The following is a 144179-nucleotide window of genomic DNA, read 5'->3' as shown; positions in this document are numbered from 1 at the left end:
ACAAATATTGCAAAATAGTCTTTCAGTAAATTTTGCTTTCAGTTTGAAACACTGTTCTTGAATTTGAGTGGCACGAACCCAAAACAATAAATGTCTTTCTAGTTTTCCTGGTTCTAGCTATAGTGGATGTCAATGTAGGAACCTAGCACTTCAATGTTTCTCGGAATTTTGAGGGAGCGGTCTTTCCACCCCTCGCAGTCGCAGGTCAACAAGAGGCGTTGGGTGTTGCCGTTGCGTCCAAACAATGTTTCGAGCTTGAGTAGTTTGTGACCAAGAACGACCGCTTGTAGAGCGGTAAACCACGTATTTGCAAACAGTTACAAGTGGTCCCGAATCAGAGCGCAATACACGCTAAAATAAGTATAATGGTGGCACGATGCCTATGTAGATTATCATATCTCCGGGCAAGTAGTATTATTCGCACCAAATAACTATTCTACTATTGACACAGTCTAAATCACGCAACGTGTTAAAAGTAGTTATCTTCACAAACTGTGTGACTCGGGCATGTGCCATAGAATAGTGGTTAACGGTGTCGCCTCGCACTAAAGGGCGCGGGATTCGGTTCTGGTATAAACAATATACATGGGATGCCTATCTTGAACTCATTACACAAACATTTCATTTTCGCACCGTTGTCATACTTGTACACCTGATTCCAGCACCCTTTTATAACTAAACCGACAGAAGAGGGTTTTCTCTACTTTTAAATTTTGTTCAAGCAAATTTACAAATCTAAGGAGTAAGCACTAATGACATTGTTCTTGGTGTCTCGAATCTGACATATGAGAAAATACATGGATTTTTAAAGACTGTCTAGATGCCAGTAAGTTAATGAGTTCATTCTGCATTTAGATTCCCGAATAATGGCCGTAGATTTCAAGAGTGTATATACGTATTATACACTTTATATATATATATAAAGCACACACACATACTGTACATATATGTAGTCCTATATGGTATATTAATAGTTTGTTAGTTTTAATGGTTTGATAGATAAAAAACATAAGTTTTGAGCCCCCAAATTGATCAACCTAGACGTCCTGACAGTCACAGTCCTCTCATTATATTTATTTGTTGTGTTGGAGTGCCTAACCTCAATTGAGAACTTGTCTGTGTTCTTTGCAATGGTTAATTACCCATGCTGGCGTAAGTAAAGAGTATAGTAAATTAATGTATCTTCAACAATAGAGACCATGAAATTATTTGTAAAGCTCTATGATCTTGCCTAGAACAGTGCGGGCCGTCAGTCAGTTACAGAATGTGAACCGCTACAGGAAAAACGTTGAAGACCACTGCATTAAGGAAAGCTTGGACGTGTTTTCTTTTAAAAAGAAACTCTAGTTTTGGGGTACTACCAAAACAAAATCTGAAAAAAGTACCCTTACACGACTGTCGTGTGTCGTCCGTCAGTGGCAACTATTGCTATCTCGGAAACTACCAGACTCATAGAGGCACGATTTTGGGACGGATGTAGCTCAACGTAATATAAACTGAATCGACGAGCCAGTGTGTGGGTGTTTCTGAGAGACAACCGGTCACTAACTAACACGTTTAAAGATCAAAAATTCTCTACATTTGAAAATTTAGCATATGGTAGTTTAAAACGCGACGTAAATTATCTCGATTGGCCTGTCTGTCTGTCTACGGTAGCCGAGCGATCTATATGTATCCAGTGGCATAAGAACGGAAATATAAGGACACACTGTACGCCCTCCAAATTTTTGGATGGAGCCACAGCACCGCCCCCGCCCCCCTCAATTCTTCGATCTGAATTGTGTCCCTTGTATATATCTCTCAAATAAAATTTGACAGATACAAAGTAGTTCAATTCAAAGAATGTAGTTGTTGGAAGTTGACTATGTTCTCTAGACCACACCGAGACAGGTGTCTGTTAACTCGAGATCAGACCGAGACTGGCTCTGTTACCTCCAGATCAGACAGAGGCAGGGTCTGTTGACTCGAAATCAGACCGAGACAGGGTCTGTTAACTCGAGACCAGACCGAGACTGGCTCTGTTACCTCCAGATCAGACAGAGGCAGGGTCTGTTGACTCGAAATCAGACCGAGGCAGGGTCAGTTAACTCGAGACCAGACCGAGACAGGGTCTGTTAACTCGAGATCAGACACAGGCAGACTCAGTTAACTCGAGATCAGACAGAGGCAGGCTCAGTTAAATTGAAATCAGATTGCGAAAGGTATTTGTTAACTCGAGAACAGACCGAGACAGGTGTATGTCAACTCGAGACCAGACCGAGACAGGTGTATGTTAACTCGAGACCAGACCGAGACAGGGTCTGTTAACTCGATATCAATCCGAGGCAGGATCTGTTAACTTGAGACCAGACCGAGACAGATGTCTGTTAACTCGAGACCAGACCGAGACAGGTGTTTGTTAAATCGAGATCAATCCGAGGCAGGATCTGTTAACTTGAGACCAGACCGAGACAGATGTCTGTTAACTCGAGACCAGACCGAGACAGGGACTGTTAACTCGATATCAATCCGAGGCAGGATCTGTTCACTTGAGACCAGACCGAGACAGATGTCTGTTAACTCGAGACCAGACCGAGACAGGGTCTGTTAACTCGAGATCAATCCGAGGCAGGATCTGTTAACTTGAGACCAGACCGAGACAGATGTCTGTTAACTCGAGACCAGACCGAGACAGGTGTCTGTTAAATCGAGACCAAGCTGAAACATGTGTCTGCAACTCCACACCAGACCGAGAAAGTTGTCTGCAAACTCCAGACCAGGCCGAGACAGGTGTCTGTTAACTCGAGACCAGATCGAGACTAGTGTCTGTTAACTCGAGACCACACCGACGCAGGTGTCTGCAACTCAAGAGCATACCAAGGCAGGTGTCTGCAACTCCCTACTAGACCGAGGCACGTGTCTGCAACCCCAGACCAGACCGAGCCAAGTGTCTGCAACTCCATACCAGACCGAGGCAGATGTCTGTTAACTCGATATCAGACAGAGATAGGGTATGTTAACTCGACATCAGACTGAGACAGATCCTGTTAACTCGAGATCAGACCGAGACAGGGTCTGTTAACTCGAGATCAGACCGAGGCAGGGTCTGTTAACTCGAGATCAATCCGAGGCAGGGTTTGTTAACTCGAGACCAGATCGAAATGAGACAGGTTCTTGCAATGTTACGATAACGGGACTGGATTTCTCATTGAGGAAACTCGTCGGTAGCAACCTCAACGTACCAGCCGAAGATGATCTCAAACTTTACGTCGAGAGGATTTATTCAGCCCAAGCACTGGCAAGCCCCTTTAATCATCGAAGAATTATTCTCCGATAAGGCAGAAAAAAGTTGGTTACCCACCACCGTAGAGACTGAGTTACCAAACTTCCCAATTTTCCTCCTGCACACAGGAGACCGAAAACGGGAAACAAATGACAGCAGCGCCTCGATGGCGGTGTCTCTAACTACAAGCATCCAAGGTGGGAAGTTTTAGTTTTGGAGTAATGATCACTTTGGCGGGAAGAAAGGGGATCAGACTTTTTGTTTTACACGGCTAATTAATTGAAGAGGCCTAGCGGTAGCGTTTCCTTTCTAGTTTGTTATCTGACAGGCCGACCGAGACGCTTTGAAAAGCAACGCGCGAGTATAATCAAAAGGAATTTCCCAAATATCTCCCCCTTTCCTCCCTCTCTCCCTTTACAGTTCTCATCAAGGTAATTCACTCGATTCCCCTATGCTATTCAGATCTCTGTAGTCACCTACAGCCCTTGCCACGCTTTAAACACGGCTCTTCGGGTATTTTCGGTAATTTTCGCGGTTGATCGGGCAGTTGTCGATCAACCCTCGAACTCACTCAGATTCTTAACCAATACCCCTTTTTTATATAAAATTATTCTGAATTTGCACTTTATGCTCAGATAGGTTAATAGGGACTGGGCGCAGTTTAAAGAGGGATCTGAACTTCTGTGTACAGCCCCATAGCTAGATATTTTGGCGTCCTAGGCAGGATTGTGGTTTCGTGTTCTCTCCCCCGCCCCTCCCCCGCACTACCAAGTATCGACATTTTATGTACGTCCTTCGATATCTCCTCTTGTGCATGGTTTGTGATATTTGCATCCTACAAATTTTGAAATGAGAAAACGAAGAAAAATTCATTAAAAATAGTAGGTACAGGTTATATTTAAAGATTTGTAGTTTGCATTTCTAATATTAAAAAAAAAGTTTAGCATACCTAAGAATATTTCAGTTATGTTTTTACGCGTTAGACCAAAAGAAATTCAATATTTGTACATCTCCCTTTACGTTCATTGTTGAGCAACAATCTCGTGGCAGAATTCGACGAATGGCAAGACTTTCATAAAATTAACAATAACGACTCGGTGTAGCCAGGATTTAATTTTCGGAAAGGGGTCACAGAGAAAACGTTTCAGCGTGAGGTGAGCATGTCAGTAAGTAAACATATTGTAATTCTGTTTATTAATTTCCTTAGAAACATAAAAATTAGCCTCGTCACTGTGAAGGACTTTTCATTCCAGTGGAAGTATCACTTTGTAATTGTTGGAAAAAAACAGGCACAAATTCAACACTTCGGGAATATCCGTGATCAAAATCATATGTAATGGCATGTGAACTTCTCTCCATAGACGTCAGTATGATTTCGATGCATCACTGACGCGTTAGAGCCATTTTAAAGCTTCTTTCGGACACCTCGAAAAACAGCAGATTGGTACAATAATTCATTCATATATTTTTACTGGTTAAAGATACGTCGAAATAACCTTCACCAATGCATTTCTCGTGAAATTCTAGCCTGATTTGATAAATCATATCACCCATTCCCATTTAAAATGTTGAAGTGAAATCAAGATGATTCAAGATTGCGGCCGTCATCGTCATATTTCCTATAACATTTTTCCCCACCCCTATTACAAACCTGCAGTGTTAGTTTTTGCGGAACAGTATACCATTCAACTTTTACTCGGGTGTCTCCATACTTTTGGACCTCCCTGTATATATATATATATATATATATATATATATATATATATATATATATATATATATATATATATATACACACACACACACACACAGACACAGAATATGTCTGTAAATTCGTATCAACCTCATAAATCAAAAAGGATTTATCTTTTATAGAAATATTTCATGACGTGCCCGAACAGGGAACGTTATGTACCGAATTGAATGGTGACATCTATTTTCGCGTGGTGACCCCCCAAAGGAAGAATCTAGAGGTTACTTCATCGCTTTGTTACGACATTGCTTACTTTGTAACTTTGCAATTCCGTGTTAAAAGAAAAATTGATATAGTGTTACCTCAAGTCCTTGTTAATGTCCGTGATACTACATGTTGTGACGCAAATATGAACGCGCCAATCAAGGAGTTGTTGAACTAATGTATTCACCTTTCTGTATATTCTGTAATGAAGTCAGCTCGCTTAAGACAACGGGCATTTATTATGATCTAAATATAGATTTGCCAATCAGAGATTATCCATGTTTGATGAACTAACCTAATTGTAATTAAATAATGGCGGAACATTTAAACTTGTATATTTCCAAAATGTAAGTTTTTATCAACGTTAAAGAAATAATTGTTAACTCAAATGAATATGTAAACTTTCTTTGTAAATTATTAATTGCCAAACTATGTATTTTTCAAATATCCTTCTGTTGTAACTTGGAATATTGTAATAAGAAATTACCTAAAGACAGGTGTTCGAGGCTGGAACTTCGGGTATAAATACGAAGCAGTTTGGTCCGTAGGGAGGTCTGTTCGGGTGTCAGTCTAGGAAGAAGTGAATAGGTGCAAGCCACTCTTCTGTAAAACCTAGACTGGGCAAATAGGAACGGTCTAATCTAGGAAGAAGTGAATAGGTGTATGCCGCTCTTCTGTAAAACCTAGGTTTGGGCCACCCTAGTTTGACCTTTCTAGTAAGTTTGAAATTATCTATTAACAATTGATCTCCAAGTTCCAGTTATGAATTACCTAACCACTGGCTGTAAGTACTCAAGCATTAAATAAACATTTCATTAAAACTTCACGACGTTGGTTGGATTTGTTCTGCACCTACCCTGAAGATAGGTTTCAGTGTAGACCCTTAGAGCCTCAATGCTCCCGGCTATAGGAGTAAAGGGTGAGGAAAGTTACTAGGAACGTAAGAACTTGCAAACCTTCAATGGGAACAAAGATCGAGTAACACCTTGTATGTTTTCCTTCCCCCTTACCTCTGGCAAGTGTAAATTTCTCCGTTGCGTATTCTGACATCATTGAATTGATAGCACCTTAGGCTTCAGCCCCCTAGCCTAACCCTCGTTACAGGCCTGATTGTGTAATGGGCCTTCACACAGGACCTCTCCATTACAAGAAACACTGTTACCCCTACGGAGCGGCCCAAGTTCTGTACATGTGTAATGGAGTGTTCACTTCGCTCTTTCAATTTTATAAAAAATATTGAGTACCACTCCCAAGAACACATTTATTTTTAAATAGAAAAAAATATTCAAGCATTAGAGCTGCAAGGCTCTCACAAGCCACTATCCTCTACATGGTACAGCCTGGGTTGCGTTTTTGCAGACTAACGAGCCTCTGGCGCCTTAACCAACATCCAGGATAATTATCTATGGGTCTTGTGTAATGTCATCCATGTGTTTTTGACTGTCCATTCATCCTCATCGTCGCAATTAGCAGAAAAAAGTGGCAGAAAAACTACGTAAAATAAACTAAAACACAAATTTTCAAGCAAGAAAACAATTTATTCAAATTTGCATAAATAAGGCTTACGTGTTTCATTTTATTTTCTGGCTGATTGGTTGTTTACTTTACGTCGCTTTTCTTCCTGTTTAAGCTAATCGCTACGTTGAGGATCAAACTGATGAAGGGACACTCACAAAAGAACACCCCAAAGCCAGGCCAGGATTCGAACCTGGACCCGTCGGTGATGAGATCAAAAAGTCCAAGTCCACTTTTATCTCAGATGGGCTTATCAGCAGTGGACCTACACAGTTTAAAGTGGGATCGAAGCCTGAACCCCTGGATAACAAGGCGACAACTTTGGAAACAAGACTATCGCAGAGGCCCAGTCGGTGGGTGGTGCAATCGTGCATTAACCGCTCAGCGCGCTCGAACACCGCGACAGCATTTCATTCTGTTTCAACGAAATTTATCTAACTGGTATATGCAATTTTTTATTTCTGAATTATGGCGACTCGCGAATAATCCTGATACACTAAGCTTTGGAAACTACTGGTTTGTGTGATACACTAAGCTTTGGATTGTATACTTCACCAATTTCTAGTAGGTCACTTGAACAAGGAGTAGCTATAACCATGGGGGGTCGGCAGAAATTTATACAGGGGGAGTCAGGCAATTGATGAAAGTTGAATAGTAGAAACATAACAGTAATAACTTTTATTACCACGGTTATAAATGTTATTATACAATAATAAATGTTATATGTAAAAATAATAATAAGCACAATTTATTCGAAATTTAATAATATTATTATTATTGTTATTTAATGGGGAGATTTTGCTCCTCGATCCACCAGACGAGTGCACAACTGTTACAGTTCACACAGTTAGTCTACTAAATTCACATTTATTGTACCGCATTCTGATATTAACTTTTGCGCGTCTTGTTCAGGAAAAGTTGAAGGAAATTTTATTTAAAGTTTCTGCTGTATGACCTCTCACCTACAGTGTCGGCGATTAGGGGGGGCAGTTGACCCCCACTTATTGCCCCTGCACTATGGTCTCTTAATAATAAGCCTTGTCTACCAAGAGAAAGTAAACTGTGCTTGCACCCCCACCCCCCGCCCCTGTTTTGGCACCCAGTGCGCTACTTCTCACCTAGCACTATAATATTTGGAATTTTGAAACCTGTGGAACTATCTGTTCCGTGGATTAAATGGTAGAATATGAAAATATAACCTGGTTCGCATATTATTCACTCAATATTTTCGATCAAATGCATTTCTTACTTTGGTTATACTAACTACAGTAACTTTATTTCTGTTATTTACAATAAAAATAACAAATGTTCTGCTTTTTTGTAACTTGAAATGAACGATGTAAATTTTCAGAAGAGATCGACGGACCCACTCGGTCCCCTCTTCCGATACCCATGGCTATAACCTACACACCATCATCTACTACTAACACACAAAGAACTTATTAACGCAATTTACTGTCCGTCCACGGAAGACGAGACTGGCTCGAGAAACAAAACCACACACGATAGAGGATGTCAACTAATGTGCTGTGATTAATATATCGCATTACGGTAATTTGTAGGCTTTTCTTCAGGTTTGTTCTATTTCACCAGCACATCAAACCTAGCACTCCTAACCCAGCAAAAAGTAAAATACTGTCACTTCTAACCTAACAAAAGTAAAATTATTAACAGATTTCGTTTATTTTACTTCGCTTTTCTGCCACATATGGCTAATCTCGAAGATAAGGATGAGTGATAATATGATGAAAATGATGAAGGCGCACTGACAAAAAATACCATGCCCAGACCGGGATTCGAACCCCGGACCCCTGGCGTCCTAGTGCGCTGGGATAATTACTCCGCCACGGTTGAAGGGTGGAATGTGTCAAGTGGCACACGATTGACGTACTACTTTCACAGCTTTCAATTCGTAAAAAAACGGTTATATGCACACTCAAAAATCAAAAAGCACGCTCAATTATTTTAAATTGATGACGTTTTATGTAACATAAAATTAGTTTCAGGATGCAATAACTACAAATAACAGAGATATTTGATCCCAAATTATGACCTGATTAAGTAAATAAATCTGTGAGTACTTTCGCCCTTGTTATTCGTACAATTCTGTTGTACACACACTCAAATAGCAAAAGAAACACGTGCAAATGATAACGTCACCAAAATTAGCATTCCAACCTAACAACGTAAAATTATAAACACCAATGAATCTAACACTCCTAACGATTTTGGAGTTTGGTTTCGTAAGTTTTCGATCCTTCGTGTTTGATTTACTTCATTTTGTAATACCTTTTAAGGTAAATAAATAATATTTATTGTCAATTTATTGACTTTTGCTGCTAACTCCGATTTTGTGTTTATGAGGCGGTACGCAACGTCCCGTTTGGTGTTATTTTGGGTGCTACATGCACTGGCGGCAAGTACGAGCTATGCTGCTTCAGGTACTTTACAGGGCCGTTGAATTATGTTGAATATTTTAATCGACAGATTTTTATGATTTACTTAATATGACACTAGTTCCAGCGCGCTGAAAACACAAATGACGGAGATATTTAATACCAAAGTATGGACCACGTAAGTAAAAATATGCCATTTTGGAGTGAACGTTCATAAACAACATAATCTTCACCAAAAACCATGCAAAATATTTCACTTTCAAAAGGGGGTACAGAGGGTTGAAGGTTACCGTACTTTACTCCACAATAACACATCTCCGCGAGTTAAATATTAACAGAAAACGCGTTATTTACAGTAGAACCAGTATTGCCCCCCTCTCCACTGTAAATCGAACAAAGTTTCTTTTAACTCTTTGGTCAAATATGCTAATCTCGAATTCAACTACAGTGTAAAGTGGGACTTGAACCACTGTGCATGTGCTTCCACCGGGAATGCAACCTAGGATCCCTTAAGCGCAAGGTGACAGGAGGAGTGGGGCGGAAATCGAAAACAGGATCCATTGATTATATGGTGACAATGTTTATCACTCTATCAGGATGATCATAGACTATTCACTACGCACTATGAATCGAATACTGAACGTCTGAACCTGTTGATACCTAGCGACAACGTTAACCACGACACTATCAGGAAGGATCGAGACTAATCGGGATTGGATTTAATTAAAATACTATATTTTGAATGAGCACCCGAAAATAATCGAACTCAGGGCATAGCAAATGCTAGCTATCGATTACGCTATACGGGCAACATTTGTGTGCAAGTAACGGTAATGGTAACGACCAGTTGTTGCAAAATCAGTAAAACTTACCAGACTCTGGTCAACTGTCTGGTCCTTGCATGTTTCATTGTAGAACGAAGTGGTTGTTCAGGGTTCTGTGCCAGCTAGAACTCCGTACATACTGTCTACCGACGAATAGCGAGAAACACAGACAAAACTAGAACTACCATCTAACAAAGCAATTAACTTGAAATAAATTACTGCCGATTAACAACTTGAAAGCAAATTCTAACAGACTTCTAACCCACGCGTACACACCAATGTCCGAACTGCCTTATCAGTTACGTGAGAAGGTATTCGGGTGACCTCTAGCGGAAAACCTTGCACTGCCATTCAAAGCCGGATGGGGAGAACGTTCTACGAGGAAAAATTGCTCCAAGTTGGATTAAAATGTACTCGTTCTTGTAGAGACGAGTATAAATGCTGCTTCTTGTTGACTTTTAAATCATGGTAACATCAGCACATACGCTATTTGCGTCCGTCACACAAAACGGGTATAAATAAGATCCTTAACCAGAACAAAATTAAGGACAGGGCCAGAACAGGAAAATAAATGCATGTTTAAAATTTCCACAATCAACTTAACGAAACTATATTGCCTCAAGAGGAAAAATCTCCATGTCTTAGTTAAAAGCTGAGGCTGTAAAGGTACACTCAGAAAAGAAAGGACAAAAACAGGCCAGGCGCCAGAGTATCTTTGGTCTGCAAGGCTTCAGTTACCGGGTATACTATGTGGAAGCAAGGGCGCCTGCCGGGAGGGGGCAGGGGGAACAAGTCCCCATTAGATTTCTGGAAAGAGTAATTGTAATTCGAATGGTTAAATTGTAGCGATATTTTATAACAAAAATATTTTTTCTGTAACTTACAGGCCGTAAGTTACAGCAACTATTATTATTATTATCATTATTATTATTATCGTTATTATTATTATTATTTTACAGTATCCTTCGGCATGTAAAAACATGGATTAGAGTGAAGGACAGTAGATTTAACTAATAATAATAATAATAATAATAATAATAATAATAATAGCATTAATAATAATAAACGTTTCTATGACACTCCTCACTGAGAAAAAATCCTGCGGGCGCTCTTGTGTGGAAGTGAAGTTGACTTTTGGGCGTCATCTCAGGTCACCCCTTACACGCCGCATCTTATTGTTAATTCGATATTGGTGGCCAAGAACGATCTCGACATCGATGGTCCAAGGTTCAGGTACTAGTCCTGTCGTAGGGATGACTGTTCCTTTGTAAGTGCTGCCCCTTTTTAATTTAATCGAATCATCATTCATCCTGAAGAAAAAGGCTGCTGGCTATTTATGGCTAGGCTTCCCAAACCTCCCGGAATGGCAGGGTGTCTCCCAGAATCGAACTCACTCTCCAGGTCCCCCGGACAAAACTTTGTTATCTCCTGGAATTACGATATTTAGTATTATTATATTTCTTATCATTATCTTTTTGTAGAATTTCATTTTGAAGAATTTTGTTGTGGTGTGACGGCTTCAGAAGGGAGTCTGTGTATCTATAAAATGATTTTGTTTTGTATAATTAAACTTAGTCCCTTACATTGAAAGAGGGACATAAATTGAGAGTATTTGAAAATAAGATCCTTAGGAAAATATTTGAACCTAAAAGGGATGAGGAGACAGGTGAGTGGAGAAGGTAACATAATTTAGAACTACACAATGTGACTGAAATAAAATTATGTGTATGAAATATATACTTTCAGCTTGACATTCATTTTCACCTTCCGAACGTCCATGATAATAGTTGATATTCAGAACATTTTAATCTGAAGGGTTTAAAGGCTGTGAGGAAATATCCAGGGATTTTATTCTTTAAAGTTGGTAAGCCTATTTATGGCCTGTGTATCTATAAATTCAAATACCATCAAGGCGTGGCGGAGCAGTTACCATAACGCAGTACTAGGTGAAAAGTCCTAGTTGGTATCCCGTTAAGGTCACGAACATGTCTTCCAATCAATGCTCAAAATCACGAGGTAGGAAAGTGACATAAAATAACTGAAATAAAATGCGATGAGTTAAACTCTGTCGACTTCTAATCAAGTAGAGGCCTCCCCGATGGCGCAGTGGTAGCGTCGTTGCCTTGTAATCAAGGGGTCCCGGGTTCGATTCCCGGTATTTGAACCCACTTTAAACTGTAGGTCCAGTCCCGATTAGCCTTACTGTGCATAAAGCGGACTTAAAACACCAAATCAATCAATAATCAAGTAGTGTCTACCTCGATTGTAAGGTGCACGTACATACATTTCAGTAGTAAATCTCACTTTCAAGGTATTTTCCAGCCCTTATTATCCACTCCGTGCATAAGGCTGACTTGCACATAACTTGCAACACTTTACTTCTTTAGGTAAATCGCGACAATGGGATCTTGATAAAATTCATGAAAATAAACCAAAAGTACATGCCTTGCCTACTATTCGAGCCAAAGACTGCTGCTTTTAAACCACCCTGTGCTTTCCGCAATAGCATCAAGTAGAGTCGAATTACTTTCGGAACATCTCCAGCGAACTACGCGAGTCTGTCTAGCGAGCCTAGTGGGCGTGTAGATCCTGAGTAGGAGGCTTAGCGATAGGTTCTGTGTTGAGATGACGTCAGCGGCTCGCTTCGTCGATTGGCTGCTTCGAGAGTTGTGACTCGTTCCGAAGCTTCAAATGCATAACAGTGAAAGATGTTACGGAAATAATCTCCCTTCTACGTGGCAGTGAGATCAGATGCCCTACCAAGTACCGACTCTCTATTTTATGTAAATACGTAATGAAAATTGCCTCCTTGGTGACCGCACAAGTTCAGTGGCCGACTCTCCATCGTGTGTTTCAAGTTCTGCCTTGAGCATGCGTGTTCCTTGGCGAAATGGTAAGCGTAAAGTGCTACGGAGCCACAGGTCACACGTTCGAGCGTTTATCCCAATCATCCACTACATCAGTTCATCACTTATCCTCATCCTCGTGATTAACCCAGTTGCTACAAAATGGACGTGAAGCCTGTACTGGAAAAAACGCACACAGTGTAACCAGCGACCTCCCCCTGGACCTGGCACAGGATCGAACCCGTTTCGAGGTCTGTCGTGAGACAAACATGCTAGAATAAGGCCAAAAACTCCAAATATTTTGCAGTGTATTAACACTTGAACCATTTCGATACACGTAAGAGTTTTCCGAGTAATATGGCATATTTTCGGCCACCCTGGATTGTGAGAAGCTTTATCAAGGCTTGAAAAACGTAAACAAAGCGAGAGAAAGTAGCTTTCACAATTTTCCATCACATTTTTTTTAAAAATCTTGCTCTTGGAAACGATAATCACTGCTATCAGGAGTCGAACCCCGCGCGTCGTTAAATCAGAACCTTAAAACCGCCGACGCAGCCAACAACAAAAAAAAAAAAAATCGACAGGGCTCTCCCCAAAAAAAAAACTTGCAGTGGGGGAGGGAGAATGAATCGGCACGTTGCAAAGGGGGAGATGAGCGGGGGAATAATCCAGAATAATATAACAGGTAACGCCTCGATCTTCGGTCCGTCTCATTACCATGGGAATTTAAGAGGGTCGTTCTCATGAGAACTGAGGCACTCCATCAAGAAGCAATGAAATTAGTAATGTCCCTGTACTCGCGGTTGATTAATTACATTCAAAACTTCTTTGGTTCTTTTTTTTTTCTCCCCGAGCTGCAACGCCAGAAACCATCAAACTCAATTCGCTCTTCCTTCATTAAAATTAAGCTCTAAAAGGAAACAAACGATCCTCGCCCGTTGAGTGGATAGCAACCACACAAAACTGAAAAGCCAAGGAGGGAGATGGGGAGGGGGAGAGTGGTGGAAGAGGAAGAAGAAATGCTGATGGTAAAATGTGGCCGCGCTCTCTTCCGTCCTCAAACAGCTTGAGACAGTTCTACGTTCTGCATGTTTAACCATGGCGCCCAATATGATGCTCCGAACCGCCGTGTGGAACATTCAGTGCGGCTTTCGGAGAAGCCCTAACCGCCGTGTGCTGGGAAATTGTAGCATTTGTTTACATCTACAATAAGGTGACCAGAGAGGGGACAGTCCCTTCTTAGATCTTTGTCCCGATTTTCTACAACGAAAAACGGGACGCTAAAATGTCCCTTTCTTTTGTGGCAATGACTTATCAGCGTAGAATTGCTGCAAGAATACACCTCATACAACTACACGAACACAACCGGAATTACACGATACCGTATTGGGAAGCGCAGCGAACAGAGAAAAAAATCTCCTCGCATGGAAATTCCACACGCCGCTTCGCCGCGTTTCTGTAGTGGGCGTTGCACCATTTGCTTTCATAAGAAGCAGACAGTGGAAATTTTCTTCCCAGTGAGAAGGCAAAGTTCGGAGTGCCTCAGTAGACGATAAGCTTTAGGGTGAAAAAATGAGTGTGAAACGTTTGCGAAATGGAATTTGTTCTCTTAGATCTACAAATAGATTCTAGTTAATTTACAGTATTTTATGACAATCACTGTACGGAATAAATTATATACTAGGGGAATAGTCTTACATAGAAATATTGTTAATAACGAAAGTCAATATTCAGACCATTATCTGTAAAAAATATGTATCGAATGGTTACTGTATTTGTAATAAAATTTGAATCAGTATCTCCATTCGTAAAAACCAGTCTGGAATTATCTTCTACAGAATATATACGAGTCTGAGTGATTTAATCACACACCCCTAAAATTTCCTCAACACCCCCAAAAAAAATTTAACAAAGGCTCAATTTATGGTCATCTTGGCTCTAAATATACCCTTACACCCTAAACATAAACTAACCCCCCCCCCAAATGAACAAACCTGGATAACACCCTGACGAGTCTCTAACCGAACCATTAGTTTATGGATTCTCTATGACAACCACAGGTTTCTATTGAGACTATTTTTTTTGGATCTATAAAATGAATGCGTACGCTGGAAGTAACTTGATTTTGAAGTTGTAATTAACTGTACGGTAATTATCACTGACTGTGCCAAGTTCTTCTACGTTCTTACTGTAGTTTGAAGCTCTACAGGAAGAATTTGCCTATGTAAATGGCGGGACATTGTAAGAAATGTCCGAAACGTATCGTCTAGACAGGTCTATGATTTTCCTTGGCGAAAACAAGCTTCTATTGAACACAAATAGGATCGTTTGGGATCTTTGTGTATAAAATCATGAAACTATTGTCGAAAATGTGTTTACTGCATTATTACTTCCTTAGCTCGACAATTCTCACTCCCAAGAGATGATTGATTCCCTTTGTTGAAGAGCAGCACGTTGAATGATATTGACAAGCGTGTGAATGACGTATAAATTGAATTATCGTCTCGTTTTAATAAGAGTTGAGGTACGGTCAAATGAAGGCAGAAGAGATTAAATACAATCTGCTGGGGAAGAATCCAATGGAGATAATTGCAGGAAACCAGAAATAAGAGCTAATTTGCTAAAGATCAACCGGATGAAAGAAGATATGTTGAAGAGAGATAGGCAAGTATCAAAGGGAAATGTTTGAAGAGAACAGATGAACCTTATTAAGCTGCCTAGTGGACCCTCGGCTCATTATGCAAGGAAGGGGGAAGGTAAAGAAAAGAGAAAAAAAAGAACTAGAACCAGGAACGAGTCAACTCATTCTAAACCTTAAGTAGCCTCGTTTTCAATTTCCATTTCAATCGAATAATCATCTATTTAAATTAATTGCAGGAGAAGATGGGGGAGGAGAGTAAGAGAAGTTACCATGGTTAGAATCCAACTTATCCAATCTTCCTCCGCCCATGCAGTCAGCTTACCTCCAGCGAATCAACAACAAACATTTCTTTCCTCCACTTTCCACCCCCACCAAGAGTTCATCTTTCGGATGCCACGTTCCTATGTCATCATCTTGCCAGATCGAACTTTTTCTCCCTATACAATGAGCTTCATTACGAGTTACGGACTTCTAGGTCTCGATTTTTTTTTCCTCCTTCACTTTTTTTTTTCTTCTCCCGAACCCTTGTTAGTGAATTTTATTTCTCGAATCGAAAGAGAATTAAAGAAGTTTGCTCTCTGGAATTTTATTATATTTTTTTTCTATGAAAAAAGGGACCACCTCGATCGTAGGCCAGTGTAGAAGATAGGAAAAAGATCTGACAAAAATGGAAGTTTCTCTATTTTGGAAAGTTCTCTTTCACTATTCGCAAGGCGAACAATACAAAGAGGTTCTATCAATAACGAAACTTGTCCTGCAAATTAGATTTTGGAGACACCCTGGAAATGATAGTACAGTCACGGACATTTCTGGGTTGTATTGATCCTATTGAAAGTTAAATGCGTTGTTACATACATTTATTTTAGTTGTTTATACGATTTCTTCATTGCATTTTCAGTTGTATAGATAAGAAAATTTTCATTACTGACAGCAATATACTGAACACAACAAAAGATGTTAGTTGTACAATTATATTACTGAAAACATTAAGAGTACAGTTTAACTACTTAAGATAGGAGAACAGTTGGGCTACTAAAAACAGCAGAAGACAGTAGCATTACAGTTCATCTACTGAAAAAAGTAGAAACAGTTGGGCAACTAAAAACCGTAGAAAACATTAGCAGTACAGTTCAGCTACTGAAAACAGTAGACTCAGTTGGACTACTAAAAACAGTAGAAGACAGTAAGTAGCATTACAGTTCATCTACTGAAAACAGTAGATGTTTCAAAACACCCATTGATCTACTGAAAGCAGTTTACAGAATTTTCAGTAGGGGTGGAACAGGATTTAAGAAAAACTTTCCAAATTCATTAAAAGAAATCAGTATCCTTTGAAACTTCGTCATAGAACTTGAGGTTTACTCCCTACTTCTATCACCCAAACCAAAGTGACTGTATTAACCTATTCCAATAAACAGTTAAACTATTCATCAGTGTTCGTGATTCCATGATCCTGAGATGGCTTCAGTGTAGGTCTCAAGCAGAGATGTTCACCCTCCGGAGGGCGACCCTCGTGAGGGCAGACCTCACCCTCACCCTCCGGAAGACTTGTGAGGGTGAGGGCGGTGGAGGGTGAGGGCAACTGCGATCTCGGAGGGTGAGGGCGGTGGAGGGTGAGGGCGAAAGCGATGTTGGAGGGTGAGGGCGGTGAAGGGCGAGGGCGATGTGCGATCTCGGAGGGTGAGGGCGATGGAGGACGAGGGCAATTGTGATCTCGGAGGGTGAGGGCGGTGGAGGGCGAGGACGACTGCGATCTCGGAGGGTGAGGGCGAGGGCGACTGCGATCTCGGAGGGTGAGGGTGAGGGCGGTGGAGGGCGAGGGCGATGTGCGATCTCGGAGGGTGAGGGCGGTGGAGGGCGAGGGCGAAAGCGATCACGGAGGGTGAGGGCGACTGCACTCTCAGAGGATGAGGGCGTGCGGAGTGAGGGTAAGTGGAGGGTGAGGGCAAGTGGAGGGTGGTGGAGGGCGATGGAGGGTGAGGCTTATGGCGGGGCCAGATCGAGACACGAGGAGATAGGATTAAATTAAATTTACTTTTGTTTTATAAATTTCCTTCGCCCAATAAGCCGCGGCGGCTCAGTCGGTAACGCGTCTGACTACCATGCTAAAGGTCCCGGGTTCGATCCCCGGCCGGTTCAAATCATGGAACTTTTCTAACGTAAGCGGCCCCGGCGCCCACCCAGCGTCGAATAACATGGGTACCTGGGGGGAAACCCTGGGGGGTAAAGGCGGTCAGGGGCGTGATGCTGATCACATCCCACTCACGACCGGATCATGGCGTGGTGCTAAGCACAGGGGAACAGTTTACTTTTTTTTGTTTTTACTTTACTTCACCCAATATAATATATCAATTTTTCGATCATATTTCTTTCCCGTTGTAACTTACATCGAATACTATTTGACCTGGCATCGAATGGAATTGAAGCTCAAAAAGAGATATTACGATTTATTCGTGATGATCTCGTACAAATTTCTATGAGCGTCAAATGTCTATTTCTGAGGCATTAATGAAATTGAAGCCTAATTCTAAGAATTACCTGCACCTGCACATTCCACCCTGCTGGTAGACAGTGTGCGTGCCTATGGTACCATGAAGAATGTGCTGGATGATTCATAGAAAGCGTCCGCGGGAAGGGAAGACTGCTGGCACTTTATTTAACGGCAGATATTTTCACTTGACTAGAAGAGCTTTACTTAGACACAGAAAAACAATCCAATACGTTTAAAGCCCTTAATGGATAAAGACCTTATAAGGGTAGTAATATTCGAAAATATTTGAATCCATATGTAAAGTAAAACCACACACAGGTACCAACTAACTTCTAGCCATGATTTTTGAAACAAAAATAATCAATGTTGAAAAAACACATGCCTTCGTTTTATTTTTATTTTTTTCAAATTTGTGTCATCTTTTAAAATCCGTGTTTTAAATGTGCTTTAGTGCTTAGAAATCTGTGTCCCTTCTGAGTATATTTGAAAGGTTTATGGGTCATTCCAAGTCAATTCAACCAGACCATGCTACCCATGATCTCAAAGTTTGATGCAATTTGACAAATTAGTCCTTTCATGGTGGTGAGAAACGACCTTTTCTTTTGTGTCTTACTTGCCTGGTTTCATATTTATAGCCCGTCTAACTTCCAGTGATTCATCCTTTCTTCCGTTCACATAGCCTCCAAGTATGAACTGCGCTGCCTTGGAGAAATAATCCTATCCCTCTTAAAAATTATTCAATCTTTTGTAAACTTTACGACAATGTTAACCAAACAATAAGAATTCCAGAAAAATATATTTTAACAGTTCACATTTATATTTTAGTACACTAATGAATTAATAAAATAGTATTTTCTATTTTTCTTTGGACCGAAAACATGATTTACTAAAATTTCAATTATCGTTTAGAGGGAAAGGTGCAACATCAACACAAGTATTTTTATAATGAACTTATATGATCTAACTTGTCCTCCTCCGTAGCCGAGCGGGTCGTCGACCTCCGTGGCGAAGTGGTTAGCAGAGCGCGCTGCAACGCCAGGGGTTCTGGGTTCGAGTCCCGGGCAAGGCATGGGTATTTGTGTTCGTTCAGTTGATAAGAAACAAAGGAAAAATGTAAGAATTGAAAAGCGTAAAACTAAGAAAAAGAGTGAATGGTGGGGGATACCTCCGTGTAGGAGGTATTTCCTTTAAAAAAAAAAAGCGTGTTAAGGCGTTCACTCGTCTTGAGATCGTTCGCTGCGGGACGGCTCTGGTCGGAATTTATTCGGCCTACGTATAGGGCCGGTGGCAATCCACCATCGTGAGGAAATTTGGGAGCTCCGAGTGAGTGAGCGTAATCCGGTCGCGAAGTCCTACAACGGCTGGGGGTCGGTCGGGCTGACCACCCGTCCTCCTAGTCTGGCTGCAGATCTCCACGCCCCCTGGATGGCTCGCGTGGGAGGGAGGCCAGCAGTCGGTAGGTAAGCCTTGGCCCGATATTGGACTGTTGCGCTATAGGATTATTATTATTATATGATCTAACTTACCCAGAAATAAAATTGATAACTTTTTCATTCCTTCTGAAAATTTGACAACTTATTTCTGATTTTTTAAAAAAAAATGGCTACCGGAGTATATATTATTCAAATTAACTTAAAATCTAAGATTTTAGCTTCAAAATATCATTGAAGCAATTTTTTAGAGTATAAAATTGTAAATAATTCCCAGAAGGCGGGGCACAGGAAGGAGTGCCCCTTCCTTGGAAAATGAAGGTCAACCTAAAAATATATATTTCACATATATAATTTTATTTGACACAGTCATTTGCGTTTATTATTAAATGGATATCGCAGGGACATATGCAGGGTTCGAAAAGTGACTTTTTTAAAACAGTTACAGTTAAAAAGTAACTGAGTTACTTGTTTTAAAAATCATTAATTGGAATAAACTAATATGTGAAGACTTACATGCATTTTATTTATGCTTCTGGCTGGTTCGAAAGTTTTAATAAGTCTTAATTGTATAAGTCTTCATATATTTATATTATTCATTAGAGGCGGAAAGTATTCCTGTAGGGAGGGGACAAATTATCAATTATTTCTAGTGGGGAGGGGGGATTGAAATTCAAATAAGAAAACCTCTTTTCGAATTCCACATAACAACAATAAATAACATGTCATAATAATTTTCTTCAATATACTACAAACTCATTGTAATTTTTTTATTGGAATTATGAATCTTACAAGCTGGTATCGAGATGAGACAAGACTTAGCATAATCTCGGCTCTAGTTGTAAGCACCAATCTCGATCTCGAGGGGAAAAATTTCGGTCTCGTCTCAAGTCTGTAGCATAAGAAACATACACAGCATGTCGATGCACAAACTTTCACAGCGTATAGAGGACGAGACAAACAAATTTTCTTAACAACATTTTTATACATTTCGACACAACTAATCCTCGGAAAAGGATAATTTTATTCTGAATTTATAAAACTGAGCTGCACAAGGCCATGGCTGCCACTGACGGATTTACTTTGCAATTGATTAAAATAAATAAAATATATACATGATCTATAGTGTTGCTCACGAAATGATACACGATACGGGACAAGCTTTTTGAAATTCGAAATGAAACTGAATGCCTGTCACGTCTCACTGTTGCGCTGAGACACGAGACAATACAAGACGGCTCGTGAAAAGTCTCGTCCCGTCTAGAAACTCTAGAAGAATTACAAACAAAAAACATTAAACATTTGCAAACATTTATTTACTTGGAAAAACGTAGTTTCCTTGGAAACCCAGGCCAGCGTTCATTACGTCTAAAAAAGGATAAGGTACAAAGAGTAATGAACGAATATCTAAACTTTTTTAAATACTTTTAAATAATTGGAAGTAACCCATCGTTATTTCCCATTTTTCAATTTATTCAAGGTTATTAATTGTATGTTGTGTTAAAACTCCAAATACAAATGCAATTCATACAATACAGATTCAGTTTTTATGAAAATTATTGTGCTAGGGAATGGGTACTTCAAGAAAATATTGTAAACTGTATAAAGAAAATTGAGGGCTTTGCTTCTTTAAAAAATATATATTATTTGCTTATTCTTTTAAAAGTTCCCGTTTCTAATGCACGAGAAACATTTTATGAAGCTTTTAGGAAATCCTTTATTTTGTGTATTGTACTAAATATTGCAGTTCTGGATAGGTTTTGTGTTCGCACTACACACATTAAAAAATATATTTTTTGTTTCTTCACAGCGGCAAGATTAGAATTTAAAGAAAATAATCCATTTCCACAGTGCATAGAAGTTCTTATAAGAATTCAATAGCAGTAATGAAAAAAAGAAACACTCATTTATTGAACTTTCAGACCGAAGCGACATGTAACATGTATCTTTTGGAAAGCAATCTTCAAAAATAAACACAGTCTTTCGAACTGAGGCGACACGAGAAGCTACAGGTGTCGCTTATCGCTTACGTGTCGCTCGGTCTATTGGAATAGGCGATGAATTATTTCTTATCGTTTGTCCCTTCACAGACGACAAGCAATGCGTGTCGCTGGAAACGAACCCTTAATAATACATGAAACCTTTCGAACTGACGTTTGATGCTCGGACTGAATACCGTCTTATGCCCCAGTTTGTCTCGTGGCGAGTGCATGCAGATTGACTGAAGTGTCGCTTGTCGTTTCGGCTTGAAACTTCCGTGTCGCTTGTTGCCTGTCTCTTCGCTATCGAAGCGACAAGCGACACAGGTCCCTTCAGTCTATAAGCAAGCATACACTGCGTGTAGACGAACAATATAACTTCAAAAAGGAAATCGAAATAATAAAGAACTATTTAACATCCATGTTCACAACATGCCTGTAGATGTTGCTATGTTCATTCGCGGATTTTGGTTTGCGAGCAGTAGCCATTTACCACTGCAGAAAATCAGCAACAAAGTATTTGCATTCTCTATCACTATCACAGATCAAATAAAGGGACTCGTTGTTCTGCAGCTATGAACCGAGTGGACCTGTTTGTTACCCCTTAGGCGACTTTCTGAAGCAGATTCAATTCTCAGTATGAGGAACGTTTATATCTGGAAATCTTTGTCAAGACAAGAGAGCTGGCCACAGATTCTGGTCCTGGGAATGATTAAATGCGCTCTACCCCTCCCCTGCTCTTTTAACAAGGAAACGAGGAGATAGTTGGCGTCTGTGCTTTCAGTCAGCCTTGAAAATTTGGCTTAGGTGATTCCACGAAAATCTTTAAAAGTTGCCAAATGTAGCTCTTGTCCCACGCCACAAATATTCAAGTTTGCAATTTAAGTGTCGTAAAGTAACTGTTACTTGTAACTAGTTGCTTCCAATCAATGCTTCATATCGACGGAGTGTTTCTTTCAGGGTGCGGCACTATTATGGGGGAATATTCCTCGATTACAATCCTTCCACGAAAAAATAAAATCTGCGTATGACCATGATTATTGGTTATTTGACTGAAAGCATACCCTTAGAATTACTTATATTAGAGTGGGTGGTTTAGGAGTGGTTATGTCCAGGACCCTTGACCGACAATACCCCTCGAGAATGATTTATGCCAAAATGTTAATCAATAGATTTAGATTCATTGATTTGATTGATTTATTTGGTGTTTTAAGTCCACTTTATGCACAGTAGCTAATCGGAACTGGACGTAGAGTTTAAAGTGGGATCCGAACCACTATATGTGCCTCCACCGGGTTTAGAGCTTGAGACCCCTTGATTACAAGGCGATGACACTACCACTGCGCCATCGGGAAAGCACTCAATAGATTCATACCATGATGTAATACGTATAAAATGTGTTTCCGAGTGCAGAAATCACAAATAACAGGAGATATTGGATCCCAAAGTATGGACCGTGTAAGTTAAAATAAATTATAAAACCTACCTCATAGTACTTTCACTGCACAGAACCAGACAGTGTCGGCGATTAGGGGGCAAGGGGATCAGTTAACTCCCCCCCATTTTTGACACTTTTGCCCCGCACTATGCTAAACGTTCTCTACCAAGAGATAGTAAACTGTCCTTGCCCCCTCAGTATTGGCACCTTCCCATCCCCAGTTTTGGAACCCAATCGCCGCCACTGGAACCAGCAAAGCCATTCAATAGAGGAGAAATTGGGTTGAAGAATGCCACAAAATGAAAATATTTGTAATGTGCTCGAAACATATTGACTATCCGAAACATCATTTTTAAAATGCTTCTACTGAAATTGTATATAGTATATAGTTTAGTTCCTCGTCTGAGGAAGACCCTGATACAGGGTCGAAACGTTACGTGTTAAGTGTTTTTATCTTAATAAACTGCCTTGGTCAGCAACTTATTGGTTTTAATATGGAAACAAGGCTTAATTATATTGAAATTGTATGTAAGGGTGCCCTTACAATGTTGTTAACCCCCTCTCTATATCTCCGTGTGTATGAGGGTGGGGGTTGTGGGTGGGGAGCTAGTTCTTCCCCCTCATCTATCAACTAGCATGGGTTAAAAATCGGTGCAAATGAACGAATTACATTAACAATATGCATAAATCACGTAATAAGCAACATTAAAATATGCTGCAATTTAACCAAATATATGACTACAAACATAAGAGAATAAAAAGCATCACACGAGCCTCCCCAATGTCGTAGTAGTATCATTATTCCTATTATCACATCTGAGCATACAGCAACAAACAATATTTATCCCATAATATTCGCAAACTGTCATGGAATAGATTTTTGGAATATTCGTATGCAAAGAAATTAATGTGGATGGCCAAGGGAACTAAGCATTTTTGTCATCAAAGTCACCAAAGCTATTTAATCTACAACTTATAATGCAAAGTATATTTCTCATTAATTTCATTCCGTGTATTAAAAGTTAGAATATCAACTACTTTTTAAAATGTGTCTTTTTACTAATAAATGTAAAAAAACAATATAAGATATTATAAGGGCATGCTTTCAATCTAATAATTAATAAGAACAATTCATGGACATCAGCAGGACTTTTATTTTGGTGGGGAAGAGGGGTGTAAATGAGGAATATTCCTACACAACAGTGTCGCCCCCTGAAAGAAACACTCTGTAGATATGAAGTTATCATGTCCCTGCAATACCCTTTTAATAATATACACAAACTACTGTGACTGAAAGAAAAGGATGCGTGTGAAGTGATTTAATTGATTTGGTGTCTCAAGTCCACTTTATTCACAGTAAGGCTAATCGGGACTGGACCTACAGTTTAAAGTGAGATCCGAACCAGTATATGTACCTCCACCGGGTATCGAACCAGGGACCCCTTGATTAGAAGGCAACGACGCTACCACTGCGCCATCGGAGAGGTCTGAATGTGTGTAAAATACGTACTTTTTGGTTGACTTTCATTTTCCAGGGATGGTGGCACGGCCGCCCCTCCCCCATGCCCAGCCCTCTGTGCATCCAGGAAAACATTATTTAAAATTGTATGCTCTAAACATTTACTTCAATGATATTTTGAATTACAATCTTAGATTTTAAATTAATTTGAAAAATATAAAATCCGGTAGCCGTTTTTAAAAATTTTCAGAAATAAGTTGTCATATGTTCAGAAGGAAAGAAAAAGCTATCAATTTTGTCTCTGGGTAAGTTAGATCTTATAAGTTCATTACAAAAATACTTGTGTTGGTGTTGCACCTTTCCCTCTCGATGATAATTGAAATTTTAGTAAACCAAGTTTTCGGTCCCAAAAAATTAGATAATAATACTATTTTATTAATTTAATTGTCTACTAAAATATAAGTGTGATATGTTGAAATATTTTTTTCTGGAATTCTTATTACTTGGTTATCATTGTTGTGAAATTTCAAAAAGATTGAATATTTGTAAGGGAGATAGAATTATTTTTCGAAGACAGTGCAGCTCACTTGGAGGCTTTGGGAATAGAGGAAAGGATGAATCACTGAAAGTTTGAGAAACTGTAGAAATGAAACCAGACAAGTTAGAGAAAAAAAATGTAGTTTCTCACCAGCATGAAAGGATTAAATGTGCCAAGTTTCATCAAAATCTGAGAGCATAGGTTCCAAAACCTCTTTTTTTACTTGGTTGAACTGACATGGAATGACATGACTTATATACACTATGTGGAAGAAAGTCATTGGACACCCCGGTTTCTACTCTAAAACGAACTCCTCATGGAAAAGATACTACAGATGGGTATATGTATGGCAGCAGGAGGCTTCTCAGATCATTCGCTGATAAAATGACGGACAGGAAAGAGCTCAGCATGTTTGAAAGAGGGATCATAGTAGGCTGCTCCATAGGAGGCATGAGTATACGTAGCATAGCTGATGCCCGACAGGTCCCTAAATCAACTGTAGCCTTTGTCATCAAGAAGTGGAAGGAAAAGGGACACTGCAGCAATGCACCACGAAGTGGTAAACCCACGAAATTGGACGACCGGGACAGGAGAGTGCTGAAGAGGGAGATTTGGAAAAACAGGACCTGTCCGATTCATTCGATTGCAGAAGAGTTTCAAAGTGCGGCCAATTTGACTGTTTCGACCAAGACACTTCGCAAGGAGGCCCATGCACTCGGTTATCATGGGCGAACCGCTGCCCACAAACCCCTGATAACAAAAAACAATAAACGGCGGAGACTACCCTGGTGTAAAGAGCGGAGAAACTGGACTGTGGAGCAATGGCGGAAGGTCCTATGGAGCGATGAATCACGCTTCACACTGTTTCGATCAGATGGGAGAGTGTGGGTATGGCGATTACCCAGAGAACGTATATTACCCGAGTGTGTAGTGCCCACAGTGAAATATGGTGGTGCCGGCATCATGTTCTGGTGTTGTTTCAGCTGGCATGGTGTGGGTCGACTGGTACCGGTGTATGGCCACATGACGTCTGCATCCTACCGAGATATTCTCGACAACTCCACACTCCCCACGTTGTGGCGTTTCTATGGAAACGAAGAATGTGTGTTCCAGGATGATAATGCGATTTGTCATGTTTCCAGGGCTACCATGGAGTGGTATGCAGAAAATAATGTCACCCGACTGGATTGGCCTGCTCAGAACCCTGACCTCAACCCTATCAAACATCTATGGGATGAACTGGAGTGCCAATTGAGGTCGAGATCGCCTCGCCCTTCTACACTTTCAGGGGTTGGTGACTGTACTGCAGGAGGAATGGCGGAATATCCCACTCGGTGTACTACACGACCTTGTGGCCAGTTTACCATGATAAGTGGCTGTTGTTATCGCTGCCAAAGGCGGACCGACCTCCTATTGATTGCAAAAAAACTGCTGGTATCCGCTGACATGTGGTGTCCAATGACTTTCTTCCACATAGTGTATATTATCATAGGGCAAATATGTTAACTTTTAGTGCCTCGTTCTACTCAATGAGTACAGGGAAAGGATTGTAACTTTCTTTCATCTCCAATAAGCTCATGTTTATATCCGTATAGGAACTGTAAATCTGGAGAGATGTATAATTAAAGGAAGGAACTAAATACCAAAACTTCCAAGTGTCTACATAAAGAATGTATTTTCTTGGTCAATGGGGGTAAAACCTACCACTAGAGCATGGTTTATCAAAATATGGTATGCAGTACTGGTACACGTGCTATGTGTTCAGAAAGTAAATACTCGGTCGATGATGGCGTTGAGAGCGAAAATTAAAATATGAAATCAATTAAGACCAAATCGTATAATTTCAGATGCCATTGCCACTTGAAGTTCTTGGAGAGACATATATTTCCTTTCCTGGAGTGTCTACATGTGTGCTAGAAAGATTTCCGTAGGTAACAGAAAATAAAAGCAATAACAGTCTTAAAATACGCACATCTGAAAGACAAAGAACGAGAATAAAAGTATTTGAGTGATAAGACATTCAAGTAATTTATATGAATTGTTACCGCTGCCGCATAAAGTAGGAGCTGTATGTGAGTGATTAATGTTATCTATTGGATGCGTGTTTGAGCTCCCATCCCCAACGTAATGGAGTTTTTATTTAACTGCCATTTATAAAATGATGCCGGTACGATTTCATTTTAATCTTAAATCGAATTTATTTTTCCTAAATTTCCGGGGACAAATTTAGTACAAGAACTTTCACTTTTCCTCTTCATCTATTGTTTATAAGAATTAATGTGACAAAGGATGGACTTTTGTATGGCGTATTATGTACATAAAATCTTTGTCCAGTGTCACAGCACATGGCCGTATTTAGAGAGGGACTTTGGATGTTCAAATGTTCAACCCCCCCCCTCCCCCCGAAACATCTGACATGTTGTATTAATGGACGTCCAGGAACCAAAATCAGTATCTCATTTTCAAAAATTTATTCGAAGCTTTTCAAAATACAAGGGGAGACAATGCTGAGACGATCGATGTACCTTTATCAATTTCATCATATCATCTTTCATCCTCATATTTGCAATCAGCTAAAAGTAACAGAAAGCGAAGTAAAGAAGGCCAAACAAATCAAACGATCGAGCTAGAATTTTCAAACATTTGCAATTCCCGAAACTTGTGCAAAACAGTTTTTTCTCGGAATCACAGCCCACCACCGTTGCTCCATTTTCACTTCTGCTGTTGTCTTTCCAGTGGATTTTTTTTTTGGTTCTGACTGAAAAATGGGTTTGGGATGTCCCAAAATTGCCTTTCCGACCTTTAAGTTGCCCCATTTGATAAGGTTTTAATCCTCCTTGACAGGAGTTCAAACCTAGGACCTCCAGCTTCGTAGCGCGTTACGTTCACCACCCTCCACCCAGCGGCCTATGTAGTGTATACATGCAGTCCTATAAAACACGTACTTAGTGCATAGCGACTGTCGTCTGTCTGGTAAGTACAAGAACAATTGTGAGGATCGGGAGGAGAGGATCGAACCGAACCGATCCATGGACCCCCTGGAATTTGCATAGTTTATTTCAAGATACAAAACATTTTTACTATTAATAAGAGAAATAAGAAAACAGTTTTATTATTAATAAGAGAAATAAATTTCAGTTAGTATTCGAACAGAATAACAAAAATAAAAATTTCATTAGATCGAAAAATATAGTGTACATTAAAGAAACCATTTTGTATATATATCATAATCTACCATTTAATCGAAATAATAAATGGTTCCACAGTTTTGAAAATTCCATTTTTTTTAAAATAAAATGTTCAGCTGTCTCACTTTGAAAGCTTTTATTGAACAACGAATATAAAAGATATTAACAATAAAGAATAACTACACATGTCGTGTACTCTAACTGCATTAAATGTAAAATATACAATGTAAAACAGCTATGCTGTTCATCTGGTGGATCGAGAACGAAAGTCTCCTCACGGATATAATAACAGCAATAATAATAATAATAATAATAATAATAATAATATTAATAATAATGAAAATTATGATAATAATAATAATGGAATTAAATTATATAAGTTTTATGGTATTTTGATTAACATTGTATAATAATATTTATTATTATTGTTATTATTTATATTATTGAAATTTGATCAATGGTCTGATCCCTCCCAAATTTTTTTTGTTGAATCCAACCCATGTCTACGGCCATACCATAGAAGGAATTAAATTCCGCCACCAAACTGATTTGCCGGAACAGAGTTCCGTTGTATTCCGGGTCTGCTGCATATCTATCTACTTATTTAATGAACTATTCACATTTCCATAAAATGTAAATATTTATTCAATTTGTTCAGGTTTTCAAACGGATGGCGACAGCCCCCACCTTGGCATGTATATTTATTTATGTATGTGTGTGTGGGGGGAAGGGGTCATCCCCCAAAGAATGAACATTTGCAAGCTGAAAGAGAAATTCCCCTTTTAACCTTACCCCCAAACAGGTATCACTCAGGCACGGACAGACGCACAGATTTACAAAGATAATCAACAAATAATGAACAAATAATGCATCCCTGCTACTGTTTCTGGCACCTAGAAATGTGACTCATTCTTCTAGATGTCCCTGGTTGATGTGATGTGGGAGGAGTTTTTTTTTATCTTAGCATAAACAGTAGTTTCCAATAACTGGATGTTCTTGACCCATCCAACTAGAGCCCACATGCCATATAGCACAGATTAGACACACACACACACACACACACACACACACACACACACACACACACACACACACACACACGCACACACAAAAAGAGGCAAAGTTGAAATGAACGATTGCATGGAAATTACTGCCAATACGTACATGCAATAATAAGCACATTAAGCTCAAATATACACTAACACCTGTGATAGAACTCTAAAAGGTTGCCAGAGTATCCCAAATCAAGATATATATATATATATATGAATGAAACCGTTGAAAGCATATGAATTTTCCTCAAGATAAAAATGCAAAAAAAGCAAAAATCAAACCACTAGTAATGACGTGAGGGTTGGTGGAGGGTGGTGGAGGGTGAGGGCGGATGGAGGGTCGTGGAGAGCGAGGGCGATTGCGATCTCGGAGGGCGAGCGCGGTGGAGGGCGAGAGCGATCTCGGAGGGTGAGGGTGGTGGAGGGCGAGGGCGATGTGATCTCGGAGGGTGATGGCGGTGGAGGGCGAGGGCGATTGCGATCTCGGAGGGCGAGGGCGGTGGAGAGCGAGGGCGAGAGCGATCTCGGAGGGCGAGGGCGGTGGAGGGCGAGGGCGATTACGATCTCGGAGGGTGAGGGCGGTGGAGGGCGAGGGCGAGAGCGATCTCGGAGGGTGAGGGCGATGTGCGATCTCGGAGGGCGAGAGCGATCTCGGAGGGTGAGGGCGGTGGAGGGCGAGGGCGAGAGCGATCTCGGAGGGTGAGGGCGATGGAGGGCGAGGGCGATGTGCGATCTCGGAGGGCGAGGGCGGTGGAGGGTGAGGGTGAGGGGAGGTTGACTCAAAATGAACACCTCTGGTCTCAAGAGTCTTTGCTCCAGACAGATAGAGCAAAGGGTAACAACTGTGAAAAGGAACGTAACATAGTCACTGACTATGTCGCACATTTTTTTGCTTTCAGTGTCCGTTGTGGTCATATTTAAAGATTTTTTATTATTTTTTAGTGTTTACCCCCTCCCCTCCTCACGAAACTTGTGGCGTGTTGAAACCCTTGCTTGAGACAATAGAGCCAGAATTTTCAAACTTTTGGATTTCATGAAGCAAATCATCCATTTTCACCATTTAGACGTATTCTTTCTAGGTGTTGTTTTTCCAAAGAACTTCTAAATTGCAGGAAATGTGGTGTCAAGAATTAAACTACCTATGCTTTGAGTCAATAAATGATTTTATAACATATTGATTCTACAATATATACAAACTTACAATTGGATACAATTCACCAATTGGAAATTGTCTTGATTTTCCAATTGGTTTCAGTTGAGATTCCGATTGAAACCAATACATTCTGATAACTGTATTAGCCATCCTATAGAATCAGATTCATTCCAATTGAAACCAAATCATTCCAATTGAAATTTCAATTGGATCCAATAGAAAATTCCAGCTGGGTGTTGTTCCTGGTTCAAACTGAAAATTTCTTTTTGACTGACCCAAAATTCCCTGTCTGACCTTTAAATTCTTTGTGTTGTTGGATAGTGTTTTCATCTCCTTTCGACAAGAGTTAGATCCTGGGACCTCTGACTTCATAGCACATTATACTCACTCCCTCACAGCAGTAGGTGTAGTACATAAATTTGCCTTACATTCGGTCCCATGAACACATGTGTGTTCAGTGCATACTGACTGTATATAATTACTGTAAATTAAAGGATCAATTATGAGTGACCCCCCCCCCAAAAAAAAAACAACTACTGTACAACTGTTGATGTCGCCAACATTCCACAGGCAACATACAGGAAGGCATTTCTTGTGTAAGCAAAATGCTACACATTTCACTGCAACAATAGCAGTATCTACAATCCTCTGCATTAGTAAAAGTCAATAATGTTAAATGACTAGTACATGTTACAAGACAAATAAAAGAGTGGCATATTACAGAGGCAAGATGTTCTCGTTGGTTTGGAACACAGACCTTAGGAATTCCATTATTTGCCTCAACCCATGGAAAAGTTCCAGCCTGGACAGCTGAATCAGAATTGACAGGAACTGAAATTTGTGTAAGCAGCTGATGCAATCTGAGATGGGAAGGTATATTGCGATCAGTTCTTGTTTGAGTGCTGGATAAAACACATAAGTCTCTACCGTGAGAAGCGGATGTGTACCTAAATGATAGTACCTTGTCTGCTGAGCTGATCCAAGAATGAGATTCCACTAGCACAAATTATATTTAAAGGGTAGAAAGAAATATAACTAAAGAGTGATATACTTGTAAGCGATGAGATGCATCTCATAACAACTACCCACCCCTTCTCCCACTCCTGTGCCTGCAAGCATGAAAGTTGATTCCCAGCTATGCTGCAGTTAACCAATTAGGCTTGCCTGGCATACTCAAATATGTTTCGAGTTCTCAAACAACAGTTTCACATAATAAAACAGTGCTTTTGCATTGTAGACAAACATCTTGATACATTTTTTATGGGAAAAATGTGTATGCTGGAGTAAATGCAAGGACATAAATACCACACAACTACACTGCATGCAAGATTTACATACAGATAAATATTACAAATAGAAATGAGACAAATACTTACCTGTACAATGATATTTCTTCTTACTTCTTGCTACAGCTTTCCATTTATTTATCCATTTATGTTTGTAGTATTTAAGTAAGACAATATCCAGAAAGCATTACTCAAACGATAATACAACCTCTATATGTTTCAGAGGTACTTCAATTCTTGATAAATATCCAAGGAAGGATAGGAAAGGAACTCTTGGGAGAGGTCAGTGTAATGCATCATTTCAGTTACCTACAAAGACAACAAACAGCATATGTGATATACCGATACACACAGAAAAATCATGGTTAAGTCAAATATGGCTGCTTTGTATTTGCAAAATTGAAGTGTTGGTTGCTTGATTGACATCACTTATTTGTATCATTTCGTGCAATGCATGAACTTCAATCTCTCATGAAACATCAAACTGGGAAGCTGGTTTATACCATAAAAATCGCCTACTACTTGCAAACAATGAGCATGCTGCATCAAACTTCAAAATTCTAAAAAATACACACAGATCGATATCAAGCAACATACACAATATAAGTGTGCCTTGGCTGTTTTTAAAATTTGATTAAAATGAACAAAAACACCTACAATGGAGTTTGTTTCTGGGAGGACTGATCTCCTGCTGGACAGCATGTGGAAACTTTACATAAAGAAAAAACAGCAACTGAAGCTCTTTCCTAGTGCATTCCTAAAGTCAGTAGAATAACTTGTTTCACCACTAATTCTCTGAATATTAGTGACTATGCTTCTACATTAGCATGCATGTTAATTGGACATTATTCATTGTCGAGTGCTTCAAACTATACTTATTCTGATACTACGTTTTGAGGGAGCACCTCTTCTCTCGTTTTCAGGTGAACAAATATCTTTTGGTCAGTGGTGGGGATCAAACCTAAGACAGACTTGTGATTTTACTACAAATCCAGTGTTCTAACCAACTACTCCACAGAGACCCTCCAAATTCTGTACTAATTCTTGCTCCATTTACGCTACATTTTTTTTTTCTTGAATTCTGCACTGGGGTGACTTATAGGTAGAGGCATGCATATTTCGTTTTTGACGAAAACATTAAATGTGAAACAAAATGCTGTAGTGTTCATTTTTCATTTTTGAAAGGTGTGAGGTACATTTTCCTACCATGTTTTGGCACGAAATAATGCAAAATGGACTGTAAAATGCAAAATAAGCTCTAAACCACGAAAGTTAGACTGTATTTATACACACATCATTTTCTGAAATCTGAATTATACTGCAAGTTATGCAAAATTCTCGAGAAAATTGATTAATTCTACTGTAAATATTTGAGAACTGAAAATGGGCACTCTTTCACAGGAATAAAATTAATAGTGTGATAAGTACTGCTGTTAGAAAGAAAGTATTTATTTTGTGTAATAAGTAGAGTTATAAAATCAAATTTAGGATGGTATCCACCATTTTAACACCTAAATGTCATTTTATACACCAATCTTTATTCTGAAATGTGCCCAGTTCTTGTACACTCCTGTGTAGATAAAGTGGCACATTCTTAAACTGTTCAATCCTATAGCCAGCCACCATGGCAGAGTGGTTAGCACATCATGCTACGACGCCAGGGGTCTAGGGTTCGAACCCCGGCCTGGGCATGGATGTTTGTGATTGTCCATTCATCATATCATCACTCATCCCAATCTTCGCAAATTAGCCAAAAGTGGCACAAAAAGCAAAGTAAAAAAGCCAATCAATCAATGAAAAATGTTCAAACCTATAAAGTGTGCCACATCATGTGAGCAGAAGTATCTAAATCTTAATCTTCTATTCACCAGAATTATGGTGTTATACTTATACTTATAGGGTATTGGACAATTGCTTTAAAGGTTGCTTCTTCGACTATCCTTGGTTTCAGATTTGGTTCTTCGTGCAGTACTGATATGTTGCTTCACTGAATTCTATGTGATTCACTCCATGCATGTTTCGCTATTTTTGACCTATCTGTTTCCCTTTTGTGTGTGTGTGTACACTTCTGTAGAGAGTATCCTGATTCTCCTATGTAAGCTTGACCACATCCACATGGTGCGATGCATATGCAGTTTTTGCTAACTTGTATGAGGTTCTCCTGTTTGGTGTTCGACAGTATGCTTCTTTGTGTCTTCTTATTGATGAATGATGTCCTAAGTTGGAATTTTGAACCAATTCTCCTAATCTTTTCTGATAACCAAAGGGATGCACGTATGCATATTGTGACTTTCGAGTCCGTCTTTTTATCTCGCCGTTTGTCTGTGGCTCTCATACTTATGGTTGGTGGATACTCACCTCGTTTTATTGTATTTATGATATGTTCTGTACTTGTCTGAGTGTTAACAGCAGATTCTTGTGGTCCTTGAGCTTAAGCAGTGGTCTATCGCATGCTTTGTATTCTTGGGGTGGTTTGATTTGTTGTGCAAGTTTCTCACACTATGTGGTGGCTTTTGATACGCAGCTGTTGATATCTTTAACTAAAATAGAAATGGTCCTGCCCACCAGACTGAGCGAGCTCAACGTAGGGTGATTGCCTATGTTATGTTGTGTTGAACAAAGCTTACAGGATCTTAATCATCCTTGCTGTTTACCTGATATTTTACCAACTTTTCACATAATGTTGAGGTTATGCACATGTTTTCATTTTCTGTACCAAAGATGAAAAAGGGAAAAAGATTGGCAAAAGGCAAAAAGATCGCTGCATCCTGTGAAAGTATCGACACCCTATTAAATTAATATTCTAATAGTTTCATAAGATCTAAAAAAAAATTCTTGGCTTCCTTGCTTGCAAAACTGAGTTAAACAATAGGTGTGTGACATTTTTATGAGGTGATTGCAAAGGATTACACAATTAATAGTCTTGGTATACTTGTTTTGTTTGTTTGTTGTTTTAAGTCCACTTTATGCACAGTAAGGCTAATTGGGACTGGGCCTACAGTATAAAGTGGGATTCAAACCACTATGAGTCGTCACCAGGTATCGAACCCAGAACCCCTTGATTACAAGGTGACGATGCTAGCACTGCGCCATCAGGGAGGCCTCTATCAGAAATAGTTGTATTATTGATTCCCTGTATGCTGTAATAATTGTACTACTTGTACTATCTGTCCAGAAAGTAATTGCTTGGTGGATGTGGCCAAATCTGGAACTAACGTCTGTATGAGAAATTATTTGCAATATGTAACAATGCCACTTTGCATTTACAATACATGAGATTTGTCACATTAGATCAGACTGGAGAGAATAAGTTACCACAGAAGTCTAGTTCTGAGTTGCAGACCTCAAGTCTATTCCAGGTTGTAAAAATAAACTAGTGAGAAACAGCAGGTATGTTAATGAAGTTTGCAAGATTGCTGACAACTCTTAATACAAAATTTCAATTTGGTTTGATCGAGTGAGGAAGTGGTAAAGAGCTGGCCCAGTTGTCTGAAGGTCGCAGGTTGAAATCTCTTGTAGAATCGACTTTTCTTTATTTAGTAAAATCGTTGCTTTTGGGCATTTATAAGAGGGAGAATGTGGAAACTCTTCTTCTAATAAATCTAATTACTTGTCGATATCACTTCTCTAACTAACTAACTAACTAACTAACTAACTCTCTAGCCTTCTTAAACCCGAAGGTTCATGGCTGCAGCAATACAGGCCTTCCATCTTTCCCTATCTTGAGCAAGATCTATATACTCTTTTCCATCCCTACCAATTTCCTTTAGGTCCATCTCAACGTTGTCCCTCCATCTTCGTCTTGGCCTTCCTACAGGTCTCTTACCATCAGGTTTCCCAACAAGAATCCTGTAAACTCCTCTTTCCTCTCCCATTCGTGCCACATGGCCTGCCCACCTAAGTCTTCTTGATTTAATTATTCTAATAATATCTGGACATGAATACAAATTATGTAGTTCTACATTATGTAACCTTCTCCACTCACCTGTCTCCTCATCCCTTTTAGGTCCAAAGATTTTCCTAACGATCTTATTTTCAAATACTCTCAATTTATGTTCCTCTTTCAATGTAACGGACCAAGTTTCACATCCATATAATACTACAGGCAAAATTACTGTTTTGTATATTTTAACTTTTAGTTTCTTAGATATTAAACGAGAAGACAAAAGTTTATGAAGAGAGAAGTAACATGCATTTCCTGAATTAAGCCTACTTTTTATTTCCTCTTTAATATAATTTTCATTTGTTAATATTACTCCTAAGTATTTGAATTTGGAAACTGGTTCAAACGAGTTGTTATCAATAACACAGGCCTGCGAAATTGAAGTTGTTGAAAAATACAAGAGACGTGTTCGCTGAGTTTTACGTTCTTGGGTGTGCTGATTTCGAAAATGACCTCCATTTGTTTCCATCACGTCAGGATTTTTTGTAAAATCGATATCAATATTTTTGCTAAAATCCTATGTGAAAAGGAATTTTCGCGAACAATTTTGCATGCACTATCTGGCAACAGTGGTTTTGATCCATTTAAATCTATGTAAAATTGATGCTTGGTGATGCAAATTGATTTACTGGCAATTGATTTTATTTTTTATAGGTTTAAATGGAAGAAAACCACTGTTGCCAGATCGCACGAGCCGCCTCTGGTCGAAAGAAAAACACAAACTTCCCTTGCGTTTACACTTTTTACATCCCATTATGGTGAAGTTTCTAGAAAAAAAGCACCAACGTATTATGTTCATTTGTGTTTATTAAGGTAACGTACATAAAATACACGATTGACCACGAGGAGCAATGTATGTGTACATGAACGTTTGACACAAATTGTAAACTGAACAAACAACAAAACCAAACACAAACAAAGTTTATATTTACGTACGTACCCTTTTGCCTTTGAAACTTCTTTTTGACGTTCTTCTTTTATATGCAATCTCAGGCCTCTCTCGTGTTAACATCCAACAGTAGTCGGCGAGCATGTTCTTGTCCCATCGTCCTTGATATTTGCGCTCCATATCTTTAATATCTTGGTGGAACCTTTCACCCTGTTCTTCGCTGACTGCTCCTAAATTTTCGGGAAAATAGTCCACATGTGAGTGAAGGAAATGTAGTTTGACACTCATGGAGCAACCCAACGCTTGAAATTTGTCCAGCATATTCATAACAATTGCTTTATAGTCAGGATCCTTGTAATTCCCCAGATATTTACTGACCACATCTTTGAAGGCAACCCAAGCTTCTCTCTCCTTTGTTGTCATGCTAGTCTCAAAGTCTTTATCCTTCATGAGCTTGCGGATATCTGGACCAACAAAGATTCCCTCTGTCAACTTGGCTGCGGATAAACCTGGAAACTTTTTGCACAGGTATTTGAAACAATCGCCATCTTTTGGATTAGCCTTGACAAATTGCTTCATTAGACCTAATTTGATATGCAACGGGGGTAACAATACTTTTTTTGGTTCAACTAAGCTGTTCCGAATCACATTCTTGGTGCCTGGTTCAAGATTTTGTCTTTTAGCCCATTCTTTCTTGACCCAATGTTGAGTCTTTGCACGGATGTCCCACTCACAAATGAAGCATGGGAACTTTGTATATCCACCTTGTTGACCAAGAAGCATGGAGATAACTTTCAAATGGTCCAACTGTGGTCGGCATATTTTATTTTGTTGAGGACAAGAGCCAGGTTTTCATAGCGTTCTTGTAAATGTACCGAGTGTGCAACTGGTACAGATGCATACTGGCTTCCGTGATGAAGAAGGACAGCTTTCAGGCTCCTTGTCGATGAATCTATAAACAGCCTTCATTGATCTTTATCGTAGGTGATATTAAATTTGCTCATCAATCCGGGAACATCAGAACAATAGACCAGGTTCTCCGCTTCCTCAAAGTACTGAACAAAGTCCTTTTCTCGATTCTTGTACCAATAAAACGTGGTTCCTTTGGCCAATAAATGTTTTTCTTTCAATCTGGAGCCCAACAATTCAGCTGCCTCTTTCGAAAGGACCAGATCTCTAGTCAGATCATTAAGTTCAACTTGAGAGAAGGGCTGAGGTGAATCGCCTCCAGAGGGCTTATATTCGGTATCGGAGCCTTGGCCGTCTGGATGTTCCGAGTCTGAAGACTCTGAAGAGATGACTGGTAATTCAGTTGGAGGCAAAGGAACTGGCACATCAGGTACATGAGGAACGGGGCGTATGGCCGATATAATGTTCTCAGGATAAGAGATTAGCTTGTGATTTTTTCGGTTATACCCACGGGCATGGCAGGCATAAAAGTAACAGTCATCACAGTGGTTCCTCGGCTCCCTCCATGTCATAGGAATTCCAAAGCGTAAAGCAGTCTTCTTTCTGTTGAGCCATAAGCGTAGATCATTGAGACACTGCACACACACTTTATGAGGAGCCCACGATTTGTCCTGGTCTCCGAGTTTCATGCCAAAATACGAAAGATAAAGTTTTCTTACATAGTTTGTAACGCTCCTCATGCGATGTTTAAGAGCACTATCTTCGCCGCATATGTAACAAAAGTCATCTGGCACATTTTCACAACATCTCGAACTCAAAGCCATGGTTCATGAAACGCACAGAGGAAAACACCAGTTACAATTGTTTTTGTGATGCAGTTTCCACTTGTCACTGTATCAGCGCACGCACGACACTACACATGAAAGACAAATTGAGACGAACTTACAAATTTCCACGTCTTTTATCTTACTATGAACATGGTAAGTACATGATCTGCTGGGTTAAAGAGCGATAAACTGAGTCCCTCATGAGGACATCTATTTTATATCGTTTCTGCTGCCTCCAGACAAGTCGCGAGAATTCAGTCTTACGAATAACACGTTCAGGATCAATCCAGATAAAGCTCGACACAACTGGAAGGTGACTGCCAATTACGCTGGCTTAGCGAGCGTTCCTGCACAGTCGGCGAACCAAGATAAGGATTTGCACGATGCTATTGGTCGAGATCGATTGCGACGGGGAGGGAGGGACGTCAATGGGGGTGAGTCACTGAGGGGTATCGTTTCACCACGGTAGAATGATGGTCAGGCAGGGAGGAAAGATATTTCATGCCTAAACAACATATTAATGGTAAATGTTCATACAAATCCAAGTACAATTAAATTTTTCAAGAAAACGTGACATGATAGACATTTTTCTTTATTTTTTTTGAGCTCAGCACCACAAAATACATGAAGTTCACCTATCACTTCCCTTGTATTTTTTTCATCGCAGGCCTGTGTAATTAGATTTCGATTATTACCTAACACTTGGTTTCGGCCTGTAAGCATATATTTAGTTTTCTCTTTGTTAACTTCCAAACCTATCTCTTTAGCAGTTTTGAAAAATATTTTAGCATTATTCTTAATTGTATTCACATCATCCCCCAGTAAGTCTACATCATCTGCATATGCTAACAACTGAGTCACACCATTTAATTTTAGTCCTTCTTTAGTTTCTTTTACCTTCCTAACAGCATATTCTAAGGCAAAATTAAAGAGCAATGGAGATAATGCATCTCCTTGTTTTAACCCATCATGAATTGTAAATTTGTCAGACATATTATTACCCACACGAATTTTACTTTCTGTTTCACTGGTGCATATTTTTATCATATTAACAAGCTTCTTAGGTATTGCAAACTCGACTAATATATTATATAATTTATCTCTTTTGACCGAATCATATGCTTTTTTTAAATCAATGAATAGCTGATGGACATTTTGATTATATTCCAACTTTTTTTCAAGTGTCTGTCTGATGTGAAAAATTTGATCTGTAGTTGATCCGTTACATTTAAATCCACATTGATAATCACCTATAATTTCATTAGCATATGGGGTTAGTCTTGTTAAAAGAATGTTAGACAATATTTTATATGTTGTTGAGAGTAGAGAAATTCCACGGTAATTATTGCAGTTCATTTTATCACCTTTTTTAAACACAGGAACAATTATGGATTCTTTCCACTGTTGAGGGATTTCTTCTTTATTCCATATTAAACAAATTAATTTATGAATTTCACATATTAATGAATTTCCACCATATTTAATTAACTCAGCTGGTATTAAATCAATGCCAGGTGCTTTGTTATTCTTTAGCCTTTTAATAGCATCTTTAACGTCAGTCAAGTTAGGTTCTGGAACTAAAGGTTCTGCTGTGTGGACTTCATTTACTTCTGATTTATCTCCTACATGGACATTTAAAAGGTCATTAAAGTAGTTCTTCCATCTATTTAGAATATCGCTTGGGTCAGATAGAAAATCACCGTCTTTATCTTTTATCAAGTTTACTTTAGGTTGCCACCCCTTTCTAAACTCATTTACACCTTTATATAAATCTCTGATATTTTTATTTTTGCTGTTTGTTTCAATTTCGTTAATTTTGCTTTTCAAGTAATCTCTTTTTTTTACTTCTAAACGTGTAGTTAACTTCTCACTTTATTCTATTATAATTGTTTAGCTTTGTATCATCAGAGTTATTTAACCACCTACGTCTAGCCTGATTTCTTATTTCTATTAGATTATGACATTCATTATCAAACCATGGCTTACTTTTTCTCGGTTTATGGTATCCTATACTTTCTTTAGCTGCTGATTCTATTGCATTACGTATGTGCTCCCAATTCTTATTTACGTCTGTTTCATTTATATTTTCATCATCATTTAAATCCTGCAAAACATCAAATCTATTTGACAATTTAATTTGGTAATCTTTCTTAATTCTTTCATCAGTAAACTTTCCTGTATCAAATTTTAGAACTTTTAGATTTTGTTGCTTATGATTTATCACTGAGAGTCTTTCTCTTAATTTAGCAATTACTAAATAATGGTCACTGGCACAGTCAGCACCTCTATGTGTACGAACGTCAATTATACTAGTATGCCTTCTCTTATCAATGAGAATATGATATATCTGATTATGAGTTTTACCATCTGGAGAAGACCAGGTATATTTATGGATATCTTTATGTTTAAAAGTGGTACTTTTCACAATTAAATTCTTTGAGGTTGCAAAAGTAATCAATCTTATACCATTATCATTACTTAATTCATGAAGACTTTCTTTACCAATCATGGGTTTAAATGTCTCTTCTTTGCCAATCTGTGCATTACAGTCACCTAACAGAATTTTCATATCATACTGAGAAAATTTATCAAAGACCTGTTCTAATTCTGTATAAAAATCATCTTTAGTATTATCATCTTTACCTTCCGTTGGTGCATGTATGTTTATTAAAATAATTTTACACCACCTACCCTGTAAAACTGCATATGATATCCTATCATTAATAAATTCTACTGTTTTAAGAGCAGAGATAATTCTATTATTCATGAAAAAGCCTGTTCCAAAATTATGAATTTCAGTACCACCATAGAAAAAAGTATAATTTTTAGTTTTACAATTCCCTTCTACTGGCGACCTGACTTCACTTGGAATGTGTTTTTCCACATAACTTCTCCAATACTCAATTACTTCCTACATGAGACAATAAGGTGAACAGAGATATTTGTGGCCCAACTGTGAGGTAAAATAGAGGTTTATTATTTTTAAAAAAACAAAAAAAAGTCATGAAACATCTCGTTTACAAATTCCTGGGCACTCCACTGCAAATCAACCAAGGATGACGTCATACTGCTGAGATAACATTCGCGTTGACTGTGTGAATTGTGGTTTCAGGCAGAGAGTGCGATGCTTGCCAATCGTTGAACTGCGCATGCTCAGCTCGCAGGCTTCTGTATGTAAGACTGTTGAATCATACACGACATGGGCTATCCTGTCTGTCACCGAATTCTCAATTCCCTCCTATTCAATATTTAGAGTTAACAAGAAAACATAATGTTTCGTAATTTTGAAAAACACCAGTTTCATTGTAATATTCCATTTGAAATATTTTCTATGAATATCAGATAAAATAGTGCAATATGGTTTGAAGACATGAGTACGAGCATATAAGCAATAAATCAAGGAGGACGATGTGGTCCAGTCATTACGATACCTGCCCACCACAGTTCACAACTTTTTTTACACGATAGAATGCAAATTAATGTAAGTCTGTGAAATATTTATTGCGTATTTGATGACAAAAGTTTGTAATTTTTAATACAAATTGCAAATTGTGTTGAAACTGATCAATACAAGACTACTTTAATAAATATGAAACCATAAAATGAGACAAATAAAATAAATGTAATATCAAAAACAATAAACAGTGTATAATTTAAAACTAGTGTTTGCATGGAATTGATGGAACTATATTTTATGCTTAGTACATCATTGGTTTACTGTGCTTTTAAATCTTGCCTCTAAATCCAAACACAGACGCGAGTGTTAATGCTAGATTTGTTAGTAACCCAGTGTCAAGCTGTCACTTCAAAAAGTGATGATTCTTTCAGTTTGCCATTTATATTCCTTCAGTTTCTATTAAAATAATAAATGATTTATATTGATTCATACTTTGAAAGATTAAGTAGTTTCAGGCATTGTATGCATGCACTGAGCGAAGAAGATATCGACTTTGTATCACTGCACTCATCATTCCCTATCCACATACGAACGTTTCTTAAAAATTGAAAGACTATCATCACTTCCCCCCTCCCCCCCTCGCCCGGCCCGACAACCACATCCCTTGCTTACAAAATTACTCGTCCATTGCAAGGAGGTTTCGATTGTGGATCCACGTGATTGAACCAATGTGTGATGTCATATAGTCGTGGATGCTACACGTTGAAGCAGAGATCACACTTCCACGACCCTTTTGGTAATGTCCTATTTCAGAGCGATCAAGGAACTAACTTCCTGAGTGTGAATTGTATCCCAGGCAAAACAGGCTTTTCTGTGCATGATCCCTACTGCCCTACACTTCCCTTAAATACCTAAACTTGCATTTATTGTCGAATAACATATAAAGTCGTATAATAGTTTTTTTTACAGAAAAATGGGCAAATGAAATGCTTTGTGAACGTAAAGTTGTGGTCAAGTTGGTATGATAACTTCCCAACATGCCAATGGTCCTGGGTTCGCCTCTCGTCAAAAACACTTTTTTTTTTTTTTTTTTTACAGTGCAGTTCCAACTAGTATACACTTAGGATGGAATTAATTACACATATCAGCACGACTGTTCTTCTTTAATAAAAATGTAATGGGTTTGAGAGTAATTACTCGATATTAAACTTATTACAAAATGTGGAAATACATGTGAACGATACATACAGTTCTTGCTTTGCAAATCACGAAAGATCAAGAAGCAGTGGAACGTTAATGTGGAAATTATTAGCAGCCACGTCAAAAATTCCAGCTTTTTTATATGAGTCAACAGAATTAGTCCAGATTTTAACATTATAATTGTGTTGTAAAATCTGTAGCTGTATATAAGAATCCAACTGAGGGACGGCATGGCATGGGTTCGAGTCCACCTAGGTTCAATAGCTGGGTTCTCAGCCTGTGTATACTGCCGGTGGCAACCCACCATCGTGAGGAAATTGGGGAGCTACGAGTGAGTAGCATAACCTGGTCTCGGAAATCTTCTACAACGGCTGGGGGTTCGACGTGCTGACCCCATGTCACCCAATAGCAGTTGAAGTTCTCCACAGCTCTATGTAGGATTGTGGGAGGGAGACAGGCAGCCGGGAGATAGGCCAAGGTCCTTCGAGGTCTGTCGCATCATGGGTTATTTATTATTTATTTAAGAAGGAAAAATCTAAGGTGCTTTTTGAAATTAAAAGGTGAAATCATGGATTAAAAATGCATGTGGTATGAATGTCGCACATCCCATTATCCCATGTATTTGAGATTCTGTGGACACAGATCTTTAAAAAATCACTGTATAAATGTGGATTCGAACACACACATGTTGGTGCCTCATTGGCAACTAAAAAAAAAACAATTCTGTACCATGCTCGAACATGCATCCTTCAGATCGTGAAGCCGTAACACTAACCACTCACCTACACCTTCCATTGGCAAGTATTTATTTACTTATCATGTAAGTTTTCGAATTGTTTCCCTACTGGCGACGCAAATTACTTCTCGCTTATTTTCTTTCAGATCTAGTTGTTTTTCCAGACCGATACATTTTTTTTTTACCTTTTGCCACCCACGGAGATCCTTATGGAATACATTATTGAAATGTAACTCCCAGAAAAGAGAATATGTTACTTTCAAGAAACTTGACGTGGGAATGGTGTGTTCAGTCACACATTTGACCTTAATATTTTTCATATTTGAAGTTTTGCTTTCAACGCCACCATCAACCGAGCATTTTCTTTCTGGACAGATAGTACTGCACAGCAACACCTTGAGCATTACCCGATAAACAGAAAAATATTTAATGTCAAAGCCACAATTCAAACTTCTTCTCAAAGGACAATTCTACTTTAGCAAGTGAAATTTGCACTTAAGATAAATTCCATGTAATTACACTGCTCTCCATAAATTAAGCAACAAATGGTGATCATCCAATAGAATCAAACACAAGGCCGGAGGGTGTACATATTTTATTTGTAACGAAATTGACCGTTGTCTGACACTAATAAGGGATATGATCCCTAACGCATTCGTTGCTTTCTTTCAGCGTGCCCACCACTCTTCTTCTCTTTTCTACAACTGTTTTCTCTTGTACCTCACATTTTCTTGTTGTTGCTTAATTTCTGGAGGGCAGTGTATTACAATGGATTGCTAAAATAATAATATTGACTCCAAGTAGAAGGTGTGAGTTGTTTGAAGGAGGCACCTTATAGTAATCTCACTACTGTTCTGTATATACCTTATGGAATAACAAAATTAATTGGTCAAATGAACAAACTAATTACTGTGCATAAACAGACAACTGCAGCACAAATATTTGGTGTGCCGTTTGAATTTTCTAGCTTTAATTTGAGTTAAACAGTCAAATTGTGTTGTTTTTTTTAAAAAAATCTTCTTCTCCAACCATGAACACTGTTTAAACGTGCATATATAATTTACTTTCTGACAAGTCAGATTAACTTAATTATTTAACCAATGTGCTAGCTTTCTGTATTTTGAAAAATTGTTTGTTTTTTTAAATTAAAAAATCAACAGTTTAACAGGTCATTGCATTCAAATACAAATAAATTATTGCGTATTTGTCCAAACTATCTTGGGGGGTTCATGGGCACCCTTGTCTATAGGAAACCTAACTGATAGATGTGTGTTTGCTATTCAGATGTTGGGAGGAAATATGGTAGAGTGTAGTCTTCACGTGATCATATTACAAATGAATCATCTATATACCTAACCATGTCATAGGCTTTCTGGTGCTTTTGGAGGGCTATATGTTCGAAATGTTCCATGTACAGGGAGGTCATAAAGTGAGTGCCCTCCCCTTGTTTCTGATACTACAGTGGTTGTTGATGTTATAGCGATGTGATCACACACCTGATAGTTCACTTGTCCAGGACATCGATATGTAGACCATCATGATCCTAGCACAGCTGAATTCTGTGCCATGTCCTGGCACATGTTTTGCGGAGATATTCCGGTGTCATGTCCTATCAGCATCAGAGAGTTCATTAACGTGACAAGGACGGTATGGCTTGCACTTTGAATCAAGTTTCATGTATTTCAACATGGTCGAACAATTGCAAATCAACAACAATTAAACATACTTTCCGACGAAAACCCAGGGGTATGCCCACTTTGTGGCCACCCTGTATATGTTGCTAAGTATTGGTGATAGTGATGAACCCAATTCCATACCCTCTTGTTGTTGGTAGAAGTCAGTGTCTATTTGGAAGTATGTCGTCTTCATACATTGGGACATTAACTCTATCATGGCTTCAGCTATGAATATTGTTCGGTTCTGTAGTGCATTATCTTTCTGAAGTCTGTTTTTGACCTATATTAGTGGATTCACCAATGTTCCATTATCGCTAAACTAGTGTGTAAAAGGCCAACCAGTGCCATCTCTTGGCGTTGAGTCTTACTCAAAACAATAGCACAACGTCGAGTGTACAGCAGAGACAGACACCTGCACACAAAAGGATCACTGTTCGCAGCGCTATGATTTTTATGTATAGTTTATAGTTCACTTATGTTTTATATACTAAATCCACGTGTAATCATTACGCGAGTGTTTTTCTTTTTTTTAATGATAATCTCAGTGGTACAGGTGCACAACAGTCCAGAGCTGCAACATTTTGGTCCTCCGAAATGCAGATGCAACGAGTTCGAGCCTGCCATGGATATCAACCATCGCAACAACGAGGTAAGTAGTAAGTGCATGCAAGTTTCGTCACTTTCCTATTCAATTACATCCTCACAATCTTTGTGTCACCTTGTGTTAGTGTTCAGTGAAGTGTAAGTGAACTTCCAATACTACAACGAACAGTTCCAGTGCATCAGTGTCGTGACAAAACAGTTCGAATTAACATCAGCAGCAATGAATGCAGCGAGACTAAAAGAGCTTATCGTTAAGTGGGAACAAGTAAAGGCTAGAGTTACACGTTTCAGAGCATACATTGATAGCCTTACAGAAGAGCATGGAATAACACAATTAACATTACGTCACGAGAAATTTGTTGAATCGTGGAAAGACTTTGAAAACATTCAGTCGGAAATCGAACTTTTGCAAGATGAGTCATCACAGGAACAGGAAGATCAAGAAAGGGAACACTTCGAAAATGTATATTTTGAATTAGTGGTGCATGCACAAACTATACTCCAGTTGCACGCAACATCTAAAATTCACAATGAAGTGCCAAAAGATACACAGGACAATATTCCAGTGAAATCGCCAGTGATAAATCTACCATAACTTCATGGACATTATGATGAATGGTTGTCTTTTTTTTTTGACACGTTTCAAGCACTAATTCATAACAATTTGTCATTGCAAGCTATTCAGAAATTTCACTATTTGCTTTTTTCGCTGCAAGGGGAAGCACTTGAATTATTGAAGGGCTCGAGATCTCTGCACAGAATTACGAAACGGCGTGGTCACTTCTAAAGGAGCAGTTTGAAAACCAAAACAAAAACGTAAAGGCATGGTTTGACTTACCGCCTGTAGAAAGGGAATTGGCTGTCGGTTTGAAGCAACTTCTAGACAGCATAGTGAAACATTTACGTGCTTTAAAATCGCTTGGTCCACCGACAGACAATTGGGACGCTCTTCTTTTGCATTTAGTGACAAATAAATTAGATAGTGTTACTCATAAAGAATGGGAAGAAACAATTCCAGGTACTGAACTTCAGTCGATGTCAGTGTCAAGTTTTAGATGCCGTAGATAAGAATCGGCCCACACAAAATAAACCTCAGTTTCGCAACAAAGGCTCTTATTCTTAGATCGGAAAATAAGAATATGTTCATACAACGAACTAAAGTGTAGGTTTTGTAATCAATCACACTTCGTTCAAAGCAAAATCAGTACCAGAGAGAATAAAGGAAGTAAAACGTCTTTCACTTTGCCTCAATTGTTTGAAAGCTGGACACAGATCTGAGAAATGCCCTTCAGGTAATTGTAAGATTTGCAATTCAAGGCACAATTCCTTACTGCATATTTCTCAGCAGTCATGATCACGCAGCGCTTCATCATCATTGTCATCGTTGTCTTCTCAATCAGAAAACTATGTCAATCTGAATGCAGGAAGGAGAGATGCAGAATCTGTTACATGTGTAACACAGAATACTCAGAAACAAACAAATGTAATGTTGTGTACAGCAGTTGTTTACATTAGTAATGCACAAGGATCATATCACAGTTGTCGAGCGCTTCTCAATTCAGCATCACAATCGAACTTTATCAGTTCGAGAATGGCGCAAATGTTCAAATTAAAAAAGACCAACAGGGTGTCTCACATAAAAGGAATAGGTGCATCAGAATCAAAGGTGTGTCACAGCATTCAAGGCACTGTCAAATCAAGATTCAATGTTTATTCTGTGTCATTAGAATTTGTCATTCTGCCTGAAATCATACAAGAATTGCCAGCACTTCCGATTAATATCAACAATTGGAATATTCCCCAAAATATTCATTGAGCAGATCCACAATTCAATACACCTCAAAGGGTAGATTTATTGATCCGAGCAGGAATATTCTTTGATCTGCTTTGCATAGGTAAAATATGTCTTGCACCAGGGTTGCCAACTCTACAAAAAACCACTTTTTGATGGATCGTGGGAGGCAAATATGATATTACATCAGATCATGCTTCACCAAACGTATGTTGTCTTAGCATAGAAGAATGAATTGAGGATCAACTGCAAAGATTCTGGTAACTTGAAGAATGCAACACAAGGTCTAGCTTTCTGCAGAACTTGCTTGCTTGTGAAGAACATTTTAAGGCTAATTTCAAGAGAGATGAAACTGGAAGATTTATTGCTAGATTGCCAGCAAAGGACAGCATAAGCAAATTAGGTGATTCGAAGGAAATAGCAACCAGAAGATTTAATTTAATGGAGAAGAGGCTCGTCAAGAATCCAGAATTGAAGGATGCTTATGTCAATTTCATGAACAAATATGAAAGTTTGAAACACATGCAACGTATTGAGGAAGATGAATGTCACATGCCAGAATGTTTCTTGCCTCATCAATGTGTTACCAAGGAAACAAGCTCCACATCGAAGCACCGTGTTGTTTTGATGGCTCATGCAAAACGTCCAGTGGATTATCACTCAACGATATTCTAATGGTATGACCCACAATACATCACAACATATTCGCTATTGTAGGCAACACAAATACGCCATTACTTGTGACATTCAGAAAATGTATAGTCAAATTAGGATTCATTCAAAAGATACTTGTCTGCAGAAGATCATTTGTGAAGATGACCTACACAAACATCTGAAAACATTTCTGCTCTCAACAGACATATGGGACAGCTTCAGCACCATTTCTTGCTACGAGATGCCTTCAACAACTTGCATTAGATGAAAAACGTAACTTTCCAAAGGCTACAGAAGTCATACTCAAAGATGATCTTTTTACAGGTTTCAATACAAAGGAAGAAATATTAGAATTGCAGAACAGCCTCATCGCATTATTACAATGTGGAGGATTTCAATTGAGAAAATGAATCAAGGGGTCCCGGGTTCGATACCCGGTGGAGGCACAAGTGGTTCGGATCCCACTTTAAACTGTAGGTCCAGTCCCGATTAGCCTTACTGTGCATAAAGTGGACTTAAAACAACAAATCAATCCAATCCCATCCAATTGAGAAAATGGTGTGCTAATGACCCAACGTTATTATCTCACATTAAAGTAGAACATCAAGAAACAAAACAATATCACATTGATGAAGCACAACAAACTATAAGGAGTTTAGGATTATTATGGAATCTTACCACAGATGAATTTTACTTCACAATAAAAAATACAAATCGAAGTGAAAGAATTTCCAAACGATCTGTTTTATCCACCATTGCTGGTATCTTCGATCCATTAGGAATAATAGGACCAGTCATCCTCAAAGCAAAGGTATTTCTTCAGCATCTGTGGAGACTGAAACTAGATTGGGATGAAACATTACCATCATCAATGCATTCAGAATGGGATCACTTTCGCAAGGAACTATACCACAGCTAGAGAAACTTCATGTTCCCAGATGGACAATGACCGAATCAATTTCAGAAGTAGAGATACACGGGTTCAACGATGCATCTGAGCTTGGTTATGGAGCTTTTGTTTACATTAAATGCAAAGATTCAAATGGACACATCACATCTACTTTACTTTGCTCGAAATCTCTCATTACCCCTCTGAAGAAGGTAACTTTACCACGTTTGGAACACTGCGGAGCATTATTTCTTGCCAGACTCACACACAAGGTCACAGAAGCTCTAAAATGGACAGGAATCTTAGATTATTTTATGGTCAAACTCGACTATTGTACTAGCTTGGCTGAAAGTGCCATCACAATGGAAAACATTCGTAGCCAATAGAGTGGCTGAAATACAGAAACTGACCAGCAGCTATGAATAGAGACATGTACGAACTGAAGACAATCCAGCAGATCATATTTCAGGAGGCTTGTTACCATTACAAATGTCAAATGCTAAATCTTGGTAGTGTGGACCATCATGGCTAACAAAGTAACTTATTGAACACAGTGAGATTGCAGTTGGACCTCAGGAAGTGCCTGAACAAAGGAAAAGTACAGTCGCCTTAACAACTACAAATTCATTTGAGTTACTTGAACAATACTCAACATTAGAAAGATTACAGAGAGTAACAGCATACTGCACGAGATTCACACACAACTCAAGAAAGTTACATCTGACAACATCTGAACTGCAATCAGCTATTACATGCTTAATAAAACTTACTCTACAACAATTTCAGCAAGAGTTGCAAGCTCTCAGAAGAAAAGCAGAACTAGCCAAGTCAAGCAGACTACTTAACTCAAATCCATTTCTCGACAAGAATCAAGTTATTAGGGTGGGCGGATACATATGACAAGAAATATCCAATTGTTCTACCTGCAAACTCCACATTGACTACTTTGATAGCTGAAAATGAGCACAGAAGACTACTCCATGCTGGACCTCAACTTCTGCTAATGTCACTAAGACAATCGTATTGGCCCCTCAGTGGACGAAACTTAACAAAAAAAATCGGACATCAGTGCATTGTTTGCTTCAAAAACAAACCTAAGACAGTTAAACAGCTGATGGGAGACCTTCCAAGAGAAAGAGTAACACAAAGTTACAGGTGTAGATTATTGCGGTCCAATGTGTCGAGACCCAAACCCTGTGGATATGCAACCTCCCAGGCCACCTCTGCACAGTTTCACCCCAGGAGTGGCCATGTTAGTGTTTCCCTTCTTGGAATGGCTGAGGCATCGCAACCTCTGGACACCTTGCATACCGAATGCAACGGCAACGTACAGTTCCGTTCTCGTATGCAACCAGCAACATTTTTCTCTCTCTCCGGTGTCGGCAAAAGATGTGTGCTGGAAATATGGAATGGCGTGTGCTTTGAACTCTTTCGGGGGCCCACACCCCAGTGATCGCCATTGGACAACACATATTTTGGGGCTTGCAAACGCTCCTTGGAGTGATTCTTCATGGATTGCCCTGTGTTCGCCCGCCCCACTGCCAATGAGCTTTACATCTACTGAACTGTATTCCTGAACTTTCCACACCGGGATTCAAACCCGGTCCCCCAGTGTAATTGTGTTCGGTCAAGGACCATGCCTCTCCCGGAACAGCGCATCATACCCCAGGACTCCAGGATTCACGCGTGTCTGGATTGACCTGCCTTCGGACTTCGCATGTTGTGCAATGAGGAATCTTATGTTTCCCGATATCCTAAACATAGTGTGCTACGAACGTCAATTACAAGTGAAAATATAATCTTCAACTATCTTATTATCTTCATGTGGTTGTGGGTAGCTAATACCGAGTGTTTTGTTTATTTTATTGGCTTCAGTGCATCCGATTTAATGCCGAGCAATCCAAGCGGAGATTGGTGTTTACCATGGTCATTTTCTCTCTCCTCTTGAACTGTCATCCTGATGAGGGGGAAGACCGCGAACATAACGCCTCAAGGTTTCTCACGTCTTACGTTTGGCACTTAGTTCGCACTTGTTAAGATGCCATTATTTATCTCTCCGTGATGTTATGTGAAACGCAGGAACCAATAGAATGTCTCAAGTTCCAATATAATGTGTTGAACTTTCCGCCGACTCCGGGGGCCTGCGAACAACACTTGCTATCGCATCTTGATCAAACGTCAGCATTTTGATTATGAAAGACTCTTCCAGTGTGTGGCTAATGAAAACAAAACACTTTCCTTCTGCAGTCAAGCTCTGAGTTTCAATTTTGTTCAACCAATTTTATTTTTAGGTGAAGGGTTTCCGACATTATTCTTTCATTTTATGTAACCTTTTTTTTCATGTAATAAAATACCTTTTAAATTTTGGTGAATGGCAGAAGGTTCAATTTAAATTTTTAAATGATAACAATTTCAATTTGCAAAATTGTTTTGCAAGGGGGGGGGGGATCGAAGCGTATCCTTTCGGTTTAAGAAATATTGACCCTGGCAGACCTTGCTTAGAAATGTGTAGCATAAAACTTTTACAGGAAATGGTAAGAACACTGGCCTCTGGCTACAGGTGACGGGAGGCCAAGCGGGGGATTAAAAAGGTGCGCATGAGAGCAACACAGGATCTATTTGCCTGGAATCGTCTGAGAAGCAGGAGCTATTGGTCTATTTTCTAAACCGATCATGGTACGCTATCCTTCTCCCTTATCTGCCATTCGCATTGCTCAGTTCAGTATAAAACCTAATCATGAGTTTATATTAATGTTAATTTAGATATGTGTACCTGCCTTTTCAGGGTTGTCTCTACCATAAATAGTATTAATCGGGAGGGGCAGGTTACATCCCTATTTAAGATCCCCGCGTTCACGTTGGAACGCTACGAATCTACATCAAGACCAACAATCATCGTGGCAGCAGACTAGAAAAAGCTTGCATCGCAATTTTTGTCTGCCTGTCTGCAAAGGCTGTGCATATCGAACCAGTCAGCAATTTAACTACAGACGAATTTATTGGAGCATTGAAACAATTCATCTCCCGACGAGGAAGATGTGCTAAAATTTTCTCTGATAATGCAACAAACTTTGCAGGTGCACAATGTGAATTATGGGAGTTACAAGCATTGTTCATGTCACAAGTTCATCAAGAAAAGGTTCAGAATTTCCTAGTTTCTGACAACATTGAATGGCATTTCATACCCCCAAGTTCGGCAAGTATGGGAGGCCACTGGGAAGCTGCAGTGAAGTCGCTGAAGTGTCATTTGAAAGGGATAATAGGAAACGCTTCATTCACTTATGAAGACTTACACATATCCAACACTCATCGAAGCTTGCTTGAATTCTAGACCCTTGACTCCTTTATCTAATGACCAAAACAACCTAAACCCTTTAACCCCTGGTCATTTTCTAGTTGGTGAGAACCTGATCCGATCTGAACTTAATTCCAGTGAATAGACTATCCAGGTGGCAGCATATGCAACAGTTGTATCAACATTTTGATAACCGGTGGTCACGTGAATATCTTACAAATCTTCAACAACGATCCAAATGGAAACGGAAGAACACAAATCTACGAGTTGGAGACCTTGTCTTACTCAAAGAAGACAACCTTCCCCCCTTGAGCTGGAAGTTAGGAAGAATCACTGAGCTACATCCTGGAGGTGATAGACAAGTTCAGGTGGTGTCTATAAAAACAATCCATGGAAAGACGAAGAGAGCAGTCGGAAGGCTATGCCCCCATCCCGTGTAGTGTAACTTAATTAAGTTGAAGGCAGTGCCTTCAAGATGGGCGGCATGTTCCATCATCGCTAAACTAGTGTGTTAAATGCCAACCAGTGCCATCTCTTGGCCTTGAGTCTTACTCAAAACAGCAGAACATCGAGTGTACAGCAGAGACAGACACCTGCACACAAAAGGATCACTGTTCACAGCGCTATGTATTTTTATGTATAGTTTAGAGTTCACTTATGTTTTTATATAATAAATCCACATGTAATCATTACACGGGTGTTTCTATTTTTATCATAATCTCAGCGGTACAGATGCACAACAATCCGCAGCCTCAACATGGTAAGCTTAGCAACATATACATGGGGTATTGTATAAAGACAATGTAAAAAATTCAATTAACCTTGTATGCTAATGGTTTCACCATGTTTATGAGAAGTTATTTTCAATTCATGTATTTTGAGAATTAAAGAATGCACCATAGGTTAACTGTGACAATGAAAAAAAAAAAAGTAAAAGTAAAGTGCTCCCCTGTGCTTTTCACGATGTCACTAAGGCATATAGGGGGTGTAGTGTTAGGGCCCCCACACTTTCTTGATCACAGCCAAAGGTGGGAGCGATGTGATCAGCACCACACCCCTGGCTGCCTTTACCCCCCAGAGTTTCTTCCAGGTACCCACTTCATACATTGCAGGGTGCCGGAGCTGCTTGAACAGGTGGAAAAAATCCCGGTTCTCCCCCACCAGGGATCAAACCTGGGTATTTCCTATGGTAGTCAGATGTCCTAACGACTGAGCTACTGCGGCTACTACTGTGACAATGAAGAGAGAATGATGGAAGCAAAGAGACAAGGAAGTGAGGGGAAGCCTCCATTAAAGCTAAAAAAAAAATTATTATCCACCATCCAACATAACCAATCGTGACACATCTTTTCATTGAACACAGAACTAATATTTTTATAAAGATGTAACAAGGTTTTATATCACTGTATCATGTTTCATCTTGTAAAGCTAAAAAAAATCCATCCATATTAATGCACTAAACAGATAATGTAGTACATGATGAGTAGGAAGAAGAAATGAAAACATGGCCCTCAATCTGCAATATTTAATTTCTTGAACATTTATTAAAAAAGCTCAAGAAGTGTTTTCAATTGAGCTACTTTATCAGTACGGTAATAATTACTACGAAGTTAGTAAAAGCAACAAAAGGAAAAGCTGATCTTAATTGTACTGAAAAAAAAAACTGTCATGTAAAGTAATACTCTTCCATACCACCAAAAAGCAACAAGAAAACAAGAAAAATCACAAATTACAGATAGGGTAACAGAAAAATACTGACTTTACTGATATATTTTTAAAACTGAAAAATTAGAGACTACAAGTAAGATGAAAAACTGACTGTTACTGTCATTACCGACTATTTTCCACCTCTGTATTGCCAACTAGTAGTACGTAAATGGAAACAAAAACCAATGTAAATTTAAAATCTTTATTACAGTCTTCTTCAAAGCAATTTTACAAATTCACAAAATATGCTATTACACACACTTAGAACTTTATAGACCTCAATCTATGAGACAACAAATTATAATTATTGTAAATATCATCAACTTTCAATATTTCATGAATGGAATGATTTTTAACAATTTCTATAGCTGTAAAAATACTCTTAATTCTCTATTAAACTAACATAATTTTCATTAGGAACCATCAGAGGAATTCATAATGTTAATGACAATATTTGTTCTGTACAGAAAGAAAAAGCACCTGGCAAATAAACTAAAAAAAAAAAAGAAATACAAGAGACATCCTTCAAAATTAGCCACACTTTACTTATATAAGGCATTTTCCATCACAGATTTGTACATGAAAATATGTGTTTTATCACAGACATATTATTACCACAAAATTTATAAAATAATTTTGTAAAAGAGATAAGAGTAGTATATGACATAATGAGCTGAAAAATTGTATCAGCTGTGAGCTTGGAATTTGGCACTATGTAAATGCAATAGATAAGAAATACAGTGCAATGCTATGAAAGTATGCATTACAAGACTGCAAGATTTTGTGCTTTCAAAGTAATTGTTTCTCGGAGTAAATGAAAAAATTCTGACACAGGAATTCAGCTGTCAAAATAAAATGAAAACTATCCACAGCTTACAAAAAAATAATTGAAAATTCGTGTTTTGGAGAATAAAAGACACAGAAGCTAATTAATACACTAAAAGGACTAAAAGTACTCTGTCATCTGTGAAACTTGTATATTTGATGTTCTATTAATTTCTGTGGCCCAAGAAAATAGTGGTAGTAGCCACCAAAATTATTAGAACATCCCCCCTCCCAAAAAAAATGTTTTGTATTAATATAAATGTAAATTGACTTTGCAAATTCTAGAAATATGACAGCAAACTTAGAAAGCAATAAGAAATACACAAGGAAAAAAAAAAGTTTTCAACAAACCAGCCTAATACAACCTAGGCATTTCTCAGTTCTTATCTTGCAACTGTATCCTAGTAACAATGTATCAATTGCATCTTGAACAGACCTACAATGCAGGATATGAGATACAGAAATCAAAACTTGCAAATGCCGACATCAGAAACATTAGAATTCTTTCATTTCACTTTTATCCATTTTCAAGTACAAAACATGGAACCTATATTTTGTTTTCCTTTACAAGACCAGGATATTAATTTTAAATAAAAAGCTAATGAAGAATTTGCTTCAAATATTGTTGAGAAGCTTAAAAAAAATTGCCAATTACATAGATCTTACATCTAAATTATCAGGACTGTCAGAAAGAAAGAAAAAAAAAAAGGCCAGTAACAGTTGGTCTAAATTCAACGCTCGAATTGCATTTATGTGCTTATTTACTTCTAATGTTGAGGCAACAACTAGGTATCTCAAAGTTCACACATAGCTATCACTTGCCTCCTCCTATCCTTCTGATACTCCTTATAACAGAGATGCAGTATTCCTTTCTTATCTTCACATAATTCTTGTATCTATATTTTTATTCTGCTTTTGATTTGGATACAGGAATGTTCATGAGCAAATAAGTATTCTGTGATCCCATGCTAACATACTACCTCTTCCTATGCACTATAAAAATATAGTGCGATATAAAGTGATAATTTGGTTGTCATGAACATTTTTTATGTCATTCTTACATTACTACATAATTAGTGGCATAGAGAAAGAATGAAACAAGGAAAATGAACAAATACAATTATACAGGAAGCTCGAAAAGTTCAATCATAATATAATGGAAAGAACAATTCATGGAAGATTCACTTCATTCGAATGCAATTTTTCTTAAGAGGGAATGTAATGAGTCAAAGACAATCAACAGAAACTGGGCAGCAAAAAGTAACAAAAATCCAAATGCACTCTAATGAATTTTCAACAAACAGAAAACAGGAAGATATGCTGGTAAATTTGTACCTGAAATTGATCTCTAAATCAACCACATAAGAAAATAAGGAAACTGACTGGAAATACATTCCCAATGTGAAACTCCAAATATTTCCTATACAAGAACTATAATTTGACACTGAGAAGCATCTGGCATGATGAATCCCTAAGCATATGGCTGCAATCATTATATTTTTTAATGTTATAACCATGGCATGATTCTAAATACAGTACAGCATACACTATATTTTCGTCTCATATTTCTTTTAGAAGGGATGTACTATATCACATTGAGAAAAAATGAAAAGGAGTCTTTCCGAGTGCTATTCTCATGAGCATTCCCTTCCCTGATGAACGAAACATTTAACAACAATAAAGAGGTTCCTGGAGATTGTAAGAAACCCGAAAAGGTGTCAGGAATTATTACATACAATGCTCATATGGACAGTTCACAATTTAAGCATGTTCGGTTCCACGAGGTGTTGGTGTTACTCCTAGAGAGCAATGGCTAATTTATTCTCCTAGTAACATGAGGGGATATGACATAGGACAGTCATAGACACCTTTGGATTGTAATGACGAGTATTAGCTTGTTTGCTGTTTCCAAGGAGAAGAAGCATCTCAGACATGCACAGACATATATGTATGATGTCCTTGTCCTTGAAAATGGTAAAGTAGCCACATATAGGATCGTTTTTCAAATAAGTGTCTTTATAAATTATTGAGCTACTTTGTACATTATGTATAAACTTCCACCTAAGGTTACAAACATAAAGTTTGTGAAATAGTGAGTTGTTGCAACCTTTGTGTACACTGCCCATAGCATGATATAAGACATTCAATTAATGTCATGATTTGTGGTACAACACAAAGGTACCACATGTTCATGCAAGAAGCAAACATAAATACATGAATCATGTATAAAGCAAAATTTTCTGAACAGGTACATCCTACAAGGAAGGATGGCAACAAATATTTTCAGCAGGCAATGAAAAATCATTCGAATGCCAAGTGCTTCTTTGCTATGCACCTTAGTTTGATTTTAGGCTGTAAAAACTTGCATTAGAAAAATATGTTCACACCGAACTAAAAAAGTACTAGGTTCACACTGCACTAAAAATGTACTAACTGATAAGCTGTTAAAATATATCTCATCATAAGAATCCAAATCGATGCATAAAAAGAATATGTCATCAAATTGATATCCTTGCAATACAGTTACCTCCAGTAATTATTGTTAATTATATACTTATTATAATTATTACTCATAACAAGACCCTGATGGACTTCTACAACAACATGGACACAAAAACATGAAGTTACATAATTCTGTTCTTTGCTCCCTTACTTAAGCAAACTTATGGTAACTAAACTTTAAATATCAAATATCTCTGTCACACATGACAAGACTAGAGGTGACATTATTCAATAATTGTAAAGTCTCAGTATTAAATGTATCAGGAATGATATGTAATGCCATCACTAAGTCCAGCATGGCAATGCAAATAAACTAACCTATTTTTCTTCCACCTTCATTCATACAGAGCAGCAGACATTAAATGCATCAGTATTGTATAATATTCTCCACTCTTATGAAAATATGAATGACTAAATATAGTAGTTAAAATAGTAAAATGTTCAACACGAACAAAAACTATATAGTGCCCTATCTCTTTTACAAAATTATACTTACTTTCAAGAAAAAGAATGGCAAATACTATACTGATATAATAAGTGATAATTAAAAATCAATATTTTCAATTGGAAAAAGACAACACTTCATGCTACAAACTGAGCATGTAACTAGCATCACGTCATTCATCGAGATTTTACCAGAACACATTTTCAATTCTTTCCAATGCTCGTCTGCAATATGGACATTCATTGCTGAAGTTCTTCAGTTCATCGGAGCATTCTTTGCAACAAACAAAATGCCCACATGGAATGAACAATCTGCAACGCTCTCGTTCCCAGCACACAATGCACATTTGTCTCTGTTTTATCTTCTCCTCTTCCTCAATGCGCTCATTTTTACATGTTATCAACACCTCCTCCAAAATCTGTGTACATTCCTCTTGAACAGCCTGAACCTCATCTGCTTTGGATTCAGTTAAAACTTCATCCAGCATAGTAGCGTAAGTGTCTTGAAGTGATAATAATTCTTCAATTGTTTCTTCATGCTCATCTTGCATATTTGCTATTCCTGCTTCCTCATCTTCCTCCTCCATGTCATCATCAGTTTGGGTCATACTGCTTACAAGATGTCTTTGGTAAAGGGTTCTTCTGCTGAGCTTGACGTCATCGCTTGCTACATCTGGACTTGACCAAGCATTCCATGCAGCTGGAGGTCCAGTTGCACTGGCACTTAAACCATCACTTGTACCAGCTCTAGCTTCCCCAATGCAAAAAGAACAAGTTTCTGATGAAAGTGAAGCTGTCGTGATTGACTGTTGCCCAATTGTTGTCCCATCTGACTGATCAGCACTTGCCTCATTAGACTGATCAGCACTGGCTTCATTTGACTGATCTGCACTGGCTTCATTTGACTGATCTGCACTGGCTTCATTTGACTGATCAGCACTGGCTTCATTTGACTGATCAGCACTGGCTTCATTTGACTGATCACCACTGGCTTCATTTGACTGGTCAGCACTGGCTTCATTAGACTGATCAGCACTTGCCTCATTAGACTGATCAGCGCTTACCTCATCCAACTGATCAGTATTTGCCTCATTCACTTGATCAGTACTTTCATCACTTGAAGATGAGTCGCTGCTTATCTGAATTGTATTATTTCCTTCGGAAATCTCCGAAACACCTGACACTCCATGTCCGTCTGTACTACTAACTAACAATTCGTCATTTATAGCTGTACTGTTTAGCACTTCAGATGGTGACAATGATCCAGGTGGCATGCTGCAATTCACCCAAGAAAACAATGAACTATCATTAGCCTCTTCAAGGCCAATCCTCTCAGAACTCAGCATATCATCTACAGTCTTTACTACAGTTTCATCACATGTGCCTTGAACGGTTTCTTCCCTCCTGCTTTCATCAGATTCAAGATGACCGTTTGCAAGTAGCCTAGATATTTGTTGGTCAGTGTTGTTCCACGGACAAGCCTCACCATTTTCATCATCCAGTACCAGAAGATCAGTACTACCATTGCTGATTTGATCAGTTGCACTGCTGCTACTTAAATCAATGATATTTGAACTGGCTGTGCTCCAAACCTCTGGAGTTTCAACATCAGCTGCATTTCCTGCTATATTTGGAAATAATAATAATGAATATGATTAATAAACCACAAAAAAATGAAAAATTACATATCTTCTAAACCACAAAAAAATTTGAAAAATTGCATATCTTCTATTTAAGGCTGAGCCGATAACCACCAATACCTATGGTTGAAAATTATAACAAGTAGAAGATGTTCAAAATATTGATTACTATTAGTGGGTGAGTATTCCATACCCATTTTAAGCATCAATTTGGCAGTTTTGATTAAAAAAATTAAAATGTATCAGAATACAAAAATATATATTATGTAATTACAAAATCCACTTTATTCACATAATATTTATTTATTTATTTATTTACTCAGAGTTTCAGATACAGTCTTATTTGGCCATTTTACACTGAAACAACATAAACTAGAAACAAAAAATAACAAAAGATAAAAACAATAACAAGATGGGATAGATTTACATGTTCATCGTCAGTAATATACAAAAAATTACATTCTGGAAGGAAAATATCTACATTCAGGGGAAGTTTGTTGTAGATTTCTGGGAGCCTGTAAAACAAGGAGTGTTGTAGAAGGGATAGCCTAGTGCAGGTTGCACGTTAGCTTTTGGGGTACCCTAAGTGTGAATTCACTGATTAGGAGATCTGTTCTGATTTTGCCATTTATTATCTTGTATAAAAATTTCATGTCAGCTAGATCATGACGTAAGGATGGAGTGTGAATATTCAGGGCAGCCATGGTGTCTGATTTGGATACATGTCAAAAAGAAGGTATTCTATGGCGAACAATTGTAAGAAAGAAACTGAGAACAGAATCTATTTTGGTGAGATTGGATTTTGAGGCCATTGCCCAAATTGGGGAACAGTATTCAAGGATGGGCAAGATGATTTAAAGAATAAAGCAAGAGATGATGGGTTTTGAATTTTGCTAAATCTGTATAGAAGACCGAGATGGCGCATGGCTTTTTTAGTGGTAGCAATAATATGTTAATTAAAAGGGAGTTTTTCATCCATGATAATACCTAGGTCCTTTTGGGTGGAAACTTTTTGGATTGGATTGTTTTCAATAGTATAAGTAGAGACCACTTTGTTCTTTTTTAGAGAATAAGTAAGGAAAGAGCATTTCTGAGGGTTTAGTTCTAAATTCCAAGAATCATCATGTCATGATGCGATGAGATGGAACTTTGAATTTTGCACAACTATCAAGAAAAGTAGTCTCTGCAAAAGCATCTTGCACATTTTTGCAGACTGTGCAAATAATCAAAATGCCAGTATCGGCTTGCCCAAACCCCAATTTTACGTTTCCAGATTTTACATTATCTCTCATTGCACATTCAATCTTGATGGTCCCAACATAGCAATATGTTATAAAATTTTCTTTGATTTTACATTTTCCTGCATTTAAAGTTTTTTCACCAAAAATATGTAAATTATTAAGGGGTAAAAATAGTTTTTATTTATGTGTGGCTTTTCAGGTTCTTTCTAAAACTGACGTTTAGGGTATGTTTCCAGACCCTTCTTCAGGGTGCTTCAATAAAATCACATTAAAAAGGTCAGCAAGTTAAAAGCAGAAAAAAAACAGCTAAAAGGAAAAAGGAATGAAAGTCACTTGATTATAAACAAACTGTTTCATAGTCTTCAGCAGTCTTGTGTTCGTTCACTGCCTGCAGCATTGCAGAATCTGATGACAGGCCTGAAATGTCGGTTTTAGAAATAACCCTATAAGTCACACATGAGCAAAATACTTGTTAGTGGAGCATTGCAAGAGGATTGCAAAAAATAGCTATTACAATGCCATGAAGGTCAAACATATATGAAATTAGTCAAGTTTAATATATATTTACAGCATTTACATATTTTTCAAATTTTAAATCAGGCGTATGGGCATGCTATAATGATACGCTGCTGGTAATGTCATTGAATGAACATTGTGGGAACTTCAAATTCCCCATTGATGGTGAATTACTTTTCTTAATGGATGATTTTATTATTTTATTTCTTCAAGTTTTAAGTTTTATGTAACAACGATTTATACAAAACAAAAAAATATAAAAAGCAATATGTTGTCGTTCAAAAAACAACATTCTTGAGATTTACAAATAAAACTGGATATGCTGTCACTCTAATATTATTATTATTATTATTAATAATAATATAATTTAATAATAATAACAACAACCCATGGTGCAAGAGCTCATAAGGGCCAGGGCCTAACTACTGACTACCAGCCTCACTCCCACCACCAAAGGTGGGAGTTCATCCAAGGTGATGTGTGGTCAGCACAGCATACCCCCAGTCATTGTTGTAGTTTCCATGAACGGGTTACGCTACTCTTTCGTAGCTCCCCAATTTCCTCACGATGATGGGTGGTTACTGGTCCTATAAAGGCAGAAATCTCAGGAGAAAAGTTGTTACACTCCCCTCCATGACTCAAACCTGTGCTATTGACACCCTGGCAGGGAATGCTGCATTTCTTACATCCTGTTTATCAGAGGCACAGACTGTCTATGGCCAATTTCAGCTGCACTGAGGGATGCCTGTGATTCCATACTCTTTTTCAGAAAATAGATGTCCTAAATAAAGTTAGGTCCCTCTACTCCCCTGGCACCTGTGACTGACCCAAAGATGTTAATTTATTAATTTATTATTTATTGTTTAGTGACGTATAATATATTATTTTATTATTAACTGCTGTTTTGTTATATTTTGCCAAAATATTGTGTTGAATTAATATGATGTATAAATTACTGTTAATACGAAATCAAGCTCTACTTCTTAATTGATATAAATTTTGCTTGACAACAGAAAATAAACAAAACAATGTAGATCAACAAGTGACTAATATATGGACATTTTTAATAGTGACGTCCAAGTTTTCATTTAATTTATCAAACTTGATTGATTGATTGATTGATTTAGTTTATTTTACTTCGCGTTTTGTGCCTCTTGGCTAATTTGCGAAGATGGGGATGAGTGATGAAATGATGAAATTGATGAATGGACATTCACAAACAACCAAGCCCGAGCGGGATTCGAACCCTGAACCCTTGAATTTATCAAACTGTAAACAGATTTGGATAAAGGGAAATACTAGAATGTCTCGGTGAAGTGTGAGCAAAAGCGTTTGCTTCAATAATTTCAGGCCTACTGCCAGGATTCACAAAGGGACAATCTTCTGATGTGTGTTCTGAAGTTTGTGCAATGGTTGTTATAGGTTTTTAATTTTATTTTGTCTTTGATTTGTAATCTAGTTGATTATCTTGCAACGGCAAAATTGGCGACCCTAAATATTTTACTTCCTAAGTTTATTATTATTTGCAATCATGGCAGATAAATCAAAAGAAACAAAGCTTAGACATTCACATAGGCTAAAGTCTAATATTGCATGTGAAGGAACCTACTTAAATAGCAATTATCACAATGGTGACGTGATAAACTCGATAATGACCTGAGAAATGTGCAATATTTTTGATTGCCATTCGTGGTATCCTTTCCGTCACACATTGGACAATTTACTCTACCACAAAGGAAAAATACTGTTGTAACAAATGTGATTCCAGTTACGATCCTTATAAACTGCCCGTTTTGAAAACTATAAATTCTAATTTAAATGACATATTCAACAGTATTAGAAGCTTACAATTAGCTGTTGTAAGTCACAATATATGCAGTGGGTATGGCACGTTTGCAATCAACTACAAGTCTTGAATTGTATTTGATAATAAATGTGGTAATTTTGAAGACAAATTGTTTGAAGTTCAAAATGTGCAAAAATCATTGAAAGAACACATTCTTAATTGTGACGAATGTTTAAAGGATGTTGGTAATAAGTTTAATAATTATGACAAACCTTTAGTTAATCTCGAATCAAATTACATTCACTGTTCTTCTAATATTGTTGATCTTATGTAAAGAGTAACTATTTTAGAAGATAAGGATGTTGCTAATGGTGATGTACATAAGCATATTTATGATTGTACAGAAACATTTAAACAGTTTAATTCACGCATTGAAGGTGTGGAACAATGTAGCAAAAAGCTTTAATCCGATGGCAAATATTTAATAACCAAAGTTAATTCTAACGGTAATGATAAAGTCAGTGAAGGCCTTGCACATAATTCTAATGCTTGCAATTCAGCTGTTACTAATAGTAAATGCAGAATAAAATCAATCTTTGTGGATAATACAGAATCTAATACATGTCAGAATGGAACATCCCAGTCTGATGTATCAGACGATTCTTCAAGAAGAGTTTCTGGGAAGAAGAATGCTACTAACTCTCGTGCTTTGTGACTGACCCAAAGATGTTCGTTTATTTCATTTATTATGTTTTGTTTAATTTTGTGTTTAATACGCACGATGATATATCTATGTTATCAATTTCTGTTTTGTTATATTTTTGAAATCGTTGTTTAACCCTCGGATGCATGTCACTATTTTTTTACAACTTTACAATGGTAGTTACACTTCGCTCGCAATTATCAGAACTTCAGTTGACCTGAGAAACCGTATTTTAGAGATAACACAATACAGCACTAAATATTATTTTATCTAGAACAAATAAATTTAAAAAAAATAAAAATAAAAAATAATAAAAAAAGAAATAAAAAGAAGAATATGCCGGCCTCTCACGGCAATTAAATACACCTCACTCGCATTCTGAGCACACCACAACCACACTGCTGTGGACCTTGCACACAGGTTTCCCACACCTTCTGCAACGTTCCATCGTCTTCCTGTCCTCTTTTCTTTTGCAGACCCGGCATCTTACTCTTTTCTTTGAAGATCTATCCTCCAGTCTGTGTGCCTGCCTTACTACGCCGCAAAGTTTCATTGCCTCGGTTACTGGTTTCTTCATGTTCAAGCTTTGGCACCTCCCCCGAATGTGAGGAAGAATCAACTCATTCTCCAACTCGATAAGGAACATACGGCGTTTGTGACTGACGCCTGAATAGTAATTAGAATGCTGTGACAAGTAGCATGTGCATGCATTGAGAACGCCTACATTGATTACATTATAGAAAAGGGCCATTGGCCATCGAGGTGTCTGTCTTCAGCAGGTGTATGTTTGAACCAGTTTGTCCATGGCGTCCACTCCACTCTATATTTGGCTGTAAATCTTTATGATTTCTGGCTTCTTCTTAGAATCATCATCAATGTGTATGTCATGATGCATGGTATTGGGTAGAATGACATTCTTGCTTCTCTTCGGCACGTAGCTTACCAGGATCTCATTTTCATGGAAAGCGAATTGTGATGTGCAAGGCTGTCTTGTCTTCATATTAGTAAGTGCAGTTGGGATTTCACGTCTGTTTTTCTTTACTATTCAAACAATGGTTACATTTTGTAACAGGAGAGCGTTAGCCAAGTCATGACTTGTGAAGAATTGGTCAGTTGTGATATTTCTTCCAGAGTTCCGCAGTGTGTAGCACACTTTCTTCACGACGTTGCTGACGAGGTTATTTTGAACTGGCTCTCCTGGCTGTCATCCCAAGTAGATTAGACTGTCTTTGGCGTAAAAGTTACCAGCATCGCACAACCAGAAGATCTTGATGCCGTATGTGGCCGGCTTACTTGGCATGTATTGCACGAACTTGCATCTCCCACGGAAAGGCACTAACTGTTTATCAATCGTAAGAAAGGCACCGGGTACCATGATTCTGCGACAGGTTTTGATAAAAAGTGTCCAGATATATCGAAATGCAGCCATGTGATCAGTCTCCAGATGTTCAGCGCCAGTATGTGTCATCAGATCAGACCAGTCTTCTGATGTCATCGAAACGATTTACTCAAAAGGTTGCTTTGTACTTCTGGTTGGAGAATTTGTTGAGAAAAAGCTCACGAACAGGAACATCCCAACTTCTCTCAGTTGGCCTCGAACCGCACCAAATACATCTGCGCATGCGCACTTTGCAGTGAGTCATGGCAGGGTGGGTGGTTGACCTTGAGATGATTTAGTTTATTTTTTCCGTAATTGATCATAATATGTAGGATCAATTTCCCTTTATGAATGTTTTCCTGCTGTTTTGAGGCTGGGGTCAAAATGACCCCACACATGGAAAGGAGGGGTATTGTTAAAAAAACGTTAAAAATATAATTTAAAATAAATTGTAAGAAATTTATTTATACATGTTCCTATAGCTGAAGTAGCATGGTAAGATGTCACAGAAAATCAGAATTATGTATTTAGATTTTATTATAATACCAGGAAATAAACAGACAGTGGGGTCAAAATGACCCCACACATGCATCCGAGGGTTAATTAATAAGATGTATAATTAATTATTGATAATGTGAAATTACGATGTATAAATTTCTATACATATTTTGAGCATAGCAACGAAAAAACAAAAGACAGTAGATCAATAAGTGAAAAATATATTGAAATTATATATAGTGACGTCCAAGTTTTCTTTGAATTTAACAAACTGTAAGTAGATTTGGATAAAGATAAATACTAGGATGTTTCGTTGAAGTGTGTGTGAAAGACTTGCTTCAATAATTTGGTGCCTACAGCCAGGATTCAAGAAGAAAAGGACAATGTTCTGATGCGTGGTTTGAGGTTTGCGCAATGGTTGTTACAGACTTTTAAAATTTTATTTTGTCTTCGAGTTGCAATTTGTTGAACATGTTGCGAAGGCAAAATTGGCGACCCTAAATATTTTATTTATGTTTATTATTATTCTGTGCAGTCATGGCAGATAAAACTAAAGAAACTAAGTCTAGACATTCACGTAGGCTAAAGTCTAATGTTGCATATGAAGGAACCTACTTAAATAGTAGTAATTCTCACGATGGGGACATTTGTGATATACAGTCAGGTAAGATTGAAGGAGTGGCGTGTTGTGATAAACTTGATAATGACCTGAGGTATGTGCAATGTTTTGATTGCTATTCGTGGTATCATGTTTCATGTTTGAAGCTTTCCGTCACACATTGGACAATTTATTCTACCACTAAGGAAAAATATTGTTGTAAGAAATGTGATTCCAGTTACGATCCTTACCAATTGCCAGTGTATTTGGAAAGTATAAATCCTAATTTAAATGACATACTAAACAGCATTAGAAGCATACAATTAGCTGTTGTAAATTCTAGTCAGGAACTTAAGACTCAGTTTGAACAGTCCAATCAGGAACTTAAGACTCAGTTTGAACAGTCTAATCAGGAACTTAAGACTCAGTTTGAACAGTCTAATCAGGAACTTAAACAGTCTAATCAGGATCTCAAACAATCTAATCAGGAACTTAAGACTGAGTTTGAGCAGTCTAATCAAGAACTTAGGACTCAGTTTGAGCACTCGATCTCATGTTAGAACCCTGCCACTTTGCTCTGCGATGCAAATGGTTTTGATAAAAGTTGAAAAAATCGTGGGAAATACATGATTTAATGTGGCTGTCCGAATTATTCCAATTATTCTTAAGTAAAATGTTGGAAAACTTGCATGTTCTATGTACACAAACATGGCCTAGAAAACACATGAATGTTTGATTTCATGGAATTTTTCGTTGTTTTAGGACATTTCTTTTAAAAAAAATCGCTAAAAATGCCAACAATTCGCATTATTTTGATATTTCGAATGGGCGAAAAATCTGTCCCGGCATCACTGCACATTCCTAAAAATAACTTCGCAGCAATGTCCATTTTTCACGGTTTTGGCGTTTGCAAAAAATCAATGTCCCTACTAATCGGAAATTACTTTCTGGCCACCCCTCGTATAAATCAGTAGATGGAAAGTAGCATGGCTGGCAGTGAAAAGTCAATTCTTGAAGAAAGTGATTTGTTTTTATGATTGAAGGATTCGAGTAAATATGATATTAAAATATTTACGTATTTATTATTAGTATTTTATTTCATACTATTGGACATTAACCTTACTCAGTGAGAGATTAATGACCATCTCTCACGAGTTTAAACAGACAGAACAGAGAGTGGCATTAATTTCATTGCAATACTAGTGTTGCAGTAAATTTGAGGTTGGGAGCATGCACTTGCCAATTTTTATAACGTTCACCAATGCAGATTTATGTTTCACTTTTTCGTGATAGTATTCAATCTATATCCAGTTTGGTTGGATTCTTCTTGATATATAAGAATACTGCAATGTCATTGTAAACGTATGTTAACTTGTGCAAAACCAGTAATACGTCAGGATGATTAAAGAAAACCTTCGTAAGCACTGCTACATTAAATAAGGTGATGTGAGCCAGAAGAGTAATAAAATTCCAGCAGCATATTTGCAGTCTAAAGCTCTTCTTGTTTATGCATGCGATTTTTGTTGGATGTTGCAGTCCATGCAATTTCTGTCGCATGTTGTAGTGAGATACTTTGTCTGGTGGCGATATTCAACAAAAATCGTATGTATCAATGGAACCTATTTGTTTCCATGTTCCTTCAGTTTGCCCAACAAAATGCCTTACTACAACGTCCGACAACTATCGGATGGCACCACCCACTCTTATCCCCTCCATCTGTTGACAAGTCCCCTTACTACTCCCATATGGACAAAAAAAAATAATAATTCAATGGAATTTTCATGTAATATTTAGAGGCTTAACCTTTACTCCCACGGTTTTTGTGTTTTTCTCCATTGAAATTCAGAGGTCGCACCCCCCAAACCCCCCTTCCTCGGTTCGGCGTTCTTAATTGTACACGGTTGCATGCTCTGATGTTCTAGCTGCAAAACAAAACTTATCCGAAGTAGATTCCTCTCATGGTGCCCTAGTTATAATATTTCTCCTCCAAAAATGCAAATTACCTATTTTTTGTAAAAAAAAAAATAATCACATGTTGGCTCATTATTCAACTTGTATGGTACCCACGAACATGAAACATGTTTCATTTTCTTGAGAAATGTTCATTCTTTGAAAAGAATACTAAAGTTCGCGCCTTCCCCCAAAAATTAGTGGGAGAAGAGGGGGCAAACTCCACATTTTTGTTTTGTTAATTAAAATTCGGGGGTTGCGACCCCCAAACCCGCCTTCCTCGGTCCGGCGTTCTGAATTGTACACGGTTGCATGCTCTGATGTTTTAGCTGAAAAACAAAACTTATCCGAAGTACATTGCTCCCATGCGCTGATGTTCAGCCGAGTGGACTGCACGTGATGAACCGAATCCAAAGCGTGGAAAGACGCAACAGTCGGCTGGCAAGGTTATGGTATCAGTATTCTGGGATGCGCATGGTATTATATTCATAGATTACCTCAAAAAGGGCCAGAACATCAACAGCGATTATTACGTAGCGTTGTTGGAGCGTTTAAAGGTTGAAATCACGAAAAAACGGCCCCATTTGAAGAAGAAAAAAGTGCTGTTTCATCAAGACAATGCACCGTGTCACAAATCAATGAAAACGATGGCAAAATTATATGAATTAGACTACGAATTGCTTCCCCATCCACCATATTCTCCAGATCTGGCCCCCAGTGACTTTTTCCTGTTTGCAGACCTTAAAAGAATGCTCGCTAGAAAGAAATTTAGCACTGATGAAGAGGTAATCGCCGAAACTGAGGCCTATTTTGAGGCTAAAGAGAAATCGTACTATAAAAATGGCATCGAAAAATTGTATGACTGCTATAATCGTTGTATCGCCCTCGAAGGCAACTATATTGAATAATAAAATCGAATTTTGTCAAAAAAATACTTTTTACTATGTTAGGCTACGAACTTTTCAGCCCAACTGTTATATTATTTTTGTTATTAACTGTTTTTTTGTTATGTTTTGCAAAAATTTTGTGTTGAATTAATATGATGTGTAATTTACTGTTAATACTGTATAAATTGATATAAATTTTGCTTGACAGAAAAGAAACAAGAGAATGTAGATCAAAAAGTGACTAATATGGAAATTTTTAAGTGACGTCAGAGTTTTCATTGAATTCATCAAACTGTCAGCAGATTTGGTTAAAGGGAAATAGTATGATGTCTCGTTGAAGTGTGAGTGAAAGGGCTTGCTTCACACCTCACTGCGAGGAATAAATTGGATGGTCCCTGCAACTCCCCTTTTCTTCAAGGGCAGGAGTGCAGGTACAAGCAGGCATGTAAATATAAATGCAGTAAGTCTGCCAACAGACATTCTTACATTCTGTGTAACTCAAATAAAGAAACTTGGGATAACCTTGCTTATCCTGAGACATTTAGAGTCTGTTCTTTCGACTATGTTACAGCTAGCACACATGGGTAAACTTTTGCCATGCATATAATTGAAGTATGTAGAGCTTTGTGTAGCATGTGGTAAAGTGGTTGCAGGTGAAAGCTTGAGGAAAGAAGAGAGTATATGACAAAGTCAAAAATATCTATGTGACTTAACATCTGTTTGGAAGCACTTTATCGATAGTAAAAAAGATTTGCCACCAACTCCCAGAATCCAATGTTCTCTCATGTATGCAACATCTACAGCACTGTCAATAATACGAGAGTGATTCAAATGAAAACCTTAAAAGTGCAATAAAATTCTGAAAAGTTGTACGATTGATTTGTAAGTTGGCAGGAGTTATCCTTATGGTTGAAATAATGACCAACAGGTGGCAACATGATGCTGCAACACTGAAGAAGGGAAGCAGCGTTCAGTGCAAAGATGACCGTCCCATTGTCAACATCACCACGTTAGAGCAGAAATCTGTGATGCGTTTTTTGAGTAGTGAAGGTGTTAAACCAGTTAAAATTAATCGCAGGATGAAAGTGCAGTACAGTGATTTGTGTGCCTGCAGCAAGTGTAGAAAGTTTAAAAGTGGCATAACTTCTGTGGAGTATGCCCTGCAACGGGCCAGGCACACCACATAGTGATGAACGAAAACATCCCCGCAGTGGAAGAGCTTTTGAAGGAAAACAGGCACATTACTGTGAAGGAAATAGCCATCATTTTGGATATTAGTGTTGGTTCAGCAGACAATATTGTCCATGATGTGCTGCGATTCAATAAAGTTTCGGCGAGAAGGGTGACACGTCAGTTGACTGCTGAATTGAGAGACCGTCACGTCGATGCCTGTGAGGAACTTTTGCATTTTTCCCAGGTTGAAGGTGATGGAAAGAATTCCGGAAAGAATTGTTACATGAGATGAAACCTGGGTGCGCAATCACCAACCTGAAACAAAAAGATCGAGCAAGGCACCATAGCTCATCGCCAAATCCAAAAAATTCTGCACCCAGACATCAGCAGGAATAGTCATGCTCACTCTCTTCTGGGATGAAAATGGGGCAAGTTTTTAACATTACATGAAAATGGGAGTAACACTGACCAGTACTTCTTGTTCTTGTGCAGATCTGCTCCAAAATCACCTTCGCCCTGCAATCAGGAGTAAACAACGAGGACTTCTGACTTTAGGTGTATTGCTACTGAATGACAATGCCCGACCGCATACTGCCTGTTTAACGGTTGCGACAATCCAGGATATGAAATCTGAATGTCTTACACACCCACCTTATTCACCAGACCTTGCCCCCAGTGACTTTCATGTGTTCGGACGGCTCAAAGAGGTGATGGGAGACAAGCATTCCCGAAGCGATGAAGAGGTGAAAACCATGGTGGTGCACAAGTGGGTACAGTTACAACCAAAAGAACTGCTGGAATACATGCATTGCACTTCATGGGGACTGCGTCGAAAAATAACTTATGTATATTTTTTCTGTATTTCCTCATTAGGCTCATAATAAATAATGAAGGTTTTCATTTGAATCACCCTCATATATATAGTGTTTGATGTTTAGTAAAAATATGTAATATAATTTCAAGCAACAGACTGCAATGCCTTAAGAATATGTTTTCATAAATTTTGGTGAAAATGTTTTTTTCTTTTTATATAAGAACACACTTTACAAGTGAAAAGTAATGTAGAACAAAAATAATGCAAAATGTGAATTTCAAAGAATGGGCCCCTATGTCTCTGTTGGTGGACCTAACAAAGTTGATATTTACAGCGTAACAAGAACTCTGTAAAAAAAATTACAACACAGGAATTTGGGCAAAAGGTAAATTTACATTATTGGTTTCAGATAAATATGTACTTTGAATGTAATAACATGCAAATTAAAATTACTGTATTTAATAATTACATCATCCGAATGGCATAGTAAGTCCATTAGGAGCTATTATGAATGAAAAGGTGTGTAAGGCAGAAGGTTTTCTGAACAGGTGAAGACATGCAAGGAAGGCTGGTTTGACACATCAACACCATTCAACACAATGCAAGTATATCCAATTAAAAAAAAATAGACTGTGCTAGGTTCTGGTGCGAGAGAGTAGTGAGTGAGTCATGGCATCTTGTCCTTGATGTTCACTTGCATGTTGCTGGCAAAATGCAGAAAATTGGCCATATTTCGAGCAGTAGACTTTTTGATATTTCGTCACCTTGAATCACAAAAGGATATGGTAAGTTTGAGCCCCTAAAGGAACTTGAATAGTAAACTCAAAGCCTGGAACACAGGAAGAATTTCAGTGTGATCCGAATGGGGGAATTGCCATTAGCTCCGTTTCCACTGAAAGCCATTAAGGATTGTGAAGAAGTGCAATCCAGAAGTTGGGAGGATAAGTGTATGATTTTGTTAGTGAAAAGTGAGCCTGGTTTAAGTGTTGAGAGCTCTCAAAATGTGGTTTATGGGCTTATTGGCATTGCTCACTGTAAGCGCTAATCTACACAAAGCTAGCTAAAGCTGTGAGTAAATTTTCAAACATGTTTTCTCTTAAATTGTGTTCACTTAAATGTAAGGTTGCATTCTGAAGCTTTGCCCAGACAATAAAGGCATTCTCTGTAAATTCCTGTATCTGGATTTTCAGTATTAATCAGGTGAAGGAGGCTTACTAAGGGTACAGCACCTTGAATACGTATTGTGGAAAACGAACCAAGAAACTGGTTTCCAAAACAGATGACAACATACATGGCAGTGCGATCAGTATCGCAACTAATTTTCTTATGAAAGTAATGTGGCTTAGTTTTTGGAATATATTGTGTAGATTTGTTTGTCTTGAAAGGCGGTAAGTGAACTGATGGAAACAGTTATATTTGTGGAGTGATTTGCAGTCATGAAATTGCATTAATTTGGAAAGAAAAGTAAAGTAAAATAAATAGATAAATAAACAGCTGCGTAACACAAGAAGAAACATCGAAATGTGATTCAGGGCATCGGGTGTTGGATTGTGTACTAGAGTTTATTTTTCTATGTTATTAGAATAGAAATAGTATCCTCAGAGATATTTCATACAGAGGTGACAAACCGCAAGTGTCGCTTGGAAGCGAGCAATCATTAATCGATGCAGCCTTTCGAACTGTAGGGACACAAGATCTGACTGCACCATTTCCTAAAGAAGATTTAGACCAAAGCAGCACACAACAAACGGTACAGGGATATCACACCAAAGTGACACGGGTCTTTCAGTCCAAGGCAGCTTTCAGACCGAAGCGACTTGCAACACATGTTGCTTGGAAACGAGCCAATCAAGAGCAACGTTTCATACCTTAGCACAGGTCAGCGTTCTGTTGGTGAAATCCTCAAGCGACAAATGTCACGTGCCACTTGTCGCTTCGGTGCGCAATCTCCCTAAAGCAAAAAACTCATTGCATCGTGCATGAGCGAACAACAAACCATGGCAACACGTTGCAAGCTATTGAGGAAATGGCCCAGTTTGAGCGACACGCAAGCTTATTGTGTCACCTAAGCCTTGCATCAGGTTAAGTTTCCAGAAGGTTTCGTGTATTAATCCACGCGAGAACAGAGCTAAGAAACATCCGTGCCAGTCTTGTCTGAAGCGCCGAGCTCTTCGTATCGCAGACAATGAGAGAATCGGCAGTATTGCCAACCTATTAACACATCAAAATCCGTACATGTATGTCAAGTGGAATGCATTTTTGCTTCTTTTTGTCAGCTGAACCATACAATTTTTAAACTACTTTCTGCGCATAGATTATGTAATAAATGTGTCCTTACTTAATATACATCACGAAATATCTTCGAAACATGAGGGCATGTGTGTATATGTCGAGCACCCACAAAAGAAAAAAAAAAACAAAGGTAAAAGTAAACGACATGCCCCTCTTGAATTTAATGATGAGTTATTGTTTCTCTTTTAGAAATAGATAAATTTATGAAAATCTTGGTTGCTTCATTCTCAATACATACGTTACTATAAGATACACGCCTTTCAAGTTTATACTACCAAAAAAGCATGATTTGTTATTGGTGATATATACAATGTAGTTAACTGTCTGCTGCTATTACTCTGTTTGCTTTCAATTTATGAATCACTTCGCTAAACCAGGAGCCAAATGTTGGTCTGTCCATTTCTTCCCTTCCTTTGCACGGAACAGTAAACATGCATCTTCAACAAAGCCTTCATTGCCGCCAGTGGGTGAAACAATAAGCACCCGCCCCCCATTGATTGCTTCAGCCCTGGCGGTGGTTTTGCACGCTCCCACGCTTGAATCAATGTACGCCCCACGTTGATGAATGCCTCGTCCAAATAATTAACATGTTGTTTTTTTCACTGTGATATATTTTAATATTATGGAGATTCCTTTGTTGTCAAACAACAAACAATAGTTTCCTACTCCTAAACTCGGTCGCAAATCATTCAACATCCAAGACACAGTTCGTGCGCACATTGACTGCAAATCACGTCATGCCCTGTTCTATTTTGGTATTGTTACCTTAAGGAGGAATATGAATTTAAAACATCTTGTTTGAACGTTTGGATCTACATATGCAAAAACCTGCTGCAAACTTGACTTGACGCAAGGTTTGGATCTGTTGTTGTAACGTGCGGTTTATTGCATCGCCTAGATCTGTTGTTCGCACAATTAGCAGCAAACGCTTGCTAATAGACTGAAGGCACCATGTCACTTGTCACTTTGTTGGGAACTACCTCCCCCTGTGGCACGTCGCTTCGGTCTGAGTACCCTTCCTTTAAGGAGCTTTCCGACCAAAGTAACAAGTAGCACGTGAATATGACATATAAACATGTGCTGAATGTGTCGCTTGCTAAACGCTTTGCTGTTTGGACCCTCATGCGCAATGAATGCTATTTTACAGTCTAGACGTGTCTGTGTCACTAGTCACATCAGTGTGAACATCCCGTGTTGCTTGTCCCATTGGTCTGAAAGTTTCCTTAGACTCATGTCGATGGCACTAAGGGAGTTTTGTGGGTTTTCTTTTTTGTCGTTTCATGCAATCATCAGTTATCATCATCGCCGCAATTAGTTCAAAGCGGAAGAAAAGATAAAGTAAATATCAAAAATACAAATGCTTTAGTGTGTACATCTTTAAAAGAAATTATGATGATGATAATAATAATAATAATAATGAACCTAATTCACACACAAAAATTTAGAGTTACCAAGAGCATTCCACATGTATATTTTCTCCCATATTAATAATGAAAGTCACGATAACAGGATGTGGTCGACTGTATAGAATTAATATCTTCACGACCACTGCACACTGGCCTCATCAAGTATTCCTTTACCCTCCCACACCCAAACCGAGCCCCGGCTAAACTAAAAACCACGGTTAAGGTATCAACACAGCCACCCTGATTGGAGCAACACACACACTTTCTTATCGCACTACTGTAAGGTGGTCGTCCTTGAGGCGAACACTCCTGTATTATCGAGAGCAAACGAAAAAAGAAGCTTTTTTTTCCCTTACATTCGATGACCTGTAATAAGGAGCAAGTCAATACGCTTGCTTTACTTGACAGCGATACCGATGCCCGTGCCGTGATATGAAATTATCAAATGTGTGAATGCGTGAGCATGGTATGTTGTGTGTGCACGAGGGGGCTGGGGTAAGGGCAGAGAGACACGCACATGTTCATCGAAATGAAGACACACATGTCAAACTCTTGACTCACATTGTTGACTTACATGGCGGAGCGGTAAGCAGAGCACACTACGTCGCCAAGGACCAGAGTTCGATTCCCGGCTGCCTGGGGATGGGTGTTCTTTAGGAGTGTCCCTTCATCAATTTCACCATATCTTCACTCATCTTCATCTTCGTGATTAGCCAAAAATGGCTGAAAAGCGAAGAAAACAAACAAAAGCAATCAATCAATCAGTCTTAATCCCCACTAACCCTTTTCTCATACGTAGCACCAAAAAAGTCTCAACATGAATCCCTGCCGCTGTTTCGTAAACATGACCCAGGTCTTCTAATTGCTGTTCATATATTTTTAAAAACAGAAAAAGAAAACATGAATGATTTCTCGATTACATGCATTTCATTACAAAAAATTTGTAAAAAGTTTATCCAGCAATTAACATGCAGGCCTCCGCGACGTTGTTGTGGTAATATCGTCCCTTGTAAACGAGGAGTTTGGTTTCGATACCTGGTGGAGGCACATAGTGATTCGGATCCCACTTTAATCTGTAGGTCCAGACCCGATTAGTCTGTCAGCATAAGAAGTAGACTTAAACAACATCCAAACAAACAAATTTAGCTGCTGTAATTATTAAAATTGATATGTGGCTAACTTTGCAATTATTAAGAACATTTTAAAGTTTAAAGTAACGTTAATAATGGAATATAATGCAACCCAACATAAATAACTAATTTTGAGTTAATTTCTTTATTTAGCGTAAAATGAACTAAATCACTCTTAATATTTCTGAACGAGGAGTTCGGTTTCGATACCTGGTGGAGGCACATAGTGATTCGGATCCCACTTTAATCTGTAGGTCCAGACCAGATTAGTCTGTCAGCATAAGAAGTAGACTTAAAACAACATCCAAACAAACAAATTTAGCTGCTGCAATTATTAAAATTGATATGTGGCTAACTTTGCAATTATTAAGAACATTTTAAAGTTTAAAGTAACGTTAATAATGGAATATAATGCAACCCAACATAAATAACTAATTTTGAGTTAATTTCTTTATTTAGCGTAAAATGAACTAAATCAGTCTTATATTTCTGAAAAGAAAGAGCCTAAAATTTCCAACAGTCCGACTGCGGGATGGCATGGGTTTGAGACAGCCTGGGTTCAGTCTCTTGGTTTTCGGCATGTGTATAGAACTACCATCATGAGGAAATTGGGGAGCTACGAGTGAGCAGGGTAATCCGGTCTGGGAAATCTCCTATAATGGCTGAGGATTCGATGTGCTGACTCCACGTCACCCCATTACCAGTTGAAGATTTCCACACCTCTAGATAGGATTGTGGAAGGGAGACTGGCAGTCGGAAGAAGTAGACTTCCAGAGTTGTTGAGCCATGGATTATTCTAAAATTTCCAACATTTCTTGAATTCATTTTCAGTTTGATTTGTTTTGAAGATACATTAATGTCTGTCCAAGGTTCCAACCTGGGATCTGTGGCCTTGTAACGCATTATCCTTACCACTCCTAAGGCAAGCAAAAATATATGCTTAATAATTTTATTAGGTGAAATAACTTCCATCTGTACAATATCACTTAGTGAGGAACTCTTAACATGTGCAAACCTATAACCAAGTTACAAGCAAAGAAGTGCCCGTGCGTAGAGGATACATTTTTCTACCCAAAGCAAAGCACTATTGACGAGAGTTCGTCATAATGTCTTTGTGAAATCATATAACGATGTTCACGTAAATTGTATGTATTATATTTATCTAATTGTACAGACTTTACACGAGCTTTCATGTACAAGCAGTTCACGTGACTGCCGGTAGATGTCCTTAGCATATAGACTGCGACCTGTAAGGACTGAAAGTTTTGTGAAAAACACCGCTAGATGGCTGACGAGAGTGGCAGCTGGGTAGATGAGAATAATTGAATGACAGTGGTTGTAAGTAGGTCAATGGAGGCCTGATGCGAGTGAAATGTGCAGACGCAAGTTTTGGCACAATTAAGGGAACTTTTCTTCGTCCGGTGAACTACAAATGTTCAACCTGATGGATACTTCCAGTGTGAAGTATCGGTTGCCGAGAATCAACGACACAGGACTTCATCGCCGAGTACTGGTATGAAAGGTGAACCTGGAATTCTGACAGCCATGCTTGGTGTCCTACCTTGGAGAGTAAGCGTTTTCTGTGTGGGAGAAGGTTGCCGCAAAGCATCTAGGAATATTGCGAAGAGTTGTAAGTTCAATACACCCACTTGTTACTGATCTTTCGAGTGATTTTGAGCAAGTTTCGTTGTTGCCAGCAGAAGTAATTTTCAATTTAACTCACGTCATGATATTAACATAGTTTTATGGTAATTGATACTTTCAAATGATAAGATTTCAGTTTTTAAGTTGACAACTTGGGTGTGGAAATTAATGGAAAATCAATTTCTAATTATGGCACAGATGATCTTGAAGTAAAGTTTCAGCAATGATATTTCTTATTGCGAGGTAGTTCCACAGAATAATTTGGGGAGCAAACTAGTCAGTTGTTGGCGACTAAACAGATGTTTCATTGTTGGAGACATATTTGTGAGTTCATATGGAACATTATATAGACATGTATAACTCAAGGGGAGGCTCACATGCTATTCGATGGAAAATTGACTCAGATTTCATGCTATGGTGCATGGCGACGAGATCATGCTTGAGAAGGGATATACGATGCCTATGATAGGATCATCCTGACATGAGATTGTCTCTGATCGTCAGTTTTCAGTTTATTTTAACGATGTAATTGATCAAAATCTTCCAAAATAGATTATGAGATAGAGATAGATAGCTGTATTCTTATACCGCTAGTTACTGGTAATCTTGGAAGATACTCTTTTCACACAACCCGCTGTACCATTTAAATTATATCTCCCACATATATGCATCCCGGCATGGTGCAAAGTGCCTGGGGAACTTTGCCTTCACTTTTTCTCGTTTTGTGGAGGGAAGGGGGAGGGGGCATTTGCCCTCTTCATGTCCGCTATGGCATCAGCTAGGTATGGTATGTAATTACTAAAAAGTATTAAGTATTTCTGCCCCGATTTTCTTGCTCATGTGGAAGAGACAACCAATTAGCATAAAGGCAACAAGATATCGTCCCTTCTCCTTTCCTCTGGTTTGTACAATTAAGAGTCGCTCCTGGATACGTACATTCTACAAACATATCATACCCTACACAAGTAAAAAAAAAAAGTCACCCATCTTCCCCCCACACGAGCTCATTAATCCACCACTGGTGTGCACGATTCAGCAGATTCAGCCAGTTTCTCTCTTTTGTTTCATGCACCCCCTCACTTCTTCTTTTCTGCAACTTGGTCGGGAATGAGCACACTTCTGATAAGACTTTTGTTCAACAACTGCATTGGCGCCGCTCCACTACCTCTTCATCTTCACTTCCCCTCCTCCCATTATCGCTGGTCCAAGTGGTGTCTGTGGCAGCGAGCAGCTGGAGCCGGTGTTCTGTCTCCTGGCTCTAGAGCAATGACTCATCCATCGTAAAGGGTTGTTTTGCTATTGAATATTACGAAACACGAGCACCAACACAGACACAAAGCCACCAGTTAAAAGAAAAGCTATTTTCTTTCCTTGTTTTGCCTTCTGATAAACATCTTGAACACACAGAATAATGAAGGAAGGAAATGCTCACGATGCTAATAACAATATACTCGATATTTTTCTTGGGCACCATTCAAAATATTAAACACGGAGGGGGAGACAAAAAAGGAAACATTATTTACGGGAAAACTATTGGTGGAAGGGGTGTTTGTCCTCTGCAACACTGCTAATTCCAACAATAAATTGTCGATTAATATGGACGTAAATAACAATCAGTGGCATGCCCAGAGGAGGGGCTGATGGGGGTCATACATAACCCCTTTTTGGCCCTTCTAAAAAGAACAAAAATCAAGAACGTCAAAGGTAGGAAAAGATGCAAAATGAGGGCTGGCTATTTAAAAAAGTATATGTAACCTGCCCCCACAGAAAGCAATTGCTTTTAAGTTTAAGGGCACTTCATGCACAGAAAGGCTAACTACGACTGGACCTGCAGGAAATCCAAACCAATGTGTCTCCACCGGGTATCGAACCCATTCAATGAAAGAGAAATCAAAAAGATATGATGTACCTCTTCATAGTTACCTGTATTGTATCACATATCATGCCATAAAATAATATTAAGACATTCTAATTAAAAGTGTACGGTAAGTTTCATGTAAATATTTGAAAAGTGTTTCAGTATGTTTAATTTTGAACATGAATGTAATGAAGTTTTAGAATTGTCAAAAAAAATGGCTGAGAACAAGGGAGCATGAGGTAAACAACATACCCATCAAACAATGTATTAAATACTATGATGCATGCATTATAATCAAATCAATGTTATTAATGCAAAATTTACCTGAATACGGATCTTCAAAAGCCATATCATCCACTTCTGACAAACCACGAACTGCGAAATACTTAACAGGGCAAGGCTGAACATCTTGAAACTTGAGGAAGGGCTGGGCACTTTCTCCTCTACCAATAGCTATTATTCCATCAACCATTTTAATCCAATACTCCTGGAATCCATTTCCATCTACAATGTATGGTACCGATGAAGTGGCAAGTGTGGTGCCACCACGCTTTAATTCAAATGCACACTGAGCATCAGTACATCCTCCAATTGCAATTTCGTATCCATTTTCATTACAAGCAACAGAACTAGTGTTGCACAAAATAAAAGTGGCATCCCTCTCTGTCTTTACTTTGAACCCAACTGCAAATCCTTCGTGTTTGAGCAACTTGAAAAATTTCTGCACGCAATAGTCACTCGTCTTCAGCATTCTTTCAGGACCTGAAATTATACCAAGGATTCACAATAATGGAGTTCCTCATTCCTGGTTATAGGCAGCAAATAAAACTTACATATACATTAGGGAGTGATCAATAAAAATAAAATCTCATAAGTGTAGATATAAAATTTTGCCAACGATAGTGTGATTAATGGAGGGGATTCTGCCTTCAACAAAATATTCATGGCAACAAAGGTAATGTTTTATCCCTTGGATGATTTTATCCCCCCTAGCAACAAAAAGTCACATTTATACATTTACCTAACCTAACCTAAATAGGAGTATATGTGTAAATTTAATGGAAGGCTTCTACTTTAGTGATTTGCATTAAACGCAGGTGCTACTGATCTGATTTCAGATCATATACAACTAGTAAAATTTTAATATTAATTTCATAAAAGCAGCTGCCTTATTTGTATAATGAGACTTACAAGACTAATAAGTTTCTCAAACTACAATAATAGTCAATGAAAAAAAAATATTCGGAAGTACATGTAGTGGAACAGCGAATGACCATGGATAGAGATTAGTGTGACAAAATAAACGAGTTACTATGAAATTACTACCTTTTCTTCAAGTCTTTGTTAATAATGGTAATACCAGTCTCATCATCATCATCTTTGCCATTTCCTGCCTCTGGTTGGGTCGGCATAGAAGTCAAGCCTCTGAATTTTCTCTCTCTCTCTCTCTCTCTCTCTCTCTGTTGATATCTTCTTGCATTCACAGGTACATCCCTGTTCCATATTAATCTTAAATCACCCATTTGTCCTCTTCTCTTTACCTCCTCATCTATTCTTCCACTTCTCTCAATTATGCTTCCTAGATATTTGAAGCTCTCCACTACCCTCAACTCTTCCATGTCCATCTTTATTCTTCGTTCATTTCTGGCTCTGATTCTTGTTGTTATTAGCACCTTGCTATTTTCTGCACTGAATTTCATTCCTGCTCTTCTGATTTCCTCATTCCAACTATCAAGCTGTCTCTGTACTACTTCTTCCATGTTTCCACATATTACTAAGTCATCAGCAAACAACAGGGCCTTCATCTCTTCTATTTTCTTCCCCACCTCTATGTTAATTGTATCCATTGTAATTATGAAGAGCAGTAGGGTAAGAGTACTTCCCTGTTGTAGTCCATTACTTATACTGAACCACTCTGTTCTTCTCACTGGTGTCTTCACACAACTCTGATTGGCCTTGAATGTGCTCTGCACTCTACACACTATCTCTTCCTCGACCCCTTTCTCTCTTAGAGCCTTCCAAACCTTTGTTCTGTCCATGGTATCATATGCCTTTTCCATATCTATAATACCACAACCACAAATAATAATAATTATAATAATGTTCTGCTAGAAAAACAAATAGAATATGCTACACACACCAAACATTATTTTTGAATCAAGAACAAATCAGTTTGAATTGTCCACTGTTCCTTCCCCAAGTCTGTTGCACTATTCATTTACCTGGGTTCTTCCAGCGATTTTCTTCAAACGATCAGGAAGATGAGTGCCATCTGTTGATGAAGTGTTTATTAACAAGATCTTTGGTTGAAGCAAAGGATTACAGTGTGAAACTGATGCCACCACATTTGCATTCACTCTTGTGTGCACCACAGAAAGTTTGAGTGATGATCATGATGGGTTAGCTATATTTTATGGGTTATTTCAAGAAGTGATTCTTTTGTTGATTATCTGACAAATGGCAAACTCACCATGTATCATTTTCATTCTTGTGCATCAAGATTGCTTATACAGTTTGGTCCAAAAAAATATTCCCACCGAAAGGTTTTATTGAAAGCACATGAGAATGAAAACTAACCTAATTTAACCAATAATTTTGAAGTTTACTAATAGAGAACTACCTATACTTTGTCTTGGGAATACATGGAGCAAAACCATGTGGTAGTGAAGGGGAGAAAGCGAGTGGGCAGAGCAAAGCAGTTTGCATGATGCAAACTGATGGTAGCTGCAGCCACATTTTCCCCTCCATGCCCTCGCTTCCACTCTCATACGTTAATTGGACGAATCAGTACTTGCCCAAATGCATGTATGTATGCAAGAAAATTACTCTGGGGTGTTGAAATAAAATTGTTAAGCAGAAATAAAAAGAAGCACAACCATCTACAACATTGCCATCAAACAAATACGTAATAAAATACAATTCAATTCTTGTGTATGTATGATGTAATTCACGTCGATTACCTGTGTGAAAGGATGTCAATAATAGGCATTCTTATCTACAGTCACCAGTTAATTGATACTTGTTTCTAAAATAAATAATTGGCATTCCTATGACAATGAAACAGATTTAAGTTGAAATATATGAAGAAATAAACAAATATTGCAACTGGGGATATTTTTTTGGAAAGCACAACAAATGTTTTGATATTAATGCTACACGACCCTGTACATACAAAAAAAAATCACATTTGCAGCATATAAGCAACAATCATATTTAAAATTCCACAATTCATACAGGCTTCGAATATTTCTTTTACATGGTTCCCTGATATTTATCTATTTTAGATTCTAGGATTTCCATGTCATTCTGAAACTAAAATAAGGATGTCCAAGTGATATTCATCATAGGCAACCTTATGCTTTGCAAGAAAAAAGTTTGCAGTGTTGAGCTTGGATTAATAGAAACTTTATAAGAAGACATAAGCAAGTTATTAACTTTTTCCATGACATTTACTTGCAGAGGTTCTATTAATTTCAGTAGCCTCTGTCATCATCCACCATTAATAGAACCTCTACAAGAAAGTTTCACGGAAAAAGTTAGTAACTCGCTTACATCTAATTATCGCACCTTTCTTTACCCTAACATAAATAAACTTTATATTTCAATATGGCTAAGCTTAAGGACAAGAAGTACAGTTTCCTTCATGGAGTGGGGTGAGCCAAACAAGCATAGATCGGACAGAAACTATAATTTTACATCGACACTTCTGGAAGTATTATTATTTATTTACTCCAGTATCATGTTACTTAATACAACTCCACAAAGCACATGAACCAAACGGAGAAGGGTTGAACAAAAAGATGTATGTAGCAGTCTACACCCATTTGTTGATGTTATTTTTAATAGCATAAATTATCGATTGAAAGAGTTGCTTGTAACTACCACAATAGGAGGAATGTACACTCCAGAATACAACAGAGGTTCTTTCAATGGAACTGAAATCAACGTGCACTTCATGTGGAACTGTACCTCATACCCTTAAGGTACGTGTACTGATAAAACACAAATGCACACAAACTTACCATTGCCTCCAGTAAAATTATATCTGTACGTCGCATCAGGAGAGCAATTGAAACTGAAGACATTAAACTTAGGGATAGCTGGATTAAGAAATTCTAGAACAGGCACATCCTTGTCATGAAACCCAACTTGGAACAGGTCACCTTTGATTGAAATCCACACATTCAGATTACGGCCTGTGGATAGAATTCCAGGTGTTTCAGCATAAGCAACAACATCGGAGTTCCATAACAATCTGCTATCTTCATTCTCATTGCATCCAATCACTAGTTCGTAAGTGGACTCCACACCTGAATCTGGATGCTCCTTCATTACGATTCCAGCATCATTCTGAGCAAAAACTTGGAATTCGAACAGCAAAGATCCATTCTCGGGGTTGGTAGGTAAAGGGTAAAAGTCTTCATTCTTATTTGGGCCTGGTATCTTGTATGTTGAGAAACCTGTAACAAAATATGTAAACTTATTTAAGTAAAAAAAAATATATATATATATATATATACGTTTGTAACTAATCAAAACAATATTTCTAATGACAAAACCATTCATGTCTCAATATATTTCATATGTTAATTGCTAAGAATTATAAAAATACTGGACAGTAATGCCAGTCACAACTAATGATCAGTAACAAATAACACAATTGAGTACTAAGTAGTTACATTTTTACAAGCTATCATTTAACAATAAGTATATCAACCATTCATCCTCAACGATAATACTTGCAGTGGTCGAATGATCGACCATTCGTCCACTAAAGGTTAATACACAAATTATATGTGAATGTGTGCAACGATGCATGCTTGACATCACACAGCAATTAGGCCTCACCAATAGTGTAGTGCTAACATCATCACCTAGTAATAAAGCAGCCCCAGGTTCAATACCGGTGGAGGCAAATTGCACAGTGTCTTCCACTTTATACTGTAGGTCCAATCCCAATTAGCCTATCTGTGCATAAAGTTGACTTAAAACAATTCAAACTACCAAACAATTCATGAACATCAATTTTTCCTTATTCTTACTTGATACTTTCATAAGATTTCAATGACATACATGTTTATACCAAAACACAGCTTACATTTGTTACTACGATTCAACAGACATGATGTTAGTGTTGATATCGATAATATAGCAATATAAAATTTACCGATACTATTCTATCAATCTGACATAAAAAATGCTAATGTTCTGTGAAATATGTATGGAACCAGGTGATCGCAATATGGTTTGCTTTGAAAAAGAAACTGGCTGAGCTGATATAGATGCTGATGAAGAGTTATCAGAAAGTATTTTAAAATTTAATCACCAATGCTGGTCAATAATTTTCAGAGTCTGGGTGTCTCATAGGATCTAAAAAAATGCTATGGTACACTTTCACACAGTCTATTATACTCTGCAAAAATGCATACACAGCATTGCTACAATTTCTTGATTGTGAAATTCCCTGACATTTCCAGGTTTTCCAGTTCAAAAATGAAATTTTTCCCGACCTCATTATCACCATGATTTTTGTTCTTAAACCTAGTGTTTTTCAATTAAATATGCATATTATTATGAATATATAGTTATTGGCTGTAAATGTACCATCTGTTCAGAAAGTAAATGGTTGATTGATGGTGGTATTGAAAAGAGAACTTTAAATATGAAAAATTTTAAGGTCAAATGTGCGACTGAGCAACCATTCCCACTTCAAGTTTTTTGAAACTAAGATATTCTCTTTCCTGGGAGTTGCGTCCATATAATGTATTCCATAAGGATTTCCATAGGTGGCAGAAAGTAAAAAATTATAGCAGTCAGGAAAAACAACAACATCTGAAATACACATCCCCCCTCCCCTCCCAAAAGTCACAAACATATGTCCAATTCCTCCCACACCAGTCCACTTTCAGCACTTTTTTTTAAAGCAAATTTAATTCTACATGCACAAAACAGGTGCATATTCGAAGAAAAACATCATGACGTTATAACTAATACCTCATAAGTTTGTCAAAAAAATTTAAAAAAGAGACATGTATAAACAATAATACAAATTAAGTACCAATCCAGAGTCTTTCTAATCCAATACATTAACTTTACTAGGTTTGAAACAATTTAATATACAGTTGCCATTTGAAAAATATATGTCTATTTAGTGGTAGTATCCTAGGACAGTGTTTGCATGATCCAGGGCCATTACACATGTACATTTTTTGACTTACACGAAACGTGTCACATAACGTTCATTGCGTACAATTCTACTAGTGTTATCATCTTCCTAACAAAATGTCTTTGCTTGTAACACCAAAATTTAAATGCCAACAAGACCAAGGTCTATAAAATAAGATGCAATAACCTCTTCTGCACTAACCTTTCTGATAATTATGATCATATTGTCAGTCTACTTTAGTTATCATTCAATACAGTTGGACTACAACTTTTACTTTGATAATCTTTCTAAAACCTTACAAAAAGTACAAATTACTTCTACTCTTTCAGTACCAGCAAGTAAGGAAAGATCTACAACATAGATATGAGTCATTCGTGAATGAATGAATCTTTTCAATAAGCAACTGAACTAGGGTAACTTGTGAACAAGTCGCAAACAAAGGACTAAAATACTCAGGAGTAGTTTCCTTTCTGAGGAAAGTCGTCGGTTCCTTTGTTTTTATTCTGCACTTGCAATCCAAAACTCCTGTGTGACGTTAACCACAGCCAGTCTAATGAGATCCTACTGTTTAAGGAGTATCCAGTTATTGAAAATCCAAAACCAAACTGCTCCACTTCCCGTAGGAAACGGGAACAGGTTCCACTGGTGTGTTCTTGAAGAAAGGAAATATCCTCGTCCCACACACACACACACACTCCCTGGATCCTGGTCTTCAACGAGTTCACAAGAACAAATCACAAAATGAAAGGAACTTCCTTTAACAGTGATGAAAGCTATTTTATTTCTCATTATTGCAAAGACAAGTCATTCCAGCCTTTAGTCATAACTAACTTACCTGATTGATTTGGTCAAAATAAATCCAAGAACCTAGATCCCAGAGTGAACAAATGTAGAATTGAAATTTGAAGGTATCATAATTTTGTACAATAAGAACGAGAGGAACAAGTTTCTGAACTAAATTTATTGGGGGAGTGGAATCACAAGAACTGAATCCAGAAGTGGAAATGAACCACTTGTTCAATCTGCAACTTGTTCTCTTGCAGACTCCAAAATGCGCATAAATTCCAGATGATCTGCAAAATGCCCCCACATTTCCTGGTTTTCCAGATGCGTAGTAACCCTGATACATTACAGATTATCCTGTAATTTATGCATAAAAAAGAACAGTAATTTTGCTTAATCATTGTGCGGCAAAAGTGAATTTCAAAATTAAATGAAAGCCAATATACAACTTTGAAGTATTTTAAAGCAAAACTCTAGGATTTGATGTGGTATTTGCAGTGGTTACTATTTATACATATTCTGAATTTAATTCTTTAAAATATACATTGTTCAAGCATCCATATTTGTTGGAATCAATAAGAGAATTAGCATTGGTATGGTATTGTACATTAGTTATTTTATGTTGTTTTTCTGCCACACTTTTTGCACACAAGAGCAGTATGGCCAAAAGAATAGCATGCTATTGTTCATTTGTGTAGGAACCTGCTATTCAGACCAGAATATTTCATGGTAATGATGAGAGGTGTTCACATGAATGGGTGTGCAACTTGTTTGATTAATTCTCTGGCATACTCTCAAAAGGTGATGAAGAGCAGAGGCAGATTCTGGGGTGTTGGAAGGGTCAATTTTAAATCTAAAAACTGCAAAAATGTATACTCTAATAAACATTTGCATTCTAATTATAACTGCATTTCAGTATATGTATTACATATTACAGTGGAACTATGATTTTACATTTTTCGGGGGACGTAGATGATAAAAATTTCAAATGTTAAAGCTGGGAAAATTTTACAATATTTTCCTCAACTGGGTAGTAAAATACTAAATATCAGAATTATCAAATCTGATACCAGTTCCGATATGTTATTTTTGGAGATATCTTCAGTGGCTGCACAATGCAGGTGCTGGCAGATATTTTGAGTGAAACGTTTGCAACATCTCATCTTCATTTTGATTGCACCTGCATCATAGATGGCAGACACCTCAGTCAACATTTTGAGTGGCAATAATAACCATACCTTTAATAAACTAGAATCATTCTTAGTCTAACATGCAATTACGTTTGACATTGACAACCTCTCATTTATCAATAGAAATAATGAACTTTACAGTACTAATCAGAAAAGCTGAAACAAAAGAAAAAGGACACTTATGCAGCAGCTTCAATTTCTCGCAATTATGCTTCCTACATATTTGAAGTTCTCCACTACCCTCAACTCTTCCATGTCCATCTTTATTCTTCGTTCATTTCTGGCTCTGATTCTTGTTGTTATTAGCAACTCGCTATTTTCTGCACTGAATTTCATTCCAGCTTTTCTGATTCCATTCCAACTATCAAGCTCTGTCTGTACTACTACTTTCCTGTTTCCACATATTACTAAGTCATCAGCAAACAACAGGGCCTTCATCTCTTCCTCTCCTATCTTCTTCCCCACCTCTTCATTAATTGCATCCATTTTAATTATGAAGAGCTGTGGGGAAGGAGCACTTCCCTGGTTTAGTCTATTACTTATACTGAACCACTCTATTCTTCCCACTGGTGTTTTCACACAACTCTGGTTGGCCTTGTATGTACTCTGCACTCTACACACTCTCTCTTCCTCAACTACTTTCTTCCTTAGAGCCTTCCAAATCTTTGTTCTGTCCATGCTATCATATCTAGGAATGCCATAATCAAATCATTTCCATACACGTAGTGCCTTTCCTGTATTTGCCTTATGGTGAATATCAGATCTACTGGTGATCTGCTTCTTCTAAATTCATACTGTTCCTCTCTCATGTTCAGCTCTGTTACTTCCTTATTCTTTTCTCTAGTATTTTCTCATACACCTTTGCTGAGTGGCACATAAGTTTTATTCCTCTGTAGTTTTTACATTCCTTTCTGTCACCCTTCTTGAATATGGGAACTATTAGTCCCTTTGTCCAATCTCTTGGCACTTTTCTCTCTTGCGACATTTCAACACTCTGACAGCCACTACATACCAATCACTCCTGCTCCCAGCATCATTTCCACTGGCATGTCATCGGCCAACATGTATATATATACAAATAAAGAATATGGAGGCCCCGTTAGCATGTTCTACCTCTCTTCAGTGCTACCTCCACTTCTTTCCATGGAAGATTCATTTTTTCCTTCCTATTTTCATTTTCCTTCATGTTCATTTCCTTTTTTCACATTCAGCAATTTATCGAAATGATTTCTCCACATTCTCCTTATTTCTTCATCCTCTTCTATAATGTTTCCCCTTTCACCCTTAGCTTACAACTGTCTCCTCTTTCTCTTCTCCTTTCTCTTACTAATTCATACAATACTTTCTTGTTTCCATTTACATCTTCTTCTGGCACTTTGACCCATTCTTCCATCCACTTTCTTCTTTTCTCCTTTATTACTGTTCTTGCCTCTTTCTTCTTTTCCAAGTACTCTTTTCGTGCATTTTGTGATATGCATTTAAACCATTTTCTAAATGCATCATTTTTGGTTTTCACTGTCTCTCTAGTTCTTTCATTCCACCATATTTCTTTCTCCTTTCTTTCCTTGCTTGTCGTTCCACATATCTTTTCGGCTGCCTCTACTAATTCTGTTTTATATCTTATCCATTCTGTCTCTACTCCTTTGGCACTTTTGTTCACAATACTTTTTGATATTTCTCTTTTATCAACTTATCCTTCAATTTCCACACTCTTATCCTTCTCTTTTTAGCACTTTTGTTCTCAATACTTTTTGATATTTCTCTTTTATCAACTTATCCTTCAATTTCCACACTCATATCCTTCTCTCTTGTTCCTCCCTTGTATCTTCTACTTTCCATCTCCTCACATCTTCTAATAGCCTGTCGTCAGGTCACTGTCTAAATTCTCACTGGGTATTACTTTAAAGTTGTTTGTTTTCTTCTTTACTTCCTTGTTTACCAATACATAATCTATTGCAAATTTTTGTTCATTATTCCAACTGTATCTTGTAATTTTGTGGCTGTCATATTTCTTTTCAAACCAGCTATTACCTACTAACAGTCCGTTTCTCTTACAAAAGTCCAGTAGCCTCCTTCCCTTCTCATTCCTCTGTCCCCATCCACCTCCTTCAAGTATTCTGAATATCCTTTCCTGTCTATATCCCACTTGTGCATTAAAATCACCCATCACAATTTGTCATTCCTTTCCTACATGTTCTTCCAAGTCTTCCTCAAATTCTTATTTCACCTCCCTTGTACATCCTGTTTGTGGGGTGTACACTTGAATTATTTCTATTACTTTCCCTCTTACATTCATTTTTAGTTTTATTATTCTGTTATTTATCTGTTCTACTTTCTAATTTATTCCACTTCTGACTACAAATCCAACCTGACTTCTCCGGCCCTATTCAGTACCTGCCCAGTACAGATTATTTATTGTTTTCTCAATTTCATTTCTTCTCTTCCTTTCACTCATTCCAAAGATGTCAATTCCTCTTCTCTCCATTAGATCCACAATTTCTTCAGTCCTTCCTATAACTGTTCCAATGTTCAATGTCCCTATTCGTAGCCCACGTTGTCTCCAATTTCCAGTCCGACTTGCTTCTTTCCTTTCTCGACTCTATTTATGTTTTCGGCTGTTGGCTAATCGGGACTGTTGCAGCCTACACCTGGGTGGTGGGGCTGCCACCTGTGGGTTCTCAGGTACACCCTTATTTTTCTGTTGGGGTTCCAACTCCCTAATCTTTCTGGATCCCTCCAGGCCCGCAAGGCAGTGGGGGCAAACACTTTTATGGTGGTGTACATTTGCCATGACACAAGGGTATCTGTGGTATTTGCTGAGTATGCCCATGCCACTGGATACCCTCCACACACTGATAACTTTGCTTGGTCCGGGATTGCTTATTTGGGTTTCCCCTTATTCACAGCTTCCCCTCATATCTGCCACCTGTGACCCATCCAGTAGCTGAGGCTCGCACTTGTTTGATGTAGGAGATTTTCCCTCACATGTTGGCAACACTTATTCAATGTCACTGGTTTAACAAATGTGATCTCAAATTTTTTAGAAGTTAAAAATCTTGCAAATGGAAGTTCAACATGGTGGCCACTCCAGGAATATGATAAAATTCAAGTATAATTGCTGGCTTTCAAGGCGAACTTTCGAAAAATTAAAGGCTACAAGCAGATGTTTTCTCTATTTCAACCTAACCTATTATTACCGCCTCTCACCATCCACCCACACACTCACATGCAAATGTAGAAACATTTTAAAAGGTCTGTGATATCCCAGTGTATCCAAAAATTCTAAATCAATTCAATCAGTGGGGCAACCACAGGGGGGGGGGGTGTACCTGCAGGGAGCAATTACAGTCCACAACTTCAAATTTTATGCAAATAAAAATACTTTTCAAAACATTTTCTTGCTCGCTTCGTTCGCAATACCTGCTTTTCTTAGTCTTATCAAGTTTAGAACCGTAGCTAGGTAGCAGCGGGAATCGTCTCTGGGCTGAATGATATAAATGAAAATAAGTTGTAAGATTGATTGATTTGTGGTTGTAAGTCCACTTTACACACAGAAAGGCTAATCGGGACTGGACCTATAGTTTAAATTGGGATCCGAACCACTGTGCCTCCACAGGGTATCAAATCCGTGACCCCCTTGATCACACGGCGACGATATTACCCCTACTTCATCGGGAAGGCACAAAAGTTGTAAAAGAGAGATTGCTTTGGCGTCCCTTGAAATTATTTTCACCCTATTAAATCAATATTGATTTCAGCCTGCAAAAAAATTGGATCCAAAAATTTGTCATTCTTCTCTGTAATGCATTGTAAATTACCAGACAAAGAAATAACACTTGTCTTAATTAATTAAATGCATGAACAATTGTTTTGAGACAATTTATGTATAGATTGATTGATTTGCTTTATTATACTTTGCATCTTGTGCTAAGTTTGGCTAATTTGCGAAGATGGGGATGAGTGATGAAATTGATGAATGGACACTCTCAAGCATCCATGCTCAGGCCAGGATCTGAACCCGGGACCCTTGGCGTCGTAGCGCGATGTGGTAAACCATTCTGCCACGGGGGCTGGCTGACCATTTATGTAATTTTTGCTGTTGGATGTTGTGAGATGGATGAATAGGTTTTGTAATGTAATTAAATAATATATGTTGTATATAATATGTATTAAACAAACTTTGAATACCTACACAATTTAGTGTCAACGTCGCTCCATGTTGCATATATATGAAACATATTGTAATATAATTAAGCCTTGTTTCCATATTAAAAGCAATAACTACTTCTTCGTCTGAGGAAGAGCCTGATACAGGGTTGAAACGTTACGTGTTAAGTGTTTTTATCTTAATAAACTGCCTTGGTCAGCAACTTATTGTTTTTTATGAAACATATAACATAATTTATACATGTTAATGCAAAAATAAATTATATTTGGAATGCATTTATCAAGCACTTTCTGTCTTTCAAAAATAGTATGTGTGCTTGTTTTCCATTATTAATGTGAAATTGAACGTACTGAAAAAGTAATTTGAATTGTTTGTTCGAACACAAATGCTTTAGCACCAACTTCTACCCCTTTTTGCATAATTTACGAGGGTATCAACATCTTTGATACTACTACTTCTACTACTACTAATAATAATAATGTTGGTTCCAGGTTCGAAACCCAGCTTGAGCATGGATGTTTGCGAGTGTTCATTCATCAATTTCACCATATCATCACTCATCCCCATCTTCGCAAATTAGCCACAAGTGGCACAAGAACCGAAGTTAAATAAAGCAAATCAATAATAATAATAATAATGTTATAATAATAACACTATTATTATTAGCTTTATTATTATTAAAATTATTATTATTATTGATACATTTATCCTGGTACTTCCCCACCCTCGGACATAAATTTGTGGTTGCGCCTCTGAATTCAATTAAACGGTATACATATTTGCCTTTTCACATACTCAAGACTCGAAATACATCCACAAACATAAGTCACAAATGTTTCGGGTTCTCCTTTTTCTCTCAATGGGAGCAAGCATTCTTATCCTTTCCTTTTTCTCCCCATGGGGTTATCTTCCCAGGTCCTTTCCCTTTCACCCTCCCCACCCTCCCCTTTTCTCTTTCTTACCTTTCTTCTCTATTTCCTTGGCCTCCTGGAAAAAAATATCTCTCATAAAAAAAAGAAGAGCCAGTTTATCTTCCCAGGTCCTTCCCCTTTCACCAAAGAGCTTATTTTTTTATAAGAGAGAAATCGTTTCCATTCAAGATAACCTGAGCTAGATGGGTTTGTGGCCCAGGTTTGAGAAATGCCCCTTCTTTTCATCCTTCCCCTTTCACCCGCTATTTTTATATATATATATATATATATATATATATATATATATATATATATATATATATAAAATGGAGAAGGGGCACAGGTGGCTGATTTACGCCCTTGTCTCCACTTTCCTGAAAGGGGAAGATAACCGGGAAGGGTATACCAATCTATGAAAAAATGTTAATTGTTCAACAATTTCAAACTCAAATCTACCTGATTCAACTTCAAGATATCTTATCTTGCAATAATCATTCGTTTGTTAGATAGATTCTTCTGCAAAAGGACACTAAAAAAGTAAACGGACTGTTTCATTTTCTACGCAGCTTTCGTCTCCTTTATCAATAAGAATAAAAGCTAAATTGTGAAAACTTGCCTCAGGACATTCAAATAAATTCAATGGGATTTGGATTAATAAAGTTGTAATTCTACACGTCTACCAAGGAAAATTCATGTAGAAATCACACATAATTCCCGAAGCCAATAATTCACACGTAATTCCCAGAATTCAAGGAATTCCCAGTGAGTAGCTACCCTGTTTAATGCAGCATAACATCTTCGTTGACCCATCCAGCTTTCTCTTTTAAAAAATTACTGCATTTATGAACCAAAAAATTCAATCCATCCATGGTACCTCAAGTGTAAGAAGTAACTAAATAGCAAGCTGAGATTGGTAATTTATGGTTTAACCTTTTGATGCCCGATCGTCTCATCGAAATGCTCTTAGGTAACCTTCGGGTAGCCGAACGTCTCAATCGAGATGCTTTGTCAAGGTCAAGTGTTTACGTTAAAACTTCGCTATTTTTGGGTAGAATTCAGATTTTCTTTTTTCATATTGTTGTTAGCACATGTATTTAACAGAAATAATTGTTGCATGTTTTCTTTTCATGAAAATGGCATGAAAAAGGAGACTTCTTTTTTGCATCTTTTTTCAAGGGAAAAATCTTGCGGAAAAAGGAAAGTCAGCTTTGTTGTTCTAAAGCAATGCATTTCCTTCACCCCTGGAAACTGCATACAATGGAATTTGTTTATCGGTACCCAAGGTCAAAGGTAATGTTTTCTGTAGGGGTGCAAGCAGGGGGTGGGAGAGGGGGAATAGAGGTTGTTGAAACTGTCATAAGAATGGAATTTTTTTGTTCTTGAGCACAAGTGTTTCACAAGTGGCTATAAAGGTTACCCTGCATTGTCTAAAAATAGAATTTGCATAAATTTTATATTGTCTGAGTCTGTGATCATTTCGCGTACAACAGTATATCATTCATCTCTCTAGGGTAATTAGCCTCTGAGCTATAGTCATTTCAATGTAACCCTGCATTTCGCTGAAATTTGAAGCTTGAAACAGTGGCACGCAGGCCTTTCGGTTCAGGGGAACAACTCGCGTTACATTGGTCATATGATAATGATGCAAATATTTTTCTGTTTCTTACATGCCAGCGATAATTTCTATGTGCATGTTGACCTTTTCATGTCCTTTTTACAGGGGGTGGGGAAACCCATTTTTTTAAAAAAAATATATATTTTTGAGGGGATCCCCCTCCCCTCCATGTATATGCCGAATGTGCATAAATTTTATATTGTCTGAATCTGTGATTCATTCCACGTACAAAGGTATATCATTCATCTCTCTAGGGCAATTAACCTCTGAGCTACAGTCATTTCAAGGTAACACTGCATTTTGAAGCTTGAATCAGTGGCGTGCTGACCATTCCTTTTGGGGGGTACAACTCGCGTTACATTGGTCATACGATAATAATGCAAATATTTTTGTGTTCCTTACATGCCAGTGATAATTTCCATGTGCATGTTGACACTGTCATGTACTTTTTTCTTGGGGGTTGGGGGAAATCCCCATTTTTTCCGAAATTTTGGAATTTTGGGGGTTCTCCCCTCCCCCACACCACATATATGGTGAATCTGCATAAATTTTATATAGTCTGAATCTCTGGTTCATTCCGCATACAACGGTATATCATTTATCTCTCTAGGTCAATTAGCCTCCGATCTACACTCATTTAATTGAAATTCTGCATTTTGCTCAAAATCGGCTTGGGCACCAAGGAGGTTACCTGTGAAAATGGCCTTGGGCTCCAAAAGGTTAAAGGATAGTGTGTTAAACTAATAAAATATAATCCTGGCAAGGTGTGGATGCTTATTAACTTTGCCATACTCATGATAAACCTAAATAAACCTGCTGGTACATTTACAGGAAGGTTATGGTTATCTGGCTCAACAACCCCCCTCCCCAGATATACACAGTATATAGTAGGTATGTACTTTTTTTGTAAAGTTTTACGAAAAGAAAACAGTCCTTCCGAAATGAAATTGTAAATGCACCATTTGTAAAATGGGAAACAGAGGCAATTGTAAATGCACCATGTGTAAAATAGGAAACAGAGCCAATAATAAACTATCCTCTAAAATTGCTTCATTCCCTTTAACACTGGAAAATATAATGAATACACCTCAAAACAACTGTATCAGCAAGGGATCATTGTGTATGGGGATAAAAAGGTCTTTGCAATTGGAAGAAGTGATCACCTCCATTGCTTACCCTGTGGATCCACATCTGATGGAAGACGAACCTGGTTATTCTGTTCAGGAGACAACAGAAGTAACCAAGGGGTTGGTAGCAGTTATGATTCAAGCTGATAAGCGAATAATAACAAGACAGTGTAACAAATGCAAGATGGTGTTCTCATAATAAGCTGAGGATTCAAAACATTGAATTTCTGACAGGTGTGTGCACATAATTGAATTAAGCACGCAAAATGAACCAAATTAGCACTTCTTACAACATACAGGCAATAAATATGTGCATTTTTTTGTTTGATGTAGGAGACTTTCCCTCACATGTTGGCAACACTTATTCAACGTCACTGGTTTAACGAAACTGAACTAATTTCGAAACTTAAACTGGTGTAATGGACTGCAACATGGAAGTTACGGTTACAGCATTCTATAGAAATAGTGATTGTCCGATAACTGTTAAGTCACCTGATTTAATTGTTTCCGATTTATTTCCTGAGTGAAGCACCTGAAAAGCAAGATGTTTGCAAGTCAGCAATAGATGAACAACATTCATACTAAGATGTTAGAATGTGTCACAGCTAATCTACTTCTCAGGCTATTTCAGTCTGAAAGTCATCAATGTGTTTGGTCATCTGCCAGACAAAACACTGAAAGCAAAGATGACTGTGGTTGTTTAACAAATGACAATGTGTAAGGTTGCAAGTATTGTGTTTGTGAGGTTTGCTTGATTTAAACAGGTATAGTATATCATTTGTTGTATTTACAGATGTCCATTTCACCGAGACATCCTTTATTTCTCCAGATTTCTAAGCACAGGTTTCAGGACAATGATAAATAAGGACTCTTATGGCCTAAAAGTCACCAAAATATGGAAAATATAAAATTTCCATAAATGCGGCATGCCCACGATTCTGTGAAAGGAGAATAAAACCATAAAGAAGAGTGTGGGGGTTATATATATTCTGTTATCGTATTGGTCGGTCTTATATGTTGTCACCTTTTCCTGCATTCTTTTACGAGTAACGTGTCAAAGGTTCCACGTTCCAGCCTGGCCATGGGTGTTCCTTTGTGTATAGCCCTTCATCAGTTTCACATAATCATCATACATCCTCATCATCAAGATTAGCCACAAAGAGGCAGTCAATTTCACAATATTTCCAAAATATTTATTTTATAAATATACTAATTATAACTCTTTGTTACTTTCATCTTTATCCATTGTAATCTTGAGAAATGATCATATTTAAAAATTGTAGTCGCTAAAGAAAGTTATTATTAATATACCCTTTACAATATACCCACACTGTGGCTGTGGGGTCTAAGGTATCAGGCTTTGGGCTCGGACTACGGGACTTTTCTCCTGAGATCTTGGTCAGTGTATGGGTGCTGACCGCATTTCGCCCCTTAACTGGATGGATGATCGCCCCTTTTTCCTGATGCATGTGGGGGTGAGGCTGGCAGTTGGTAGGCAGGCCCTGAACCTCAAGAAGCTGTTGCACCATGTGTTATTAGTATTAATAATATACGCTTTACAAAATGAATGGAATTACATTGACATTTGTAAAGAACTAAGTTCAGATACTAAATGCATTGAAACAAACTCTGTCCTAATGGGTGCTTCTGGCATGCTACATTTTCTTTAAAATGATTTCAGTGTCCTTCTACTGGTATGGCATGTATAAACATTCATTCATTCACCATGAGTAAGAAATGTTAATTTGGGTTTTCGAATAAATAGAATATAGTGCATAAATGTAACAGTGCACATAAGTTTGTGATTCCCATTCAATTACGCATGCTAAATGTGTTGGTTTAATAGTGCAATGTAGAACTTAGAAACTCACACTAGAAAATTCGCAGCTAAATTATAATGAAGCATCACTCGTGAGAATATTCTTGTGTATCAATGTTCTTCGTAAAAGTTTGCATAATCACTGTTGTACATTACAAAATAATGCAATAAATGTTACTTTCAAGATGGTTTTTATTCTTGTAGTGACATTTTACCCTGGTACCACAACAATTTTTCAAGCTTACACCACACATGAGAGCAAGAGAGAGAGGAATTCAACAAACACATCCACAGCCTAACATGGCAATCACTGAATAGTATTGATACATCATACTGTATGTACACTATTGGTGTACAGTGTCTATATATATATAGTTATTATGTTAGTGTTAGCTTAAAACAGTTGAGTGGAACCAGAACAAAACATTAGTACAAGATTTAAAGTCACTTACAACGTAACATTTATTGTATTATTTTGGAATACTGAGAACACTGTCTTCACTAATTCCTAAAATAGAAAAGAGATAACACTTTGAAAGGCACTTGTCACACATGAAAAATATTACACAACTGACAATACAATGCAGTAGCACACCTTACATTGAAATGATAAAAATGTATGACTTAAATTAATACACTGAAAAGAAAAACATAGTATATGTGCATAAAATGTTTAGGCATTTTAATGTTGTACCTTATGCACTTTCTTGTAATTAATTTTGTAGAGACTTGTATGAAATTTTAACCAATATGGATGGAGTGCCAGTATAAAATTTACAGGTAATGAATGGTATATTATAGTATACTGAACCATACTAAAACATTCCATGAAGAAACCAACTGGTTCATTCAGCTTCTTTATTTATGTATGCAACCAAGTGATATATTTTGCCTTAGAAAAATAAACTATTTAGGAAAGTGACATAAAATAATGGATTATGAGTACATGCTTATACCAGGGTGAGTCATAAATTTGTAGTTTAGTGGAACAGAAATTGATAGGCTTCCAAACAAGTGTTAAATGTGAGTTGAGTGGAGTCGTCATCATCTGGTCACACTTCAGACATGTGCCCATGGACTTATCAATCACGACAAGAATGTCCATGGAGAAACTTGCTGTTCATGTGCTTCTACTCTGTTAGAAATGTGAGTGAAAACTTCAGTCTATCTGCATTACTCATGACCAGGGAACAGATTTATATGTAGTAAAAATGTGCTATATACCAAAATATGGAGAGTAAAAATGTGCTATATATCAAAATATGGAGTTAAATATGGACTTAAAAATGTAAAAATGTACCTTTCTAATAATATAAGATTACATGAGTTACATACAGTCTAAGCATTGAAACTATTGCCCTGACTATCTTAAGAGAAACCAGAAGCTAATCCTGTACGTGTGCCACAAAATCGTTGCTTCTGACACTGCTGTGGGGTTAGCAATGGGCTGCTTGACTTGAGACTCTCTCCCAACGTTGCGAAAATAATGTTTGTAACAACCAGGAACCAATGTTTGAGCCCTCATTCTCTATTGTTCACAACAATTGCAAATAAACAGGAATTTCAAGTGTTTCACAATAGCAAAAGCAAACAGTTGGGAGCTGTGAAATTGTAGAAGAAAAAAAGAAAGGAAGAAAACAGTATTGTTCGGATGACAGAAAACTTATAATTAATGTAATTGGAAGATATAAAAAAGGTGGTCAACTTTAGTTTGTTTAATGTCGCTTCAGACTTTGTCAGTTATTCACACGAAATTCACCCATGGGGATATGTAGTTATTGCGCAAATATGGAGTATATGTTGATAAAAATTCTAGAATATGGAAATAATATGTAAAAATAACTAAAATATGTGAAATATGAGCCAAAACATAATATATGTACAAATATGGAAAATAAAAACATAATTTTTAGGATCTACATGCTGTGATGTGCAAAGATAATACAAAATATAACTGATTTCAGCTTCACACATAAATATTTATGTGGCTCATTCCACAGAATTTGAAACCAATTTTTTTTTCACTGAATTATGGTGGAAAACACTTCATTCTCTTTAAAAGTATGCGATCTTTCTGATAGTCAACTTTACTTTAGCTCCAGACGTTCAAATGTTGGCATAAATTGCATACTGCAAATGTATAGTTGTTCAAAAATATGGTATTGAAATATGATCCAGTCCGAATAACCTATTACATCTATTCTGCAATTGAAGTGTTAATTATATATTTATTTTCCATTTTGAATATATTCTCTACAGTACTACACCATTACAAAACTTTAGGTTCATTCTGTGTGTTCTGGGTATGCGGCATTAGTGTAAATGTTTTCTGGAGTCACAAGCATGATTAATAACAAGTTTTTTTCTTCTCCATACTACATAGTTCAATTGTAAATCTCCAAATATAATCATGTAAGGCTGTCAAAATATGCAAACAAATTAATTAAAATTTTAACTAATATTAAATTAATATTATGTGGCCGTGGTGGCTCAGTCGGTAACGTGTCTGACTACCATGCTAAAGGTCCCAGGTTCGATCCCCGGCCGGTTCAAATCCAGGAACTTTTCTAACGTTGGAAGTGGCCCCGGCGCCCACCCAGCATCGAATAACATGGGTACCTGGGGGACACCCTGGGGGGTAAAGGCAGTCAAAGACGTGGTGCTGATCACATCACCCCCACTCAGGACCGGATCAACAAAGTGTGGGGCGTTACCCCCACATCCCCTATACGCCTTCATTGCATGGTGCTAAGCACAGGGGAACACTTTACTTTTTTTTTTACTTTTTTTAATTAATATTACCATCTATGATGGTCATGTATGTGACAGTGGTTAGGTTTGATACATGAGACATGTATGTGACACTGTTATTACCCAGATATTAATGACTAGAATAAAAAAAAAGTAAAAGTAAAAGTAAAGTGCTCCCCTGTGCATAGCACCATGCCATGAAGGTGTATAGGGGGTGTGGGGGTAATCAGCATCACGCCCCTGACCGCCTTTACCCCCCAGGGTTTCCCCCAGGTACCCATGTTATTCGACGCTGGGTGGTCGCCGGGCCGCTTCCATCGTTAGAAAAGTTCCCGGATTTGAACCGGCCGGGGATCGAACCCGGGAACTTCAGCATGGTAGTCAGACGCATTACCGACTGAGCCACCGCGGCCACTGCATTAATGACTAGAATAGCAAGCATATTATATTTTCTATTTGACAGTGGCAGTGACAATCATTGAACTATATATAACTGGAATGCTCGCTGCAACACTGATCTGCCACGAAAATTAGTATAAAATTGGACTTACTTACGTTGAGTGAGTATGAAGTTTTGAAAACAACGTTTCGGGCTACAACTGCCCCCTTCTTCAGGTTCCTATTTTCTCAAGGCACTAATCATTATGCCACATCACGAAGTGTTAAAAAGGATTAGGTTAGGTTGGGTTAAAGAACACTTAAAATAATCACTGCCAACATTCCTGTCTAAAAACCACCAGTTAAGAATCCCGTTTTAAAAAAATTCCCCATTTCCCATGCGACCTCTTAAAACCAGGGTCCTAACAATCGGTAAAACACGTACCTTTGCTCAGCCAGCACTGGCGATCAACTCCATTTTGAGAAGTTGCCATAATTTACTTGCCTTTTTGTTTTCGTATAGCACCAACAGAAACATAATTTAACCATATTTATGCATCCAGTGCTATAAATGAATGTCTTATTAAGTGTTTCTTCGCTACATTAATATTTGACATTTGCTTTTTTGAACAATTTATCCAGTCTTAAGTGGGTTGAAAGTGGTACGGTCGCGTTTGGATGTACAAATCGTTTAGATAATTGCCCAGGTGTACACTTTTTATCGGTATCATTCTTAAAATATGTGTATACTGTGGCAGGGTGTCTACTAAATGTCTGTTTTTAAATTCCAGGTTCTTTCCAGGTCTATTTATATTATTTTCCAGATCTAGATTTCTTTTAACTAAGAAAAGTTGTTATTGTTAATAACCCCTACCAGAAGGTCAGTTGAGAAAAATTTGCAGTAACTAACAAATGCAAGCTGAGTTCTCACCTTTAACTGCCATGTAATTCATATCCCTTGGTAGTAGTATATTTTTACATTTTGATTTTACTACAAAAGTTCTAAAAATTATTAATTTAAATTCTAAGCATATGTTAATTTATATAATTACATGTTACTGCATATTCTTCTTGGATGGGGAATGGCCAATTACTTTATTTTTACAAAATTTACTCATACATACTTGGTCATACCCAGGACCAAGCTTTCACTGACTTTCTCAAAATTAACGAATAAATCCCTTGAATCGCAGCATTTGCCCCAAAATTCAAGTGGAGGCAGTGACAGACTCTGCTCAGGTATCCCCGTGGTCGCCATCCACATACTCACAAAACATAAGCCCTTAAGTGAAATCCACGTACTCACAAAACATAAGCCCTTAAGTGAAGTGGACATATGTAGTGAAAATGGTAATTTTGAGAAAAATCCAGGTTTCTGGTGAAATTCCAGGCATTTTCCAGGTTATGCAGGTACAAAAATAGATTCCAGGCTAATTGCAGGTTTTCCAGGTCAGTAGACACCCTGTATGCCTAAATGTATTTATTAGAAGTTAATGACAGTAATTAAATGTTATAGCGAAAGCTTTCCAATGAGTTTACACCCACGTGTTTCATACACTGTCACAAGTATTTAAATTTAGTAATAACCAATTGGAATTTTTCATAACTTATAAATATATGAAATTAACTGAGTCATGGAGAGAAGCTAATCAGAAGTAAGAAAGCGAATGAAAATAATTTATCTCCGGATACATTTCTTTTTGCCGTAAAATATTAGTTATTGTTGGGATGTCAAGCAGTAGTTCATAAATTTTAATGCACACAAAAATAGTGCCTCGATATTATGGCCTAACACACACAAAAAGAGTGCCTCGATATTATGGCCTAACTTCCATACAATGCAGTTTTTTTGCAAGACACACAGGAAGGGAAACTTAACACCCTCGGTACAAGGCCACTGCAGCGTGCAATGTGGAAATAGTGATGACCAATCGTTGCCAGGCCAACACTGACGCCACCTGAATGGTCAGTGGCCATCTTGATGTCCACCTTCTTGAATTCAAGTTCAGAATTTTAAATGGGATGAGGGTGATATGATATATCAAATCAGGCTAGAATTTCATGAGAAATGAAATGGTGTAGGTTTTTTGAAGTTTGAAGTTTTTTTGGTGAAGTTATGACTGAATTCTTGTACCAATTTGCTCCTTTTCGAGGTGTTAGAAAAATGCCTTAAAATTTGTTTAGCGCATCGGTAACGCATAGAGATCAAAGTGACGTCTAGGGAGAGAAGTTTGCACGCCATTGCACAAGATTTTAATCGGATACATCCATGAAGAGCTGCGCATTATGAATGGTTGTCGCGAACAATTACTTTTCGGTATTCACGACAATGAGGATGAGTGATGATATAATTAAATTGATAGAGAGGCACTCACAAAGAACACATATACCCATGCCAGGATTCGAACCCAGGAGCCCTGGCTTTGTAATGCAGTATGCTAGCCACGGAAGTCGGCTACAGATTCATGTTACTCGCAAAATTATCGCATATGAGCGTTGTATTTTTTCCAAGTTTAGTGGAAAGAACATTTGGATTACAATAATGTAGAGTATATCATGTAGATTTAATTACATGTTTTGATCAGCACGATTAAAAAATCCTGATAATGTGACAAAGTTGTCCAATTTATTTTCAAGCCGGCTGTTAAATAAATTAGAAACTTGTCAATTAAACTCACCAAGAGCCGCTACAGGAACCTGTGAACTACAAATTTCTGAAAATTTTGCAAAATTGGCTGGCAACCCCGAAGCAATAAAATGACCGAATGGGAAGACGATAGTATTGTCATTTGTTTCTTCATATTCCATGGAAAAGTGAAATTTTTCGGTAGTTGTGCATTTGTGTGGAGAAATTGTTGGTGCGAAGTTTTTCTACCAATGTCTGGATGAAAAAATAAACATAAAAAACCTAGGCCGAATTTTAATCTAGAACAAGTGTTCAAGCAGGGAGGTCGTGAGTTCACTCACAAATTTCGCGTTGAAGGACAGAAGGATGAATTTCAGTTACAAGCATGTCTGAAGAAGATTTCTGGTAAGTTTGAAGCTTTTACTGTAGAGTTTCTGGTAACGTAGATATCACCTTTCCAGTGAGATATTTATTTTGGTGCCCTACTTCACATATCAATTAGTCAGCGGACTCCCCGATGGCGCAGTGGTAGCGTTGTCGTCTTGTAATCAAGGGGTCCCGGGTTCGATACCTGGTGGAGGCAGAAGTGGTTCGGAACCCACTTTAAACTGTAGGTCCAGTCCCAATTAGCCTTACTGTGCATAAAGTGGACTTAAAACAACAAATCAAATCAATATCAAATCAAATATCAATTAGTCATGTTGGACAGGAAACTTTTCTGTGTAACTTTTTTACTAGAAATTTTCACGATCAATGCACGTAAATATTCATCATTGTGCTTATCAAGTTGTGTAAAAATTAATATCCCTTCTTCTGAATTTTCCCCTCTGTTAATTTAAAAAATGCTATGACTAAGTTTATTAGAATTCTATTTCTTCTTCCATCTTCTTCGCATTACTGTTAAATAATTATTATATTAATTCATTATAATATGTGCAAACGTGCAAAACATGATATTCGGTAAACACAAACATATCAATTTATCACGTTGGCTGTTCATCATATAAACTCACATTACTAGTAGAGCAAATTTGTGAGCTATCGCCCTTCCACTTTGGTTTACCACGAGCTGCCACTGCACTGGATGAATATTTAGGAGACACCATATACTACAATGGATTGTTCTTCAGAATAGCCAAACTGTTGTCCATATGTAGAGGAGAAATGAACATGACATTGACAAATGTTCTCAATTTATGACTCACCGTGGTACACATAAACAACAAAATGAGAGTATTGCACACTCATTTACAGGCTACTTATAGAAATATCAGATCAATAAAATTATTGGCAATTTTACTAATGAACTATGATGCCTACATCAGCCAATACTGATACATTGCATATTACTGTCACATTCCTATTACATTTAACCGTTCAACAATAATCTAATTAAGGTAAATTAGATGAAAAAGGTAGCAAAATACCTGATACTTGTGTTACAAATCCTCTATAAATAGGTGCAGGAATGGCATTCTGAAAGCTGAAACAGTTGACCTTCAATGGGAGAGAATCTGTGAATTCCATGAATGGTGATGGTTCGTTGTTACGGAACACTTGAAATAACTGCGAATCTTCTTCATCCTCCTCTAGAGAAATTTCCACTCTGAAGGAACGAAACTGATCCCCTGACAAGATGCCTTCCACCTCAATGGCATGCACGAGTTCTTTGTTTTTGAAGAATCGTGAATCCATGTTATCGTCTGCTCCAAGCACCAATTCATAACCAAAATCTGCATCTGTGTCCGGTGTAGACTGTAGGCTTACTACAGCTGGAACAATTGACTTAACTTCAAATTCCAAAACACAAGATCCATTTTCAGCAGTAGGCAGTGGAAAGAAATCTTCGTACTCAAAGTCACCAGGTTTTTCATAGTAATCATAACCTAGAAAAGTTTATATTTAAATTTAATGTCAAGAAGAGTAATATTTCCATATTCTACAGATGGATAAATAGTTACCTCATAAATACTAATAAAGATCAGGTATGAAATTTACTCTAAGCCAAGCATCAAGTCAACTTTGCAGCAGGTTTTCACATATGTAGATCCAAACGTGGTGCAAAATATAGTTCCACTGAGACGGGTTCTATTCCGACACAACTGCATACTTGCAAGAAAAGTCATTTAATTTGTAAAATACAGACAAAATAATACATCCATTAGCAGGTATGTACTTGATCGGTTGCAATCACTGTGCAGACGAACTAGGATCCACAGATTCGCCAACTGGGGTTTGTATTGCGCTGAAGGATCGCTGAAGATCAAGAGCGAGTCAAGCAAGACTGAATATGTTGCAGAGCGCGTGGAATCCATAATACCAGTGTTGCACATGCCACTATTTTAACACTATGTTTATTGTGATTGATTAATAATGGTGCTATACAGTGGGGAGAATGGCTGTTCAGCGTGCAGTTTTACCCGAGTGTTATTTTGGGTTTCATCCGAAGCTCTTCAAATTGAGCAAGTTGTTTTAAATGCATAATCCTGATTACAACAACATGATCAAAGTAAAACAGGGCATGAGGTGATTTGCAGTCAATGTGCGCACGAACTGTATCAGGGGTGCTGAATGATTTGCAGTTTAAGTTTAAGAAGAGGACACGATTGTTTGTTGTTTGATGACAAAAGAATCTCTGCGGTATTAAGAGATATCGCCGTGATAAGAAACATGTTTATTATTTGGACGAGACATGCTTTAACTCGGAGGGAGCGGGGGGCATACATTGAACCGAACATTGTAGGACACCACTGTGCAAAACCACCACCAGGGCTGAAGAAACAAACAAGAAAAGAAGAGGGGAAGGGGGAGGCTTATTGTTTCACCCACTGGCGACAATGATGTCTTTGTGAAGGTGCATATTTACTGTTCCGAGCAAAGAAAGGGTGATTATCAGCAAGAAATGGACAGACCAAGATTTGAATCCTGGTTTGAAGTGATTCATAAATTCATCCTGAAGTGATTCATAAATTGAAACCAGAGTAAGAGCAGCAGACGATGCACCTGATTGTCACCAATAACAAATCATGCTCTTTTTTTGCTGGTATAACTTGAAGTGCGTGTCTCTTACAGTAATGGATGTATTGCGAATGAAGTAACGAAGTTTTTCATAAATGTATTTCTTTCTAAACCAAAAACAATAATTTGTCATTAAATTCAAGAGGAGCCTATCGTTGTTTACTTTTATCTTTGTTTATTTTTATTTTTGCGTGCTCGAAATGTTTAGAAGTTATTTCACATTTATATTAAGTAATGACACATTTAATAAATCTATGCGCAGAAAGTACTTCTAAAATTTTATGTTTCAGGAGACAAAAAGAAGCAAAAATACATTCTGCTTGACATGCATGCGGGTTTTGATGTGTTGTGCGGTTGGTAATATTCTGGATTTTCTCAGTGCCTACAATGTAAGCAGCTCGGCGGTTGAGGCAAGACTGGCACGGAAGATTCGGAGCGCAGTTCTCACGCGGATTGATACATAAAACCTGTTGCAAACTTAGTTTGACATTTGGCTTAGTAATAACAGATATTACATCCATTCAATATAAAATGGCCAACATGTCATGCAGAGTTGGCGGAGCAATAAAGACACTGCCAAAGTTTAATCACAGAAAATTTAGAATATTTAAAGTGCAGATTTGGAGACGAAGTTATGTAAAACTTCAACAAGATCAGCTGTTTAATGCACTTTAATATATCAGAGATTACTGAAATCATATTCTAAGCAAAAGTACTACACTATTTCTAATTGTGACTAGAGTTAGAAATGGTTAGTAGAAAAAACTCTTTTTCTTTTCTCCTTAATTTCTTTTTAGAAAAAAAAGATTTCCCCCACCCCACATATTTTTCTCAATTCAATGAACTTACATAAATACACATTAACATAATTTTTCATTAGCTTTAATTTCTCTACCTAATGCAAAACACACACTTTTTTTTTTAATTTTAAATACAAATTGCACCATGCAATTATGGCGACATACAATAAAACAACTAGGACTGAGCTGAGGACATGTCTAATGTTGCCAATGCCTAAACACTGTACAACTGAATTTCTTTCAAAATGCCAATTAATATTTTAATATTCCATTTCAATTATATTATATCAATTTTCTAAAGTTTGGCTTTAAAATATAAAGAATTGCATTGGAATCAAGGTCGATTAACTTAAATCAGGTTCATTTAAATCAGGTATTTTTTTAAAAAATCACTGATTCAAATCATTTTAATTAAATAATTTATAGAATAATGTACATTTGGATTTTGCAGATATCAGAATCACTTTTAGTGAAAGTACATTAATCCCATAATCATTTAACGGTGTATATTAGGCTCTAAGATAGGAAAATAAAGGAAATAAAATATACAGGGTGCTCGGAAATTCCCCTTACAAACTCCTAGGGCTAGTAGAAAGGACTGAGTGAACAATATTTGGAATAGGGACCCATGTCTGGCTACAACCATGACAATGTGTTGGATGTGCCTGTGTTGGTGTGCAACCGGGTAGGCAGTACATGACATCCGAATATCACCTGATGACCTAAAGTGTAATCATTTATTACAACCATGTTACGTAAGGTACAGAATTGAATGATGTGTGACAGTACATAATACAAACAAATTTATTTGGTAACAATGCCAAGGGAACAACAAATAAACGTACTATTCATTGATCACAATAACACTTGTGTCGACAGTGGAACGCAAGAATTTGTTTCTGTCTTATGCACTGGATGTGTCACATACGGCACTGCTCAACTACAACAGTGGCTCGATATGACGACCACCAACGTCGTTGCACACATTATACCGACGAATCATTTTCCGGTACACTTGCTCCATCACACCGATGTCCCGTTAGTTTCTTGTGCAACGACCAGACCTCTTGCCAGCAGTTCTTCCTCTGTCTCTACATGAGTTTCGTACACCATACTCTTCATACGACCCCACAAGAAATAGTCCAATGGCATTAAATCCGACGATCGTGGGGGCCACGCGGTTGGATCACCTCGGCCTATCCATCTTTGCCAGAATCTTCGGTTAAGATGTCTCCGAACGTCACGTGTAAAGTGAGGCGGTGCGCCATCGTGCTGAAACCACAGTTCCTGACGGACGTTCAATGGCACAGTATCCAAGAACAGGGCCAATACTTCCTGTAGGAAGATCAAGTATGCGGCACCCGTTAGCCTGGCTCGATACCATCAAGTGATCTTCTGACGTCATGTACTGCCTGCCAGTTGAATACCAGCGCAGGCACATTCAACACGTTGTCATGGTTGTAGCACGGAAACGAAACGTTTCCGGACATGGGTTCCTATTCCAAATATTGTCTACTTAGTCCCCTCTACTAGCCCTAGGAGTTTGTAAGGGGAATTTCCGAGCACCCTGTATGTACTGATGGTGTCAAGCCCATATGAAATGAAATGTAAACACACATTTCTCTCGATTTAAAAATAAATAATTTTTATAGGCAGAAATAGCAATATTTTGTGTAGAAAATTACACAAAATAGTAATCACGTTAAACCATAAATAGTGTCATTATCATTAAACTGTAAATAAACATGGTAGCTGATATTTTTCAAAGAATCATTAAAAAATCTCCAAATTCAGGTACAAATACTATAAAAATATTTAAGTTACTATTTTAAGTTACAATTATAGACATCCAGAATGTTTTATTTTCGCTGGAAGAAAAGTTACTGAAATTATTATTAGTTTCAATAACACATTCAACAATATTTTCATAGTAGGTACAGTATCAGAAAAATGTATATCTAGGTATATTTTTTATTTGCTTTAATCAAACTGTTAAAATATTTTACAGGGCTATTTAGTAGAAAAGGCCTTTCTATATAAAAAAAACATATCTATATGTAGAGTTGGAAATGGTTGGAAAAAAAACAGTTTTTTCCGTGGCTTTTTTGGTTGGACTTTTTTCAGAAAAGTGTATTTAAATCAATGAAAATACAAGGGTGGCAGTATTTTTCCTGTTCCATAGTTTTCGTTTATCTTTCTACTGTAAAATCTACACTCATTTCTAAATATAAAACACAATTTACAATATGAAATTCATAGCTAGACATAAACAGTATTTTCAAGAAAGCTGGCTTTTTTGAATGTGCGGTTCTTTCCGAGTGTTATCTTTATATTTCAATAGGTTGATTAAATATATCTATGTAGTATAAACATATTAACATAACTAGAGTAGTTTTGTATGTGTTTTTAATATAACCTAATAATATATGATATGATTTTCAATGTTTGAATTTGTTATACGAACACATAATAATAATAATAACCCGTAGCTCTACAGCCCTTGAAGGGCCTAGGCCGATCTCCTGACTGCCAGTCTCCCTCCAACAATCCTGCTTAGATGTGTAGAGATCTTCAACCAGTAATGGGATGATGTGGGGTCAGCATGTCAAAACCCCAGCCATTGTAGGTTTCAGAGACCAGGTTACGCTACTCACTCGTAGCTCCCCAATTTCCTCACGATGGTGGGTTGCCACCGAGCCTATACGCAGGCCAAGGAGCTAGGTGGAATCAAACCCATGCCATCCCGCAGTCGGAGTCCAAAGCACAGCACCTTAGACCGCACAGCCATGGAGGAGAACATACGTACACGTACATGAAGCAATAAAGAAAATACTGCTCTACCTTTTGCAAATCTAGTATCAAATCTCTTTACACTAAATTTTGTGTTCAGTAAAATATATTTGGCCTTTCCAGTACATCATGTATAATTTGGTTAAATGGCCACTAAACCTGGTCACGGAGCAACTAGTGATGTATTTTGCCTGGTTGTTGTAGTGGTTCTCAACCTTTGTGAGACTGCAACCCAGTAAATTTATTTCTAACAAGTCTATGCTCTGATCCTAACAATTTCACTCAAATAAATTTCTGATATTTCAAGTTTACATGCAAATTAATATGCAATCTTAATTAATATTAACATATCAAGCAAGGCATAATCATAGTTCAATTATGTGTAGACTTACTGTCAAATATAAAATTAGATTTCAATTATAGTCGTAAACCCCTGGGTGCAACAGATCTTTTGTGGCCCGACAGTTGAAAAAACTGTCACTAAAACTGAAGTAGAAACAATAAGAATGGCCGCTAATGCCCAAAAAAAAAAACCTAGTTTGAAATGAGATCCGAAACACTCTGCCTCCACCAAGGATTGAACCTCAGACCCCTTCTTATTACAAGGCAACAGCATTACTTTATTCCACTCCAGAGATCATTCATTTAAAAAAGGAACCTTCTATCAAAAAGTCGTCCTTTTTCCATCAATAGTACTTGCAAGTTGTTCTCTGTGATTTACAGGTTAAATGAAATCTTAATCTCTATGAAGTACCTGACAATCTTGTTAAGTATAGAGAACATTCAGACCGAAGCAACACATGACAATTGGTGCTGTCAAATTGAAGTGACATGGGTCTCTTCAGTCTATAAGCAAGAATCAACTACGCATGCACAAACAAGACCGAAGTGGCATGATGCACGCCATTCAGAAAACAGTACAGTCCGAACAACATGCAAGTAACATGTTTAGCTCGTTGTCGCACTTCGGTTCAAAGGTCTACTTCCAAGTGACACATGTCACTTGTTGCTTCGGTCTGAAAGTTCCCTGAGAAAAAGGTACAGGCCAAGTGACAAACGACACTTGCAGCTTATGTTGCTTCAGTTCGAAAGGTTGCATTTACTTCTAAGGATTGGTTTCCAAGAGCCATTTGACGCTTCCGTATCAAAGCTCCGTTAAACAGGATATACACACACATTCACGTAATAACTATGTATACTTCTGCATGTGTGTTGTGACATTGAATATTTTTATATTAACATTTGTTTAATATTTTATGACATCAACATTTAAATTGAGACACAAACATATAAAACGTTGTTTTAAGTTCATTTCATGGTTCAGATGTGCTCATCAGGACTACACGTTTAGTTTTAACCCTAGCTTATCAGTGCCGAACAAGAAACTTACATATTAGGGGGCAACTCACAGGCCCACACATTTTTTTTATCACTAAAATTCAATAAACCATTTAATTATTGAATCATTGCTTCCTTTGCTGATTATATACGTGCAGTTATTTATAAATTATAATATTACAAAAATTACTATCATTAATAAAAAATAATAACCAATTATTGCATGAGTGTCACAATATATTATTTTATCATTCACTAAAACTCACAAAATCCATCATAATTTTTTAGTTACGCTTTTTAGTTTGCAGAAGTGCAGTTGTTTATTAAATATAATTATTACAATAATTACCAACCAAATAAAGAAATATTGGAAACATCCTAGGAAACAATGTAATTTCTTTTCAAACAGTTGAAAAATCTAAAAAATAGAGGTGGTAGGCCTCGGTAGGCTAGGGTTAAAATTTTATCTGAACCATTATGCAATATGTGTTCACTAGGATTGGCCAATATCTGTCTCTTAGCTGCCACATCATGTAACTTTCTTTAGCAAGTTGTAAAATATGGCACTACAAACCTGTAAATTCATAACAGTAACTTCAAGTGAAATAGGTTAGCTGTAATTGGTAAATAGCCAGAAAACCCAAAATTTCCATTTTTTTCCAAAAAAGCCGGCCTTATATCGAAAAAAAAGTCCATTCAAAAAAGCCGGCTTTCTTGAAACTCTATCTATAAGTACAGTGCCAAAAACCATAGAAGCAATTTTAAGCGAGTTTTTTAAAAAACAAACAAAAATTATTTTTTAAATAAAAATCATGATTTTTATCCACCCTGATTGGAATAGTAAAATAGTTTTTATTTAGCACACGATACACTATTCAACAGTTCCGCACCGCACTGCTTTGTGCTCCGAATACAGGACGTGTGCAGGTTCGAGTCTACTGGGAGAAGCGTAGCAACTTTTCTCCTGAAATTTGGGCCTGTGTATGGGACCAGTGGCTATGAATGAGTACCCAGTCATGGAAACCTACAACATCGACAGAGGTTCGTAATGCTGACCACACGTCACCCCGTAACTGGTTGGAAGATCTACCACCTCGGCAGGTGGGAGTGAGGCCAGCAGTCAGTAGGAAGGCCCTGGCCCTCACAGGCTGTTATGCCACGGGTTATTTGCTACACTTTTCAACAAATATTGATGTAAAATAAGTAAAAAGCTTGAATTATGTATAATTTCCAAGGTAATTGTTGTGCAGTATTTTTGAGGACTTATGAAATGCCTGAACTCCAAAAAAATGTCAGCCAGTATCTGTGAATAAATCCAAATGGACATTCTCTAATACTGACATCCATCGCTTTAGTAAAGACTTAAAAGAACACCATGAATCCACCAATGTATCAGACAAAAACTGACCTATTACTGTGCCATTCTATGTAAAGTGTGTGCTCAACCACTGGTTTCTAGACTATATTGACACAATTTGTTACAATGTATATCGTTAGTAGTTCAAAATTACCCTAAATTGATTTCTAATGCTATCTGTTTGCAAGTGATGATCATTATTGTTTCAGCACACATGTCAACTTTTTTAAATTTGGAATAATTTAGTTGCTGTTGCAATTCGATAAAGGATATAATACAACTCCTTAATTCTTAAAAATGAAATTTCAACAATTCAAAATTGTGATTTTTCAAAATAATTAAACTCACAATATTTTTACATGAGGGTTCTGCAATTTGGCCCTATTTTTTTTTTTTTCATTTATTTTACTTCACATTTCTGCCACTTTTGGCTAATCGTGAAGATGAGGATGATATGATAAAATTGATGAAGGAACACTCACAAAGCACACCCATGCCGAGGTCGGGATTCGAAACAAAGACCCCTGGCTTCATAGGGTGCTATGCTAACCACTCCGCCACAGAGGGCTATAATTTGGCCCTTGGAGGAACATGAAGCTACTAGTCAGAGTTAAAATACTTAACCCATAGAGGGTCCTAAACTTTCCAATATTTCAACACCATCCCAGCAGCTGCAACTTCGAAGCAATTATATCTTACGTTCTCTTTCCTCTGGGTCATTCCAAGCCAAAAAAAAAAAGTGTCATTTCTGACCTGACCATCTCGGATTTTTCTGAAACTCTACTATTTGGTAGCCTTCATGAAGATATGAAATCCGGATGAAAAAATACACTTATACTAACTAAATTGTTTTTCTTTAATTATCCCAAAATCGTCCCAACTTCAAATTTGGTTATGTTATAGTGTAACCGTGTGTTAACAATATATTTCAGTTACAAGGAAATTGCAGATATGCATCTTCAAAAGTTCAAGGTCCAAAGGTCAAAGTGGATGACCTTGAAAATATTTTGTTCTAAATATAGTGATGTGATACACCGTTGGAAAGCTTATTTCATGTCCTTTCAAACAAGACTACAACAGCTCTCTACGTCAATTAGGGTAAGAGCAATTATTCATGCAAATCTCTGGCGCAGACTAAACATCGACAATTTTTTGTATTTTCAAGCCCCCAAAACTCCATAAATACACCACACAGGAAGCTACAATTTCTCAGGATTTCATATCTTCATCAGGAATACCAAATAGTAGAGTTTCAGAAAATTCTGAGATGGTTGGGTTGTGGACTTTCTTGATTTGGCATGGAATGACCCCTCTAAATTAATACAACATGTTGAAATCGCACATAAATAAGCATACATTTACAATTTCAAAATGAGTAAATATGCATTTATATCTTATTAGTTATTACTAAGGAACTTATAAAATTTATAGCTACTGAAAATTTTGAAAGCAGTTTCTTGAACCTGAATCTTCATGATAGAAACATCAGACAAGATTTTAAGTGTTTTAGTGTTTCTTATTTATTGAAAATATATTAAATATAAAGAATGTCCTGTCTCAGATATATTTATTCTTTTAGTAAAAATATATGTATTTTAACATTATCAACCTAGAGATTAATTATATTCTGCTGTCATTCTATAATAGTGGTGGAGATAAACTGCAATCAGATATTATCACTTCTCAATTCCTTGTAGATATAACTCAAATGTAGTTTGTTTTTCAATAAGTGAAGCATGTATTTCAGACCTCATACATATGCAGAAACATCCTTTTCATGTGATCATGTACAAAATAATTTCTATGGCTTACCTGGGCCCTGAGCCAGTTCTGGAAAATACTTCTTCTTGTTGTTGTTACACACTACTATAGGTTCCAATTTTGGAAGGCACAGCATGGCCACAATTTCTGAAGGGGTGGGGGGGGGGCAGATATTACATACATAATAAAATATTGTTTATGTCATTCTTTCCCCATTTGAAGTTGGTACCACTGATAAAGTTGATCACTATGAAATTCTACTTAACATTGTCAGCAATAATAAACTGGTTGGAATTCCACACTCATTAATTTCACATTAAAATACACTTACCTATTCTGTGAGTATTTAAAACCAGGCATAAATTTTCAATTGTATGCATAAAGTTTCGTGTTTTCACGATGTAAATTGGATCTTTTTGTTGTTTTTTTTTAAAATTAATTTCAAACTGACACGTTCCTGCTGCTGTATCCTCAGTAAATGAAGGCAGTGGGCCTTCAAAATTAAATAATCGAAAGAAGAAAAAAAACACCCTTCCAATTTGCACTTTGAAAATACGAAACTTTGCGCATGCAATATTAAAAGCTGTGTTTACAGGATGCAGGATGCATCATGCATAAATTTTCAGAATGCAATCAATTGCCATGGTTCATGAAAACTATACATTTATGAAAAAAAAATCTTCTAGCATATACAGGGTGTGGCTAAATCTTAAAGGCAAATTACCAGTAATGCTCTATTCTGAAATAATTATTGAAAAACAGAAATTTTTCATACATACATGAAAACTGATCAGGAAACTTCCATATGCCTGTGCTGCCTCCAGAAGTGTTAAACGCAAAGAAATTAACACTTATTGGATATGGATCCTTCCAAACCAGGAAAGGTTCTGAATTTCCACTCTTTCCAACACTCACAGTTCCACTAACAATGTTTATCCAAAATCCACGAAACTGGGAATCACACAGAATCTTGTCTGCTTCACAAAATGCCAGGAACATGTTGTCTGGAGGTCGGCGAATTGCACAATATTTATTTTCGCCCTCTCCAATGCCTATTTCATAAGCTGCTTCATTTGGAGAAGGATATTCACTCTGTGTCAGCCGTATCTGAACATCGCTGGAAGCTTTGACCTCAAAACTCAACTTATAGCTCTCAGTAACCAAAGGGAAGAAGGTAAGATCAGCTCCTCCTCCTCCATCTTCAGCTGTAGAATAACAAATAAAGTACATGAATACTCTTAAGTCATCCTTACATACAAATTTGTTCTAAAACATTACCAACCTTCGTAATGCAACATACATTCTTTAAGGAACAAAGACAGCCAACTGAGTGCATGGCACATAGTCAGCTCATCATAAAACCTAGAAATTTATTCCAAGGTACACAATTCTGAAGTTGGTGCATCAAGGAAGACAATTTTACTAGTATACATTCAATTCAATTCAATGGTCTTTATTCTTGGGCAAGGTTCAGCAAATGCTGATCTACCACCTAACCCGACAAAGAAAGATGTAGCAGATTACATAGGTACATTATTATACATGAAGATTATAAGACACTACAGAAATAATTTTTTTAAAAAAGTGAAATTATATATAAAAAAACTACTTCTACACAAAGAAAATCACAAAAAGAAAACAGATGACGAAATACCTATATACGGTGTGTGTGTTGAAAAAAATATATAATATACATGAATTATTACTTCATTTCGGTCCAGTTTCTTTTTTTCAATAATTCACAAGAAACAGTTTTTAATCATATGTGGTCTAACTTTGCTTCTGATCATCAATCAGTGACTCATATACTGCCCTACGAAAGTGTTTGTAGTTCAGTAGTTTTATTTCGTTCGGGAGTGCATTCCAGATTTTAGGTGTCACGTAACTAAATGAAGATTGCAAAACAGAGGTTCTGCAGCGAGGTATATGGAGATTAGCGGCGTTTCTGGTGGAGTATGAGTGTGATTCACTCCTGGCTTTAAGCTTTACACTCAGATAGTCCAGGATGTCTTTATTGAATGTTGTGTTCTGCATTTCAATTAATATTATGCATTCATTGAGATTAATTTGTTCAAAGAGATCATTGTTTCCGATAATAGTAAATATAGATTTCTTTGAATTTAGAATTATGCCATTTGAATCATACCAGTTGTTTAAATTTTTCAAGTCCTGATTTAATAGTGTAATTACATTTTGTAAATTAAATATATCTGTTGATATATACATTGAGTGTCATCGGCATAACAGTGCACACTACAATATTTCACTGACGTAATCAAGTCAGCAACTGCTAACGTGACTAATAAAGGACCCAGGATTGAACCCTGGAGGCAGTTTATCTGTTAATACACACTGTCGCCTTTCACGGAGATACATCTCGAACCATTTGAGTGCTATTGGGGAAAATTTGTAATACTGTAGCTTTGCAAGAAGTAGTTTATGTGGTAGTGTGTCAAAAGCTTTGCTGACATCAAGTAGAACTAACATTGTTACATGGGATTTGTCTATCCATTGCATGGAAAATATCATCAGTCGTGCTATAGTGAGGACGAAAACTGGATTGTTGCGGGGGAAGAATGTTATAGTCGCCAATGTACTTACAAACTTGATAGTTTACTATTTTTTCAATGATTTTTTGGAGTACTTCCAAAATACTAATGGGGCGAATGTCATTTACAGACCTCAGGTTCTGTTTCTTAGGTATGGGAATGACCTTTGCCTCCTTCCAAGAATGCAGGAAACAGCCTGTGATGAGGGAATAATTAATGATATGTGTTAATGGCGGAAGGATTTGGGGAAGTGAGAGATTTATCATTTTTACAGATATGCCGTCAACTCCGGCCACATTCTGACAACGGATTCATCCACTTCATGAAAACTGAAATCAGCCGCACTATCACTGAAACAGCCAGCGTAATAACTGCTGAGAAACTTTCTCGTGGTTTATTTTCAAGTCGCAGCATACCTTCACAAAGTGATTATTTAGTACATTTGCATCATTTAATGTGGGAGGAAGTTTCCAGATTTTGTTTTTACCACTATAACCCCAATTCCCCATATTTTGCCATATGTGCTTCGAATCATTTGACGAATTTATAATATATTCGAAATACGGTTCTTTATCTTGCCTTACGACCGATGTTGCGAAATTACGTTACCTCTTGTATTTGGTCCAATGTTGAGAATTATTTGTCCGCTTAAATTTCAGTAGGTCGTTATCTCTTAATTTCATGATTAACTTAACATTTTCTGTTATCCAGGGTGCTTTTCTCTTAGTTGCACGAATGGTTTTCAATGGAGCATGTTTATCAAACACCATATTCAATTTTTCGGTGAAGAAACACACTTTACCTTCAATGTTTGCAAATTCCATTGATGTATTCCAATTTATTTTGCTTAGGTCATTTTCGAGGCTGTCTTTCTCTATCGCATTATAGTTTCTGTAAGTAATTGTCGTGCCCTTAGGCTTTGTTTTGCTGAAACGCAGAGACATATGCGAAACAATGATCGGAGTTGCTGACTGGTACAGAGATGCCAGAATTTACATCATCAGATAAGTTATTTATGAAGATTGGATCAATTAAGGTTTGAGTGTTATGCGTTATACGAGAGGGTTCTGTTAAGATTTGGGAGAGATGGAACTGTTCAGCAAGTGACAGGACGTAACGTGTGTCGGGCTCACTTGGCTTAAAAAATCTGTGTTTATGTCACCTAAGATCACTAAATGATGGACTTTGTGATATATATTCGATACAATATCTTCGATGATTGATAATTTGGAGTATAGAATATCACTGGGCCTACAAATGCCACAGATGCCAATACTGCGTTCCTATTGACAGATTATTATTAATATAAATCAAAAGTTTATTAATCTCTTCAGGAGATTAGTTTAATACTGCAAAGCTGACATCTTTCAATATCACATTAACTGTAATATTGAACATTCTTTGCCACAGAGTTCCAGGAAATATGCAAAAGGATGTCTCAATGAAAATATTAACCCGTTGAGCAAAATGAATGATCATTTGCAACTGACCCTCTATAGTGAGTTTCTTGCATCAAATAAAAAAAATTGATTATAATCATTTTATTTTTGCAACTATTATTATTATTATTATTATTATAGTCAGGGATTGGAATGGACTGAAGCAGACAGGAACAGCATTCCAGTTTGTAAATATCTGGAAACTTCACATTCCATCTCATCGCTGATGTAATCTGAGACAAAAAGCAGACAACAGAATGTTAACGAAAGCAAAGCATTCGTTTTCCTGAAAATTTCAATTTTGAGCCCAGACGATAGTACAAAATGCTATATTTTTTTGATTCTCCCATTAATTTTAAGGGGGGTACAATTATTTAAATTTTGTAACTATGTGGATTACACAGTAAAATAAAATAGAATGCAGTCATATACATAAGTCTTTAGCACTATTGTTCATCATTTGAAGTCCCCGGTGGAGGCACCTTGCACAGTGGTTCACATTCCACTTTAAACTATAGGTCCAGTCTCAATTAGCTTAGCTGTGCATAAAGTGGACTTAAAACAATATCATTTTAAGTCAGCCAATGTGTCTTGAGAAAGTACTCAGGCTGTGGTGCTACTCAAAGCAGGAGTGAGGGACCACTTTTGCTCGCTCTTATTCGTTCCAGTCTCCCACCCTGGAAAGTATAGAATTAAATATCATTTCAATGTGACAATAATCATAGAAAATGTATGTGTAAAAATCCACCATGGTAGTTTCAGCCCATAATCATCTATTCATTTTCATATATCACTGTGTATTGGTCAGTTAGATTAAAAAACATTTTAACATGGAGATAATGACTACCTTCACTTAAGTTCTAATTTCACTGAGTCTTTCACTTCACAATCCATAATTGATGGCAACTACCTCAGTCAAACTATGGTTATATGTGAACTCCTGGGCTTCAAGTGTATACCTATCTTTCTGCCTGTTCGAGTGTTATGTGCTAGAGAGGAAAAAGCTGTTATGCTTGGGCAAAAAATGCTCATTGCACTCTACCTAGGTAGTACACACAGAGCTTTGTCACTCTATGTTGCTGGCAGAACAAGCTCGGATAAAAGAAAGAATAGAACCTGCTCAAAGCAAAATTAAATGGAAGGGGGGAGACTTGAGGTTCAAAATAACTATTTAAAGTAGCCAATGGTAACATAAGAAGCAAGTGCCTACTCCAGGAAATCCACTTTTGGAGTATCTCCTTGCACAACATGATGTGCCAAATGTTTCATCTATGCAATGCCCACTGCCTTATCCAGCATTCCTTGCTCTACAATCTATACAGAAAATATAATGATCTAACCAAGCAAATACACATTTTTTGCACATGGAACAATATCATGGAAGGATATCAAGTAAAATTCCTGACTCAGTTTTAATATATAATTTCACTTCTTGTCCATGTTTTTGCAATTTTCTCATCAGCCAAATTATACTGTAATGTACAAAGTGCTGTATTTTAAATAGGGCTGTCAAGTGGCATTTTGTGGGTAATGTGTGGTCATAGCCTGAAATCCATGAGAGTTGTTGGTAGTGGTTCAGAATGTTATATAACACTGGGTATTAATGTGTCTGACAAATTTACAATTCATGATGGGTTAAAACAAGGAGATGTATTATCTCCATTGCTCTTTAATTTTGCCTTAGAATATGCTGTTAGGAAGGTAAAAGAAACTAACGAAGAACTAAAATTAAATGGTGTGACTCAGTTGTTTGCATATACAGATGATGTAGACTTATTAGGGGATGATATAAATACAATTAAGAATAATGCTAAAATATTTTTCAAAACTGCTAAAGAGATAGGTTTGGAAGTTAACAAAGAGAGAACTAAATATATGCTTACAGGCTGAAACCAAGTGTTAGGTAATAATTAAAATCTAATTATTGATAACAACTCGTTTGAACCAGTTTCCAAATTCAAATACTTAGGAGTAATATTAGAAAGTTAAAATTATATTAAAGAGGAAACAAAAAGTAGGCTTAATTCAGGAAATGAATGTTACTTCTCTCTTCATAAACTTTTCTCTTCTCGTTTAATATCTAAGAAACTTAAAAGTTAAAATATACAAAACAGTAATTTTGCCTGTAGTATTATATGGGTGTGAAACTTGGTCCCTTACATTGAAAGAGGATAATAAATTGAGAGTATTTGAAAATAAGATCCTTAGGAAAATATTTGGACCTAAAAGATTGATTGATTGATTTGGTGTTTTAAGTCCACTTTATGCACAGTAAGGCTAATCGGGACTGGACCTACAGTTTAAAGTGGGTTCCGAACCACTATGTGCCTCCACTGGGTATCGAACCCGGGACCCCTTGATTATAAAGCGACGACGCTACCACTGCGCCATGGAGGAGGCCCTTGGACCTAAAAGGGATGAGGAGACAGGTGAGTGGAGAAGGTTACATAATTTAGAACTACATAATTTGTATTGATCTCCAGATATTATTAGAATAATTAAATCAAGAAGACTTAGGTAGGCAGGCCATGTGGCACGAATGGGAGAGGAAATAGGAGTTTACAGGAGTCTTGTTGAGAAACTTGCTGGTAAGAGACCTGTAGGAAGGCCAAGACGAAGATGGAGGGACAACGTTGAGATAGACCTAAAGGAAATTGGTAGGGATGGAAAAGAGTACATAGATCTTGCTCAAGATAGGGACAAATGGAAGGCCTGTGTTGTTGCAGCCATGAACCTTCGGGTTTAAGAAGGCTAGTTAGTTAGTTAGACATAGTAATATTAGGAAGTGCCTTACAAACAGAAAATGTTTGTGGGAGTAAGTTCAAAGCTTGTAGAAACTAACTGGCATAGTTAAAAGCTTCACTAAGTAATGTTTACTTGAGAAATTATGATTTAAATGTAACTTCTATGAGCAGGCATTCTTGGTTTTCAGTTTACTCAGACTAGTTGTCGTGGACTCTCGTGTAACACTCAAATACAGCATGTTTATAAATGAATGGTGCGGTTATCAAATTAATAATAAATCTATTTATTACCTTACACGGGTAAAACCTACACCGTAAGCAGTGGCAACTGTCCAAGTTTCTGATCCATTATTCACAATCCTTCAATATGCGCACATTGGTCACACGACACACATCGATGCGGTAATCAAATTCATTCCATACTCGCTGTAGATCGTTCACCATGATGGTTTGCAGTGCATTAGTTATCCGTTCACAAACTTCCTCCAGGGACACGGGCATTGGCAGTACATAAACTTTGTCTTTAACAAACTCCCAAAGAAAGAAATCGCATGGTGTTAAATCCGGCGAACGGGGTGGCCAGGGTAGAAGGTTGGTGTCTTCTTTTGCAGCACGTCCAATCCAGCGATGGTGAAGAACACGATTAAGAACCCCTCTCACATTCCTCTGAAAATGGGGCGGAGCACCGTCAAGTTGCAAAATGTAATCATCGTAATTGGTGTTAAGCTGGAGTAACAACCAGGTTTCCAACATGTCTAGAAATGATTCACCGGTGACTGTTGCATCTTCGAAGAAAAATGGGCCGTGCACTTGCTCCCGGGAAACCGCACAGAAAACGTTCACTTTTGGAGAGTCACGCTGATGCTCTTTCTGGGTATGTGGTTTCACCTTGCCACTTACATGGAAAGCGGCCTCATCGCTGAAGATGAGTCTTTCTACAAAACCATCTTCTTCTTCCATTTTCAACTGCATCTCTTCACAGAATTCACGCCTTTTAACTTTGACTGTTGGTTTAAGGGCCTGCACTATTCGCAGTTTGTACGGTTTAAAACATATTCGCTTACACAACACCTTCCACACCGTATTCTTTGGCAAGTCCAATTCCCTGCTTGCTTTATTAAGTGACTTCCGAGGACTTCGCTGAAACGCTTGGCGCACTCTTTCAACGTTTTCATCGGACACACGAGGTCGACCAGAACTCTTCCCTTTACACAAGCATTCAGTTTCCATGAACTGTTGGTACCACTGATTTATGTTATTCTTGTGTGGTGGGTCTTTCCTAAACCGTGCACGAAACTCACGTTGCACTGTTACCACAGATCTGGACACCTCAAAACGGAGCACACAGAAAGCCTTTTACTCTTGCAACGCCATCTCGGAACTAACGCTTGCTGCGGAAACTGACTTGACTCGTAATTGACGATGCGGCCCTGCAGCAAGCATGACAAGCAAACAGCAGGTAGCGCATCAAAAACTTGGACAGTTGCCACTGCTTACGGTGTAGGTTTTACCCGTGTAAGGTAATAAATAGATTTATTATTAATTTTTATAACCGCACCATTCATTTATAAACACACTGTACAGTTTTGTACTCAAGGCCAAATATTACATGATCAGGTGTTTAAAGCATTTAGGGGCATTATTTTATCGCTAAGACTGCCAAACCTGACCCACCTAACTGGACCACAAAATGATTTATGGATTATTTTTTTTAAAGCTAAGAGCCCTAAACCTAACCCAACAATGAAATACCCTTTTGAATTCCATGCGCTTGAAGTAGAAGTTAGCAGCACTCTGTATCCAAGACGACAGTAAACGAATGGATGTTCCCTGATGAGTAACTCTGTCACCTTGTAATCAAGGGGTCCCAGGTTGCATCCCTGGTGGAGGCATATGCACAGTGGTTCGGATTTAGATCCCACTTTACACTGTAGTTGAAATCCTGATTAGCATATCTCCGAAATTCTGAGAAAAATTAACGTTTTCAAATAAAAGCAGTGAAGAACTTGAGAAAAACCAGGGTGGCAAATGCAACTTCATTAAAATGATCCCAGATTGTAATTTTTGATAGTGGAAAGTTCTAAATATAGGACATATCTTCTTGTGTACAACCACCCCTAGAAAAGCAGCTATGTACTAGTCACCTTTATTAATTCCAGCCCCTCCTGGAATCTGCATGATGGGGGGGGGGGGTTCAATAGTGGTTCTAATGTAAATATAGATTTTAACCTGATTACCACGGGGTCTCCTTCATAGTATATTGTTAACGCTATCGCCTTGCAATCAAGTGGTTTCGGGTTTGATTACAGATGGGAGGCATATTGTTATTCAAATGGCATGGTAACAGTTCCAAATGTTTAATGATTTTTTGCAAGTTTTATAGAAGCATTACAAAAGTGATTCAGAATACTGGAAGTAAGTTCAAAGCTTGGAGAAACTAATTATTACGGTTAAACGCTTCCGTTAGTATTGTTTACCAGGAAAAATGTGATTTGAAATCTAGCTTGCGCAAGCACGTGTTCTTAGTTTCTGGCCAACTTGCTCACTAGCCTTTGCAGATTTCCATGTGAGGTTCAAAGGGGGTCTCATGTTCGAGACCAGATATTACGTGATCTATTTTTTCAAGCATTTAGGAAAGCTATGTTAATGCTACAAGACCTGTCTAACAATGAAAGAATTTACGAACATTTTTATTAATGCTAAGAGGCCTAAACCTGACTCATCAAACTTAATAATGAAAGCATTTAGACCAGATATACAGTATGTAACATTCTTATTCATACACAAGGTTTTTCAAAGAAAGCTTTAATATCTGAAAGGAAATACACTCTTTTGAAATTGTTTCTTTACAATTCAATAACTAAGATCATTAGGAACATAAAATCTTACCCAAATTCTGTATAACCAATGACAATAATAAATTAAATGAAACTGAAAGAGGAACATGCCATTTTCTGTACAACTTTTCTATTCATACACTTAACAATATAAAAGAAAAAAATTATATTCAGAGCAAATTGACTGACAGTTCTAATACTTTGATGCATATCCTTTGGCTTTAATTACTTCTTGACACCTGTTCTTCATAGAATTAACCAATTTCCAACATGTTTCAGAGCTTATTTTATTCCACTCGGCTTGCACAAGTTTTCAACTCTTGTTTGGACTTGACGCCTGCTTTATGGACTCACCTCTTCAAAACTGCCCATAAATGCTCAATGGGATTTAAGTCTGGACTTTGAGCTGGTGTTTGTAGTAGTTTGGGCACATTCCATATTAGCCAATTCATGTTAACTCACGGCTTATGCTTACTGTCATTGTCTTGTTGGAATCTGTAGATAGGTGGCATGTCCATTTTTTGTGCACTCTGCTATATATTGTTCTTCAATATATCCAAATAGACATATGCATCCATGATACCATCAATAAAATGGATGGTACCAACACCTTTGGATGACATACAGCCCCAAATCATTAATGACCCATCACAGTGCTTAACTGTTGGAACTGTGTTAATGTGATCATTGTCTTTATTTGATTTCCTCCAGACCCTATTTAGCCCATCTGCTCCATATACACTGGTCAAAACAATTAGGGGAGCAAGCAAGAAATCCCAAAACCAAAGTTGGAATCTCAAAAGTAGCAATGTATGTTGATGAAGTGAGTGTGTCCTCAACCAGTACAATTCATCTGTGATGAATCATCAGCATGAAGAGCTCTAGTGACACCATAAGGCACGTGGCAGAATTTGTGATATGAGGAGCAATCACGAGGTCACTTGGGAACATCGGTTGTTTGGTGCTGGCAGACCGTAAGTGCAGGTGGGATTCAGTTGAGTAGTGTTGAATAGGAACGATGGTAGAACAACACGATTTAGGGGTCTAGCGCGTGGAGAGCCATTGGGAGGATGGAAGCAGGGCAAACACAACGTGAGGTGGCTGCAGCCCTTGGTGTGTCATGCAGTGTCATTTCCAGGTTGTGGACACGATTTCAACAGACAGGTAAAGTACGAAGGAGGCCTGGGCAAGGTCGCCCACAGTCAACAACAGTTAGGGAAGACAAGTACTTAGCATTGTCGGCTCGCAGGAATAGGCAGCAAACTTCAACTGACTTGCAACGCGGCCTTGTTTTGGCAACAGGACGAAGAGTCTCGGGCCAAACTGTACGAAATCGCCTGCGGGAAAGGGGTCTTTATGCAAGAAGACCAACAACCTTTGAATGCCCAACACCATAGGGCCCGCAGACAGTGGGCTGTGGAACATCGTGAGTGGGGACATAGAGAGTGGAGTTCAGTTCTCTTCTCGGATGAGTCGCGTTTCAGTCTCCAGTCAGATAATCGACGCATTCTCATCTGGAGGGATCGTGGGACTCGCAATTATCCGCACATGTGCGCGAAGTGTCTCAGTATGGTGACGGTGGCTTATTGGTATGGGCAGGGATCAGTGTTGGTCAACGTACCACCTGCACATTATCCGGAACGGTACTTTGACAGCCTTACGGTACCGGGATGAGATCCTCAGGCCTCATGTTGTCCCAATGGCTGCAGGTATCGGTGATCGTTTCATTTTTGTGGACGATAATGCCCGACCTCACCGAGCACGTCTGGTTGACGCCATGCTACGGGATGAGGGTATCGAACGAATGGTATGGCCAGCATCCTCCCCAGACTTGAATCCCATTGAACATGTGTGGGACACACTTGGAAGACGCATTGCTGCTCGGCCAGCGCCGCCTACAACTCTGCAACAGTTGGAAATGGCCCTTCTGGAGGAATGGGTGAATATCCCGCACGCTGTCGTTGATAACTTTATTGGTTCCATGCAAAACAGATGTGCAGCTGTCATAGCAGTTCATGGCGAACACACGCCTTATTAGAGGTATGGATCTGTTGCGTATCTGTCCATTTCTGTTGTTTTATCACCGTGCTGTTCTCCTGATTTTGTGCAGTACCTTGCAGAAATCACCCCTAGAACTCTGTTGTGCTAATGACTCAATAGACATGTATTGTACTGGTTGAGGACACACTCACCTAATCAAAATACATTGCTACTTTTGACTTACCAACTTTAGTTTTGGGATTTCTTGCTTGCTCCCCTAATTTTTTTTACCAGTGTATATTAATCTTGGACTCCTCTGACCATATGATATTATTCCAAAATTCCTGGTCCTTGTGGATGTGCTCTTTCGCGAATGAAAGTCTATTCCTGGGATTCACCTTAACTACATTCGGCCTCTTTCGTGGTATTCTGCCGTGATATTCACACAAGGCACGTCGGCCAGTTTGATCGGACATCATCTTGCCAGCAACATTTTCTACTAACGGTCATAACTGAGGAACTCTTAGTTGGGGGTTTTCTCGCACTCTTTTTAAAATAAAACGTTCATCACGTTTATTCAACAGTCTCTCTTTTGGTTTTCTCGGCACATTCTGTGTTGAACCTTCCTCTATAAATTTCTTTAATATGTATTGAACTGTGGAGTGTGATTTATGGACTGTTTGTCCAATTTTTCTTAACGAATAACCTGTAAGGGCCAAATTTATAACATCCTTCAGATCGGAACTAAGTTCCTTCACCTTGGCCATTTCGAACATGCTGATAGATAGACGATAGGCCTACAACAATACCTACGCCAGCATTCGCCTTGACGGGGAGCGTGCCTGCACGTTCAACTTGTTACGAAGGGTGCCATCGCCATAGGTGTTCGTTCGCATCTCGTACGCATTCAAGGGACATTGAACAGCCAACGGTACGTCACACAGGTTCTCACCCCTGTTGCTGTCCCATTAATCCATGCACTGCATAATGCCACTTTTCAACAGGATAACGCGCACCCCCATGTTGCAAGGAATGTCCTCGCATTTATGGAAGCTAACCACGTGCTCCTGCTTCCTTGGCCAGCACGTTCGCCGGATATTTCGCCAATCGAACATGTCTGGTCCATGGTGGGTCGCCGGCTGGCCCAACTCATGTATATGTAATGTAACGGCACGTAATGTTGAAGACCTCTGGCACCGTGTGAAAGCCGCTTGGGACGCCATACCGCAAGCAGACATCGATAGACTCATTCTGTCCATGCCTCGCCGTGTTGCAGCAGTTATTTCCGCCCGTGGAGGCTGTACACGCTACTAGCTCCTTGGGGTTATGCAACCATGTTCTACGTGTTACATGCCACACCACCGAGCTCTAACTGTAATCATTTTCTTATCTTATTATGAACTACATATTTGCCAAGTTTCGTGTTTCTATCTCATTTCATTCTGGGTGTTGCAATTTTAATGGCGAGCAGTGTATGTTAACAGACATAATTAGAAATCGAACCATGTAAAAAATACCTGGACACAAGTTTCTTTTGTTTTATTGCAATTTAATCATGCTAAGAATGCAATTTTAATTAACATGTTTCGATTTCAATTTACTTCTGTTAACAGATACTGTGGAGTTTTTTTAAGATTTTGTTCAATATACGCTTTTGTAATTAGGTTAGTCAGTCCAGGTTTGGTTCTCTTAGCATTACAATTTGTACAAAATATATATGCTTTCATAGTTAGGTTAGGCAGGCCACGTTTTGGTTCTCTTACGATTAAAATAAAGTCTCTAAATGCATTCTACTAAGGTTCCGATTTACTTCTACATTAATTCCCACTAGTCTACGATACTTACAGTCACTTGTCAATGGAAAATACATTGTCCATCGGAAGCCTGCATGCTTGCATAAGGTAATTTTTAACATAAATAACTTTTTTTTTAAATCCATACAATACTTTATAAGGAAGGTTCAAATTTCATGTGACAATGATTGCCAAAATTCTACAATAATTCTTCCTGCTAGGAGAATTTGGGAAAAAATTATAAAACAATCAGAACCATTGCCAATGCCTGTCCACCATGATAAATTCGGAATTAAATAATATGTAACTTGGACGGAGTTGTCCTCTAGCTTTCTAGATCAAGTAGCCCTCACCCCCACTTCCCTGTCCAGATGAAGCTGGATCAAGAATGATATTTTTAGTACTCCCAACAAGAGTCTAGTCGGCCAGCTCACACTAAACTGAAGAGTGCTAGCCAATCAGTTGTGCAGGAGCTTTATACATGGAAATTGTTATCCTTACTGTGATCTTCATATTGAAATAAGCTAAATTTCATTAATGTTCTCATTCTATTTGTGTATGCGTGTGTGTCTGTGTGTTGTGGACGCAAATCTACCTGGAATCTACACCCCCCCCCCCCCCCCCAAGTCTCTGACTTGATTATTCGCTATTCTGCAGTCAATACTCAAAATCAGAAATATAGTCCTGCATTTCCAGAAAACATTGGTTTCATTTTTTTCTATCTTTATTACTTTACAAATGACCACCACAAACTATGGTCAAAGGCAGGAAGTTATAAGCAATTTCCCAAATAAAAATTCGCAATGCTCAGGGGAGCACTTTACTTTTTACATGTTCTTAAAAGTTTATTTCCTTGTACCAAAAACTGACAAAGGAATTTTAGATGTGGAAAACCTTTGAGAACCTGGTTGTTTTTGCTTATATGGATAGTGTGAGAAACCCTTCATTACACATTGCCCCGTGAGAAGGAGATCATCATGGAATAGACAACTGTGAGGCACCTTTAAAAATCATACATGACGAGCTTTTGGTAACACATGATACTGTGTATTAACCTTGGAAACAGTGTATAGAATCAAATTATAGCATCTAATAGTTACTTGTTATACATTAGTAATTAGCCTTGTACATACAGAGTAAAAATGCTCAGGGGTCAAAATTTATTTTTTGACACCAAAAAATTGATTGATTGAATGATTTAATTAATTTTACTTCGGTTTTCTGCCACTTTTGGCTAATCGCAAAGATGACGACGAATATATTAAAATATACACCAAAAATAATAGTTATCAGGAAGCGAAATTATACAACAAAAAGAATAGTAAGAGATTGTGATTATGGTAATGTCTAAAACTACAACATGTATACACATAATTAGGGTAAGGATAATTATGCATTTTGCATATGCAAATGCATATTTAAGGATGGTACTAGTTTACTATTGTTTGGACAGATTTTTACAGAAGAAACTACTTACCGTAATAAGTTCCTGTAGTATTGTCTAACATCGGGAAGGTGGTTTGTGTGATGTGGGAATGTATGACAGGGGAAATTCATGTTCTTTGTTGAAAATTAATTCTCTGACGGACAATAGCCTTTGGCATGTACACCTTCGTACATCATCAAGCGTAGTGATTGTGTTTTGTTCATGCTCATTGGGTATCCAGTGTTTCAAACTGTCTGTGTTTGCAACGAAAGTTACAAACCTGACGTGTCGTAAATGTGTGGTGAAATTCGAACAGGGTGTGGAAGATCCAGTGGATTTTTTTAAATTTAATTGAACATGGGATCGTGAAGAAAGGAAAGGAATGTCGAAAATGTGGCAGTGAATGTAAGCTACTCATTAGAAGGAATGGGCTGTGGGTATATGCCTAATATGATGTGTCGTGGATGCGTGGTGAAATTCAGGTTAAGTTTTCGTATCGTGGTAACAGATTTCTTCAAATTTAAAAGTTTGGGGCTCATTTAGGGGCAGGTGACTTCGGCCAATTGCTAACATGCAATTAACAGGGACTCTATAGAGAAAGCCGGGTAACCGGAGCGGAGGCAGGGCCGTGGTAGTGGTAGGTCAATTACCCCAGGGGCAGAGCCCAGAATCGGTGGGAAATTCGGACTCAGTTTTTTAGTTTAAATTTCCCACCGATTCCGGAACGCATAGCCCCAAAAAAATATTCACGGATAGTGGCACGAAACATTACAATTTTCTTCTTAAAACAATGCGAAAAAGTTTTAAAAAAATGGATCAGATGAGCTTTGTTCATGGGTATTTCTTGGGTTCCGAAGGTTGAAACACTGCATAACGAATGAAAATCGACAAAACATAAGCACAACGTGCAAGTATGTAGGAAGGTGTACGCGGCATATTGTGTCTCAGGCAAGCTAAAAGACTACGAGAAAGAAGTACTCATAATGTGAAAAATTGCAATTACTTTGATGAAATAGACATTAATACACCTTTAGGAATGTTCCGCGAAGCAGATAGGTAAGTACGGATGTGAAAAATTGACGAAACGAAGAAGTTATAGGTGTCCGAAGGATAGTAAATTTTTACCCTGCGTATGTTTGATGACATAAGCTCCTGTCAGTGTTTCAGCCCCCCTTTTTTTAACTATGCTTGCCTAAGGTAACCAAACCTAACCTAACCTAACCTTATCGGAAATGGTTCGTGGGGCTATCTGTGAATAGTTGGTGGTGCTATCCGTCTATGAAACTGTTACCTACAGAAATTGGATGCCGTATTGATAAAGAACAGTGGGTATGCAACGATGCAAAATTCTGCATACAAATGGATGTGTGGATAATCTGGAACTTGATGTGTCTTGACTAAAATACAGTCCACTTGCGAAGTGGAACGTGTGTTTTCTGAATATAAAACTATTCGGTATGATTTGAGATGACCGGACCCCTCTCCGATTTTCTTCATATATCACATACTCACTAATTGAGGCCTCCTAATCACGAATCTGAAGTTAAAATTTGTCGGTCACATCTAGAAATTGTGAACCATTGATGCTAGCCTCACGAACCATTGGCACATGGTTAGGTTAGTTTCGGTTAGGTTAGGCAAACATAATTAAAATTTGGTGTCGTGGTAGTATCAGGATCTAGAAATTGGAAATAATTGTGAACCATTGACGCTAGCCCCACGAACCATTGGCACGTGGTTAGGTTAGTTCGGTTAGGTTAGGCGAACATAGTTAAAATTTGGTGTTGTGGTAGTATCAGGAATATATATATTCGGTTGTGAAAGAAAAAAATTCGCAAAAATTGACAGTTTGCATTCCGAAAACTAATGCCTTATTTTTGCTTATTTTGCAATTTCTAGACGTTTCCAACAAATTTTAACTTCAGATTCGTGATTAGGAGGCCTCAATTAGTGAGTATGCCAAATATGAAGAAAATCGGAGAAGGGTCTGGTCATCTCAAGTCGTTCCGACTATTCTAGCTGAAAACAGAAGGAGTTTCAAGTTCGAAAATTTGAGGGAACGAGTTTACAATACCGGACCACTCTCCAATTTCTATGAAATGTCGCCTACTCACTAATTGTGAACTCCTAATCACGAATCTGCATGTAATAATTGGCGGTCGAGTATGGAAATAGAGAAAAAACGAAATAAATTATGTTTTCTTAACGTAACCTTACCATAAGAACAGCAGCTCCTCGGAACGCGCAATTTTCCCCGAATGGGTGTCACTTATCGCACAACACTTTAGCAATATTGTGTTCTGACGTCATGGGAGCTTTTTCATGTTAGGCAAAACAAGGTAACGCGTCTCTTAGCGAAAATATTAATTTTTCTTTGTATTTATGCTAATGAAACCTAACCTAACAGGCCTAACCTAACCTCGTAGGCATTCCTCGTCTGACGTCAATATTAGGTAGCCAGATTGTTGTGCGTAAAGGAAGACCATTAATGAATTGCGAAAGAAAGATCGTTCTGAATTGCTGTGTATGAACCGTGGTAAATCGCAAGGTTATTTTACAAGTTCTACACATAAATGTACAATTTTAACAAGTGACCGCCAAATATGAACTACAGATACGTCATCAGGACAACCAAATTAGTAAGTTGGCGAAATTTTATAGCAATTGGAGAGTGGTCCGGTATTGTAAACTCATGCCAATTTGAGACATCATGTTGTTATCAAATGCAATCATTATCTTGATCTGTAATGTATCGTGTTTCATTTAATGCAGAAACATATTAATTGAAAAAATCTGTGTAGAGAATGAGCATTCAGAATAATGCATATTCATTGCCTGGCATGTAATCTTTCATAGTTTGCAATATACAGCATTTATAAATTAAACGGGTTTTTAAAGTTCATAGTTAAGTGCACATTTTACATGTTTTTAGTGCATATTTGCATGTTTATTTTGTGTTTTTTTGGTGCATAACTATAAGAGCCCTACTCATAATAATGCGTTTCACAGCTTTAATTGTACGAATATGGCTTTTTGTTCCAGAGCATACATGCATAATCTTTGTTACAGTCTTGTACTTATAAACTACAATATGATTTAAAATAGAAAAGTTCAAATTATGTACATTCTTAAGTATAATCAAGTGTGTTTATTAAAACACAAGGAGGCAATGTTTCAGTAAGGTGTGCGTATACATGACAGCAGATGAGGGATTATTTTTCCTTGCACTATTTTGCTTCAGCACGGTTCGATAGGAATTGCGAATTTCGAATATCTTCTGTTACTCTTCCCTCTTCATGATAATTCCCTTATTATACTTACGGCACACAGACTTGTAAAGATTACTTAACAAGAAGTTATCAAAAGACTAGAAATATTTGTAGCAAGATTACCTGTCCTTTCGCTGTCACGAGTCGAATCCATTTCCCGTCATTCAGTTTTCACCAATGTTGTGAAAATAATTCAACCATAAATATCTATGAATAGAAATGAGTCAAGTTCAATTACTTCTATATGAAGCCTTAAAAACCTTTCATTGTTAGTTAACTGCAGAATAGTATAAATAATGTTACCAACGGTATTCGTTTTGTTGTGACCATACGATAACATATCAAATCGTCAAGCGACGTCTTGCGTCTTCTCTGTATACGCACTATTACCAACTTTGCTGTTTGTTCGACTTTTGACTCTTATGGAAGTTCACACACATTTAGATAGGTAATGTTGGTAGTTCGCACGGGACAATCCCAGTGTTAAAGTTTCAATTAATTATCCTGTTCAGGGACGTCGGAACAGGGAGGGCAGGGAGCAACTCATCGAGGGGGGAATGGTAATTTGCCTCCCGCTCGCGTGCTAAAAATGAGACTCTATATTTTCTAACTTGTGTTTCGTTTTTTAAAAAATTGGAAAAATATTTTTGAACTTGTTAAATGAACGTGGACTCAAGTTTCGATACCAGCAAGAAGTACGTGACAGAGAAAGCCATGTAACGATAAGAATCGCAGCCACGTCTCCGCAAATCAAGTGTAAGGTGGAATTATCCCGTTAGAAATTCGCCGCTTCGATTTTACGGACAGATGCGGTCGGTGTGAAACAATAAACCCCGCGTACCCCGATAGAAGGGGCAGAGAGCAGCCTAATTTTAATTCTCTTCTTTTCCATCTGCAACTGCATTTCATGGATGCAAGGTCTCCGAACCAGGGGGCAGGTGGAGCTTGAGACTCCTAGGTAAAAAGTTGAAGGTTAAAAAATATATATAGAGACGAATGCGAGACGACGCGGTGGTCTAGTGGGTAGGGCGTCTGACTGCCACGCGGAGACACGGGTTCGATTTCCGTGGTGGGTAATCTAAGGTCGGGATTTTTCCGGCCTTATCCCTGCAAAAAGCAGCTCCCGGGCTCACCCAGCCAGGCACGTATTCAGGAATTCCTTTCGGGAGGGGGGGGCTGAACACAATTTTTTAAGGGGTATAGATAGAACCTCACAATCATATGTTTAAGGTCAATGGTGGCAATTTGGTTCCAAAACCGGGGGGGGGGGGTGCAAGGAAAGTTTTCTTTCTCTTGTTAGACAAGGCTTAGGATTAAGAGGCAAAAAAATGAGGAGCAACTATCCCCTAAATCGTCATTACTGTTTAAGGCTGTGATTTTAATCAGAACGTGAAATCGGAACATTTTTTTACCACTCGACCCCTCAGTTTCCATTAACCTTGTGTGCCGGAACCATCTTAGTATGCATGTTCGTCTATTTCTTCTCATCAGGCATCAAAACATCTGTGTACCAGGTAACCAAAAGTGTTTTTACGAAGCTGTTACACATGCACGAGATGGACAATCAATCTACTCGACAACACGAGATTCAAACTGTGTGCTGCGAACTGGACGCAGACAGTTCTCGAATATTTCTCTGATTCGAGCCTGAACACCACTAATGTGTCTTGTCCTCCCATGTTTGCAGCTCTTTTAAAAGCTGAAACCCACCAAATTGTTCATATTCAGGCCTAAGCACTCGCAAGTGTTCAAAATTGTCTGTCACAGCAGGAAGTCTTCTATAGAATACAGCTGGATCGTGAAACAATTAACGCACAGTGAAAACCCTTCCGTTCCCAACACATCTAACGTTTCATCTCCCAATATGATCAAATGCTTACTCATTTAGGTATCTCCAGTGACGTGCCAAGGGAGGGTTGGTGGGGTCATAACCCCATTTCACACAACCCTTAAAAAAAGAACGTCAAAAACAGGAAAATATGGCAAAATGAGGACTGACCACCAAAAATAGTATGCGTAACTCCTCTCCCTGACGAAAATCGTTGGCACGCCACTCTATATCTCGGACACATTTTTAAAAATCAACTCACAAGAAGTTTTTATAATTTCGTATTAGAGACTGAAGTAAAGCACCTTTAACACGATCAAATAAATCATGAACAAGTCCTTGAATTGAACGCTTAAAAGGAAATGATGTCATAGACAACGCCATTTTTCTCATTGGATCCAAGGTTCGGTCAAAGAATTTCTATTTAGGAATGGTTCTAATTAACGCATATTTATATTCTCAGTATATTCTAGAACGTTGCGCAGATAAACGATTTATAAATATTGCCAGTAGTTCGACTCCACGTATTCAAGAACATTCCCTCTCGCGCCTTCCAGAGATTAAAAATTACAACGAATCGCTCTACGTGTGGCGACACCTTTGCTGTGCATAGAGGCCAGCATAGTCTCCATTTTACCTACCCACTGCCCGCTTGCCCGTGAGGACAGGTATACCTGCTAGCCTGCCCACGGCAACGAGTCGACTTGCGTCTTTACCCGGGTTCTTCGTCTTCCAGGCGCTCTGCGCTTACAAGGTAACTGGGCATTCAACAAGACCCGGGCGCCTGCAAAACCTGCTGGAAGGAAACAGCGTTGGTCATCATCACCACGTGGACAGCTTCAGCCAGTGTTGCCTACTTACGTAGCTCGTAAATCCTACGAGGTCCTAGGAGGAGATCTCTCCTCCAAGGAGAATTTATATACTTAGCGATTTCAGTTCAGCGTAAGCAGTTTTTATCTTATTGCCAGGAAATGCACGCAGTATTACAGCTTCATTTATTTAAATGAATGATCGAGCAAACAAAAAACTCCTCACTGAAAACTAATTGCTTTTCATTGCATGGTACCTTAACCAGGCACGCAGTGGCGCAACCAGAGGGGGTCACAACCTTGGACGGAAATTAAGTCTAGCGGAAGGGTCAGGGTGGGGGTCAAACATTAAAGTACAAGAAAAAACAGACTAGCAGAATTTAAGAGTAGCAGGGCTAAAGGGTACTCAAGATGGAATTAATTTTCATATTTTTCTTGCATTTTCCTTCCAGACGGCCAAGGGCACCTGCAGAGGGGGAATGGAGGGGTAATTGCAACCCCTTGATTTCAAATTTTATGAAAGTAGAAATATATTATAAAATATTATCCAGTCTCATCAAGTTCAATGCCGTAGCAAAGGGGTAGCGGGAGTCGGCCCTGAGCGCCGAACGATCTAAGTGAGAAAAGTTTTAAAACAGAGAATGCTATGGCGGCCCGTGATATTATTTGCTATTAATGTTGGTTTGTTACGAGTTGGATGAATTGATTATGTAATACGTCGCTCCATGTGAAAAGAAAATATTGTAGATGGAAATTTTACATGCCATATGTCTGTACATTCGGAATGCATTTATCATGCACTTTCTTTCTTTCAAAAACAGTTTGTGTGCTTGTTTTCCATTATTAGCTAATGTGAAATTGACGTGTTGAAAAAAAATATTTCTAATCCTCTGTTTCAACACAAATGCGCGTGAGAACCGACTTCTACCCCCTTTTTGCGTGATTTATGAGGATTATAATGCCTTTCATGCTACTTTATTACTATTATTGTGATTGTTCTTGTTGGCACGTTTATCCAAGTACTTGGCCCTACCCATGCGCGCCGACTACGTGGGTGCTCCGGGGCTCGAGCACCCACATAAATAATCTTGCGGGTGCGCCGCACCCACAAGATTTTTAGTTTGATAAAAACAAAATAAAATAAATATTTCTCACTTGCCATTATCAAAAAATAATAAGCAATTAAAACATTGAGATGGGACAGACTTTGATAAAGACAAGCTAACATTGCACAGGGACATGTTTCTAGATGTGTGCAGAACGAACAAAGAAAAAGTGGCCAACTTGTCAGACATTACAAACATTTTAAGTAGAGAAAACAGTGGTCCCATGCGTGAAATGCTCACAGAATTTGTGAAGTTTGTACGGGTGATTTTAACTATACCTGTTACGTCTTGTACCTCTGAACGGTCATTTTCAGCACTTAGACGATTGAAAACGATTTTACGGTCAACAATGACCCAAAAAAATATTGAATGATTTGGCAATTTTGCATGTTCATAAAGAAATGACTAAAAATATTGACATTACAAAAATTGAAAACAAATTCAGAACTGCAAATGACGTAAGAAGGAATGTGTTTTATATTGAAAGTTAACATGTCATGATTATTATTATTATTATTTGGTACAAAAAGTTAGTCATTTTGTAGTTTCTGTTCACAACAAAATCCTTGCATAGTTCTTTCTGCAATACAATTAAAATTATTTGCTTTTATGCAGATTTTTTCATTTTAATTTGTATGAAAGTAGTGGGAAAGGCCATATTATAAACCCGAGAAAGGAAGAGCCCCCTCGAGCAGATTTGCTTACACTTAAAACAAGCTCAACATGCCCATATGAGCTTTTTGCTCAAGTGTGGAATCCCGTTTAATCCAAGATTTTTGTAAAAATGCCCTTATGGATTCCATGAGAAAGGAAGAGCCTCCTCAGATTGATTTGTCTACACTTACAGAAGGCACTTCTGTGAGATTGTTGTCCATAAACCTGTCAAAAATATGCCCCTCCTCATATTTTTTTTGACCACACTTAAAACTAAGCCATATGTATTAACACACACCTACACCCACCCACACCCACCCACGCATATTCACTTCCGGTCTACTTCCGGTTCACTTCCGGTTCACTTCCGGTTCACTTCCGGTCCACTTCCGGTTTACTTCCGGTCCACTTCCGGTTTACTTCCGGTCCACTTCCGGTTTGCCTACTTCCGGTCCACTTGTGGCCAAGTTGTGGCCTATTTCTGCTTTTTTTATCCAGCATAGAATTTTGAATTGAATCCCAAGAAATTGTATATAAATACCAAAGCCAAAAATATTAAGTGTATACACACATACACACGTACACACATACACACAGCACAGTGTTGAACCCAACTGACATTTTTATCCAGCATAAAGTTTTGATCTGAATCCCAAGAAATTGTATATAAATACCAAAGCCAAAAATATTAAGTGTATACACACATACACACGTACACACATACACACAGCACAGTGTTGAACCCAACTGACATTTTTATCCAGCATAAAGTTTTGAATTGAATCCCAAGAAATTGTATATAATAAACAACAACAAAAATGCCGAATCAAAAATATTGTAATCAATGCAATAAAAATATATTTAGCTCTAATTGGGCCAGACACCAAAAGATTTGTAACCCGGACAAATACAGAACTCCCACAATAATTTGCCCCAAATGCAATAGAAAATACAGCATGGAATACTTCACGTATAAACATAAAGATACTTGCTCTGCACAGTCATCAACACAACCATCTACATCTGGTCTGAAAAGAAAGCACGAAGCACCTCTTAATGCCAGAGCAGCAAAGCAGCCACGCTATGCACCCATCCGTAGCAGTTTTAACGGCCAATTAAGAGATCACCGGTTTGTATCAGAGCCAAGATGTGGAATTAAGAATTTTTTGAACAGTAAAAAACCTGATATACAGGCAATTCTAAATGCACAAAATGGCTCTTATAAGCTGTCCCTCAAATTGTTTACACAATATAAGAAATCAAATGGCACAAAATTTACACAGCCCCACATAACAGAAACTGTAGCGGTATATTCAAACGCAAATTTAGACACAATAATAAGCAGGTTGATGGAACAACTGAACACTAAACACTCTGAATTTGCAGCAAAAGAGTCCGGATGGAGCCTATGCGGTTCTCCACACAAGTTATATGTTAATATTTCTGAATTCAGCCTATTAAAAGGTTCTACATATCTGCCATTACCTGCCAATATTAAAAACAGAAGAGCCGTGGTTAATATAGAAAATACCGACCAGAAATGTTTTCTGTGGTGTATATTAGCTGCTTTGTTTCTAGTTTCAAGGCATCCTGAGAGAATAAGTTATTACAAACAGCATGAACATCTTTTTGACGATGCAATGGAGGGTTTAGAATATCCAATGTCTGTTCAGAATATTGATAAATTTGAAAAAAGGGCCAGGCATATCAATGGCAAACAATTATCTATTAATGTATTTATTTGTTCCACTGGCAATTGCCCGATAGCACCTCTCAGAATCAGTACACTTGATGATGAATCTGCTGTTCCGATTGATCTGCTCTTAATTGAAGGGGATGATACATACCATTATACTCTGATAAAAAATCTTGAAGCTTTAGTGAGAACACAACTAGACAAATCTAATAGAATATTTAAGTTGTGCCGAAGATGTTTAACTATATTTGATGGTCAAAAAATGGTGAAGGGAGTTCCTGAATGTAACACAGAAATTGCCAAAAACAAATTAATTGAGCATCTGAAATATTGTGGCAACCATAAACCTGTTCATATGGTGATGCCTAATCCAAGTGAAAATTGCAAATTCAAAAAGTTTGAAGCCTTGTTGGAACACCCAGCATATATTGCCTGTGATTTTGAATCGAACCTCAAACCTCTTGCATTCTGCAATCCAGATCCTGAAGAATCTTCAAGTACACCATACCAGCAACATGAACCTTCCAGCTTTTGTTATACAGTTATACGGGATGGTGTAGCTAGTGAGCCATACTTATACGTGGAACCAAATGCCATCAAAATATTTGCACATAGAATAGAAAATGAGTGCCGTGACATAGCATCTAACATCTTATTAAAATCAAAACCTATGTTGCCTTTAACAGAGGAACAGATTGAAGATTTCAACAATGCAGAAAAATGCCCGGTATGTGATTCTGAATTTTCAGATACAAATATCAAGGTACATCACCATTCACATACAGATGGTCGATATAAACAGGCCCTGTGTAATAGCTGCAATATTCAGATCAAGAGACCAAAATTTATCCCCATATTTTGCCATGGAGCATCCAATTATGATTTCCATCATATGATCAGATACGAGGGGTTTGAGAAACAGAATTTAAATATTTTAGCTGAAAATGATGAGAAATATATATCTATTAGCAAGATAATTAAAGTTAATGGTGTTCCTATTCACATAAGATTTCTTGATTCTTACAGAATTTTATCTGCTAGCCTGGCCACACTGGCAAATCAATTATCTGATGATCAATTCAAAATCACACGTGCATTGTTTCCAAATCAGGACCTGAAATTAATTAGGCGGAAGGGTGTATATCCATATGATTATGTTACAGATTTTTCTAAATTTGATGAGTGTTCCCTGCCACCACAAGAAGCGTTTTACAGCAGAATCAGAGGATCTGGAATCAGTGATGAAGATTATCACCATGCCCAGTTGATGTGGAACAATTTAAAATGCAAGACATTTGGTGATTATCACATGGCATATTTGAAACTTGATGTCACCCTCTTAGCTGATATACTTCAGGCATTCAGAAAATCTTCCATGCAAAATTATAAACTGGACCCAGTGTATTTTTACAGTGCCCCAGGTCTAGCATGGGCCGCAATGTTTTTCAACACCAAAAAGCCATTGGATCTGATCCACGATCAAGATAAGTATCTGTTTATGGAGAAAGGTATAAGAGGAGGGATGGTGCAATGTTCCCAGAGATATGCCAGAGCAAATAACAAATATATGATTGATTATGATCCAGCACGGCCATCAAATTATATAACGTATTTAGATGCAAACAGCCTCTATGGTCATGCTATGATGAAAAAACTGCCATATGCAGGGCTTGAGTGGGTCGAAGATGTCAATATTGAAGATCTTAAGGATTTTGATGACAGTGACTATGGCCTCTTCTTAGAGGTTGATCTGACAATTCCAGATAATTTACACAAAAAATTTTCTGATCTGCCCCCAATTTCCGAGGTTCAGTGCTCACCTGGCTCTAAACAGAAGAAGCTCATGATGACTCTAGAGCCGAAACAGGGTTGTGTCATATATTACAAAAACCTCCAGTTCCTGATGAAACATGGTGTTCAAGTGACCAAAGTTGGCAAAGTCTTAAGATTCAGACACTCAGAATGGTTGAAACCATACATTGATACAAACACAGAGCTTCGAACATCTGCAAAGAGCCAATTTGATAAGGGCTTGTTTAAATTGATGGTGAATTCTGTATATGGCAAAACTATTGAAAATGTCAGAAAACATACCGATGTTAAAATAATTACTGACCCCAGCCTGAGCAAAAAATTGGTTGCAAAGCCTAATTTCAATTACAGAAGAATTTATGATGAGCACATGGCACTTTTCAACATGAAGAAAACAAAGATTAAGTTTGATAAGCCTATTTATGTAGGGGCTGTAATATTGGAATTGGCCAAATTACATATGTTAATATTGTATTATGATGTGCTGAAACCTTTTTATGGTGATCGTGTAAAATTATTGTACATGGACACGGATAGTTTTATTCTTGATATTCAAACAGAAGATGTTTATCAAGATATGTCACAGCCTGAATTGTTTCAATACTTTGATACCAGTGAACATACAATAATTAAACACCACAACAAAAAGGTGCCTGGCAAGTTAAAAGATGAAACACTTGGTGATGTTATTGTGAAATTTGCTGGGTTAAGTGCCAAGATGTACACCTTTGAAACATGTAGTGGCGCTGTTGCCAAAAAGGCCAAGGGCATTGGCAAAGTAACTGTTGAAAAAGATCTCCAATTTGAAGATTATGAAAATTGCATCAAATCCCAGAATTCAATCAAAACATCAGAAAATAGAATTCAGAGTGTGGATCACTTGCTGACTTCAAATATTGTAAGAAAAGTGGCCCTGGACCCACATGATGATAAGAGATGTATTTTATCATGTGGCATACATACTTTACCTTGGGGTCATTGTGATTTGAAAAATGGCAAACAATGCCCAAACACAGAGCATGATTTGAAATAAATAAACATGCCTATGAACTTATTTGGGTTCAAAAAACAAGCTATTATGGATCTGCCAACACCACAACCCTCTCCTGATATGCTGTCTAAACTGAGTGGCTTGTTAATTATTCATCTGAACAGCATACTTACAGATGTTGATGATGAAACAGGCAAAACATTGTACATATTTAACAATAATTTAAATCATTACCAATTACCTGTAGGTGGGCAATTGCAATTTATTACAACCCCTGAGGGTGATGTCAAGATTTCAGTAGGGAGAAATATTTATAGAATCAAGCACTCAAACATGATTTCTGGCACTGTATATACTGTTTCTGCTGGTGACTGCTTATATATTGAGGTCCCTGGATCTTATGACAAGCTTATACCTTTTTTTATAGAATTAAGAATTAGATATTCAATAATAAATAACCACTAAAACAAAAATGCCTAATGATATATTTGGCCATACAAGGCATGAAGATCACAGTGATGAGATTCTGATGCTTGATGTCAGAGTCAAGAAATTAAGAAGTGATTTACAAGCTTTACAAACCACACTCAATGCCAGTCTTCAATTAGAAATTACAAATTTGCAATCACAATGCATGGACCCTCTTCTTAAAATTGATTCTGAACTCAAATTGCTGCTTCAGAAATATACTGATCTGGCAACATTAGATAATTTTCAAAGTTTAGAAGAAGCTGTAGCAGCTCTTCAAGCCAAATTTAAGACCCAGGCTAACAACTCCGAGCAATTGAAACAACAATTGGAAGAGCAAATAAATAATGTCCAGACACAGCTCCAAACAATTGTCAAAAGCATAAAATCACAAGAAGATTTTGATCTAGTGATTTCCACTCTAAAAGAACAGATTCAATCACTCCAGATACCTAATCTGGACCCTCTGAACAATGCCATAGCCGAGGTTAAAGAAAAAATTGAGACACTTGAAAATTTTATGAACAACTTGCCATCTTCTGATGCTTTGAATGCAATAACTCGGAGTGTAGCAAATATCAAGCTGCAACTTGAAACATATGAAGATTTTGGAAAAATTCAAAGTACCATAACCCATCTTGAGGGTACAATAGCAGCAGTACAAAGTGATTTGGCAAATGTACTAGAATCCAGATTGCCCGGTATTGTAGATACTCTTGTTAGTGTCCAGCAACAGATCACAAAGCTTGAAAACCTCAACACTGAATCTGAGCTATCTCATTTTCATCACTTGATCGATGATATCCAAACAAAACTTGAAATTTTACAACAATCCACACCCTCTCAGGCAGATATAGCCCTGCTCCAAAATGCTATGCAAAATGTGGCTGATGCTTCTGAATTAAATAATGTGAAATTGGCACTTGAATCTTTGCAAAATACAGTATCAAATCTTCCTACATCGCAGGAACTTAAAAATATAAAGAGGGCAGTGAATAGGATATTGAAATCAGAAGATATCAAGAATATCCAGACAGAGATCAAACATCTCACTCAGACAGTGGCCACTCTACCAAGCAATCAACATATTAATGAACTGCATGCCCTGTTTGAGGATATCAGAAGACAGGTCCATGATCTTACTGCTCAAAATTCAAAATTGGCAGTTGTTGAAAATTTGCAGCAAATTGTAGCTAATATCAAGCAACAGCTAGGGACCATGGAATCCAATCAAGCAAATGCTCTGTCTGTTTTTGCCACCCAGCTTCAAGAGATTGTGCAACAATACAAGAAACTTGTTGTGGACATAAAAATCAAGCCAGGCCATGATGATGTTGTTAGGACCATCAATGAGCACCTTGAATCTGTAACAAGTAGATTGCTCACAGCAGAAAAAGAAATAACAGGCATAATCGAGAATCCAAAACATACAGTAATTCTTGAATTGTACAGCATCCCCAACAAAGAATATGATTCACCATTTACACCAGGTGGCAAAATATATATGCTGTCCCCTGCACAATTTTATTACCAGTTTTTTGTTGGAGGCACACTGAGACCAATCAAGATCAAATATTGGCTTCAACCACAGGCACACCACTACCCCACCTTATCAATAACAAATGCTGACAACAAACCAAAAATCACCAGTGTAGAGTTAGAGGATTTTACAGACCCCAATACATTAGAAACAACCTATACTGAAGATGATGGCACTTTGGAATTTAAAATACAAATAGGGGACAAATTATATTTAGAAAATCCTGCAGTATCAGCTGCTGAACACCCCATAGTTGCAATATTCTTGTTTACATATTATGTCTAGACAAATTATTGTTGATGAATTACACAGACAAGCCAGACATAATTATAAGAGACTCCCAGTAGTCACAAAGGGCATAGATGATTTATGGCAGAGCGACTTGATTGAAATGTCAAGTGGACAGTTGAAAAACTTAGACAAAATCAACAAGGGCTACAAGTATCTACTCACTGTCATAGACACATTTTCAAAATTTGCCTGGGCTCTGCCACTCAAATCCAAGACTGGAAAATGTGTTACAGAAGCCCTCAGGACAATCATCAATCATTCAGGAAGATCACCGCGCTATTTGCAAACAGATAATGGCAAAGAATTTTATAATTCAGTGTTTCAACAATTTATTAAAAGCCAGGCAATAAAACATTACTCGAGTTACAGTGATCTCAAAGCCTCAATTGTAGAGAGATTCAACAGAACCCTAAAAAATCTTATGTATAAACAATTCACACTGCAAGGTAATTATAAATGGCTTAATATTCTTCCAGAACTTCTACATAAATATAACAACTCGGTCCATTCCACAATCAACATGAAACCCTCTGAAGTAACTTCATCTGATGAGCAAAAATTGATCAGGACTGTTTATTATCCTAGATACCAGCCAACAACTAGAAAGGCCAAATACAGGGTGGGCGATCAAGTAAGAATCAGCAAATATAAGCACTTATTCAAAAGAGGCTTTACAAGAAACTGGAGCACTGAATTATTTACAGTAGTTCAAGTTAAACCCGGGACCCTTAACACATATATAATAAAAGATCACCGAGGAGAAATTCTCAAAGGCAGGTTCTATGAACAAGAGCTCAGCAAAACTAAACAGCCTGACACATATCTCATAGAAAAAATCATCCGCAGAAAAGGCAACAAGTTATTTGTCAAATGGCTGGGTCATCCGGAAAACAGCTGGATCGATGCAGACAAAGTGATAATATGAGCACCTGGGATGTTATAAAAAGGCTGCCAGAACCTGAACAACAGAATAAGAGAAATGGCAACTTGCTGCCTGATAATATTAGGTGTCTTATTGTTGGGCCATCTGCTTGTGGTAAAACTACACTAATGGTTGATAATTTTTTATTGGCACCCAACTGGTTAGACTGG

At 37.8% G+C, this 144179-nt stretch overlaps 1 protein-coding gene across 2 annotated transcripts; it reads right to left on the bottom strand.

Moving 5' to 3' along the window:
* Nucleotides 1-54184: 54184 nt before the first annotated feature.
* LOC145985237 (uncharacterized) lies at nt 54185-132343 on the bottom strand. Of its 2 annotated transcripts, none has more exons than XM_083119005.1 (6): nt 132016-132343; nt 114635-115060; nt 104219-104677; nt 83280-83717; nt 79582-80019; nt 54185-59364 (listed from the first exon to the last, which is right to left on the bottom strand). In XM_083119005.1, the coding sequence occupies exons 1-6, from the start codon at nt 132044-132046 to the stop codon at nt 57932-57934; spliced, it is 3225 nt and encodes a 1074-aa protein (XP_082975131.1). In that variant the 5' UTR covers nt 132047-132343; the 3' UTR covers nt 54185-57931. The 2 variants fall into 2 exon arrangements, with proteins under 2 accessions (XP_082975131.1, XP_082975130.1); XM_083119004.1 differs by having other exon boundaries at nt 54185-59367; nt 132016-132342.
* Between the last annotated feature and the right edge of the window lie 11836 nt (nt 132344-144179).

This window comes from Lepisma saccharinum, chromosome 3 (assembly GCF_977018435.1).
Source record: "Lepisma saccharinum chromosome 3, izLepSacc3.1, whole genome shotgun sequence".
Lineage (NCBI taxonomy): Eukaryota > Metazoa > Arthropoda > Insecta > Zygentoma > Lepismatidae > Lepisma > Lepisma saccharinum.
Note: the sequence above shows the minus strand (reverse complement) of the source record. Positions and strands in the feature narration are given on the sequence as shown.

What these genes read in the sequence shown, in the direction of transcription:
- LOC145985237 (XM_083119004.1), bottom strand. Translation starts at nt 132,046, where the DNA reads ATGGATTCGACTCGTGACAGCGAAAGGACAG. An exon ending in GTTTCCTGATCAGTTTTCAT is followed by an intron (nt 104,678 to 114,634) that starts GTATGTATGAAA and finishes AAACTTTTCTAG; the next exon opens with GTTATGATTACTATGAAAAA. An exon ending in ATTTGTAACACAAGTATCAG is followed by an intron (nt 83,718 to 104,218) that starts GTATTTTGCTAC and finishes ATTTTGTTACAG; the next exon opens with GTTTCTCAACATACAAGATA.